Raw genomic sequence first — 112,796 nt, 5'->3', positions numbered from 1 at the left:
TCCAATAATCCAAAGCATAAACGCCTATTAAAAATCCGGTTACACTGAAGCTTTGTTGTTGAAAGATGGAGGACACTGATTCGCTGTGGCGACCCCTTGAAGGGAAAAGCCGAAAAGAAAAGATGTTGCATTTTTAAAGGCATCTTCAACTTAGTCTCACCAAAGGCGAAGCGGCACTTTATTTCTTTACAGTAGTACACTTTCTTGATGTATACCCAATGTTGTTACATATACATTTTGTTCTGAAAAATAATATGAGTACAAATACAGTACATGTTATTTTTTTCATGTCCGTAACCCACCCAAAAGGGGCCTGTGACCCACTAGTTGAGAATTATTGAATTAGGGTGCTGCACCTCCATTTTTGTCAAATTACTTCATTTATGTGTATTAAATGTAAAAGTAAAGATACACTCCAATAATCCAAAGCATAAACGCCTATTAAAAATCCGGTTACACTGAAGCTTTGTTGTTGAAAGTGGGGATTCCGACGGCTATGAATGCATCAATGGCAGCAGCTTTTGCTGCGTTCAATCTTCCTCGTTGTGTGCATCGATGAAGTTGTTTCAAAGATGGCGGACTTCCTGCCGTCTCGCTCTGTTTTATCTGTTTGTTTCCCAAACTGTCTCCTCACTAGCGGAGAGGCAGAGCAGCTGCGGAAATCGAAAGAAATAGATAAGTGTCTTATTAGAGATAAGACGTACGTTAAAAGGCTAGTTAAAATCCTCTTACTTGGAGCAGGCGAGAGCGGCAAGTCTACTTTCCTTAAACAGATGCGCATTATCCATGGGCAGGATTTCGATCAGAGGGCCAAAGAAGAATTCAGAGCCACTATTTATAGCAATGTTATTAAAGGTAAGACTACGACATGTACATTTGATGCCACCAGAGTTGTTTTCGATCAGTTTGCCACACGCTGTTGGTGATTTCGCGTGGAAAAACTGATGGGGATGTTGGAAGCTATGCTAACTGCGCTTTGAGATGACCGGGGTCACTTTCTGTTCTCGGTTGCTGCATGGGCGAGCAAGAAACGCCCTTGCTATTTGTTTCGTCTCCACGGTGGGTTCGGCGGGGATCAGCCGTGATCTGAGCTCGTGCAATTGTAGAACTCTGGAATCAAAAGCTGTCCTCGATTCGTGTTAGGCGTGCATTGTATGTTATGATGGTTGTCGTCTATGTCGTCGTCTGCCTTTCCATGTGTTCAGATAACATGACAGCTTCATCAACACAATACGTTTATTTACTAAAACGATCGCCACACGTCAACATGGACCTTACTCTGTGGTGTGATTGATGGCGCTCATCATCAGGGATGGCATAAATAATTGTTTCTTACTTATAAATGTGAACTTTGTTAATCTATTATTGCTTTCAAATCGCCAGCAAATAATGTATTAAAAATAAAAATTAACTTAAATTGAAAAGGAATATTTTTGACGTAACCAAATAAACGATTACCCTCACCCCCACTTTAAGATTTCGTATGCAATTATGTTTTCAATAGCCATACACTTAACACTTAATCTTCATAAAGCAATAAAAGCTATATACTAAAAGACAGCCAGTTGAGTGATTCACTCATCGACCTCACAATGCAGAGGTCGACCTCACAGTGCAGAAGTCGTGGGCTTGATGCACGCATGCTCTGGCCTCCTGTGTGGGGTTTACATTTTCCACATGCATGCGGGGGGTTTCGTCCCACATTACAAAAATATGCATGGCATGCTGATTGGACATTCTAAATTTGCCAATAGGTGAGAGTGGCTCTGTGTGTACTATAATTGGCTGGCAACCGGTTCAGAGTGGCCCCCACCTACTGCCCAAAGACAGTTGGGATAGGCTCGAGCAACCCTTGTGAGGATAAAAACAGATCGTAAAATTGATGGATAGATGAATATACATTACAGTATTGTAGACTTCTTCTTTCTTTACCTTTCGGCTTTTCCCTTCAAGGGGTCGCCACAGCGAATCAGTCACCTCCATCTTCAGAGGTATGTTACAGTATTGTAGACAAATTTACTAAATAATTGGACGAGCAGCCTTGAACGTATTGCCCAGGACACCACTCTATTACCACACACACAAGTGTAGCCTGAACATGGAGTACTTACCCAATCATAAACCATTGGACAATTTACCACCTATTAACGAAATAAAGGTTAACATTAGTTAATGTGCCTTTAATTTGGGTGAAGCAACGTCTGGCCATTTGCAGACAAATTTCTTTTTCCAATATTTGGTAACCACTAGGTAACCACTGACTACTTTTACAGTGCTTTGCTATTTTCATACTATTTGACCACAGGGTACTCACATAGTCTGTACATTTTTTTTTGCAATGTTGGATACTCTACTCAAAGTCCCATTAAATGAAAACTCACAAACAATTACACGCACCAAGTACAACAGGGTTTAATTACAGCATTGACATCACTGCTTTCTTCCAATGACCATTCAAATTGCAGCCATTGCAATTACGAAATTTATCAAATCGCAATAATATTGGAAATTCAGTTGATTGTGTGGAAGCCGCTGCGCCAATATATGTCATCGGAGCGCTTATTGACTTGATTAGTTGACTAATCACCAACAGTTGGCGCTGTTTGCCGACTCATAGGTTCACATGTCAATTACGGCTTATTGCACCAGGAAGCAGCTGCTCTTAATATAACTAACACTAATTTGTCCAAATGTAGTCTTTTTTTCATTTGCTAAATTTGAAATTAAGTGAAGTTGGTTAGTTGTCAAATCTCCCACGCTAGTGATACAGAGACAAAATATGTCCAAGAGCTTGATCGTGGCGTGGAGTCGAGCAAGTCGTGATGCTGTGCTGTGATCCATCCGACTCTGTGTGGGTCTCTGCGAGTCTCTGTGAGGCTGTGTGAGTCTGTTTGAGTTTCTGTCTGTCTGTCTGTCTTGAAAGACTTGAAAGGGTGCAGACTTGAAAGGTGCACTTGAAAGAGCACTTGAAAGGCATACTCAAGTCAGTGCCGTGGTGCGCACGTGTGAAGCCACAAGCACGCCGACTTCACAGTGCAGAGGTCGTGAGTTCAAATCCCGCTGCTGCCTACCTGTGTAGAGTTTGCATGTTCTCTCCGGGTCCCCGTGTGTTTTGTCTGGGTCGTCCAATTTCCTCCACCATTCCAAAAGCATGCATGACTGGCTGATTGAACAATAAAAAATGTACGCAGGTGTGAGTGTGAGAGTGAATCATTGTTTGTCTCCATGTGCCCTGCGATTGGCTGGCAACCAATCCACGGATAGCGGGATGGATGCATGTGTAGACATCGAGCCACAGTTTTACTGTGCTGTATTTGTAACGGCCGTCAGTTAGTTATACATTGATTTTCATTGCAGTATGGAGTCAGAGGATGTGATGCCAAATGTAATCTTGAGAATTAAAAAGAAAAGTGTTTTCTCATTGCAGGTATTCGAGTCTTAGTTGATGCTCGAGAGAAGCTTCACATCCCATGGGGCAACTTGTCCAATCAGCGTCATGGGGATATATTGATGGCATTTGACACCCGGTCTATGATGGCCCATGGCCATGGTATGGTGCAGCCCAAAGTTTTTCAGCATTACCTGCCATCGATCCGGGCCCTGTGGACTGACCATGGAATCCAGAATGCTTACGACCGTCGCAGAGAATTCCAATTGGTAAGGAGACAAAATTTACAATGCATTCATTGCGCTGGTACAGTATCAACATTTTGAAAAGGCCATATTGTAAGGAACCAAACTGTACAATCTTTAAAATGGCAGAACAACAACGTGCCCCTTTTGTTCGTGTCTCTGTTCCTGCTATAGTCATACAAGATCACTGTGCTGTGCTACATAAAAAAAGAAACATAATCAGTGAGCATCACTGGAAAATGGCAGATCTTCACCATGCATAGCATTCTGTGTGTAATTGGCACATACAGTGAAGAAAATGAGTATTTGTACAGCCTGCTATTTTGCTATTTCTCCCACATAGAAATCATGTAGGGGTCTGAAATTTTCATTGTAGGTGCATGTCCACTGTGAGAGAGATAAACTAAAAAGAAATATCCAGAAATCACAATGCATTATTTTTTTAACAATTTATTTGTGTGATACAGGTGTAAATAAGTATTTGAACACCTGAGAAAATGAATGTTAATATTTGGTACAGTAGCCTTTGTTTGCTATTACAGAGGTGAAACGTTTCCTGAAGGTTTTCACCAGGTTTGCACACACTGCGGGAGGGGTCTTGGCCCACTCCTCCACACAGATCTTCTCTCGATCAGTCAGGTTTCTGGGCTGTCGTTGAGAAACACGGAGTTTGAGCTCCCTCCAAAAATTTTCGATTGGGTTCAGGTCTGGAAACTGGCTGGACCATGCTAGAACCTTGGTATGCTTACGGAGCCACTCATTGGTTTCCCTGGCTGTGTGTTCCGGTCGTTGTCGTGTTGGAAGACCCAGCCACAACCCATCTTCAATGCTCTGACTTTGGGAAGGAGGTTGTTCCCCAAAATCTCACAATACATGGCCCAGTCACCCTCTCTTTAGTGCAGTGCACTCGTCATGTCCCATGTGAAGAAAAACACCCCCAAAGCATGATGCTACCACCTCCTTGCTTCACAGTCGGGATGGTGTTCTTCGGATTGTACTGTTCATTCTTCTTCCTCTCAGCACGCTTAGTGTAATTATGACCAAAAAGTTCTATTTTGGTCTCATCTGACCACTAAACTTTCTCCCATGACTCCTCTATCATACAAATGGTCATATGCAAGCTTAATATGGGCCTTGACATGTGCTGGTTTAAGCAGGGGAACCTTTCCTGCCACACATGATTTCAAATCATGACGTCTTTGTGTTTTACCTACAGTAACCTTGGAAACGGTGGTCCCAGCTCTTTTCACGTCACGTGACCAACTCCTGCCGTCTAGTTCCGGGCTGATTCCTCACCTTTTTTAGAATCATTGAGACCCCACGAGGTGACATCTTGCATGGGGCTCCACTCTGATTGAGATTGATCGTCATGTTTAGCTTCTTCCATTTTGTAATGATTGCTCCAACACTGGACCTTGTTTTCACCAAGCTGCTTGGCAATTTCTCCATGGTCCTTTGCATCCTTGTGGAGGTGTACAATTTTGTCTATAGTGTCTTTGGACAGCGCTTTGGTCTTCGCCATGTTACAAGTGAAAGTCTTACTGATTGTATGGGGTGGACAGGTGTCTGTATGCAGCTAATGACCTCAAACAAGTGCATCTGATTCAGGATGATACATGGAGTACAGGTGGACTGCTAATGGGCGGACTAAACAGGTCTTTCAGGGGCAGAATTCTAGATTATACACAGGTGTTCAAATACTTATTTGCAGCTGTATCACACAAATAAATTCTTAAAAAATCATGCATTGTGATTTCTGGATTTTTTTTTTGGTTTATCTCTCACAATGCACATGCAACTACAAAGAAAATTTCAGACCCCTCCATGTTTTCTAAGTGGGAGAAATAGCAAAATAGCACGGTGTTAAAATACTTATTTTCTCCACTGTATACTCTGTGTTGGATGTTATAATAATCAAGAATTGATTCTGAATTCTGTTCTTATTCTATGCATTTCTGGTGTCTTTGGAGTGTACAAACAAGCATTGACAGTCACAGATAAAGCCTCATCCAGACATTTGATGGAGCAGAGCTGCAGCTGCTTTGCAAACAGAGATGCACACAGGAAAGCAGTTCAAAGGGAGCCTTATTTTTCTGCTTTTCGTCACTCTTCCCATGACTTTATTGGGCAGAGCCACTGGCCCAAATGCTCGCTGCCACTGGAGCATATTGCTACCATTTTCTGTGACTCAACTCTTTATGTACAAAATATTAAGCCCCTAAATATTGTCAGGAAACAATTGCTTTCCTTTTTTGCTTCACAAATTGTCCATGGTAGTACAACCTGGAGTCAGTTTTTGCACATAAAAAGAGTATATGTCTAACGCTTTATCATGATGGAGTTGGGCATGTTGGAGCCTCTTGTAGTTGGCATTGGCACTCAGCAGTATACACCCTGAAGTGGCAGTCACATCTCGGTTCAATTGAGAATGCTAAATTTACATACAACACGTGTTTGTGTTATGTGGGAGGAAACAGAAATACCCATGCAGCCATAGGGAGACCCTGCAAACGCCACAAAAGAAGGCCGGTGCCTGGAATTCGACCCATGCCCTTTAGACTGTGAGGTGGACGTTTTAAACTTTCGACCACTGAGCCGCACTCAACAAGACCTCCATCCTTTCATCTGTCCGTCCATTTTCAACATCGCTCATACTGTACAGGATCGGGGGAGATTGCTTCAGCCGATCCCAACTAACTTCAGACCAAAGGCCAACTACACCCTGAACTGGTCGCCAGTCAGTTGCACGGCACATTTAGTGACAAACATACCACCCACATTAACGTAATGGGAACCGACCATACACTGCCCATACATAACTGAGGTGGATGTACCACAACACCATCAGTGCCGCCTAATAATACTTACGTCTGTGTAAGCTCTCAGTCGTACAGGAGTGGTCCATCGATGAGAAGGTTTCTTCAGCCGTCATCTGTACAAAAGTGAAGGTTTCGGACGTTTCGCCTCCTATCCAAGAGGCTTCGTCAGCGAACTAAAGTCTGACTGGTCGTATCGGCCCCATTTATATATCCCTAATGTCCAGACCTGGTGGCGCCGGACACAGCTATGATAGGTCCCTACTCTCAGGTTGGGGGGGGCGCGGGACACCCCCCTGTGGCCCCACTGATTGTTCCTACATTCCTGACTAACGATTGGCCTATTACACCCACTCCCCCCGGTATCACCTCATCAGCATAACGACCCTCATCAGCATTGCGAAAGTTGCCTAACCTGTTTTGCCTGAGCAGGCTATTGTATGAACGATCCAAATTGAACCTCACACCACCAGACCGGTTTAATGAAGGATGTTGTTGTTTTATAAGAATCGCCTCTTTTACCCCCCTTTCAAACCATCTATGTTCTTTCGCTAATAATACTTAGTTCAGTTGAACCCTTTAATGCCCCCTGTAACCTGATAAACTGTCCACCATCATAAATGCTGTCCCGAAAAGGGTCAATTGAAATCTTGTTTGTTTCCTTTGGAGCATTTCAGTTGTACAGCTGAGAGCAAATTAATCTGTTGCAGACTAAACCAACCAATCCAAGACCTTGTTTGTGCTTATTCATGTTGTGTGTGTGAGCATACCACCAATGTTGTAAAAGGGTCAAATTCAAAATAAACTTTTACTGAACAAATAGTATATACACGTGAATGCCTTGGGACACAACTATCTTGAAGTTGTCCCCGGCTGACTTTATTTTGAAGTTGTCGTGCATAACTGATGACTTGACTCATCCCTCCCTACATCAATCACACAATGTTGCGTTCAATTAAATAAAAAAATATTATGACTCTGTATTCTGCTGCCAGTGTTCGGCAACACCCCCAACGTTGGAGATGATCTTGCCAAGCAAGCAAAACTGAGGGGCGTCATATCAAAGCCAGTTTAATAGACTAAAATAATATGACAGTCTGTTCCTGATGATCGCATGATGATTACTGATTTTAAAAACTGTTGGTTGTTTTATTACTGAGCAGAAATATGTTTCTGTGTAACCAAGCAAATTCTACAAGAACAAATATCTGTTTTGTGCAAATAACAAACCGATGGCAAATTGTGAAGAAAAAAAATCATGCCATCTTTTTTTCTCTGTCTCAGGGGGAGTCCGTCAGGTATTTCCTCGACAATTTGGAAAAACTCGGAGAGTCGGTAAGTGTCGGACGTCTCTCAAAATAAGGCCACTGGCCACTGCCGCCCTTACGATACACCATAACACAGATTCTTAACAATCGTGTGTTAATAAAAATAAAATGTGCTGTATTGTTATCATAGCATTGCCTCTTAAAGGACAACCGACACCACTTTTTTGTTTCCTAACTGACATCAGAAAAATGTTTTATAGCATCTAAAATACTGAAAACATGCGGGATGATTTATTTTTGTCAAATGCAAAACACCAAATTGAGTGGCCAGTTTCAGAAGGTCCCGCCCCCTTGTTCGTGGTGTCACACCAAGATGTCTTGCCTTGCTCAAGAATCAAAACAATGGCTTCAGAAACGGCTTTCTTGTTACTCATCCAGTTATGAATATGATTCAAATAGTTCTTAAAAGCAAAGCAATCGATGAAAGAATTTATTCCGTGTCATTTTGAGGCATCTGGAGAGAAATGTAGCACCCAAAAAATGCAGAAGATGGTGACAAGGCTGTGTGGAAATTGGCTAATTTGTCTCCTGGGAATTTTTGTCAGCGAATATCAAATATTGTTCGGTGCAACACACGATTCACCATCGCGTTATTTATGTTTACCTTCTAATTTCGCCATCAACACAAAGTTTTCAGACCAAACAATGTACCGCAAAATGCATTGACGTGATGAAAGGACTGCTACCGTGTGTCCTTTCTCGGTCAGGGGCGTTTCTTCCGTGCCGTGACGTCAGGAATTGTTACCAACTCAAAAACAAGACTTCCAGAATATTCAGCACGAGTCTTAAAACGTAACATATAGCTATATGCGGTGGAATCTTTGTAAAATACGCTCAGTAGCACTCATTTGAAGCGATTTTACAAATTATGGACACAACTTGACCGGAGGAGTCGGTTGTCCTTTAAATTACCCGAATATGTCCCTCAAACTAAACAGAAGTGCAGAGCAAATGCTTTTTGATTTTCAATCACATTCAAAAACATGTGGTTGCGGTCACTCACAAATTATCTCAATTTAAACAAAACACAATTTTTCTTGATGACTCTTTTGCTCATTTCTGAGGTTCTTATGAGTCAAATGATTATCTCAGTTTTTTTTAAAGACCGCATTGTGCCAGAATGCCACATATTGGCAATGTTCAAAAACGTGGCTTGGTTGAATTGGATTTGGATTGGAATTACCTTTATTAGTCTCGCAGTGGAGACATTTACATTTCACAGCAGCAAAGTTATGAAAGGAAGAGGAAAGGAAAGAAAGAAGTAGAAACACAAAAAGCAGCCACACTTGTGACACTATGTTGAAGTCAAAAGAAAAAAAAGCTAAATAACAATTATGACAATAAAAAGACACAGAGTCATTCATTCTTAATCACATTCTGTACCCTCTGGTTACATGAAGCAGTTCTAGATGAAAGAGAAGAGGATCAAAGTGTCCTTTTCACCAGTTGATCAGGGACGTCATAGTGGAATGTGCATGTCCACTACAAGCTAAATGTTGAAAGCAAACACGAAGCTGTAGCGTCCATTAACGAAAAGAGACTGTCTCACATCTCCTGTCCCACGTAAATCCGCTTTAATTCCAAGCCACGACAGTTCCACATTCGCATCGCCGCTCTGCGCTAACATTCCTTTCTTATCGCGTGCTCCTCAAGCCATGCATCCATCCAGCCGCAGACCTTTCCGCTGAACAAAGCGGGGCTGTGAAGATGCTGCCCATTCTCCTTCTTTTCGTTTCGGCTTTTCCCTTCAGGGGTCGTCACAGCGAATCAGTGTCCTCCATCTAACCCGATTTTGTGCATCCTCTTCTCTCACACCAGCTACCTTCATGTCCTCTTTGACAAGATTCATAAACCTCCTCTTTGGTCTTCCTCTCGGTCTCCTGCTTGGCAGGTCCAGGTTCACCATCCTTCTCCCGACATAGTCACTCTCTCTCCTCTGGACATGTCCAAACCATCTCAATCTAGCCTCTCTGACTTCCTCTCCAAAGCCTCTAATCTGACTTGTCCCACTTCTCTGATATATTCATTCCGGATCCTATCCAACCTGGTCACTCCCAAAGAAAACCTCAACATCTTCATCTCTGCTCCCTCCAGCTCTGCTTCCTGTCTTTTTTTTCTTCACTGGCACTGTCTCCAGTCCAAACATCATGGCTGGTCTCACCACTGTTTTATACACCTTTCCTTTCATCCTGAAACCCTTGTATCAAACATCACACCATATTCGTGCTGCTGAAAAGGTGCAACCGCTCAGCAGTCTCCTTGATGAATGTCGTAGCTAAAAATGTTCAGAAAGAATCCGTATCCATTTCACACGATGCATAACAACACAAAGTGACAAAAGAAACCACAAAAACAAGACAAAATAAACCAAAAAAAGCATGAGAGCACTTGCTGACGGTTGGGGTCACTCGCAAATTATCTCAAAGAATAGGCAATTTTTCTTGATGACTTTTCGGCTCATTTCTGAGGTCATGAGTTAAATGATCCATCCATCCAATTTCCATACCGCATATTCCTCAGTAGGGTTGCGGGGGTGCTGGAGCGTGCATGACCTGCTCTGACACTCCCTTGGAGACATATTCTCAATGTTTTCCCTTGTAAAAATCTCATCTCATCTTCCGTACCGCTTATTCCTCATTAGGGTCGCAAGGGTTGCTGGTGCCTATCTCAGCTGTCTTCGGGCACGAGGCGGGGGACACCCTGAATTGGTTGCCAGCCAATCGCAGGGCACACAAAGACATACAACAGTCACTCTCACACTCACACCTAGGGACAATTTGGAGTGGTAAATCTACCTGCCATGCATGTTTTTGGAGTGTGGGAGGAAACCGGAGGACCCGGAGAAAACCCACGCGGGTCCGGGGAGAACATGCAAACTCCACACAGGGAGGCCGGGGTGGGACGTGAACCGGCGACCTCTGCACTGTGAAGCCGGTGTGCTAACCACTCGACTACCGAGCCGCGAGTTAAATGATCATCTCACTTTTTTAATAGGCATTGGAACCAACAAAGGCTGCATTGTGCCAGATGAAGGCCACATATTGGAAATGAAAAAAAAACGTTTCATCAGAAAGAAGAGCAATTCAAGATGCTGACTTCAAAATGTTGCTTCACGTTTGTTTATCAATCCAATCACTGCCCCACACAGTGATTTCGGTTGCTGTTGGCAGCTCTGTTTGACTTAAAACTTACTTGAACATCAACTTAATGTCGAACTCAGTGGTTCTTAACCAGTTAATATGCAGATTCACTTAACTTTTACTGTAAAAGAAATCTATATTTTTTATAAATTCAAGATATATATATTTTTTGTAAAAACAGGAAAAAAAAAATCAATAAAATTTCGAAAGAAGTAAATTTACTTTTCTTTAAAAAAAAATGTATTCACACATTGACAACTAACCGGTAAGCGAACTACTTTTCCCACAGCACCCATTAGACGATGTCAATGAGAGCATCTGCAGCCAGTGATGGCCAAGCGGGCGTTTCATAAATAATTAACATGTTGAGTCGCATATGTTTTACCCTCCATGGCAGACTCACCGAATCCTCTAGGGATCAAGTAAAAACCCAGGTTCAGATCCATTGGACGAACTTGAAGGACAACCGACACATCAGAAAAACGTTTTATAGCATCTAAAATACCAAAAACACGCAGCCTGATATTTTTAGTCAAATGCAAAACACCAATAAAAATGACTTAAAGTGTCTAAAAAGTACTTCAATTTGAAACCGGAAGTGGCCAGTTTCAGAAGAGCCCGCCTCCATGTTCGTGGTGTCACGGCAAGACGTCTTGCCTTGCTCGAGAATCAAAACAATGGCTTCAGATTCGGAGAATATGCTTTCTTGTTACTCATCCAGTTATGAATATGATTCAAATAGTTCCGAAGAAGAAAGCATACATGTTTGCAATTGTTTAAAGTATTTATTCAGTGTCATTTTGAGGCATCAGGGGTGGGTAATGTTGCACCCAAAAAAGGCAGAACATGGCGACAAAGCCGTGTAAGTAATTAATCAGCCCGTTTCCACAGGCTGATTAATTCCTTACATGGAGCTTTGTCACCCTCTTCTGTCTCTTTTTGGTCCTACACAACGTTTTCAGACCAAAGTACAGCAAAATGCATTGACGTGATGGAAGGACTGCTAAAATGTGTCCTTTTTTTGGTCAGGGGCGTTCCTTCAGTGATGGACTCGTCACCAACTCAAAAACAGGAATATTCAGCGCGAGTCTTAAAACATAAAATATAGCTATATGCGGTGGAATCTTTGTAAAATACGCTCAGTAGAAGCCATTTTACAAATTATTGACACAACTTGTCCGGAGATGTCGGACTGGGGAGATTCAGGAAGTCCCGCCCCCTTGTTTGTGACGTCACGTTAGGTTTGGCCCACCCACAATCTGTCTTGCTCCAGAATCAAAACAATGGATTCGGAGAAGATGCTTCGTTGTTACTAATCCAGTTATGAATATGATTCAAATAGTTCTGAAGAGGAAAGCATAAATGTTTGCAATTGATTAAAGAAGTCCTTCCGTATCAATTCGATCCCTCTGTAAGCAATGAAACCGGTGGAGATCTGGACTCCGATGTAGCACCCCAGAAAATGCACAATATGGCGCACAAGCGGCGTTTCATCCTGAATATGGAGCTAAACAACTTGATTTGTATGAATTCAAACGCTCGCTATCAAGACCGTACATTCCCGACATGAAGAAAATATCCCGACGTGCAAAGAATGCACAATGCGATAAAATGACTTTTATTTTAATGGATAAATTTGTCAAGGTTACAGGGAGCGGTGAAAAGGCCTAATCAAAAGCCCCAACCGTGGCTTCCATAATGCAATGGTGTCTCATTTTGTCTTGTACATAGGATGAACTGTGAACATGGGTTTGGGAAGCGAGTTTTTTTTTAATTGAAATGTTTCAGAACAATTGGAAAAGGAAAACATGGTCACATTGAGCATCATCTGTTCCAGACATCAAAACAAAACATGGATCACATAACCATCTCATGAAAACGTTTTACATTTCTTCTCAATTCTGCTCATGCAATGACCTGTTCACTGTGCCATATACAAAAGAAAAGTTAAAAAATAAATAATGAAAAAATAAGAGGAAGCAAGGTTTGATATCTAATTAGATTGTGGAATATCTGGCTCATACACATACCTTGCACACTGGTATGATCTTGGCCAATGCGTGTTGTGTATGGAATGCAACACACACACACACACACACACACACACTTTCCAAAAGCCCGTCATTTGTTTATGCGACATGGTATTCCAGGAATGCTGAGTTTTAAATGGGGACATGAACAAAGCAACACAAGAAGTGAAGGCACCACATTTATCTTGACTACACAGCAACTGAGGGGCACGGAAATGTAAATTTGGTTTTCTTCTTTCCAGGACTACCTCCCCAGCCAGCAGGATATCCTCTTGGCCCGAAAGCCCACCAAGGGCATCCACGAGTACGACTTTGAGATTAAAAATGTGCCTTTCAAAATGGTGGATGTAGGGGGTCAGCGTTCAGAGAGGCGGCGCTGGTTTGAATGCTTCGACTCAGTCACTTCCATACTTTTCCTTGTGTCGTCCTCTGAATATGATCAGGTGAGTGACCTTCACAGACATGAAAGATTCACATTCAGGTCGATACAGCTTTATATAAAATTGAAGTTCTTTTGTCATCCGGGATGCTGGTCAGAGTACAATTTTTTTGTACTGTGTTTTCCGCACCTAATGCGCACCTAAAAGCATTCAATGTGTTCAAAAGTCATATGCACACCCTCTAACTGTCAAGTGTCCTGAAGAGTTTTTAAAGGCACATATAAATTTAATTTATTATTATTATTATCATCATCCGATGTGGCTCTTATGAAGCGATTGTACCTCTCTTTCTATTCCTCATTGAGTTGTTTCTCTCAATGTTCCAATGCCATCTAGTAGGGATTATTAGTGGGAACCAGTTGTAGCCTAAAAGGATCGTGCCTGACACTTATTGACAGGTGTATTCGCCAACACTTTGTGAGATATGGGGCAGGCATTATGAAACAAAGATATTACCAAAGGCATAGTGGATGTAATCACACAAGGTTTGTATGCCTTCTGGAATCACTTGTCTTTGATTTTTTTTTCTTTCATTTATTGCTTTGTAATTCCATTCCAAACGTGTTTGCGGCAAATGACTCGATTTGTCGCGAAATCGAGTTTCACCCTTGCCTTGCTTTCCCCATCGGTTTTCACAAGCCGTAGTGTAACTTCGACAGTTAGCTGGTGGTAATGGCGCGTGAGACATAGGTAGATAGCGTGAACTACTCAAGCGACATTGAGTACGATGGCGAAAGTGTTAGAAAAGAAGGATTAAGATTGACTGAGGGAAATTGACAAGCGTGCTGGGATCAAAAACTGTTTTAGATGGGTAAGGTATTTTTATTGTTCTGAAACTTTGTGCTTTATCTTTATACACTTCTTTTTTTTGCTCTTTAAGCATTTACATCCTACACCGTGAAAACTGAAGGACATGTTTGACAAGACATACAGTAAACAAGCAAATTAATAATGCACCGTGTGCACCTTGTAAACCGCAAGTAGATAAACTTTAATGCTGTATAATTTAGACTGTCGTTCTCTCTCTCCAGCAATTGCTCTCGTTCTGTCTCTACCGATTACTCTGGTACATCGAAACACATGACACAGAACCGGAAGTGATAGTGTAATAACCGGAAGACGATTTTACGTTCACATAGAAATGTTAAACACTTCCAAAAAACAAATATATTACATCTTTGTCGTCATGGCAACCAATGACAATATTGCAAATGTCCCCATTGTTGGACGATTAAAGGCATTCTGATTGGCGCCAGTGACACCAAGGGTTGGATGATGCATACAAATATTTTGAGTAGAGAGACAACGCAATGAAAATTCGAATCGATGTTATTACGAAAACACTTAAAGTCTCAGATATACGGAATAAAATAATTGCAGTGTTTATATTTACAATCCCTAAAAATCAGTGTGCCAATTATACCCTTGTGACATTAAAATTTGAAAATGAAAACAATTTTTTTCCCAGATATAGAAGCCCACACAGAATTGACCTTCTCAAAGTCACACTGTCTGACCACCAGATAACATGGTTCTGTCATTTGGACCAGGCAAGACGTTGCGTTACACGTGTGTCACTGACCATTCCCTGCTCGATCATTTTGGGCCTCTGTGCTATTCAATTCATTGGCACAGATCTGTAAGGGAGGCAGGGCAATCGCACTCAATCCTGCCACGGAACCTGCTATCTCCTCACCTGCCGACCGCGCAACATTGGAACAGAATTCCCAACAAGCATTGGATTGGATTGGATTTGCCTTTATTAGTCTTAGTACGATCACAATAACCCGTCAACCTCAAAAACCATGCACGCATGCTTGCATCTCCAGGTTTTAATGGAAGACCGGCAAACCAACCGACTCAGCGAGTCCCTCAACATCTTCGAGACCATCGTCAACAACCGAGTGTTCGTCAACGTCTCCATCATTCTGTTCCTGAACAAGACGGACCTGCTGGAGGAAAAGGTGAAACAGGTATCCATCAAAGACTACTTTGGCGAGTTCTCTGGCGACCCCAATAGCCTGGCAGATGTCCAGACCTTCTTAGTGGAGTGTTTTCGCAAAAAGCGACGAGAGCACCAGCAGAAGCCTTTGTACCACCATTTCACCACCGCGATCAACACTGAGAACATCCGCCTGGTGTTTCGCGATGTAAAGGACACCATCCTGCATGACAACCTCAAGCAGCTGATGCTGCAGTGAGAGGAGGAGGACAACGAGGAGATATGGGTGGGCCACACTCAACATGAACCAGAGGAAGATAAAACAGATGCTGAATGTTGGGCTGCTGTCTTCCTTACACGTCGGTCCTTTAAGGGGAACATTGTTCCCCTTTCACCAACCCATCCTCCTTTCTTGACAAACCCTCCTCTCCTTTCTCATAGACTGAATCGAAGCCACCACTACTATCAAAACGACCCGACCAATTTCCCTTTTCAACATATTAACTCTGACTTTAACAGTTGCCATTCGCCAATATGTACCCCTCACACCACTGTAAATGACCCCTCCGACCCCCAACGCCACATAATTGCCACTCTCCAATGGATCTCCTGATGAGTTGTGCAAATGCTCACACTGTGCTTTTTTTCCAATGCTGCTTTGAGAACTCTTGAAAGGGTGTGTCGTGAGAGGGTCCTGTTTTGACTTGGTGCTGACATTATTGCTGCGTCTTTCACCCAGGTCTCGCTTTGCCTTTTCGAAGCCCTTTTTTTAGCCTTTTTTTAAATCTGGTCTCTGACAGCACTTGCTTGCATCACATGGGCTGGCCTTTGGTTTTTAGGTGAACAGGAAAACACACACATATATGTATATGTATATGTATATGTATATGTATATGTATATGTATATGTATATGTATATATATGTGTATGTATATACATACATATATATGTATTACACACACACACACACACACACACACACACACACACGCACACACACACATATATATATATATATATATATACACACAGTCTCGTTATATCGATATTCTCGGGAGTCGGAAAAAATATCGTTAGAACCGGACTATCGATATATCCGATCCTGCGGCATGTAAATTTTCTCCTTGCGTTCATAGAAATAGTATCGTAATAATCAGTACTATCGATATAACCGATATCGATATAACAAGACTTTACTGTATTATATATATATATATATGTATGTATATGTATGTATGTATGTATGTATATATATGTATGTATGTATATATATGTATGTATATATGTATATATATATATATATGTATATATATATGTATGTATATATGTATATATGTATATATATATATATATATATATATATATATATATATATATATACTGTAATGTATGTGTGTGTGTGTATACAGGTAACATCCGATTTACTACCGGGTTCCATTCCGACCAAACGGCCGTTAGTCGAAATCCATTTAAAATTGTGAAAATACATTCAAAAATGTTGAATACAGACTCAGTGCTAAATGACTTGCAAACGATCGGACGCCATGCAGGCGGGCAGGTGTGGGTCTGGGTCGCCGGTCGCCGGTGTTCTACCGGTTGCGGCGCCGGTATGCCCGACCCTCCACCTCGCCCCGAAGCAGAATGAACTCTCTCAATGTTTTATTTTAAATAGGGTCTGGCGGTCGTGGTCATAAGTACGGGAGGTCGTAAGTCGCGCCGGTCGTAAGGCAAATGTTACCTTATATACAGTATACATACACACTGTCAAAACTCATCTGTAGTGGTGTTTCTAATCTTGTAGTTCCTTTTCCCAACAGAAAACACATTTATATGTACCTATTCATTTTTGGTGAAGTTATATTTTATACAGCCTTGCTACTTTTTGATTTGTAACTGCTGTTAGGCTGTGTATAATCATTGGAGTGGGATGAGGTCTGGGGCCCTGTTGAAATGTCACAGACAACCACTTGTCAAACTGTCCAGTAGATTTTTTGTTTTAATTTCCCGATTAGCTGTATCTCAGGGCAATTTGTGAACCACTTAATTTCGATTTGAAGGCGAAACCCGCCTGTAATGTTTGGCTTTTGCATTCATCCGGTATGCATCTGGATTGCCTGCCAATTAATATGCAGGCGTGACTTGGAAGCAAGCATGCCTCAGTGTCTTGCCATGAGATACTGATGAGGGTTTGTTTTTTTGGGGACCAACTACATAACTTTTAAGGACCAAGAAATTGGTTTTGGGAATGTCTCTCCCATACAAAGATAAGCAGGGACATGAAGAAAAATCTATTTGCTGCAGCTTTGGTTCGGTTGCATTTCTTGGGTCATGTGCGCTCTTGTCCCATCAATGAGCTCAATTTTAGTTTTTCATCATCTGTTTGACCTTTTCAAAATGTAGGTCACATTGTTAAACGAGATGCAGGACGAAAGAAACACCCCCCCCCACCCCCGTTGTTCTTCAACTGGCTGAAGATGAAATTTCTACATCGGGTGGGAACTGCCAAGCCCAAAGTGCCACTTTTTCAATTTGAAATAAAGTGGACCCTCCAATGTCAAATGTCCTCATTTGTATTTGTTTAAATGTTATGAATCTACCACAACCATAAAATCTTGATTGACTGATCCAAGTTTTTATGCAACTCTGAACTCAATTTGTTTCATCTATGGAGGTCCAGCGACGAGTTCAAGTTGTGATCAAAACTATAAATGTGATGTGGAGAATGAGATTTATTTGAAATCTAGGGGATCATGTCCATTCACGCACCTCTTTGATTCTTGGGTGAAAGACATCCAATCTTCACATGAATGTTATCAATGAATCATGTTTGTCAAAATACAATGGACAAAGACGCAGCTTTAAAGGACAACCGACGTCACTTTTTTGTTTCTTAACTGACAACAGAAAAACGTTTTATAGCATCTAAAATACCCAAAACACGCAGTATGATATGTTTATTCAAATGCAAAACACCAATAAAAATTACTTAAAGTGTCCAAAATCTGCAAAAAATTGAGCTGCGAATTGGGCATTTTCAGAAAGTCCCACCCCCAGTTCGTGACGTCACGCCAAGACGTCTTGCATTGCTGGAGAATCAAAACAAAGGCTTCAGATTCTGAGAATATGCTTTCTTGTTACACATCCAGTTATGAATATGATTCAAATAGTTCTGAAGAGAAAAGCATACATGTTTGCAATCGATTAAAGAATTTATTACGTGCCATTATGAGGCAACATTGTGGGGAAATGTCTGATCGAAAAAGAGTCACAAAATGGCGGCCTCCTGTGGCCACCTCCGTTTCCACAGGCTGATAAATTCCTTATATGGAGCTTGGACGCCCTCATCTGGAGGCTTTTGGGTGCAAACCGAGGTCCCCAGACCAAACAAGTACAGCAAAATACATTGACGTGATGGAAGGACCGCTACAATGCGTCTTTTTTTTGGTCAGGGGCGTTCCTTTCGTGACGTCACGTACGGACTCGTCACCAACTCATTAACAAGACTTCCTGAATATTCAGCGCGAGTCTTAAAGCGTAAAATATAGCTATATGCGATGGAATCTTATTAAAATACGCCCAGTAGAAGTCATTTGAAGCCATTTTACAAATTATGGACACAACTTGTCCGGAGACGTCGGTTGTCCTTTAAGCATTGGGCTAGGTTGTACTTGGTACTGAGAATCAAGGCATTTAATCCTATGTGAAGAACTAATTATTTAAAAACAGTCAAATTGAGGCGAAGCCATCGTTCATTTTTTTTTTTTTTTTTTTTAATTTTAGCCCTTTTCAACCTTGATTTCATTGCATGAATCCCAAGTTTTTAAACCAATTGCTGAAAGCCAGGATGTTTGTTACCCAATGAGCATCTTATCTGTCTGGTCATGATTTTATTTTTTTCTTCTCTCACTGTCCACTTTTTAAGAAGTCTATACAAGCATCCATGTTGTAAATATGATGGTTTCAACTTAACAAATATTGACACCTGAAGTTTAGTTTTTAGGTGCCATTATATGGTGATGAGTTTTTAACAGTTCCGTTAGGATTAAAGTGACATGTTCTATTTCATTGTGAACCGAGGTTCCGCTGTTTTACCGTTAAATGTTGTCTCCTCCTGTGTCAGTGTCTCTGTTGTCATCATTCTCTCATCCAAACGGTCGTATTTAGCAAGAACAGATAATTAAAATGCATGACAGCACATCGACTCGATGAGACAAGTCACCCAATTAAATATTTTCATCCGCGCGTCAACAAATGTGGCATATAATTCAGGAATTCTGCATTACCTGTGGAAAAAAAGTTTGCAAATTGTGATATATACAGTGAAACAAATACATATTTGAACAGCCTGCTATTTTGCTATTTCCCCCACTTAGAAATCATGTAGGGGTCTGAAATTTTCATCGTAGGTGCATGTCCGCTGTGAGAGATTAACTAAAAAGAAAAATCCAGGAACACAATGCATTATTTATAAACAATTTATTTGTGTGATACAGGTGCCAAGAAGTAATTGAACACCTGAGAAAATGAATGTTAATATTTGGTACAGTAGCCTTTGTTTGCTATTACAGAGGTGAAACGTTTCCTCTAGGTTTTCACCAGGTTAGCGCACGCTTAAGGAGGGATCTTGGCCCACTCTTCTCCACAGATCTTCTCTAGATCAGTCAGGTATCTGGGCTGTCGATGAGAAAAACGGAGTTTGAGCTCCCTCCAAAGATTTTTGATTGGGTTCAGGTCTGGAGACTGGCTGGACCATGCTAGAACCTTGATATGCTTCTTACGGAGCCACTCCTTGGTTTTCCTGGCTGTGTGCTTCGTGTTGCTGTCATGTTAGAAGACCCAGCCACAACCCATCTTCAATGCTCTGACTTTGGGAAGGTGGTTGTTCCCCAAAATCTCACAATAAACGGCCCCGTCATCCTCTTTAATGCAGTGCACTCGTCCTGTCCCATGTGCAGAAAAACACCCGCAAAGCATGATGCTATCACCGCCTTGCTTCATTGTAGGCATGGGTTTCTTGGGATTGTTCTCTTCATTCTTCTTCCTCCAAACACGCTTAGTGGAATTATGAGAAGGAAAGTTCTATTTTGGTGTCATCTGACCACAAAACTCTCCCATGACTCTTCTTTATCATCCAAAGGGTCATATGCAAACTTAAGATGAGCCTTGACATGTGCTGGTTTAAGCAGGGAACCTTCTGTACCACGCATGATTTCAAATCATGACGTCTTAGTGTTTTACCGAGAGTAACCTTGGAAACGGTCGTCCCAGCTCTTTTCAGGTCATTGACGAACTCCTGTCGTGTAGTTCCGGGCTGATTCCTGACCAGTGACGTGCGGTGAGGTTCATGGCTGGTGAGGCACTGACGTCATCAATGACGTCACCGCTCGTCTCTACTTAGTATTTTAATGGTAAATTCAGCGATTTTGAAAAAAATCCTAAAACGGTGAAGTTAAAGAACAAGAACTTTAAAGTACAAATCACTAAATACATCTAACTGTTTAATTTATTTTTTCATTTGATATTTCCATGACAGCTTTCCATGATGACAGGTGAGGCACTGCCTCACCTGCCTCCACTGACTGCACGTCACTGTTCCTGACCTTTCTTAGAATGATTGAGGCCCCACGAGGTGATATTTTACATGGAGCTCCACTTCGATTGCTGGCCTATAAATTCTTATTTTTTTTTACCTTACAATGTTACTAGCCAATCAGAAAATCAACTAGCCAAAATGTGTCTGATCTCAGTAAGTTCATCCTTGTGTAAAAATGGCACCGAAGACTACAATTGTTCATCGTTATTGTGCATTTTATTGTATTTCAAACGTATTTTGATACTCGTTGTACTAAGTTCATCCTGTCTACTTGATATCTAATATTAAGCAGATTCTTTACTTACAGACAGTGTAGTGTATTTTGATACTGTTGTTCAATAAAAAGAGAGAATAATTCAGAGTACCCCAATGAAACAATTCAGAGAACCACAATAAAATACAAATATAATCAGGACATTGCAAAACTTGGCAAATAAGGATTAAATAAAAATAAATAAAATTGAGCACCAGAATTAAGTCAGCAGAATGCTGTACAGTATTTGCATAGGAGGGGTCCTACCAACTTCATGTTGTCATGTCATCTAACTGCCACTGCCACACAAAATGTGTGAAAGGCCGTGCATGCTTCGCATTTCCATGACATGTTCAAAACATTATCATAAGCGTGTCAAATGTTAGCATGTTAAGCGTTTGGATCATTCTTTCGGCGGGGCTATTACCGATAACAGCTGTACGGGCAGTCTCTGCAACCACTGCTCGACTGTGATTTTCACTGCCCTCATGTGCAACGACACTTTCATACTTGAAATTGCCATTGCAGTCTACAAACGTGGATTTCTTCGTCAAATTGCAGTTTTTATAAAGCACAGAACACAGGGTACAAAACATGAGTCGGGCGGTCGCATCGTAATGAAGCCTTGTCAGCAACCCTTTTCTCTTCTTCTGACCTAGGTCACTTATTCCCCGTCTCAAGTGGCAGCTTATCACCTTTCAGAAAATTCCACATTAAAAGCTGTTTTGACATTTTGAAGGTGTGAACAAGAATGACGCGTATTTATATGGACGAGTACTGAAATCTGGTTGTCATATCACATGAGAGTATGCGAGAATCAACGGGATGCGTGATACATGCACAGTAGTAACACATTCAACGGCACATTTATGATTTGTTTACACGTACTATATGGAGGTTCTGTTAACGCTGTGTTTATATTTTCAACATAAAAACACATTTTTTTTAGAATATATTTTTACCTAGTCAACCGGGATGGCTAGTAACTGAACAAACTCGCCAAAATGGGAAATTAAGTCGCCTCGGGCGACCGGACTACCGCGAATTTCGAGCCCTGGATTGGGATTGACCATCATGTTTAGCTTCTTCCATTTTCTAATGATTGCTGTGGACAGTGGACCTTTTTTCATCAAGCTGATTGGCAGTTGCCCAGTAGCCCTTTCCAGCCTTATGGGGCTGTACAATTTTGTCTTTGGACAGCTCTTTGGGCTTCACCATGTTCCAAGTCAAAGTCTTACGGATAGTATGGGGTGGACAGCTGTCTTTATGCAGCTAACGACCTCAAACTGGTGCATCTGATTCAGGATGATACATGCAGTGCAGGTGGACTTCTAATGGGCGGACTAACGGGTCTTTCAAGGTCAGAATTCCAGACGATATACAGGTGTTCAAATACTTATTTGCAGCTGTAACGCACAGATAAATTGTTAAAAAAAAATCATGCAATGGGATTTCTGGATTTTTCTTTTTTTTATCTTTCTCACAGTAGACATGAACCTACGATGAAAATGTCAGACTCCTCCATGATTTCTAAGAGGGAGAAATAGCAAAATAGCAGGGTGATCAAATACTTATTTTCTTTCAAGGATCCACTTCACTGCTTTCCATTTGTTCTTTCAAGTAGTTGTTAATGACCTATGTGTTAACTGATGTACAAAATGTTGTCAATCGGAGCGCTTCCGCGAGGACATTAATAGAGCCAGGAAAATATTTTGCTTGACAGTACAATCCCGAACAGACGGTGAAAAGAATGGGCTCTTCAGAATGCTTGGAAGTCTGAATTAAAATGGCATTTGTGAGAAAAATGCTCATACGTCTTAAAAGCTAGCTAAATGTCTTGTTTGTAACACTTTTTATGTCACGTGTTATAGGAATATCAACATTTGGTAGGATTTGAAGACGTAAACAGATTCATGCGCAATTACATTTCGTGTAGAGGACAATGTAGGCACTATGATCAAACGAGAAAAGGGCATTTGTTTTAGTTTTCCTTGATTGAAACAAGGTTAGTTTTAAAGTGGAAAAAAAATCAGGTTACCATTCATGTGCACGTATAGGCATCATAAACACGATTTTCGTGGTGGCTGTCGGTTCAACTGCTCCAAGGCGTAAGTTGGCCGTATCCCGAATGGGACTGCGTCCTTTCAGAATACATTGTCCCACATCCATGGGAAAAGGGTTCAATTCGTTATTTTCATACAAAAGTGCCAGAAATCACTTATTTAGGCCTTCACAAGTCACGTTTTTAAAAAAATATTTTCTGTTTACTCTCTTTGCCATTCCTCGTATTGCCTGAATGACCTGAACTTATTACCAGATCGGCAAGATTATTGGCTGATACAACATATGGACGGACATTAGTGCGGTAGTATTTCACTAAACTGCGTTGACCCCAGACATCTAAAATAATTAAGTCCTCTTTGATACCATCCATACTGTATAATTATGCCTGTACTAATATATGGCCGACCACTTTGTGACCATGCAGACAAGCACAGAACATGTCATTTCGTTAACACTTGAAAGAAAGGATGACATCATACCAGAACAGGCCAACACCCTCAGACAGCAATTGATTATGCGGAACTAAGTGATGGGAATTTGACTGTAGGGAAAATTGATGCCACAATTAAAAAAAAATTGAAGGGATGGATGGATGGATTTGCCTTTATTAGTCTTGCTGTGGAGACATTTACATTTCACAGCAGCAAAGTGATTGAATTGATGGAATTTAAGGCCTTCATTCATGGACTAAGTGCGCTGGTTTACCAGGACGTGTTTCATGATAAAAGTATGTTTACAGTAACCACCTTCTGTTTGGCGTCCGTTTTCACCTGACCATGTCGAAACCGGTGGTGGTGCTAAGAGCAACACACTGCAGTATTTTGCTTGTGCTCATGAGGGTATGCTCAAAATTGAATCAGGGATAAAATGGGAATTTTGAGGTGTGGTACGTCCTTTTCTTGAAGCAGGTATCAAGCCCAGCCGCATACATATAACCCCATTTGACATCGCTGGAAGCCATGCCTTCCAACATTCCACATTTCTGATGGAAACTTGATACAAGAGTGACTCGGAATCTCACTTGTAATTCCGGATGAAGTTCAACATGCTGGTCTGTTGGTTTTTCGGCTCTTGTGAGAGCTAATTGTAACAATGTCAACCAAGAAATATAACCTGCTCAAAGTCACATTTTGTACCTTTTTGCTAATTCAGATTTTCACAAAGTTTTATAGGTTTTCTAAAATTTTACACTGGCTGTCTGATGTCCTCATATATCAAATACATGTAATAAATCTTAACTCTTGTGTTGTTTTTTTCATAGTAGTCTAACTTATGCTGTCTCACCATTTTGCTTCTCAATAAATCCAATGATTTGTATTCATTTTTATGATTGTGAACTTAGTATAGTATGTTTCGCGTATCATACTGTATATGGCTGTGTTGACACACCGGTGGAAAACAAGTAAAGAGCTAACTTTCTGGAAAAAAAAAAGAATTTTCTCTGATAGAGTGATTGGAACAGATACTTCTTTGTCACAAAAACATTCATGAAATTCTTTATGACTTTATTATGGATTGACAGAAAAAAATGAGCACATCTGCTGGGTCATAAATACACAGTCCATACACCAATACGAATTAGCAATTTTGAGAAAGTTATGTCAGCGGAATGAGCCACTACAGCAGGTGACCTCCTGAGGCCATTTAAATAGTGCTCATTGGATTCAAACACCCACAAGCGCTCCAAAGGGAAAGTCAAAGCAGCTCAGCATGGATCTGAAAAAGCAAATCATTGACTTGAACAAGTCAGGAAAGTCACTTGCAGCCATTTCAAAGCAGCTGCAGGTCCCAAGAGCAACAGTGCAAACAATTGTTTGTAAGTATATAGTGCATAGTAATAGTATATATACTAAGTTCATACAGTTGCTTGTTCTGTAGTCTCAATGGGACACAAGCCAAGCCCGGATAAATAGAGGGTTGTGTCAGGAAGGGCATCCGATGTAAAAGCTTGGCCGAAACAAACCTTTGAAGGAGGACAGTGATTCGCTGTGGCGACCCCTTGAATTGATGATTGATTGATGAATTTCGGTATGTGTGAAAGAACACACACAACTGCACCAATGAAATATTTTTACACATTATTGTGAAATGCTTTTCACAAGTAATTTACTGAATGGTGCATTTCACGTGCCGTTTACATGAAAGGTAAACCTGAATTATATTACTGCCCACCCCCTCAAATGCAGATGCACAAATTAAACTATCAGAACTGCACAAGCGACAACTCAGACATGAACATCCATCCATCCATTTTCTTATGGAGGGGCACACCCTGAACTGTTCAGAGACGAGCAACCATTTACGCTCACACATTTCAGGACAATTTGGAGTGTTCAGCCTGCCATTAATACGTTTAGAATGTGGGAGCAAACTCGAGTACCTGAAAAAAAACAACGCGGGCACAGGGAGAACATTCAAACTCCACACAGGAAGAAGCCGAGTCGGAATCGAACAGAGTACCACTGCACCCTGAGGCCGAACGAGCGAACCACTTGACTTCCGGGCAGCCCTCGGAGTTAAACAGAGATGAATAAATCCGATAATTAGAGGTTGAAAACAGTTTAGTTGGCCTCAGCACCACTGACATAAATTCCTGCAAACTGAGCATTACATTAATATTTTGTTTCTCGAGTGTACCATATTTATCTTTAAACTCCATCATTTACCCTTCACCCTTTTCCTTTTGGCTTTTCCCCTCAGGGGTCGCCACAGGAAATCAGTGTCCTCCATCTTGTGCATCCTCTTCTCTCACACCAGCTACCTTAATGTGCTCTTTGACAACATCCATAAACCTCCTCTTAGGTCTTTGTTTCGGTCTCCTGCCTGGCAGTTCAAGGCTCAGCACCCTTCTCCCGATATAGTCTCTCTCTCTCTCCTCTGGACATGTCCAAACCATCTCAGTCTGGCCTCTCTGACTTTCTCTCCAAAGCCTCTAATATGAGTTGTCCCTCTAATGTACTCATTCCTGATCCTATCCAACCTGGTCACTCCCAAAGAAAACCTCAACATCTTCATCTCTGCTACCTCCAACTCTGCTTCCTGTCTTTAGTGGCGCTGTCTCCAGTCCAAACATCATGGCTGGTCTCACCCTGCCTACCCTTCACCGATGTATAATATTAACATAGTGATGTCAAAATGTTTTTGCAATGAGTAACTTTCAGTTTGGATTCAAATCTTTTTATTAAATCTTGAAAATCAGATGCATATGAAAAATCAATAACATGATTTCAGCTATTAAAATGACTTTAAACTGTCGGTGAGCTGGACAATTATGTTGCACTTGACTCAGCCTCACTCATTGAGTTAGTCCTCGTCAACATAACCAAAACTCAATAGCTTCGACATGTTGACTGGAGAGGTGTTCTTGGTACATACACTGTGAGGAGGGGGAAAGGTACATCAATTATATTTTATGATTAGAGCACAGGAGACGAAATATCACGACTGAAAAGTGACATATAATGCAGACCAGAGGTTAGTAGAGTCAGTAGATAGTTTTTTTTTTTTTAATTATGATTCCATTTTTCTATATTCAAATGTATTTTTCATGATGGAGATTTCCTACTGGTTCATTTTTGAGTTTATGGAGAATGTCATTGCGAATCTCTCCATTGTGAGACAAATAAAAGGTTCTTATTTTTTCTCATCTTATTGTCATGTTCCTTTTCTTGTGGGTCTCCAAAGGGTAGCAGCAGAAGGCTTTCCCTGCAGCGTGCACTCCTGCTGTGAAACTGTTCATCAAGATGGCAATGTATTAAAATACTTTCTAATTGCCAAGTATGTCAGACCTTGTTGGTGCTCTTGCTCAAGTGTTGTTTATCGACTTCTTATCATTTTTTGTTTTTGTCGATGAGCCTCTCACTTTGTAATTATTTGTGTTTTGTGTTTGATCTTGCTTGTGTTTTTGCTTTTGTGACTTTGGACTCCAGTCATTTTGTTTGATATTGCAAATTTTATTTTTCCTTGCCTTCGCAGATGCTTTTTGTTAATATATTGTTTTCCTGTTTGTTATGACCAGCAATTCCTGTTTGTCTGTATGCTTTAATAGAATATATTTTTGCATGGACTTGTTTGTGTCAAAGATGAAAGTCCTCCGGTGTTTCATGAGAATTCCAGAGTCTTTTATTTTATATGTACAGGTAACATCCGACTTACGACCGGCTCAACTTATGACCACCCGTATTTACGAGCACGACTGCCAGGCCTTATTTTATAAATTTTAATTGAACGCCTGGCACCGCAACACGCTAGCAGCGTGGCAATGCGTACGACAATTTTGGCCAGCCAGCATCTCACTCTCGCACAGCAATCGACCGTGTGATGGCATCAGAAGGGGGAGTGTCCACCGACGCCGGCCACGGTGCGGCAAGGACTACAGCAGGTGGCCGTCGGCGCTTGGGCGTGCAGGACTGCCGAGGACGGCGTTGGGGGAGGGTCCCCCGGCCAGTACTATAGCCGAGGCGGGTCAGGCGTTGGCGCTTGGGCTCGCGGGACCGCCGCGCCGAGAATGGGGAGAGGCTCACCCCGACCGGGACTAGAGCCGTGACGGGTCGGGCGTCGGCGCTCAGGTGTGTGGGAACGCGGCGACGAGAATAGAACCAGGTTGTAAGTCAGATGTTACCTGTATATATAGATACAGTGGCTTGAAAAAGTATTCATACTCCTTGAACTTTCGCACATTTTGTCACATTCTCGTATAAAGAGGTACATGAAAGCGAATGAGGCCAAACGAATAAACAGGCTGTTAGCAACACAACCTGCGAAAGTGCATGCTCAGTGACAGGGTTCTAACAGCAGAGAATACCCTCCAAGGTTTGAAACTGAAAGATACTAGAAAGGCATATGGGAGGAGAGTTCACAGTAACAGCAGTGCACAATGGCTGGTGACGTGGAAGAGGTGCTCGGGTCAGATGAAACCAAAATTTAACCTTTGGGCACAATGCAGAACGATATGTTCAGCGTAAAATCAACACAGCTTACACCCTCATTTGTGAACAAGACTCCCAGATACTTAAACTCCTCCACTTGAGGCAAAATCACCTCCCCGACCCGGAGAGGGCACTCCACCCTTTTCTGCCTGAGAACCATTGTCTCAGATTTGGAGGTGCTGATTCTCATCCCAGCCGCTTTACATTCGGCTGCGAAATGCTCAAGAGAGAGTTGGAGCTCCACTTGAAGGCCCCAACAGTACCACATCGTCTGCAAAAAGCAGAGATGCTATACTGAAGCCACCTGAACGGAAACCTTCAACGCTTCGGCTGCGCCTAGAAATTCTGTCCATAAAAGTTATGGACAGAATCTGCGACAAAGGGCAGCCTTGGCGGAGCCCAACCTTCACTGGAAACGATTCCGACTTATTGCCGGCAATGCGAACAAGACTCTGACATCGGTCGTATAGGGACCGAACGGCCCGTATCAGGCGCTCCTGTACCCCATACTCCCGAAGCACCCTCCACAAAACTCCACGAGGGACACGGTCAAACGCTTTCTCCACAAAGTCCACAAAGCACATGAAGACTGGTTGGGCGAATTCCCATGCACCCTCGAGGACCCTGCTAAGGGTGTAGAGCGGATCCACTGTTCCGCAGCCGGGACGAAAACCACACTGTTCCTCCTCAATCTGAGGCTAGACTTTCCGACGGACCCGCCCCTCTAGAACCCCTGAATAGACCTTTCCAGGGAGGCTGAAGAGTGTGATCCCTCTGTAGTTGGAACACACCCTTTTTTAAAAAGCGGGACCACCACCCCGGTCTGCCAATCCAGAGGCACTCTCCCCGATGACCACGCAATGTGGCAGAAGCGTGTCAGCCAGGCCAGCCCCACAACATCCAGAACCTTTAAGAACTCCGGTCGGATCTCATCCACCCCCGGCCTTGCCACAGGAGCTTTTTAACCACCTCGGTGACTTTAGCCACAGAGATCGGAGAGCCCACCTTGGAGTCTCCAGACACTGCTTCCTCCAAGGAAGGCGTGTTGGTGGAGTTGAGGAGGTCTTCAAAGTACTCTGCCCACCGGTTCATGACGTCTCGAGTCGAGGTCAGCAGCGCCCCTATGTCTAGTCGGAAGTTTTCAACCGCGTGCACCAGCTCGGGCTCCTTCTTTGTAAGAGAGGTGACATTCCACATCCCAAGAGCTAGCTTCTGCAGTCGAGGGTCGGACCGCCAGGGTCCCCGCCTTTGGCTGCTGCCCAGCTCACAATGCACCCGACCCCTCTGGACCCACCCATGGGTGGTGAGCCCTTGAGAAGGGGGACCCACGTTTCCTCTTCGGGTTGAGCCCGACCGGGCCCCATGGGTGTAGGCCCGGCCACCAGGCGCTCGCCAACGAGCCCCATCTCCAGGCCTGGCTCCAGAGGGCCCCGGTGATCCGCGTCCGGGCAAGGGAAAACCAAATCCATTTGTGTTTTTCTTCATATGGGGTCTTCTTAGTCATACTTTGTCTGGTCCCTCACCCAGGACCTGTTTTCCAGGGGTGACCAGGGGTGACCCTACCAGGGGCATAAAGCCCCCAGACAACCTAGCTCCTAGGATCATCACAAACCCCTCCACCACGGTAAGGTGACGACTCATGGAGAGGACTGTATGTCATATTTAAAAAAAAAATCACATTTGCTGATTGAGGGATACAGTACTCTGAAAATGTCCACCTTTTGAGAAATACCTGTAACCTTATATGACTTTTTTTCTCATGGCAGGGACAAGACTATCTTCTGGATATCTTTCCTGTTATGAGTATTTAAATGAGTCTTTTTTGGACTAAGCCAAATGTCAGGTCAACGCAAGTCCCAGGAAGCATTTGCAGACCATTGAAGTCGATGTTTGATTTGAATGCTGATACTCATAATTTACAATATTTCAATTTTAGACTATTAAAGTGCCTTTATAAACCATAGATAGGACGGATCTGTTCTTGTAACAATAAATTAAGTTATAGTATAATAGCCCTCTCTTGTGAGCAAAAAATAAAAAGTACCTACGTCCTCCTGAATTTGCTTCCTCCGTTGTTTTGACTTGACGCCTGACATTGCACCAACTGTTTCTCGGAATTGGTTTTCTGCAAAACATTAGGTCGCAATGCCTTAATGGCTCATTGTTAGAAAAATTTGATCATGGTCATTAACCCGACCTGATTCTAACAGCTTGTTATGGTTACCTACTTATGATGTTATTGAAATAATTTGCCTTTTGACTTCACATGTTTTCCCAGTGTGGTCCAAACAAAAAAATAAATAAAATGTGCTTCAAATCTGATGATGGTCTGCCTCTGAACACTTATGTAAATGAAATAATTTGCGTTTTTGACGTTCCATGTGTACAACAATATTTACCTTCTCCCTGGGAGGGTTAGCATCATCCCGCTCCCATGCAGACATATTGTCTGTCCAAAAAGGAGGTAGTGGCCTTTGTGAGAAAGCTTTCTTCTCTTTGGTGCAAATGACACTAGTGGGTTAAAACACAGTAAGATTTTGTTATTAAACATATCAGACCCAAAATGAATTTGGTCCAGGGTCATTCCTGGTGATTGAAACTATATTTAACTGTCCACATGCACCTTTGGTTACCAGGAGCGTCTATTGGACCATCCAAGAGTGAATCTGCGGCGTTGAAAGATTTGGCCTTGGATGTAGGTGTTTCATCAAAGTACAGAAGCCCTGTGGAATATATGTTGCTAGTAAGACAAAACTTGTGTTCACAATTACATGCTAATAGTACGACCACATACTCAGTACGACCACGACGTGTGAACAGCTTGCCTAATGGCAGTGTCTGAAATAAGGACTGCCCGGACACCTGGGGCGTGCAACTTTTACGTCAGGTGTACAACTTACAAAACGTCTCCGCCCGGGTCGCCGACAACCTTTTGAGGAAAAAAAGACATTTCTTTTTCAAATCAAATGTTTGCTTTTTTCAATAAAGCAAATGTTTGAACAAAGATTTCAAAATCTGAATAAATTATTCTGGTTACAAAATCTTCGCTCGGTTTGGAAATTTTGGAATTTAGGTTCGTTGGTCAAGAATTGATGAATGAGGAAAATGAGAAGGAGCAAAGACTAGAAGACGTGACAGTTGTGGACCAAGACGTAGCAAACATTAGCCAGGATGAAGTGAGGAGGGCGCTGAAGAGGATGAAGGGGGGGAAAGGCACTCGGGCCTGATGATTTACCAATCGAGGTATGGAAGTGTCTTGGAGAGGTGGCGGTGGTGTTCCTGACTGGGTTATTCAACAAGATCTTAGATGGTGAACAGATGCCTGAAGAATGGAGACGAAGTGTACTCGTGCCCATTTTTAAGAACAAAGGAGATGTGCAGAGTTGTACTAATTACAGAGGAATAAAGTTGATAAGCCATACAATGAAACTCTGGGAAAGAGAGTTGAAGCAAGACTAAGAGCAGAAGTGAACATTTGTGAGCAGCAGTATGGCTTCACGCCCAAAAAAAAAGAGTACGACAGATGCAGTGTTTGTTTTAAAAATGCTGATAGAGAAGTACAGAGAAGGTCAGAAGGAATTGCATTGTGTCTTTGTAGATCTGGAGAAAGTGTACGACAGGGTGCCAAGAGAAGAGCTGTAGCATTGCATGAGGAAGTCTGGAGTGACGGAAAAGTATGTCAGAGCGGTGCAAGACATGTATCATGACTGTAAGACAGTTGTGAGGTGCGCTGTCGGTATTACTGAGGAATTCAAGGTGGAGGTGGGACTCCACCAGGGGTCAGCTCTGAGCCCCTTCTTAATTGCTATGGTGATGGACAGGCTAACAGACAATGTTAGACAAGAATCTCCTTGGACCATGATGTTTGCAGATTACATTGTGATCTGTAGCGAGAACGGGGAACGGATGGCGGAGAAACTAGAGATGTGGAGATATGCCCTGGAAAGGAGAGGAATGAAGATAAGTCGCAGCAAGACGGAATATATGTGTATGAATGAGAGGGATCCAAGTGCAAGAGTGATGCTACAGGGAGAAGAGATAAAGAAGGTGGAGGATTTTAAGTACTTGGAGTCAACCCCAAGTACTTAAAATTTTCAGGTGTGATGTGTGATAGGAGGGTTTCAGCTAGGATGCAAGGAAAAGTGTATAACACAGTGGTGAGACCAGCCATGAAGTTTGGACTGGAGATAGTGCCACTGAAGAAAAGACAGGAAGCAAAGCTGGAGGTAGAAGAAATGAAGATGTTGAGGTTTTCTTTGTGAGTGACCAGGTTGGATAGGATCAGGAATGAGTACATTAGAGGGTCAACTCATATAAGAGGCTTTGGAGAGAAAGTCAGAGCCCAGACTGAGATGGTTTAGACATGTCCAGAGGAGAGAGAGTGACTATATCGGGAAAAGGATGCTGAGCCTTGAACTGCCAGGCAGGAAACCGAGAGGAAGACCGAAGAGGAGGTTTATGGATGTTGTCAAAGAGGACATGAAGGTAGCTGGTGTGAGAGAAGAGGATGCACAAAACCGGGATAGATGGAGGACATTGACTCGCTGTGGCGACCCCTGAAGGGAAAAGAGGAGGAGGAGGCTCGTTTGTCAATTTGCATACTCGGCACGGCAGCCAATCAGAACCCTGCTTCGCGCTTCTGTCTTTCCCAAGCGTTATAAGGTCGCACATTTGCATATCATTTTCAAAGTAGACGCACAGAACCTCAGCCCCAGAAGATTCAAAAGAAGCTAACAAAATTTAGGACGCTACAAAACGTAAACGTACATTATCCTGTGACTGTAAAGTGTCCTTGACAGTTTTGAAAGGCGCTTTTTAATGTATCATTATTAAAAGCATGGTGGAAAGAGGAGTTCACGTGGCTTATAGCAGACGACACAACGCAGATATTGCCTTGTGCAACATGCCGAACAGTGTATGGACAAACGACAATTGGAGCAAAATCATCCGCAAGGGATATTTATGCCAAATTAAGCAAGAGAAAATTTGTGGTAGGTCCTTAATAAAAAATCATTCATACTTTGCAACAATGTTTTTATTTACTTTTTTGCGATTAATCATCTCATTGTGTTTCAAGTTGTGAAAAAGGGGGCAGGCAACTTTTCAGAGTTGTCTGCCCTGGTGTCCGGTAACTTTTTGTCATGGGTTTCAGACACTGCTAATGGTACTAGTCACGCAGAAATCTGCCATCCACCCATCCATTTTCAAGATCGTTTATTATCAAAACAGTCGTGGGCATGCTTAAGCCTATCCTAGCAGTCTTCAGGATACACCCTGGACTGTTTGCCAGCCAATTTCAGGGCACACACAGATATACAACAATTTGTGCTCACTCTTGCACTCAAATACAATTTTGAGTGTTTTATTAGCCTGCCAAGCATGTTTTTTGAAATGTGGGAGTACCCGGAAAAAGGCCACGAAGGCACAGGGAGAACATGGCAGCTCCACACAGGAAGGCCGTTGCTGGAATCGAACCCTGCACCTCTGCACTGTAAGGCTTGTGTGTTAACCGGTCGCATCTCCCAAAATATGTCATTTAAGTCTGTCACACAGCAAGATGGCAGTACCTTTGTGCCCCCCTTGTTTTGCAAGCTTGACGTATTCCGAATCAGTGTCAAAAACTCCAACCCTTTTCCCTATCTTCGTCATGTCACCAACTGTGTTGACAACTGGAGACAGTCCAGGGATTTGAGAGATCTGACCTCTAATTCCATGGTATCCATTTTGACCATCTGTGGTGTTAAAACACAAACGTGCACATATGCAAACTTACGACAAAGAATTGATTGAAAACAATCCTACCTATCAAGTAATGACAGATGTTAAATCGTGGTATTTTCCCACTGGATGAAGGGGGTCCCTGAAGGCAACATACGGGACAGTGTTCGTGCGTCGTGTGTTAAACTCGTATAAATCGTTGTACTTGCCAGATTTCGCCGGTTGAACGTCAGGAGTCTTAAGACCTTTGACATTTCTATCAGAGATGGAAACAAACCCCAGCATATCAACTTTTCCAACGTTAGCTAGGGTGAGCTTGTTCAGCATCAATTGAAATAATGAGGTTCAATGGCTCTTTCTAAGACCAACACAGGTGCAAAAAACTAAACACGCACTTGCAGTACAAATCGCCGTAAAATTCACGCAAAGCCGTCGGTCTAGTTAGTATTCTTACTTAGAATTCATTTTGGACGAAAAGAAATGGCCCTCCCTCGCACTGAATCGTTTGGCGTCCCGTTGCCGTGGAAACTCGGTTTTCTTGCGCGCTCACTTGTCTCAACTTTTAACATAGGTTTGTCACGAATGAAGCAGTATTTCCACTTATATTTCTTGAGGGCATCTTCCTGACTGCTGAGCAATCGTTTACTTTAATTGTTAACTCTCAAGGACGCATGCAGCAGACAAATGATAGCAAAGAGACAACATGAAAGGCGCGTCCTAAACTGAGTGCCTTGATTTCTGTTTCGTATTCAGACGTCGGCACACGTGTTCGCGCACTCACGGCCGAGGCAGTCAGTTACGAGTTTGACGGCTGAAATCGATGACATTTTGATTAGTTCCGTCAAGAAACGGTGTGGTAATGTATGCACGCCAATGTTTTTGTCACGGTTTGCAAGGTGGTGATGGTTGTGGATCCTAAAAAAGCAGGCAGGAGGGAGCAGCAGGATGTATTTGACAAATTGTATTAAAATAAACTCAGCAGAAACAAAATCTAAAATAAAGTCATCTGAACAGAAAAGTACAAAGAATCAAAGAAAACCAAGAGTAAAAGTCTGCCAAGATGAAACAAAGTTGACATGGTGTAGCAAACACATGCACAGCAAAGAATGACCCGACATCGAATGGTCGTGCCAGGAGTCCTTTTAACTGCCACTGATGAAGACGACCAACACCTGTGCAACTGAGGGCGGGGCCGACACCACTACCCGTTGGTCGCCAACCAGATCGTGACAGTTCTTGCATTAAAAGAAATAATATGTGAATAAAACAAAATGAAATATTTTTTCTCCATTCATTTTCCCATCCGCTCCATTCATTTTTCTAACGGCTTCATCCCCACTGTTTGGAGTATATTATCAGCCTGCCATTCATGTTTTTGGAATGTGGGATGAAACCGGAGGACCCCGCGCAGGCCAAGGAAGAACATGCCAACTCCACACAAAGGCTGGAGCTGATTTCAAACCCACGACCGCAAAGTCAATGTGCTAGCCACTCGACTACTGGGGCGCATATGAAACTACATCTTACATTAATAAAATAAACTAAAAAGAACTCCTGTACGACTAGTCAAAACGCCCTTAAATTCATATTTGTTTTTTTTTGTTGTTGTTGTTTTTGACTTCAAGATGGCACCGCCAGAGTGGCTGCTTTCACACAATTCACATTCATCGATTCCTTTCCTTTCCTCCTATATTCATCACTTTGCTGCTGTGAAATGTAAACGTTAATAATCGCTAATCCAATGGAATCCAATTTTTGTCTGTCTTCATATGTTGAAATGTAGAGGTATTCATTTTTTGTATTGGTGTGGGTCTGTACAGAAGAAGAGTCCGAGAATGATGCTACAGGGAGAAGAAATAAAGAAGGTGGAGGATTTTAAGTACTTGGGGTCAACTGACCAGAGCAATGGAGAGTGTGGAAAAGAGGTGAAGAAGCGTGTCTAGGCAGGCTGGAGCGGCTGGAAAAAAATGTCAGGTGTGATGTGTGATAGAAGGGTTTCAGTTAGGATGAAAGGAAAGGTGTATAAGATGAAAGGAAAGGTGTATGAGACCAGCCATGATGTTTGGACTGGAGACAGTGCCAGTGAAGAAAAGACAGGAATCAGAGCTGGAGGTAGCAGAGCTGAAGATGTTGAGGTTTTCTTTGGGAGTGACCAGGTTGGATAGGATCAGGAATGAGTACATTAGAGGGACAACTCATATTAGAGGCTTTGGAGAGAAAGTCAGAGAGGCCAGACTGAGATGGTTTGGACATGTCCAGAGGAGAGAGAGTGACTATATCGGGAGAAGGATGCTGAGCCTTGAACTGCCAGGCATGAGATCAAGAGGAAGACCGAAAAGGAGGTTTATGGATGTTGTTGAAGAGGACATGAAGGTAGCTGGTGTGAGAGAAGTGGATGCACAAAACCAGGTTAGATGGAGGACATTGATTCGCTGTGGCTACCCCTGAGGGGAAAAGCCGAAAGGAAAAGAAGAAGAATGAAAAACTCATGAAACACATTCAACTTTTCAAATGTTCTCATACACGCAACTACTGTAAAACACACACGACGGAAACATAAATGTCATAATGTCACATGAAGATACAGTAAAGTCTCGTTATATCGATATCGGATATATCGATAGTCCCGGTTATATCGATACTATTTCTATGCACGCACGGAGAAAATTACATGCAAACGGGATCGGATATATCGATAGTCCCGGTTATATCGATATTTTTTCGGACTCCCTTGAATATCGATATAACGAGACTTTACTGTATTTCAGAATATTTAATGATAATATTTCTAAGCAATTTGAATCCGCACAAAAGACAGTCTCATCCCTGCAAAATTAACTCTTTCATGCACCCTGTAACTTGGTAACATGGTAAACGGTTCACTGTAGTAACTGCTGTGCCTGTACGGGAGGGATGTCAAGCTCATTTTTTTTTTCAGCAGCAGGCGACAAGTTACATACAACAATTTGAAATTTTGGTTCTGAATTTAGCAAGCATCATGGTACTTGACATGCTTGATTTGCTTTTGCGGGCCAAATAAAATTATGTGAGCCAAATTTGGCCCAGGGGCCTTGACTTTGACACCAGTGCTGTACGGGTTGAATAAAAAAAAAAACTGCCATCTGTCTCAGACCAGACCGACATGGTCCGAACCATTGTTTGATAATGGGACCCTTCTGATAATCATTGCATGGCCTGTGCTTGGTTATTACAAAAAATAAGGTGCAACTGCATTTTTTTTGTCATAACGGAACTCTTTCAAAGAGCACAGTCATATAATCGCAAACAATCACACACCACAAATGAGTAAAAGAAACAAATGAGTACCAATGCAGAAAGTAGTCACTGAAGCATCATTCTGGGTGTCAGCTCATCATTTAGGCAAAAACTTTGCAAGATGGAGAAATGGTGAAAAGGGCATTCAATGAAGCAGCAACTCATTCCGAGACTATAAAACAAATTAAATATCTCATTTACAAGCCCTCCAACAATCAACAACTGCAGTTACAAAAAGACATTGACCGTTAATGTAAATCAGGGGTGTCCAACACTTTTACAAATGGGGCCAGATTTGGTGTGTTAAAAATGTAGTGAGGGGGTGGGGGGGGGGTACCTTGGTGGATGTTCTTTACATATAACAGCAATTAATTGAACGTTTCATCGAGCCATTCCGTGTTTCACATGATTTTTTTTATTTTAATTTTAGAGACCAGAAGCATGTGTTTTGGTTTATTTGAAACATCCATCCATTTTCCAGACCGCTTTATTGCCCCCCCCCCCCCCCAAAATGAAAGACAATGTTTTCTTTTTAAAAAGACTTATTGTTTATTGAGTTGTGAATGATGTTGAGGGGGCAAAAAAAAATATTATAGTCATACCTCAGCTCACGAACTTAATTGGTTCCCAGAAAGTGTGTGTAAGGCGAAAAGTTCATGTGCCAAACATTTATTTCCCATAAGAAACCGTTAACATGATAATAATCCATTGCCAGATCCCCATAAAACATAATTTTCTACTGAATAGGCCTTAGAACTACACAAAATATACATTATTTTGTGTATAATAGATGTGCTACTGGATTGTTATTAAAGAAATAAACTCTGTACTGTATAATCAAGTCATTTTATTTACCTTTGTGATGGAAGTTGTCAATGGATGGTAGCAATGGTCGACTTAGCGAACTGGTACTTGGGCAGGAACAGCTAAGTCACACAAACGTACACCTCATCCGTGTTTTTCGATGATCTGCTGCTGTCTATTAGCTATCTCGCTGGCTGGCTGGTTATCTAGTTAGCCAGCTATTTTCTGTCTATTAGCTATCTAACTAACTAGCTGGCTATCTAGCTAGCTATCTATTACCTATCAAGCTAGCTGGATAGCTCAGTCACGCTAATGCCTACCTCATACAATGAATGATGAGAGACAATAAATTGGATGACATGCCGGCTCAGTGGTCGCCCGGCCAAACAAGGTCCGCGTCAGGTGCTGGGGAACCAGAGCACCTTGATGAAAAATGGGTTACTGGAACAAAGCGGAGATGGACAAGATGCGATAACATGGCTCTGTTGGAATGCTACTACTCGAGCAACCCTAGTCAGAGGGGTTACATGCAGAGAATGGAGGCTCAATGGTTACTTCGAATCCCATAGTCACGGTTGACCACGAAACAACTAGACACAAAGTTTTCACATTGTGGATACTGTTCGGAATCATTTGTGTACGGGAATTTACCTTCAAAGCATGATTGGGCAGAAAACTATCATTTCATAAGAAGAGAGTCTTAAACACTGCATTGAACGTTTATGTAGTCTTAAAACTCAATATTCTGTGGGTCCTGCCCTGAATTCCAGTGATGATGCCAAAAATCCTGGCACTGGAGGGCACACATTTTTGCACATCGTCTGGCAGTGAATGAGTTAAGGTCTTGCTTAGTGTTCCAATATCTACAAACGGCAATTGCTATCACAACTTGAGATTGATGAGGTACAACACAAATTCCGAGGTGAAGGGCCCCAGGCTGCCACATCAGAGGAAGAGGTTAGACGAGAGATAGGGAGGCCAGCCCCAATGAATGAAATGCTGAGCGAGGCAGCAACTGACCTGAGAGATAAGATCATGGCAAGAATGAAAACTGGGCAACCAAGAAACCGATTACAATGACTATGTGAAGTACCACCTGAAAGTTTTTTCAAGATTCGTTATCCACCATGGAAAAGACGGTTGGAGGCTAAGATCAAGGCGTCTCGGAAAGATGAGTCAACTGACGGAGACTCAGAGAGGTGTGAATAAAAGGCCAATACCAAATAGGTACATGCAGATACCCATGCTTTTACAAGAATAAATCATCTAAAAAAAAAAAAAAAAAACAACAACACACTCCATCTACAAAACTCTCAACTTTTTTTTATTAAAAAAAACCCCAAAAACTATGCAATCAATACAAAGCTGGCTAGCAAATGTTTGTTTCAAAAAACAACTGGTATTGACAATAAACAAATGATAATTCGAAACAGTATAAATAAAAGGTAAACAGCAACTATGGAAAGGTTGAGGGAATTCAACTTCAGGTAAGGGTGTGCACTGTCATGAGAATGGAGGAGCATCATGTCTATCCTTACAAACATTTCCTTCAAACATTTTGCAAAAAGGAAGACATGTCTACCTCGTTCAATGTGTATCGATGCATTTTAGGTCTACATGACGTTGGACATCCACTATTTGTACAGGAAAAATCGGATCAGTCCAACCATAGTGAATATTTGTGTATAAATGACAGACATTGAAATATTTTTGAAATTATTAAAGAAAAAAAACAATTAAACATGCAAAATTGTTGACAAGTGGAGATAAACAACCGACAAGCTTTCTGTACGTAAACAAGAGGTTGCCTCTCACAAAAAAAGGTTTTTTTTAAATACTGAAAAACAAAACAAAAAAATTAAGTCTGTGAGTATGCAGAGGTCCGCTGTATTCCGAACACTGATATTTCAGATCATTATCGCTTCTCCAACATGTATGCTGTTGTGTAACAAGGTCATTTGAATGGCAATGAATATGAGCAGAGTGACAAAATATAAAAATCAATGTATTAGAGTGAAAACAAGAATTAAACTTGTGCAAAATCTTGAAATGAACATTCGCTGCCTTCGAGACACTATAAGACTAGTTCCAAGATGAGTAGGAGCTCCCTGATTCAGTTGATGACTGCAAATAATTGCTGTGACTTGAATACGCGAAATATAGTTGAACTCAGAGAAGTCAGACGAGCTGTGTGTATCGACGACATTTCAGATGACTTTTGTTTTTATATTGTCATTGCATGCACTCAGATCACGAAAATTGCACACGACCTGATGCACTTTTTTTTATGTTTCGGTCTTATTCTGCACAGACATCTCAATCTTGATGATCACGGACATGCAGACAGGTTGCATGTCTTAACCCAAGTAGGGATCTTGCGTGCACTGCACAATTTCTCTTGCTATGCTTGCTCATGTGGGGATTAATGTGGTCTCTTCATGAGTGAGGAGTGTAGCTCTAGACCTCAATGCGGAAAGTGCAAATAAAATGGAATGGATCTGGTGTTTAAGTCTTTATGAGCAGACCGTGTGTAGACTTGAAACCACATGCTCCTTCATGGCTGTCTTTGGTCTCCTTTAGAGTTGAGCTTCAAGCTTGTCAGATTGAGTGACACCTGAGATTGCAAAATGAGCAGCAGCTGTCAATAGATGGAAATTTGTTGGTTTCCTCCAGTGTCGTTTTGTTGTTTCTTTTTCATCTGCTGGGCCTCTTCCAGTCTCAAATTAAACCAGTGTCATCTCCAGACATATACTTTTTCATGGGGCTTTCCTCTACTGCCATATCCACCTCCAAAAAGTCTGGCAGGTCGTTGTCCTGGAAAGTTTTGTCTCCGTCATCCACTGGTCCACCTTTCCGGTTCTGGCACATGCCAGACTTGACTGGACCAACCAGAGCTAGACAGACGGCACTGAGCCCCATCCCGACGGCACAGGAGTAAAAAGCAGCACCATAATTATCTGTGATGTCCACCAATACACCTGGAGAGAAAGGTAACAACATTTTAGGATGGAAATACAGCCAGGACAATGTGACAAAGCCAAACAATGTTCTACCTGCTAGAGGTGGTCCGGCAAGTCCAGCAAAGCTCTGAATAAAAATGTAGACTCCCACAGATGTGGCCATTTTATCAATGCCCACCACATCCTCCTCTGCCAGCATGGGAATGTGCGTGGAGCCCACGGTGCCAAGGAAGTAGCCGTAGATGGCACAGCAGACGACCAGGCCCCAGAAGTCTCGTACGACGGTGAAGGCCACCAGCACCAGACACAAAAAAACAACACACCAGAGCAACACTAGGGTCTTTCTGCAAGGGACTTTGTTCAGCAATAAGCCGATGGACAGACGGCCAAAGATCTCGGCCACTGCCATGACAGAGAGCATATAGGACGCCATGCTGGGCTCCACGCCATGGCTTTTACTCAGTTCGACGATGTAGAGCTGAGGGGCAAAAAAGCCCAGTGTGGCGAAGAGGCCGAAGAGCGAGTAGCAAATGAAGGCACCGTCTTTCAGGACAGAGAAATCCAACAGTTTGGATTGGGTTGAAACGGGAGGACCTGATATGTTCGGCTCAGAATACACCTTGATTGGGGAGGGAGGTGTGGATGATGACAAATCCCGCTCCTCTTGGCCCTGCAGCTCCCACTCTGCCTTGATTTCTCCTCCTGCTATCCCCAAATCCACATTTGAGGCAGAAAGGGAAGTGACGCCAGAGTCCTCTGAACTCTGGGAAGTTCCTGAACTGATGGAGGTTCTGGTTTGTTCATTTTCCAGCTCATAAACATCCTGCAGGTGTTCCAGAGGGAGTTGCTCTACTATTTCATTGTCTTCCTTTTCAAGCTCGGGCCGAATGATGATTGGACGAAGAAGAAGGCCACAAGCAATAATACAAGATTGAAAAACCCCAAGCACAATGAGACAGTGTCGCCATCCGATGTGCTGCTTCAGCTTTGTGAAGGCTGTGGGGACACAAAACAAGTTTTGAGTTTTGTGCTTGACTATTGAGTCAAGCATTCATACTGAGGTTTTACATCTGATAAATAGACATTTTTGGTTAGGATGGGTGTGTTATGATTGTAGTCAGTCCAAAGTCATTATTTGGTCTTTGTTTTCCCTTCAGGGCAAGATAGTCAGTGAACATGAAAAACAATGACACAGCAAAGTTTACAAGGGCGACACGTGAGATCTTGGAAAGTGGACATATCACCGGCCTAGGAGGTCACTCTTCATTCTCTCATTAATGAGAGCACTGTGTTATAGCAGTGTCTGAAACTCATGACAAAAAGTTAGCTGACATCCTGGCAGACAAATCTGAAAAGTTGCCTGCCCGGCCATAAAGTTGCCTACTCCATTTTTCACGATTTGAAACACAATAAGATGACTAATCGCAAAAAAAAAAAAAAAAAAACACTGTTGCGAAGTACAGTCAAACCTCGGTTTTCGAACGTCTCGGTTCTCATCCCATTCGGTTTTCAACCAAAAGTGTCATATTTTTTATGCCCCGGTATACAACCGAAATTTGGTTGTCAACCAAACTGAGTGCATCTGAATGCATCACCCTCTGCTACCTTATACGTCACTTCCTTAGATGTCACGTCTTCCTCATTGTCCTCATTGTCTCATTGTGACGACACATTAATATTGTTTTTGTTTTATTTTTGCGAGAATGGAGACATATTTGGTTAAGATCTCCTGAATAATATGATTACAGACGTATAGAAGCTGTTTATTTTAATTTTCATTGAGGGTGGCCATTTCAATCATATTGTCAATGTGCTTGCATGCAATGTGTTTATCGGTGGAGCTCCGTGGATGGGTGTGTACTTAAAAATGTGACCTTTTACTCCAACGCTTAACAACACGCCTGTGTTGGAAGGACCATTAAAAGAATGAATGACTCTCTGTGTCTTTGTGTTGTCATATTATTTATTTTGTTTTTTGTTTTTTTACGTTATGGGTTGAGTGAACGCTGGCGCATGTGGCTGCCGCTGCTCACCCGCAGAAAAAATATCCTGACTGTTAAGCGTCCTTGAGAGTTTTGAAATGCGCTTATAAATGAAATGTATTATTATTATTATTTGCATGAAGACAACCAGATAAGATTAATTTCTTACTCACCCTTTTTTCCATGTTAGCGCTTTGTCCCAGCTTCAGCTTTTGGTAAATTTTCATTTTTGTTGTCATTCAAAGTGTTCTGCTTTGCACAAGGATGCTTTCAGAATCTGAATTCTAATGAACTTTCTATGCCAAGTAGGTAGAAAATCGCAAGGAATTTGTCTGCCCTAGAACACGACGCTGCACTTGTATCATAGAAAAAGACATGACAAATAAGTATGGAAAGACAGTCATGAACTCAGTGTCGGTGTCTACTCCAGTGCCAAGGTTTTTGTCATTGTCACTCAAATTCTAGGACCCACACAATATTGACTTTTAGGACTACATAAACCATCAATACGGCGTAAGAAACCTTAGACTCTCTTCTTAGAGTTAAGTTATATGGGTCTGGAGTTATATGAGCTTGAAATGGGGTCTGGTATACAAAATACAATACAAAGTGTTTGAAATAGCACTTTAACAACAGCTGAAGCTGGAACAAAGCGCTAACATGGACGAAAAGGGAAATGCTGCCCCCTGTGGAAGGGAAAAGCATTGCCAAAGGCAGTTTACGGGCACCCAAGTATAAAAAAAACAAAACCGGAACAAATTTGGTAATGGCGCTCGACTTTCTATTTTCAATTCCCGAATCAAGTCTAGCTAGCTATCAAGCTTGCTACCTAGCTATCTATTTGCTATCTATTAGCTGTCTAACTATCTAGCTAGCTGTCATTTTTCTATCTAGCTGGCTCGGTAGTTATCTATTAGCGACTGTATTTATTAGCTAGTAAGCTAGCTTTCTATCTATTTGAGTTACTTTGGGGTTGAGTGTGGCTGCCACTGCTCACCCACAGAAAAACTGATCCTGTGACTGTAAAATGGCCTTGAGAGTTTTAAAATATTATTATTATTATTATTATTATTATTATTATTATTATTATTATTATTATTATTATTACGTCTGTGTAAGCTCTCAGTCGTACAGGAGTGGTCCATCGATGAGAAGGTTTCTTCAGCCGTCATCTGTACTTTTTTGAAAGAAATTCAATCCTTCACAGATCACCTCAACTCGGTAGACATCAACATTAAATTTACTCGTGAGGACATTCAAGAGAACCAACTAGCCTTCTTGGATTGTAAAGTAATTATAAAAGAGGACAGAGCGCTCAAAACAGAAGTCTTTAGGAAGGCTACGCACACTGACCAATACTTACTTTTTGATTCTAACCACCCTTTACAACACAAACTAGGAGTTATCAGAACCCTCCAGGATAGGGCTAAACTAATACCAACAAGCATTGAAGGTAGAGAAAAGGAGTCCAAACATATCAGGAGAGCACTCACTAACTGTGGGTACCCTCAGTGGTCATTCAACAAATATCAGAAAGCAAGAATAGGGAATGAAACCAAAAATTCTGAAGATACAAAAAGGAGAGGAGTAGCAGTTTCTTGCATTGCAGGAGTTTCTGAAAAACTACAGCGTCCTTTGGCAACACAAAATTCCTACTTATTTCAAACCGATAAACACGATAAGGCAAAAATTAGTGCATCCAAAAGATAGGTTGCCAAATGAAAAAGAAAGTAATGTAGTTTATTCAATACATTGTAAGAATGAAAATTGTAAAGAGCAGTACATTGGGGAGACTCAACAAATTCTCAAAAAAGACTTTATCAACATCGCAGGGATAATACTAGTGGGCCTCAATCGGCAGTACATTTGCACCTAAAAGCTAGCAACCACTCATTTGACGACAATGAGGTTAAAATCTTAGCGAAAGAACATAGATGGTTTGAAAGGGAAGTAAAAGAAGCGATTCTCATAAAACAACTAAATCCTTCATTAAACCGGTCTGGTGGGGTGAAGTTCAATTTGGATCGTTCATACAATAGCCTGCTTAGGCAACACAGCTGAGGCAACATTAGTAATGCTGATGAGGTGATACCGGAGGGAGTGGGGCAGACAGGCCAGTTGTTAGTCAGGAATGTAGGAACAATCCAAATTTCTCCACTGTGAGACTAATAAAGGCATATCCTATCCAATCCAATCCAATCCAATCCAATCCAATCCAATCCAATCAGCGGGGCCACAGGGAGTGGTCCTCTGCTCCCCCCACCCTGAGAGTAGGGACCTATCATAGCGGTGTCCGGCGCCGCCATGTCTGGACATTAGGGATCTATAAATAGGGCCGATACGACCAGTAAGACTTTAGTTCGCTGACGAAGCCTCTTGGATAGGAGGCGAAACGTCCGACACCTTCAAAAAAGTACAGATGACGGCTGAAGAAACCTTCTCATCATTATTATTATTATTATTATTATTATTATTATTATTATTATTATTATTATTATTATTATTATTATTAAAGTGCAATATAAACCAAGCTGTATGTACTGCATTGTATTTTGCACAGCCATCCTCATTTCTAGTTCTTATAACTCCAGACCCAAATTTAGGAAGTAACTCTTTTCTCTGATGAAATAAGAGAGTCTACGTTATCTAACGCTGTATACAGACACCGTGGACGAAGACTCAAACCCAGAAAGATTGTCCCTACTGCCTACAGGAGACACAGCCATTCATGCCAAGCTGTTTATTGAGAGTAGATGCAAATTTAAGTGATACATTAGTAAAACATAGTTTTCTTGATTGGAATACCACACCCCTGGAACGTTCTGAGCCCCCAACAGCTGTAAGCAATAAAACATTGTCTTTTCCCTGAGCTGATAAATTTGTAACCTGGCTAATGAGCTCTTCCTGTGCAGGATGTTCAAGTCATAAATAACTTAGGTGATGAAGGAGTATCCCAAGTACTAAATTCTGTGCAAGGCCAGATCTAGATGAAGCTGACAGTTTAACTTGCTGTGTCTGTTGCCCTGATCGACCGCCGGTTGTCTGTGCTTCAATTGTGTATTTAGTTTCACGTGTTGACTAAGCATATAACAGCATGAAACTTTTAAATATGATAACTTCTTATTTTGTCTAATCTTTATCACAATGACAAAAACCCTGGCACTGGAGTGGGCACATTTTTGGACATGTCTGGCAGTGAATGAGTTATGAGGCGAAAACGGTTGCACTGTTTGTGGTCAGAGTCGCAATTGGATTTGAGAATGAACACTGTACATTCAGTAAATGTCAATATTTTTGAGACAATTGTTTCTGTCTTCTGAAAGTTTATGACCGAGTGAATCCTCACCTGGGGCAAATGCAAAGATGGCGAAAGATTCCCCAGAAGAAGCAGCAGACGTGACGAGAGCCCGACGCCTGGAGAAGTACTGGGCAAGAATTGTGACGGTGGGGAGGAAGGTAAGGCAGTAGCCAAAGCCTGTAAACAAAGAGGAGACAAGAAAAGGGGACATGACAGCCTCTGGCCTGCATGGTAGGAATACAGCATGGCTACGGAGTTGGGTCAAAGGTCAGGGTGTCAGGTCACTTCTGTGTCAGAGCTGGCGGGGTGCTTGGGAGGGTTCAGCTTTACTACAGCAGCTGAAAGACAAAAGCATGTAAAGACAAAAAAAAAGAGACGGGGAGAGAAGAGAAAAGGGATTGTCAAGTTAGATGTGGTCAGTTAAAAGGGAGACACGGCAGTCAGGGTGGGAGAGCTAGCAGTGCTTTCTGTCCCAAAAAAGGCCACATACAGATCTCATTACCTGAATTAACTCATCATCTAAAAAAGGAATTCAGAATCTATTACTGTCATGCAGTCAATGTACAGTACTATGTCTGAAAACATAATAATTTGCAGCAGAACTTGAGTCTGTCTTTTACAGACAGTTTTATAGACAGTGAAGTACACCTTCATTGGACAGTTCTCGAAGAAATGGATTTGGCTGTTGACACTGCGAGAAGCCCCTTTGGTTCAATATAAATTAGGTGTCAGACGAAACATGTCTGCAAAACGGTATGACCCTGTAAATGTCACCAAGCGACAGGACAGAAGAGCATATGAGGGTTGTAAAAATTACCTGTGACTATGCCAATGGTGATGTACATCTCGTTGATGGAGTTGGTGAATGCGGAAGTGATGGTACCCAAGCTGACGAGGACACCCCCCATCATTACGATGATGCGATGGCCAAAGCGGTTACTCAACATGGTGGACAGTGGAGCTGCGGGGAAGAAATACCTTAATCGTGGCTGATAAAGATCACCACAAAGATCTCCAAAGGTAAATAATCCATTTTTTGAACTTCTTTATCTTCACAAGGGTCACGGGCTGAATCGAGCCTATCACAGCTGTCATCGAGCAGTAGGCGGTGACAGCTGAACCTGTTGCCAGCCAATCGCAGTGCACACAGAAACAAACAACCATCCACACTCACACTCCCACCTAGGCACAATTTGGAGTGTTCAATCAGCCTGCCATGCATGTTTTTGAAATGTGGGAGGACACCGGAGAACCCGGGAAAACCCACGCAAGCACCGGTATAACATGAAACTCCACACATGAGCTGGGATTGAGCCTCTGCACTGTGAGGGCAGCGTGCTCAGCACTCAACCAGTATCAAATCATGAAGCACAAAATACTCATACTCATTCCATTTTCATAAATGTCTGTTTCTTTCTTGTATTAAAACATTCTGATTGTGTTTATTACAGCCTGCCATTGTTTTAAATAAAACATGACATAAAAAAGATCAGTACAAATCATGTCATGAGTCATTCGGTTGCATTAGGAAGAAAATATACACATTCCAACACAATTCTGGTTTGCGTGAGATTTATCACATCTGCCCTTGTTAGGCTGATGAGTTTTGGTCGTTCAACTGAAGCCTTCACAGAATCCTGCAGCGTAGTTTGGATGCAAATGTACCTTGCAATTAATGTTATTCATAACATGCCACTGAGGTTTTGACTTTTTGCTCTGTTGCAATATTGAAGATAGCAAGTCATCATATGTTCTGCTCCATGAAACACATGTAATGCTCAGCGGTAAGTTTAGTTCCTTAATTCAACTAAATGTAATCATTTTCAATGGGTATCCTTAATACATAATACACACCAGAAAATGATAGCAATGAACATTTTTACCCTTTCGGGGACATTTGTAGATATTTATAAACACTCATGATACACACCCTAAACAGGCTTTTGGGTTTTGGATGAATACTGTTTAACCCAGGTGTCGGGAACCTATGGCTCGCAAGCCATATATGGCTCTTTTGATGATTGAATCTGGCTCGCCGGTAAAACTAAATACTGTACTGTACATATTCCCGCTTTTTCGCTGTTCATTTCCTGTTTGGGCGGCAGTTGGCGGAAAGCGCAATTTTGTTTGGAAGATACTGACCTATGGCCGTTGATGTTGAAACAGGTAAACGCCCCTTTTAAATAAGCCTGAAGAGTAAAAAAAAAGACTAGTCGAGTATCATACACTTAAATGGATGGAAGGATTCGCCTTCGTGGAGAGAAAAAGTTGTGCCGTGATTCTAATTTGCAATGAAACAATACCATGAATGAAACAGTTGAATATCAGTGGCACTTTGACAAGCCCCATGCTAACGTTAGCATCAATATACTTCTGTGAGACAGCAGAAAGCAAGCGTGCAAGCTCATGAGCAGTGTGCAGCCTAGCTAGCAGTAGCTTCGCCTATGGACTTTGTTGACTTTCATTCTGATCGTTCGGCTGGATTTTTTTTAACCAATCATGAGGAACAGAAAACTATTCATATTAATGGTGAGTATTATCACAAAGTTATTTTAAATAATATATTCTGACATTTTGTTGAAATCGTATGTGTGTGTGTGTGCGTGCGCGCACACGCACGTGCGCGCGCGCGTGTGTATGTGTCTCTCACTGAAAAACATTTCTAAATATTTTACTTTTATCTTTCTTAGTCAAAAAGGTTCCCGACCCCTGGTTTAACCCTTTCAGGGACAGTGGTTACAGGTTATCCTATTTGGTGTATGAAAGCGTGAATAGAAGAAGAAAGCAACCAAACATACACCCTCACCGGTAAAAGTGAAGATGAAGACGCAGATGGAGATGACCCATGAAACCCGACTGTTACTCTCCTCAAACTCCTCCATCAAATCCTGGAGAAAGATCCCCAGGCTCTTAATAGCCCCATAGGAGCAGATCTCCACAATGAAGAATGTGGCAGCTACAACCCAGGCCCAGCCACCTTCAGGAACCTCCGTGTAGACATTCGGACCCAGGCAACCACGTGAAATGGAAGCCTTCATGACTGCGACAAGAACAGAATACATTAGCACAATAAAGTACCTGTAACAGATTTTGATTAGGTGGGTTTTCAATGGTGGAGTATGTCATTGTTTTCTGTCACTACGGTTGAACCATCTGTTTGCCATTTTATACAATGCATGGGTTGTACATTTTGGTTCAGTGTTTAATTTTCTACGATTGTGTCTCCCTCTTTTTCTGGAGTTGTGGACCTTTTTTTTCCGACAATGACAATAAAGTGGGCAGCCCGCGAGTCAAGTGGTTAGCACGCCAGTTTTCACGGTGCAGAGGTCGCGAGTTCAAGCCTCCCTGTGTGGCGTTTGCATGTTCTCCTCGGGCCAGCGCCCCGCGACCATAGTAAGAATTAAGCTGTACGGATAATGGATGGATGGATGACAATTAAGAATTTCCATACTATCCTATTCTAGCCATAGCAAATGTTATTTTGTGATACATGACTATTTCACGTACATTTGATGTGATGTTTTGGGAAAGTCACGGTCATTCAAATGTACCATGACATGGTAAATACATACCTGTCAGTCACTGAAGTTATTAGGGGTGCCATGATTCATTGGAGCACAAGTGTGAATAATTCGTGTTGTGTGGAAATTTAAATACAAATTCAAATCTAACCAAGGCTTGCCAAGAATAGACAATAATGTGTCTGTGAAAACAAGAAACAAAACCCAACTGACATGTAGTAGTTGCGTTAGGTTTATACTGTCTTCTTATTATCTAATTTGTAATGGATTATTTTATTACAGACAACGGTTTTTAGGTTGTTTAATTACCTGACATGTTGTGGCGTGCACTTCCGCCTTCATCAGAGTGTCACGGAAGAAACCCAATTTAGTTTCTTTCTTTGGTTTGACATAAGACCATCATGGCACAACATATAAGTGAGTTTTGATTAACCAGTGGAACATCTGCTAAACACCAATTGGGGATCAGCTTTGATTATTGGACTGTTAATTCATTTTTATAAAAATCTAGCCATTTACAGTACATATATCCTTCAAGGGTTGCACAAGAAAATCCTGCGGCACCAAAGCAGACTGGCAAAATACAGGACCACATTGTTGGAATATGCATGAAAATGGCTCTAAATGTATGTCTCCCGTGCTCAACAGCACCTCATTAACCTATGCTGCAAAAATGTCCCCAAATAATATTGAGTCATCCAGAGTTCAATCTCAGTGAGATTATGTCAAAGTACAGAAAGCTGCCTACCTACCTACCTACCTACCTACCTACCTACCTACCTACCTACCTACCTACCTACCCACCCTTCCATCCATCCATCCGAACCCGCCCTAACATCCGTATGTATGTATGTATGTATGTATGTATGCATGTATGCATGTATGTATGTATGTATGTATGTATGTATGTATGTATGTATGTATGTATGTATGTATGTATGTATGTATGTATGTACGTACGTACGTATGGACATACATACATACATACATACATACATACATACATACATACATACATACATACATACATACATACATACATACATACATACATACATACATACACACGTACACTCATACATACGTACACGCTTACACGTATACACGCATACACACGTACACGCATACACACATTTGTGATGCATTCAACTTGGCACATAGTGGGTGTCGTGGTGGGAGTTGTACGCATACTGCGCTTCCACACGATGAATATTTTTTTCTTTAATTTTTCGGTCTTTATATATTGCAAATGCGGCCATTAAATCAATGCGTGCTATGTGGTTCGAGACATCTGCAGTGCAGAAGGGATGGTGATCCAAGTGTGCGGCATCCCAGGGGCGGCAAAGCAGGGTACAAGATGACTCGAAACTGCCCGCAGCACTTACTGTCCTGTGCTGTTTGTATCCGGTGGCTGACATTCCGATTTTTACCTCCATTTTACATCTACAATTCACTTAAATGTGCACCACGATGCAGGCACCGCTGTGTTACTGTGCCCTGTTCTATACGTTGAACCTATGTAACAGACAAAGCGCATCCCACACGAAAGCAGTCACAAAGCAACCCGCGGAGCTAGAGGAACCAACCGAGGTCACACAGCGTCTGTCCACGGCGGTCGCGAAGATAACTTACTTACCTGCAAAGCGGTAACTGTGGGAGAGTAGCACTTGAACAGAGGAAGCGTTGCAAGCTCGTGCAAACTAACACAAATTCTTCCTCATTGCTTTACTGCTCTACTTGATCGTGAGGAATCGTACACGAGGCTGCCCACGGAACATCCCATTGCATTAGGTTACTTGTGTCACGGCTGAGACACGGACAGTCGCTAACGTTTTGGTTTAAATGACAAATGTGGCGGCGGAAACGGCGGCATCTTCTCATCCGCACTTCTTGTAGCCGGTCTGGCAATGTACTCCTGCCTGTTTTGACAGCTCTTTACCGGCTCAAGCTGGTATTCAAACGCGGACGCGCAAACTTGTCCGTCATGAACGCGCAGAGCTCAGAACGCGGTTGCGTGCAATTTAGAGATGCACGCAACAACCGGGCCGTTATGTGAGGGGGCAAAACAATTCCAATAATTTTAACTGGTCTTATCAGACTGATATTGGGTTCTTTTGAATATGGTGTACAGTTGTGTACTGGTGGTAAAATATTCGATTTCATTTGAAACAAATATTCGATATAGGTACGTAGCAGTGAGATGCAGATTAGTGTCTCCTTTAAAGGACAACCGACGTCACTTTTTTGTTTTTTTAACTGACACCAGAAAAACGTTTTATAACATCTAAAATACCCAAAACACGCAGTATGATATTTTAGTCAAATGCAAAACACCAATAAAAATGACTTAAAGTGTCCAAAATCTGCAAAAAAATTGAGCTGCAAATTGGGCATTTTCAGAAAGTCCCGCCCCCAGTTCGTGACGTCACGCCAAGACGTCTTGCATTCCTAGTGAATCAAAACAATGGCTTCAGATTCGGAGAATATGCTTTCTTGTTACACATCCAATTATGAATATGATTCAAATACAAATGTAGTTCTGAAGAGGAAAGCATACATGTTTGCAATCGATTAAATAAGTTATTTGTGCCATTTTGAGGCAACATTGGGGGAAAATCCATCACCCAAAAAAAGAGGCACAAAATGGCAACATCCTGTGGCCACCTCCGTTTACAACAGGCTGATAAATTCCTTATATGGCGCTTGAACGCCCTCTTCTGGCCTTCTGGCAGCTTTTGGGTGGAACACGAGGTCCCCAGACAAAACAAGTACAGCAAAATACATTGACGTGATGGAAGGACCGCTACAATGCGTCTTTTTTACGTCACGTAGGGACTCGTCACCAACTCAAAAACAAGACTTCATGAATATTCCGTGTGAGTCTTAAAACGTAAAATATTGCGATATGCGGTGGAATCTTTGTAAAATACACTCAGTAGAAGTCATTTGAAGCCATTTTACAAATCATGGACACAAATTGTCCGGAGACGTCGGTTGTACTTTAAAATGGCTTATTCACGCGATTGTCCATGTGCAGTACTTCGTGATAGAAAAACTTGGCCTCTTTGTGCTTTTATGCTGAAGAACTGAACCATATAACAAAACGCGTACACGGACAACGAACCTTGGCGCGTAGTCGCTCCTGCACGGGAACATCAATTTGAGGCGTTTGTTCTTTTTCCGATAGCACATTGAAATATCATCCATATCAAACTCAATTTTTCCGGGTAAAATAATTCAACGCAGAAGTTGAACGAGGGTGCACTGGTCGTACAACGAATGTGCACCAAAAAAGAACAACCACTAAGCTGTAATAATACACCGAGGATGTTTTACAAGTGACATTTCCCACGACTTGCATAAAGATTTATATTTCTGTGCACTTGTCCAGTGGTCTCAACCCATTTTCAACAAAATATTTCTTTTTCAGCCAAGTACTGTACATACTGTAACGTCCAGTGCTTGTGAGTTGCATGTGTGGGGGCTGGGCTAGTCGGGGAGCATGACATCACGGAGAGAAGGGAGGACCGGACAACGAGTAGTCCGAGAGAGAGCATGCATGACTGCGCGTGAGTTGTGGCATAACAACTCCAGTATGATTGCACTAACTGCAACGTTTGCTTAATAAAATCCTGACCAGCTGTGCCAGCGATTGTGTGCATCCTTTATCACGCCGAGGGGCATTACATTAGTGTCAGATGCTCCTGATTCACCCCGTCGCTCATCCAACTTTTGAGGGAGGATGTTCCGTGACGACGCTACCCGGCAGAAGGTAAAGGGGGAGGCCTTGCCATGCGGAATTGACGTGTCGGAGTCAAGTGGCGTGGAGCGCGATCGTCTTTACGCTGGCAATCCGCACCAGAATGGGCACGAGCCTGCCATTACGACAAGTGCAGCCATCGCCGCGAGGAGCGATGAGAGCATTAATGGCGACGCCCTTGGTCTCGCGTGGCCCTCCATAAAGGCGCCAAAATTCTCCAGGAAGGGAACTTGGGAGGCGTATTTGGCACAGTTCGAATTGGTGGCCCACGCATCAAACTGGCCGGACAAGATGAAGGCGGTGCAGTTAGCGCTTTTACTGACTGTCATGATCTGGTTGGCGACCAACGGGTGACGCTGTCGGTCCCGCCTGCACATGCACAGGTGCTGGTCGTCCCGAGCCTTGGCGGACTGCCACGTTCGGATTGGCGACCACCGGGTAGCGCTGTCAGCCCTGCCTCTGCCTCGCAGGTGCTGGTCGTTACAATTAGTGACACTTAAAAGGACTCCTGGCACAACCATCTGGTGTCGGGTCATTGTTTGTTTTGTTTGTTGTATGCAATTGTATGCACTGTGTATGCATTGTATGCTGTGCATGTGTTTGTTTAATCTTGGCAGACTTTTACTCTTGGTCTTTATTTGATACTTTGTATTTTTTTCTGTTTGATTGACTTTGATGTATTAGATTTTGTTCCAGTTGACTTTATTTTAATAGAATTTCTCAAACACAACCTGCTGCTCCCTCCTGCCTGCTTTTTGGGATCCACATCTGCCATCACCACCTTGCAAACCGTGACACTGACTGAGGAGGCTACGTCCTGTCTGCTGCTACTGAGCCCTGGACAGCCTTGGTGGACACTGGGTCCTCAGTCACGATCGTGAGGCCTGACGTTGTTCCAGCAAGAACCGTCTTAAAGTCGACACGCACAAAACTGAGGACAGTGACTGGTGAAACGGCCAAGATGAAGGGCAAAGGGACATTTGTTTTTGCCCTGGGGGGTTCCTCAACAACCCACTCAGCTTGGGTAGCTGACATGAGTGTATACTCGGACGGGACTTTTTAAAAGCACACAAAATGTGTGGTGGACTTGGGGGCTGGGGTGCTCACCCTGCCAGGTGGCCAGCATGTCCAGCTGATCACGGCATCTCGACAGGGTACCCCAGGGGTGGCCATCAACACAGCAGACGCTTCAGCAGTGCTGTCCGCTCTGCCCTTGTCGGAAGATCGGGTAGAGGTCACTCGCCCGGTGATGGAATGCCCACCAGAGGGAGCAATAACATCAAGAGAGGTGGAGATCCATGGAGAAGCGGCTGCCTCTGGGCCAACATGCTGCACCTTGGAGGCTGTGGACACTGCAGAGTGGGCTACAAAGCAAGAAGAAGACCACGAGCTCAACCCGGTGCGGTGGTGGGTCCAGAGTGGCAGGAGGCCACCGTGGAAAGACGTGATGGGACTCTCTGCTGCTTCCAAAGGCCTTTGGAGCAGGTTTGCTGTGCTACGCATAAAGGATGCTGTGCTGCAGCATGCTTCGAGAGAACCTGCTGCTGGGGAAGAGAGGTGGCAGGTGGTCGTGCCAAAAGCTCTTCGAGAGACTGTGCTGAGAGCATGTCATAAGGGCACTGGCTTAGGACACCATAGCCGTGCAAAGACCCTCCGACAGCTCCGCCAAGTGTTCTACTGGGGACACCATCGACACGACGTGGATGACTTCTGCCGGCGCTGTGAGGAGTGTGCGGCCGGCAAGACACTTCAAGCCGAGTCGCACGCACCACTTCAGGCATTTGGGAGACCTCCGGGCTGCTCGGGGGACCAGCCGGCGATGGAGTTTTCCCACAGACGGCGGGGTCGGTTGCAGAAAGCCAGTGCGTGTCGAAAGCGAGATTGTGACGCGAGGGGCAGAACTTCCGTGCTGGGGATCCGCCTTCCACCAGTCGTGTCCCGGGTCAACCAGCGCGAGGCAGAATTGACTCAGAGCCAGGTCGACCACAAGGACACAAGGGCCACAACAGCTATGGCTGGAGGATTTTTTTTGTTGACCCCTCGGGGCGAGGGTTTCATAAAGGGGAGGGTAGTGTAACGTCCAGTGCTTGTGAGGTGCATGTTTGGGGGCTGGGCTAATCGGGGGAGCATGACATCACGGAGAGAAGGGAGGACCCGACAACGAGTAGTCCGAGAGAGAGCATGCATGACTGCGCGTGAGTTGTGGCATAACAACAACTCCAGTATGATTGTGCTAACTGCAACATTTGCTTAACAAAAGCCTGACCAGCTTTGCCAGCGATTGTGCGCATCCTTTATAACGCCGAGGGGCATTACAATACTAACCAGCCCAAAGCATTTTGGGATTGGGAATAGAGTGCAGTGCAATCGAGGTCTGATTTATTAAACTCATTTGGAGTGATGCTAGAGTTCTTCGGGAATACATACAGAACAACAATTTGAAAAAAAATACAAAATTGTCCTCTTTTGGATCATACAACAGACCTTCTAAGACAAAATAAAAAATATGAATTTAGTTATAGATAAAAGCCAGAAACTGCTAAAGAAAAATATTCTCTTAATATTGACACTTTGAGAGGTTTTATTGTATTTGCCCATTCAAATGTAATTTTTGGATTAGACGCCCAACAAAAGTTATTGAAATTGCTCCGACCTACTCTAAATGGTGTTGGTTGCTTAACTACTTTTTACATTTTCCTACTCTCATATGGTATAATCCTACTTCTTCTGTCATATTTATACCCAATTGACATTTTGTGACACGATAAAATTCTTTTAAAATGTGCGTGTGTGTGTGCGTGCGTGTGCGTGCGTGTGCGTGCGTGCGTGCGTGTGCGTGCGGGCGGGCGTGGTAGAAAGACAGCCATTAACTGTACACTTTTTCCCTTAATTAAAGTTTAGTCGACTGACTTGCATATCGTTTATGGGCAGAGTTGCCACATTTAAGATGGCGGATGCAATTACGTAAACGTGTACAAGGACTTATCCACGCAAAACGAGGTCTGCGTCAGTTGACGTCTACGAAACAGGTTTGTTCCAGTTGAGAAGCAATAAACCGGCTCGCACCGCTTTTGGCGTTCGCGAAGGAAGCCGGATCCGAGAATTAAATGAGTCATCACGTGTGAAATTTAGTACCGTAGTTGGAAGAAAATGTTACCGTCTTTGAAATTATTTCCCCCAAACATGAGTCTTGAGTCAGACACTGACACAGTTACAGCAGTGAGCTGATGCGTGGGATGGAAAAACAGGATCAGACGTTCAATGTAAAAGCCATCCGTGGTCCTTTTATTGTTAGGTCCAAACAAGAACAACGTTGCAAAGCCATAATCACACCAGGTTGATTGTGAGTGTCTTAAAATATTTGTAAAAATAATACATCACGCAAATTATTGGAAAATCAAAATAAACTAAGATTTATTTTTACTATATTTCGACATTTTAGTAATACAGCGCCAGAACCCCCCCAACTCCACAGTAATACCTTGTTAAAATATACAATTAAAACTTGTAAAAAACATACACCCAATCCACAACCATCTAAATGTGTGTGGATGTAAACTGCTTTTTCAAATTATGAGGACATTTTCCAATAAAAGTACACATTTACATATCGAATGCAATGACTACAATAAGGCATTATTGTTATTTACAGTATGAATCACTCACCTGCTATTGGCTGAGGCTAATGCTTCGGATATGTGACGCAAAAGAGCCCTAAACTACCCTGTTGCTTCAGTTTAAGTCAAAAGGGAGTTATGAGAGGTGGGCATGTATTGAAATGTTGGCCAGCCCTCAAATCCGATTGGACCTCGAAATACCCATTCAAAACCACTGACAAATGGCCAAAATAGGTTGAGGATTAGGAGGAGACCCTGTGTGTGAGCGGTGTGTGTGTGTGTGTGTGTGTTTGTGTGTGTGTGTGTGTGTGTGTGCGTGCATGCATGTGTGCGCGCGTGTGTGTGAGTTTGTATGACTAGCCTTGTGAGAACCACTAACATTTTATACCGCACGTAGTGAGGACATTTTTGACAAGTGAGGACCTTTTGGCCGAGATCCTCACAAGTCGGACGTTTCGCTTCTTATCCAAGAAACTTCGTCAGCAAAGTTTGCTGACGGCTGAAGAAACCTTTTCATCGATTCTGATATTTTGTTAAAGTGGTTCCTGACCCCTGTTCTAGAGGGTCTATATATGGATCTGTTAAAGTTTCAGAAAGGCCATCACAAATTCACCCAAAATGATTTTTGGTGTGTATTTTCATTTCACTTGGATATACACACTTTTTACTCACTGTGTGTGTGTTTATGTGTGCGTGTGTGTGTGTGTGTGTGTGTGTGTGTGTGTGTGTGTGTGTGTGTGTGTGTGTGGTTAATGAGAGGAAAACGTTCACACCACAAAAAGTAAAACGGTATTTAACCAAATTCACCACAGACGTGAGGACTTTGAATGTACCCATTCAGAGTCCTCACTCCTGCTGTTATTTCAGTTTCAAGTGCACTTTATTTCTTTGTTTTTAAAGAAGTTGAAGTGGGAAATGGGGTGACATTTATTTACTGAGGTGTTTACTGTAACTGCAAAAATGTTTCATCAAAAACTGTACATAGTGCAAGTATAAAGAGAACGCACATTGATATATGTAGCTGTATTGCATCAACATAAGGTGGCTGTGCTATTTACAGTCTCTGATGTCTCTGGCTGAAGGACCTACCCAGTGTTGTCAGGGTGGGCAAGAGGGGGTGGCAGGGCCTGTCATCATAGCTTTTAGTTCAGCTTGCCCACCTCCTCCAGAGAGTCCAGCGAGCAGCCCAGGACAGAACTAGCCCTCTTGACCAGGCGATACAATCTTTTCTTGTCCCAGGTAGTGATACTGCCTGACCATCAGACAATTCCATAGTGTATGGCTGAAGCACCCACAGAGTCATAGAAAGTCTTCAGGACTGACCACTGAACCCCAAAAGACCCGAGTTCCTGAGTAGGAAGAGGCGACTCTGTCCCTTTTTGATTAGATCATCCGTGTTTGTAGTCCAGTCCAGTTTATTGTTGAGATTATGTCAGAGATATTCAGTCCGACAATGTGAACAAGGCTCGAACACAGGAAGATTGTCTTTTACTGCCGGCAGGGCACATAGTCATTCACGACTGACGCCCAACTTCTGCAGCCGTCTGCCAAGCTATCTATTGAGACTATATGCAAATTTAAGTGATACATTAGAAAAACATATTCTTCTTGATTTTAATACCACACCCCTGGACGTCCCAAGCACCAACAACTATAAAACAACAAAATGGCCGGAAAGAGACTTCAAGACCAGTCACACGCACCACTTCAGGCGTTTGGGAGACCTCCGGGCTGCTCAGGGTACCAGCCGGGGCTGGACTTTTCCCACAGACGATGGGGTCGGTTGCAGAAAGCCGGTGCGCGTCGAAAGCGAGATTGTGACGTGCGGCGCGAGGGGCGGAACTTCCATGCTGGGGATCCGCCTTCCATCAGTCGTGACCCGGGTCAACCAGCGCGAGGCAGAATTGACTCAGAGCCAGGTCGACGGCAGAGACGGACACAAGGGCCACAACAGCTACGGCTGGAGGATTTTTTTGTTGACCCCTAGGGGCGAGGGTTTCATAAAGGGGAGGGTAGTGTAACGTCCAGTGCTTGTGAGTTGCATGTTTGGGGGCTGGGCTATTGGGTTTGAAATTTCGGAATTTCGGTTAGTTTGGCAATTTTTAATTTCGGTTTGCAATTGACATACTCAGCAGCCAACCAGAAGCCTGCATCGAATAACTTCGTGCTTCCGCGAGCATTTGCATATCATTTTCAAAAGTAGACGCACAGAGAACACAAGAAAAATGTATAAGTGGTTAGGAATCAAGCCAAAACCTCATCCCAGAAGAGAGACTCAAAAAGCTAACAAAATTTATGACGCTCCAAAACGTGAACGTACATTTAGAGCATTGTGGAAAGAGAAGTTTACGTGGCTTGCAGCAGACGGTGCACTGTGCAACCTGCCGGGAAGTGTATGGACAAACGACAACTGGAGCAAAATCATCAGCAAAGGATATTTATGACAAAATTAAGCAAGGGAGCATTTGTGGGAGGTACATCAATTACTTAATTTTAAAGTGTTGTTCTGTTCTACGTTTTTAAAGTGTTGTTCTGTTATACTTAATACTTTGCAACAATTGTTTTTTTTGCGAATAGTCGTCTTATTGTGTTTGAAGTTGTGAAAAATCGGGCAGGCAACTTTATGGCCGTGCAGGCAACTTTTTAGAGTTGTCTGCCTTGGTGTCTGCTAACTTTTCGTCATGAGTTTCAGACACTGGTATTAAATTTTCATGATGTAAGGAAATCACATTTTGATCAGCAGCCCAGTAGTCAAGTGCAAGCAGACTTGAGAATGCAGAGGTCGGGGGTTCAATCCCCGCTACGGACTCCCTTTATGGAGTTTATATGTTCTCCCTGGGCCTGTGTGGGTTTCCTCCGGGTCCTTGAGTTTCCTCCCACATTACTAAACCATGCATGGTGGGCTGATTGAATACTCCAAGTTGTACCTAGCTGTGACTGTGTTTAGTTGTTCGTTTCTGTGTTCCCTGCGATTGGCTGACAACCTGTTCAGGGTGCCCAAAGACAGCTGGGAAAACCTCCAGCACACCCATGACCCGAGTGAGGATAAAGCGGTATGGAAAAAGAAAGAACTTTTTAATCACAACATTCTGAAAGCTTTATATATAGCATTAAATAGTACAAAATATGAATGTTTAAGTATCATGCCGCCATTGTGAATTGATGTTATTTTATTTTTTTATGAAATTGAGTTCAAACCCTGATTCCAATGAAGTTGTGTAAAACTTAAATAAAAATTAACTGCAAATACTCATTTTGAATTTGATGTCTGAAACACATTCCCCAAAAGTTGGAACAGGAGCACGCTAAACGTGTTGTATCACCTTTCCCTTAAAAAAAATCTCAAATAAGCATTTGGGAACTGAGGACACTCATTGTTCCATTGTTGCGCGAGTACAACTCCATTGCAGTATTTTGTACTGATAATGTGCCACATTTGTCTATATGAGACACATCTGGACTGCTGGCAGGCCATTCTGCAACTCAGGCTCTTTTACTACCTGTATGTATCTTTCAGTATTAATGTTGCAACTCAAGCATGTAACCATTCCCCATAGTCATGCTAATAACACCTCGCTTTACCATCACAGATTCTAGTCTTTGAACTTTCCGATAACATGATCCTTTTTCCTTTTAGGCCTGGGGGGCAGACGACAGCCATGATTTTGATATAGTGACTTATTAAGTGATAACGGTTTCCCGAAGTTCCTGAACCCATGTGAGATCATGCCTGTGGAATGAAATTCACACATCTTTGTTGTGAACAATTGGGTCTTTGATGACACTCCTTTTCTTCCCATCATGGCTGTTACGGTTTGCAAGGTGGTGATGGCAATTGTGAATTCCAAGAAGCAGGCAGGAGGGAAGACCAGGTTGTATTTGAGAAATTGTATTAAAATAAAGTCAACAGGAACAAAATCTAAAACGTTAAAAATCATCTGAACAGAACAATACAAAGTATCAAATAAAAACCAAGAGTAAAAGTCTGCCATGTGCCAAACACATGCACAGCATACACACTGTACAATGCATACAGTGCATACAATGACGCGATGCCGAATGGTCGTGCCGGGAGTCCTTTTGACTGCCACTGATTGAAACGACCAGCACCTGCGAGGCTGCAGGCAGAGATGACAGCGCTACCCGTTGGTCGCCAATCCGAACGTGGCAGTCTGCCACTGATCGGGACGACCAGCACCTGTGCAGGTGCAGGCGGGGCCGACAGCGCCACCTGTTGGTCGCCAACCAGATCATGACAATGGCACCTACCTGTTTCAATTTTCCCAGTCTTTTGTTGCCCTGATCCCATTAAAAAAAAAATACGTCTTCGTCGTGTGTTCAGTTGTTTTGAAAACGATTTGCCTATCGTTACAATCATTATTTCTTTTACGCAACGTCCCATCGTCATTGAAATTGTGGTTTGTAGTTCTGAATGGAAAAGTATTCCAACAAATGCACGACTGTTTCAATTAGTTTAATCGCACATAAACTCATTGACCTAAGCGACAAATGGTGTGTTTAGCTTAAATAGAGTCGATCAAGTAGACTGCTGTCTCAGCTCAGATGAAAGTAACTGCTGTTCAAGTTCAATGAGTGAAAGGTTCAGACAGGCAACTGTCCTATAATTCTGTTGCGTTATGTCAGAGCTTTCTATGTGAGTGTCTATTTAATTGCACTTCAAGGCTAATAAATTCCTGGGAATGTATGGTGCCATGATAGAATATATCCGTCATTTGGGTGTTTCCTATATCCTAAAACTTTCTCCTCTCTCAGAAATATGGCTCTCATATGTTGCCAAGGTTGCATAATGCAAGACCAAGCACATGCTGATAACTAACATGCTTTCTGCTGAGGCCTGATCTACATACCCAGAAGAAAAAAAAACAAGTGTATACCACTCATAAATGTAATGAACTCTTGGACTTGAATGTGGATGAAATGTGATAAGGAATAAGGACAAAGTATTATGTCACGGTGGCCTTACCATCTTTTAAAAACTTTAAAAGTCAAAAGTTGAAAACTTCACAGTGCCATCTTACTTATGCAGCCTCCCAATATTACATGAAATGGAGAAAAGGTGTTTGTTGAGTGGTATCACACACCATATTGTATGCATTGTTGCAAAGAATATGTCTTGTGAAGTGTCAAATACAAGCGATGCTTCATGCCTCCTTGATTAAATATGTCATTCTTACGTGTAAAGATGAAAATATGGTACTCAATTCTGTGTATTTATTTAATTAGTGACATTGAGTGTATCAGCTATTAGCTATCTACTAGCTGGCTAACTAGCTTTCTGTCGATTGACTTTCCGGTTGAGTGAACGCTGGCGCGTGTGGCTGCCGCTGCTCACCCACAGAAAAATGTGACTGTAAAGTCACCTTGAGAGTTTTGAAAGGCGCTTATAAATTAAATGTATTATTATTATTATTATTATTATTATTATTATTATTATTAATGAGTTGAAAGTGATCGTTCGTTCCTGGTTCATGGCTGCTCAGGGTGTGGATAGCAGAGGATGGTTAAATCGGCAGGAAGCCAGGTGTTGAACAGAATAAATTACAGTAAAGTCTCGTTATATCGATATCGGATATATCGATAGTCCCGGTTATATCGATACTATTTCTATGCACGCACGGAGAAAATTACATGCAAACAGGGTCGGATATATCGATAGTCCCGGTTATATCGATATTTTTAACGAGACTTTACTGTAGTTTAATCTTGTAGACAGTAGGGCATTGTGGGGTGTTGGCCGAGGAGGGACAGAAATAAAAGAGGAAAGAGGAAGAAGGTGGAAGCCTGAAGGACCCCTGGGAGAGCATTTATAAGACGGACATAATAGGATGTGACGTAATAGGATGTGACATCATGTCAAGGAAGACAGGATATGACGAATCAGGAAGTCCAAAACGTAAAGAAACGATGCAAAACGATGTTCAAAGATGTTCGTATAGCGAATTACCCCAACAATTATTATTATTATTATTATTATTATTATTTGACTACCATCGCTGGACAGCTCTGGGGCCATTGTGCTTTTTTACGCCTGTAATGGGCAGCATCTTCACAGCCCCAGCATCTTCACAGCCCCGCTTTGTTCAGTGGAAAGGTCGGTGCTGTTGGACAGTCTGCGGCTGGATCGATGCATGGCTTGAGGAGCCCGCGATAAGAAGAAAGCAGCGTCAGCGCAGAGCGCCGATGCGTATGTGGAACTGTCGCGGCTTGGAATTGAAGCGGATTTATGTGGGACAGGAGATGTGAGACAATGTCTTTTCATCAATGGATGCTACAGCTTTGTGTTTGCTTTCAACATTTAGCTTGTAGTAGACGTTCAAATTCCACCATGACGTCCCTGATCCACTGCTGAAATGGATGCTTTGATCCTCTCCTCTTTAAACTAGAACTGCTTCATGTCATCGCAAAGAGGGTACAGCAAGTCCTGAAGAATGAATGACTCTGTGTCTTTGTGTTGTCATATTTGTTATTTTTTCACATTTTTTTCCCAAGATGGCGGCGCGTGAACACGCAGCGGCTCCCCTCTCTCGGCAAATTGGCGTTTTCATGTTTATGTTTGTTAAGTAATTATAAGTACCTTGCATGCTGGGTTCGAGAGGACAGTAATTTCATCTGTGCTGTATGTCATGCATATTAGCATATTTGACAATAAAGCTGACTTTGACTTTTGATTTGCCCGGACAATAAACCTGTACTGAGGTCGGTGTCTGCCCGTGGCTCTTGTGCTCGTCATAAGCAAAACTAAGCTTAACCGTCGCAGCCTTATTTCATCTGACTACGGTGAAAGATGGACTATTCCAGCGGAATGCTTGGCAGTCACTTACTGGGCATACACTCCCAGTCACATCATCAATTACACAAAAGTCACACAAGTGAACAATGATGCCACACTTGTATTTTCTTATGAGCATTTTGGCTTGTGAATGCATGCATTCCTTTTTTAAATGGGTAGATATTAAACATCCATTGCAGAATAGAAAGCTACAAAAGAATGTTTCAAGCAATAGGCTTCTATCCGTGGACAATGCCTGCTGCTATACTACCACCTTCTTCGTCTGAAGATGGACAGGTCTTAATATGAACAGCGACTTGCCTTTGCTTTTTGCTCTAGTTTTGTGCTGATACTGGTATTTCCAAATGTTCCAAACTCTTCTCACCTTGTGTAAGGCCCCAAATTAGGGGGTTGGTTGTTCTGTAATTTGTTTTCTACTTATTCCTTACCTTTCCTTATCCTTCCATAACCTTGCTGCTGTGAAATGTAAATGTATCCACTGCGAGACGAAGAAAGGCTATTCCAATCCATCCAATCCAAAAAATAACCTAAAAGCAGGATTATTTTGCTATCACCTTGCTCGCTATGTTTGTGGTACAAACCTTTTGAAATGATGCCTTAAAATGTTCACATTGCTTCTAACGAAGCAATGTGAAATTTTTCAATGTGTTTGCGAAATGCTTATTTTTGACACAATGAATAAATAAGAACAGTTTGGTATGACAGATGTAAAATTAAAAGAAAGGAAAGCTTGAACAGACATCATAAGCAATGGAAATAGACATACAGTAAAGTCTCGTTATATCGATATTCAAGGGAGTCCGAAAAAATATCGATATAACCGGGACTATCGATATATCCGACCCTGTTTGCATGTAATTTTCTCCGTGCGTGCATAGAAATAGTATCGATATAACTGGGACTATCGATATATCCGATATCGATATAACGAGACTTTACTGTATTTTGTTTGGAGAATTGATTAGCCTTCATGACTGGGAACCAATAGTATTTGCTCACATGTTTTCAGAACATGACCTTTTCTTGTCAAGTATAATGTCAGTGTCTGAAATAATGTTTGCCCGGACGCCCAGAACGACCTTTTCAAATCAAACGTTTGCTGTATTCCGATTTCGAAATCTTCGTTCAGTTTGGAAATTTCGGTTCGTTTGGCAATCTGCATACTTGACGCACAGAGAACACAAGAAAAATGGATAAGTGGTTAGGAATCAAGCCAAAACCTCAGCCCAAGAAGAAAGATTCAAAAGAAGCTAACAAAATGTATGACGCTACAAAACGTAAACGTACATTAAAAGCATCGTGGAAATAGGACTTCATGTGGCTGGTAGCAGACGATGCAACGCAAACATTGCATTGTGCAACATGCCGAAAAGTGTATGGACAAACGATAACTGCATCAAAAACATCAGCAAACGATATTTACAATAAATTAAGCATGGGAGCATTTGTGGTAGGTACATCAATTACGATACTAAATTTTAAAGTGTTGTTCTGTTATATATTCTGATTATCAATCCTAAATACTTTGCAACAATGGTTTTTTTTTTTGCGATTAGTCGTCTTATTGTGTTTCAAGTTGTGAAAAATTATTTATGAAAAATTAGCCCTGGTGTCCGCTAACTTTTTGTCATGAGTTTCAGACACTGATAATACAGTGAGACCTCAACTTACAAACACCTTATCTTCCAAACTTTTCGTCTTGAGAACCTCTAATTTATGAAAATTAAACCTTATAATAAGCATTATTTTTATAATGCACACCCACAACGGCTGGCGGAGTGATCTTCGGCGGAAGCACACGACTGAACAGCGCCCCAGCCGGCGCTACTTTGCACACCCCCTACTTGGAGCTTTTTACTGATAATTTTACTATGATGGGACCGAAAAAAAAAACCCCACCACAGGCTCATGTTCAGCCCAAGAAGACACAAAATAAAATCACTGTCGCTGAGAAGAAGGAGATAATTGAAAAACACGAACGAGGTGTGCGTTTGTGTGATTTAGTGGCTGAGCACGGCTATGCTAAGTCAACCATTGCTCCCATTGTCCGGAACAGAGAAGGCATCAAAGGTGCGTCTGTTGCAAAAGGTGTTTCCGTGCTCTCAAAGCGACGTTCTCGGGCAATCGAAGAAGTTGAAAAAAAACTTTATTTTACAGCACAGTTGATTTCTTTAATTACAGTCCTCATGTAATGTGCCTCTCTTAGGTGACTTTATGATACAATGCAGTGTATTTCTTTCATTACAATACAATAGCACATTTATTATACATAGAATAAGGTATGTTGTGTGTAGTTTTAAGGCTTATTTCGGAGAAAAGTATATTTTATGGAAACCCGGGAACGGATTATTCCCATTTTAATGGTTTCCTATGGGATTTTTTTTTGATACACACTTTTCGCCTTACACACTCTGTCTGGGAACCAATTAAGTTCGAAGGTTGAGGTCTCACTGTATATATGAGATTACAGTAATATTTGTATGTTTCCAATGACCTCCGTTGAAAAAGAACAGTGCCAACTCATGTTCAACTTTGTACCCAATTTTTTTTCCTGACAGCATAACATACTTCGGCAACAATGGTTAACACCTTTGAGCCTGGGAGGGATCTTGTTAACTTAATAAACCCACAGCCACCGTTTTCATGCAATACTTCCACACAATGCAATCTGTTTTCGCTTGGTTTTACAAAAAAACGACCCATGTGAACAAGAACCAAACAAAATCCCATTTACCAATTATACATCACTTTGTTTTTTTTATTTTGGTCTTGTGCAATCACCAAAATACATTTCTTTGTTATACAAATGGTAATAGTAACATACAACATACAGTACAGACACATTTCCTGACCTGTTTTCAGGACACCAGCACTTGACTCATGTCGGGGTAAAATAAAATAGATTAAAAATAAGATATGCAATGAATACGAACCAAATATAAACCAAATATATTATTTAAGCATGTTGCTACTATAATACACCTTAATAAAATATTTATCAAGTAGTTGAGCTTTGAAAACTATGGTTAATGGCATATTGCTGTCCCAGCATGCACCTCAAATATTCATAAAATACCAAAACATCCCTGATTTCCTTTTAAATTACCATCATTATTGAAAAATGTTAAAGGACAACTGACGTCTCCGGACAAGTTGTGTCCATAATTTGTAAAATGGCTTCAAATGACTTCTACTGAGTGTATTTGACAAAGATTCCACCGCATATAGCTACGTTTTAAGACTCGCGCTGAATATTCCGGAAGTCTTGTTTTTGAGTTGGTGACGAGTCCTCACCCTACGTCACTGAAGGAACGCCCCTGACCGAACGCCCCTGAACGAAAAAAGGACACATTGCAGCAGTCCTTCCATCACGTCAATGCATTTTGCTATACTTTGGTCTGAAAACGGCGTGTAGGACCAAAAAGAGGCAGAAGAGGGCGACCAAGCTCCATGTAAGGAATTAATCAGCCTGTGGAAACGGGCTGATTAATTCCTTACACGGCTTTGTCGCCATTTTCTGCCTTTTATGGGTGTGACATTTCCCACCCGTGATGCCTCAAAATGACACGGAATAAATTCTTTAATCGATTGCAAACATGTATGCTTTCTTCTTCAGAACTATTTGAATCATATTTATAACTGGATGAGTAACAAGAAAGCATATTCTCCGCAGCTGAAGCCATTGTTTTGATTCTCGAGCAAGGCAAGACGTCTTGCCGTGAGGGGGCGGGACCTTCTGAAACTGACCACTTCCGTTTTCAAATTGAAGTACTTTTTATACACTTTAAGTCATTTTTGTGTTTTGCATTTGACTAAAAATATCATACTGCGTGTGTTTTGGGTATTTTAGATGCTATAAAACGTTTTTCTGATGTCAGTTAAAAAAACAAAAAAGTGACGTTGGTTGTCCTTTAAACCTCCTACCTCACAGGTGATGTTTTGAGTCAGCTTTGAGCAGGTCTGAGACCACTTTGACAAAGTCTGATTCATACCATTTCAGTATTTCTTTTAACTTATGACCAAATTGGCAGATTCCTGAAAATGTAATTGTACAGGAAATCTTTTAAATTGTTAGTGCCTTTTTGCAAAAGGTTAAGTCACTCCCTCTCTCTCCCTTTCTATTTCTCTCTCTCATCAGAAAGAGAAAGTAGCTTGGCACCATGCACCATAAAAAGAATATTCCTGGTCATCTCCCTTACTTGGCTTGTATGTGACCTCTAGAACCTTGCGAGCTGGCCAACTTCAGTCCCATCCCGGCACCAACTAATCTACCAAAACACATGAACAGATTTATTAGTTTTGTCTCCACAAGATAGGAAAGACAAGGTTCTAATGATAGATAAATCTGAAATTGTAACCAAAAAAAATCTGAATTGCACGAACAAATGTTGTTTTTACTTTTTGTTTTTTTTCCAAAAACAAGATGACCACGCATGATGTATTGCTGGGGACTTCAGTGTACAGTCAAACCTCGGTTTTCGAACATCTTGTATCTTGACCAAATCGGTTTTCAACCAAATAGGTTAAGTTTTTAATGCTTGGTTTATGACTGAAAATCATTTCTCGACCAAACTGAGCGCACCTGAATGTCGCGTCTCATTGTGACCAATAAGTTTGTAAAAGCAGACGTGTTTGGCTGAGATCTCCGTAAATCGGATGTTATTCTCGTGTACCATTGCATTGTGAGTTGGCATGTTTGCATTGTTCAATCAAAAAAAAAAAAAACAGATGTTTGGTTGAGATCTATGCAAATCGGACTGTTATCCTTGTGTAGCCTTTCATTGTGAGCAGACGTTTTGTATTGTTAAATAAAGATTTTGTTTAAAAAGCTGGCGTTTTTGCTGAAAACTACGAAATATGGGACTGTTATTTTTGCAGCGTGTATCAGCCCCTAATCATGGCACCAACAAAAGCAAGCGGGAACTGCTAAACCTGGTGAAGAAAGGAGGAAAATGGGGTGCAAAACTAAAAATAAGAAAGATTTGATCACAAAACATGAATCAGGTGTGCATGTGTTGGCTAAGGGATTTGAGATGCAAAAATCGACCATCAGCAGCATCCAAAAAAAAAAGAAAGACAATTTGAAAATCAGTGATGTGGTTACACTATCTCGTATGTTTCACTAGAATTTATTCCGTGACACAAGCATAAGGACCACTCCCTGCGACTGGCCTGTTTGCCCCACTCCCTCCGGTAGGTAAAAGGACGAGACTGCTGGCGGACGTTTCTCTGCATGAAAGAACCAAACTTAAACCCGATCACATCGGCCAATTATTGGAAATCTGCCTTAATACTACGTATTTTCAATTGAGGGAGAAATTTTACAAACAAATTCATGGTTGTGCTATGGGCTCACCAGTTTCACCCATAGTGGCTAATCTGTACATGGAAGAGATAGAGAAACAGGTCCTCACATCCTTCCCGGGGACAAAACCTAGAAACTGGTTTAGATATGTGGACGATACTTTTGTCATAATTAAAAAACAAGAAATTCAATCCTTCACAGATCACCTCAACTCGGTAGACATCAACATTAAATTTACTCGTGAGGACATTAAAGAGAACCAACTAGCCTTCTTGGATTGTAAAGTAATTATAAAAGAGGACAGAGCGCTATAAAAAGAAGTCTTTAGGAAGGCTACGCACACTGACCAATACTTACTTTTTGATTCTAACCACCCTTTACAACACAAACTAGGAGTTATCAGAACCCTCCAGCATAGGGCAAAACTAATACCAACAAGCGTTGAAGGTAGAGAAAAGGAGTGAAAACATATCAGGAGAGCAGTCACAAACTGTGGGTACCCTCATTGGTCATTCAACAAGAAAGAATAGGGAATGAAACCAAAAATTCTCAAGATACAAAAAGGAGAGGAGTAGCAGTACCTTACATTGCAGGAGTTTCTGAAAAATTACAGAGAGTCCTTTGGCAACACAAAATTCCTACTTATTTCAAATCGATAAACACGTTAAGGCAAAAATTAGTGCATCCAAAAGATAGGCTGCCAAATGAAAAACAAAGTAATGTAGTTTATTCAATACATTGTAAGAATGAAAATTGTAAAGAGCAGTACATTGGGGAGACTCAACAAATTCTCAAAAAAAGACTATCAACATCGCAGGGATAATACTAGTGGGCCTCAATTAGGAAAAAAAATGGTGTCGGTTGTCCTTTAAAATAAGTTGTTTTTGAAACCCGAGATTTGACTGTATCTCACAAGGCCTCAGTTCAGCCAGTCTTAAAGGATTACCTCTTTACTGTATTAACACCCCATTTTATGGTTGTGTGGTAAGAATGTTTAAAAAAAACTGAAGCATGAGCCTCATCTGACTTTCAAGACTACAGTAAAGTCTCGTTATATCGATATTCAAGGGAGTCCGAAAAAATATCGATATAACCGGGACTATCGATATATCCGACCCTGTTTGCATGTAATTTTCTCCGTGCGTGCATAGAAATAGTATCGATATAACCGGGACTATCGATATATCCGATATCGATATAACGAGACTTTACTGTATTTATTTTTTTCTTGTATTTGTTAAACAAATTTGATTACCGGTTAACAAGTTTGAGACTTATATCACCGTAAAGGAAGTTTAAATGTTTTTACGGTGACAGTTCAATTGGATTATTATTGACTTTGATAAGAGGATTGAAATGGCTATTGTGAATAGTTTCTTTTAGAAGAGACAGGAACATAGGGTGACCTATAAGCTTGGAGGCAGGAGTACACAGGTAGACTACATGTTTGACAGACGGTGCTATCGGGAATTCAGTGACTGCAAAGTAGTGAAGCCAGACAGCATAGGTTGGTGGTGTGTAGGATGACGCTAGTAGTGAGAAAGATGAAGAAACCAAAGGCAGAAATGAGGACAATGTGGTGGAAGTTGAAAAAGGAAGAGTATTGACTTTTAGGAAGGAGTTAAGACAACCACTGGGTGGGCAAGAGGTCCTTCCAGATGACTGGCAAACTACAGCGAACATAATCAAAGAGACAGGTCGGAAAGTACTTGTGTATTAACTAGAAGAAAAGTAGATAAGGAGACTTGGTGGTGGAATGGGGAGGTGTAGCGTGTATACAGATAAAGAGGTTAGCAAAGAAGAGCTATTACATGATGTGATACCAGTGCTAATGAAGCAATTTGAGCCAGCGATAGAACATTAGAGGTAATCAGACAGAACAAAAGAGGTAATCAGATTGGCTTCAGGGAGTAGTCTACTGTTCCTCCAATCTTAGAGAAGGGACCTATCAGAGCCGAGGTCTGGCACCGTCCATTGGGGATATATGTAGGGCCAGAGTTACCAGCACAACTCTAGTTCACTGACAAAGCTCTTCGTATGAGGAGCGAAACGTCCGACACCTTCAAAGAAGTACAGATGACGCCTTTTCCTTGGTAAATAAATTTTAAATGACTGCATATTAGCATACACCATGTTTGGAACATAGATGTACAACAGTATTTATTTTAGCTTATGTTAGCTGTAGAAAAAAAATAGAATATGCTTTTATTGAAACTACAGATATTTAACTACAGTAAAGTCTCGTTATATCGATATCGGATATATCGATAGTCCCGGTTATATCGATACTATTTCTATGCACGCACGGAGAAAATTACATGCAAACAGGGTCGGATATATCGATAGTCCCGGTTATATCGATATTTTGTTCGATAGCCTGTTACTAACTAGTGTAGCTCACACTTACAGTACGGTTTTGAAGTGCTTCCCTCGGCCCTCTATATTACGATTCTTTGATTGTGCCCTCGGTGAATTGTACGCGAAACAAACTATGAAAGAGAATAATGAGAATGATAAAAGATAAAGATTTTTGTGTTTTATTGTATTTTAATTATTTGATGTTTTTTTGTCAAAATGAGCGTGATAGGATTAGGGTGCAGTGTACACGAACAAAAAATATGTTACTAACATACACAAAGACACACAGATGGTCGTTTTTTTCTCTCTCTCTTCAGACACCCTTCGTATTCGTCTTGCGACCAGTCTAATCGAGGAATGAGCACTCCTGGATTACACAAATTGGCCCTCACTCATCGACCATTGAGACCATCCTCAACATCCAATTAAGCATTTCTTTCAAAGCATTTTGATCCTAATCCACAATGATGGTGATTATCCTTGGAGCTATCCTAACTTCCTCTCTTGCATTACATTTTTCACTAAAAATAATTAAGTTACAAAACATGACCTGCTTTATGGTTAGATTGTGCAAAAAGATTGACAAGTCTAAAAATATAAATATTGTTTTTGTTCAGACTAAATTTGGTACTTGTGCTTTTTTCCCGTGTGGAGTTTGCATGTTTTCCCCAGGCCTGCGTGGGTCTTGTCTAGTTTCCTTCCACATCCCAAAAATATCAATGGCAGGCTAATCGTGGCATTTTTTTTTTACTGTGTTACTGCAAAGAGTCACACACAAAGAGCCACATGAGGCTTGCGAGACGCTAGTTGGGCACCCCAGCTCTAGATTGTCCCTAGGTGTGAGTGTGAGCACGAATGGTTGTTCGTCTCTGGGTACTGGTAAGGGGGTCCCCATGCCTTGACGGCTCGGATAGTCTCTAGCACCCCCTTGTGAGGATGAAGCGGACTGGAAAAAATGGATGGATTTGTCAATGTGATTTTACTTTGCTTTTGCATCATTCTTTTTCTTGTTTTATGTCATTTTGACTCCATTGCCGTTTATGAAAACTATGCAAAATAAATACATTCCCATCAGTTTTACAGAGTAGATAGTTGCCGCCTTTACTACAACAGGAACTTGCTTAGTTAGCGCTTCTGGATGCTCACAGGAGGAAACTCGTTCTCATCATCTAGACACACGGGTGCATCGGCCAACTCGTGTTCTGGGATGACTTCACCGTTTTTTGCTCCACCATCTTCTGAGTAGCCTGGAGTGGAGAACATATGACGGAAAACATAAACGTCTCAAAACATCTTTAAAATGACTGATATATCTCTTCAATCCATCCGACGACTATGAGTGGATGTAGTATTTTAAGGTGACCATTTACTGTATGCACAGCAGCCCACAAAGGTAAAGCAAACAATCATGCAACAAAAGGATTACAATGAACTGTCATACAGTCAATAGTTTTCTCATCAGTGTCAGTTAAGCTCTTTGCATAATGGATGAAGTATTTGTAGATATTGCATGGAGCGTCACCACAGAGCGCCGATGCGTATGTGGAACTGTGGTGGCTTGGAATTGAAGCGGATTTACGTGGGACAGGAGATGTGAGACAATCTCTTTTCGGCAATGGATGCGTCAGCTTCGTGCTTGCTTTCAACATTTAGCTTGTAGTAGACGTGCACATTCCACCATGACGTCCCTGATCCAAGACTGATCCTCCCCTCTTTAATCTAGAACTGCTTCATGTCACAAAGACGGTGCAGAAAGTGCTGAAGAATGAATAGCTCTCTGTGTCATTGGGTTGTCATATTATTTGTTATTCATTCATTTCTGTTTCCTTTCTTTCCTTTTATCTTCCTTTCATAACTTTGCTGCTGTGTTACTTCCGGGTAGAGTGAACGCTGGTGCGAATGGCAGCCGCTGCTCACCCGCACCAAAAAAATCCAGTGACTGTAAAGTGTCCGTGAGAGTTTTGAAAGGCGCTTAGAAATTAAATGTATTATTATTATTATTATTATTATTATTATCCATCCATCCATCTTCTGTACCGCTTATTCCTCATTAGGGCAGCGGGGGGTGCTGAAGCGTATCTCAGCTGTCTTCGAGCACGAGGCGGGGGACACCCTGAATTGGTCACCAGCCAATGGCAGGGCACACAAAGTCATACAACAGTCACACTCACACTCACACCTAGGGACAATGTGGAGTGGTCAATCTGCCTGCCATGCATGTTTTTGGACTGAGGGAGGAACCCGGAGGACCCAGAGAAAACCCACGCGGGTCCGGGGAGAACATGCAAACTCCACACAGGGAGGCCGGAACGGGACGCGAACCGGCAACCTCTGCACTTTGAAGCCGGTGTGCTAACCACTCGACTACCGCTTGTCATGATCTGGTTGGCGACCAACGGGTGGCGCTGTCGGCCCCGCCTGCACCTGCACAGGTGCTGGTCGTCCCGATCAGTGGCGGACTGCCACGTTCGGATTGGCGACCAACAGGTAGCGACGTCAGCCCTGCCTGCAGCCTCGCAGGTGCTGGTCGTTTTAATCAGTGACACTTAAAAGGACTCCCGGCATGACCATCCGGTGTCGGTTCATTGTTTGTCGCATGCTTTGTCTGCAATAGCATGCATTGTATGCTGTGCATGTGTTTGTTTAACCTTGGCGGACTTTTACACTTGGTTTTCTTTTGATACTTTGTATTTTTTTTTCTGTTCAGATGATATTGATGTTTTACATTTTGTTCCTGCTGACCTTTATTTTAATACAATTTGTCAAACAACCTCCTGCTCCCTCCTGCCTGCTTTTTGGGATCCGCACCCGCCATCACCACCTCCATCGGATCCTGCAGGTACAACGGACCCGTCTCATTTCCACCCCGTGCCTGGCAATGCTACGTCCACGTTAGCCCACGCCTCGTCGAGTTGGAATTTCGTGACTCGACGAGCCGTAACGTCCACGTCAACGTCCGGCCGAGGCCTCCTTCCAGGTGGCCGTCCAGGGTGACACTGGGTGTCTGGCAGTGCACGCCCACGTCCAGCCACGCTGTCGTCGTGCATGTTGAATTGAGTCGTATCCACGACGAGCCGTGCAACGTCCACGTCAATGTCAGTCTGAGACCCCATTCACCGCTGGATCCCGGAGCGGCTCAGGACTGGTCTCGTTTCCCCGGTGCCGGGCAGTTCACGCCCACGTCGCCGTCTGGCCGCGACCTGGTCCCATACGGCCGTCCGGGGTGCCACTCTGCGCCTGGCAGTTCGACGTCCGCGTCGAGCCATGCGTCGTCGCGTGAACGTGCGAGAGGGATCGCACTCACGCCCACGACGATCCGTGCCGCATCTTCGTCCACCCCAGGCCGAGTCCCGTTCCCATCAGGCCGCCGCCCGTCGTATGCTGGAGAGGCAGCGGTTGCCGTCTCCACCATTGTTCCCTGGCGAGTGGACCTATTGGGAGACTGTTGGGACTTCTGAAAGGGTACTGTCATGATCTGGTTGGCGACCAACGGGTGGCGCGCCCCGCCTGCACCTGCACAGGTGCTGGTCGTCCCAATCAGTGGCGGACTGCCATGTTCGTATTGGCGACCAACGGGTAGCGACGTCAGCCCTGCCTGCAGCTTCGCAGGTGCTGGTCGTTTTAATCAGTGACACTTAAAATGACTCCCGGCACGACCATCCGGTGTCGGTTCATTGTTTGTTGCATGCTTGGTCTGCAATCGCATGCATTGTATGCTGTGCATGTGTTTGTTTAACCTTAGCAGACTTTTACACTTGGTTTTCTTTTGATACTTGTTTTCTGTTCAGATGATTTTGATGTTTTATATTTTGTTCCTGATGACTTTTATTTTAATACAATTTGTCAAACAACCTCCTGCTCCCTCCTGCCTGCTTTTTGCGATCCGCACCCGCCATCACCACCTCGGAAAACGTGACACCGGGCAGCCTATTATTATTACTATTATTATTATTATTATTTAGTTTTTTTTGTTTTGTTTTTTTTTTTAGTTTTTTTTTTTGTTCTTTTGACTTCAAGACGGCGCCGCGAGAGTGGCTGGAAAAGGCAGCCACTCTCGCGTCTTTGTGTTGTCAAATTATGTTAATTAGGTTTTTGTTTTTTTTGTTCTTTTGACTTCAAGACGGCGCCGCGAGAGTGGCTGCCTTTCCAGCAGCTCATGTATTTCGTTTTTCTACTTTCATTCCTTTCATCACTTTGTTGCTGTGAAATGTAAATTTCTCCACTGTGAGACTAATAAAGGCATATCCAATCCAATTAACTGGTTAGGGTTGCTGGGATTACTAACCGATTAGGGTTGCTGGGATAGGACCAGAAGCTGGTAAGGCAACAGTTGCAGCGTATGAGGGACATGCCTGTGCTGCCATCAGATCGTCAACACCAAAAAGCCTAAAAGAAGCAGAGCAATTTTCTTGACGAACATCTCATTAGGGGCGTTAACTCGGCACACATTTGCATCATTGTTGCACTGATGTATTTTGTTGTGATATATCTTACACAGTGTAAATTTTGTGGAGCGTTCATATGTATAAAGCTGGTGACGAAAGAGAAGCGTGTTCGCAGTGTTTGAAATAGCGTCTGCCCGGACGCCCGGGGTGTCCAACTTTTCCGTCGGTCGTTCAACTTACAAATTGTCTCAGCCCGGGTGGACGACAACTTCTTCAAGAAAAAAAAAAAACAAAGATTTTTTTTTCAAATCAAATGTTTGCTTTATTTAATAAAGCAGATGTTTGAACGAAGATTTCAAAATCTTCATTTGGTTTGGAAATGTCTGAATTTTGGTTTGTTTGGCAATTTGCATACTTGGCACGGCAGCCAATCAGACTTCTGTCTTTCCCGAGAGTTATAAGGTTGTGCTTTTGCATATCATTTTCCAAAGTAGACGCACAGAACTGCAGCCCCAGAAGAAAAATTTATGACGCTACAAAACGTAAACACACGTTATCCCGTGACTGTAAATTGTACTTGAGAGTTTTGAAAGGCGCTTAGATATTGAAAGCATCGTGGAAAGAGGCGTTCATGTGGGATGTAGTATACGATGCAACGCAAACATTGCATTGTGCAAAATGACGAACATTGTATGGACAAACAACCAACTGGAGCGAAATCATCAGCAAGGGATATTTACAATAAATTAAGCAAAGGAGCATTTGTGGTAGGTACATCCTTAATACTTTGCAACAATGTTTTTTTTGCGACTTGTTTTTTTTGGGGCAACAGGCAACTTTTCAGAGTTGTCTGCTCTGGTGTCCGCAGTGTCTGAAACGCATGACAAAAAGTTAGTGGACACCCGGGCAGACAACTCTGAAAAGTTGCCGGCCCGGCCATTAAGTTGCCTGCCCCCTTTTTCACAACTTGAAACACAATAAGACGACTAATCGAAAAAAAAAAAACCATGTTGCGAAGTATAAAGGATTTTTTTAAATTCAGGAAGTGCCGACCACAAATGCTCCGATGTTTAATTCATAGTAAATATCCCTGGATGAAGATTTTGCTCCAGTTGTCATTTGTCGTCATGGTGCACAATGCAAGGTTTGTGTTGTCTGCTCAAAGCTTCGTGGACTCCACTTTCTCGACGGCTTTCAAAACTCTCAAGTACACTTTTCATTCAGGGTGTAGACAGAAGCTGGCTTCTGATTAGCTGCCGGTGCCGGGTATGCAAATTGACAAACGAACGTTCGTTTGTCAACATATGGTTCTCGGGTGGTTCTTCTCCATATGTATCAACGCTGTGGTCTATCAGATACCGTAAAAGGATGAGAGAGAGAAAAGATAGCGGAAGTACAACAAAACACGAAATACGGTATATAATCAATTCTTCTCAGGCAAAGCAAGCGATTCTAACTGTGTAATGTTAAAAGGTCCATTTTTATATCGGTGCTGCTCCGTAAACCAGCAAATACTCTGAAGTAAATTATTAAACTACCTTCCTAAGCAAAGTTACATTTGCTCCAGTTTAAGGTGTTTTCAGGGGCACCCGTGTAACTTTTACGTGTGAACACTTCGAGAGTTTTTTTTAATACAAATCCAAGACATTTAAAATCACATTGATTGATGATAGAAAAAAGAACATTTAAAGACCTAAGTCTTTTAAAAAATAAATCTCATACTATCACAACAGTCACACAGTAACTACTCATTGAAATAAAATTCCTGTGGCGCTGATTGGACAGGAAACATCATGTAAAAATCTGCAGCCAACGATGGCCAAGCAGGTTTGTCATAAATAATTGAAATCTTGAGTTAGATGTGTCTTAACTATCATGGCAGAGGCTCCATCGAACCCCGGAGACAGATTCATTGAAACCTTGGGGATTCAATTGAACCCAGGTTAAGAACCGCTGAAATAGAGTGTTGTGATGAATGAGGAGGGGTAAGAACATTATTCTGCAAATGTACCTGGCCTAGGGCGAGGCAATAATTCAATATCAATATACATCACTGGAAGCCCGGTAGTCGAGTACTTGGCACTTGGCCTCACAGTGCAGAGGTACTGGGTTCAATTCCAGCTCCGGCCTCCCAGTGTGGAGTTTGTTCTCCCTTTCCAAATTTTAGGGGGGAGGGTCTTGGAACAAAATAGGGTATTTACATGAAAACTTGTCCTCATGTAGAAAATGTTATACAGTGAGACCTCAACTTACGAACTTAATTGGTTCCCAGACAGAGTGTGTAAGGTGAAAAGTGTGTATCTCAAAAAAAAATCCCATAGGAAACCATTAAAATGGGAATAATCCGTTCCCGGGTTTCCATAAAATATACTTTTCAACTAAAAAAGCCTTAAAACTACACACAACATACCTTATTCTATGTATAATAAATGTGCTATTGTATTGCAATGAAAGAAATACACTGCATTGTATCATAAAGTCACTTTATTTACATTTGTGATGGTCATTTTTGGAATGGCGTTGGAGTTCGAAGGTCAAAGGGAATTGCATGTGGACTGTAATTAAAGAAATAAACTGTGCTGTAAAATAAAGTTTTATTTACCTTTTTGATGGTCGTTGATGGCTTATGGAAGGAGAGTCACCTTCCATTAGGACTGTTGGTGCTGTTCGGTCGTGTGCTTCCGCCGAAGATCACTCCGCCAGCCGTGGTGGGTGTGTATTATGAAAATAGTGCTTATTATAAGGTTTAATTTTCATAAATTTGACGTTTGTAAAATGAAAAGTTTGTAAGTTAAGGTGTTTGTAAGTTGAGGTCTCACTGTACTTAAGACATTTCTTCCAGCACCAATTAATTTCATAAATAGAAGTACCACTGTATTACTTTCTGCTTGCTACTTCTGTAGTTATTGGCTGATTCTGTTCACTCCAACTTGCAAAGTAAAGTTGAAGTCAAAACTGGACTCACAGCTACTTACGCGATTAAGCTTCTCAATGATATAATCACCCACCCCTATTTATATTGCCCTTTAGAAGGTAAAAGATGGGGTGGAGGTGTCATGATGCCAAAAGAAATGTTGAATGATTTCGGTTTTGAATGGGGAGAAAGGTGCACATTTCTCCCCATCCAAAACAGTAGAGTCGGGCGACCGCTAATTGTCTCTGAGAAGGTGATCGCAACCACCTGGGAATGGCCAATTGCTGCTGGGACCTGATTGGACGGAAGCTCAGGTGTTTAAAGCCAGACTGAAGAAGTCACTTGGGAGAGGAAGAAGAGGGAGAAAGGACAGCCTGGAAAGAGCAGCGGTACCTGTGGTCTGCGGAAAACCGACATCCATTGCGACTTCAAATAAAGGAAACTCAAAGTATCCTTCCTGGATCTGGCTGAGTGAACTTTTAGCATTTTTTTCCACCTGCTTGCCGTTTCGCCACATAACAGGAGGGTTTGTTGATGTAGCACCCCTCCAACAAAAAACAAAAAAAATCCTGGTTTGTCTCTGTGGCCCGACCAAATGAGAGGGCCATGGACTGGTTGCAAATTTGTAAACTTAGTACAGAATTGGTAGATGTATACAAGTTCCATTGTGAAATGGCACATGTTGATCTGGTGCTCAATGAATACACCAATGTCAATTGGGAAGCAACTTGACTATCAATCAACTCATTCTATTTTATGTTATTCATTAATTTTTTTAATGTTTATCCATGCCCCACTGGCAGGAGACCCCGGGGACGACCCAGGACACACTGGAGAGACTATGTCTCCCATTTGACCTGGGAACGCCCCTGGATCCGCCAGGACGAGCTAGAAGAAGTGGCTGGGCAGAGGGAAGTCTGGGCTGCCCTACTGAAGCTGCTGCCCCCGCGACCCAACCCCGGATAAGGGCAGAAGATGGATGGATGGATGTTTAAGTCTTTTTGTTAATCCAGCGTGGCACGAAATGGCTGGCTTGACAGGCACAACTGGAATTGAAAGCTAGTTAATCTGGAAGTTAATTGAACCGGAATAAAAGGGATGGCATGATGAATGAGAACCAATCTTTAGCAGCAAACACAACCATCAGATTGATGTTTAAACGTTTTATGTTTTTCCTGAATCGAGAAGCCCCTCTACCGCTACATTCGAAGCAACACTGGTATTGTCACCTCCGCATATAAACATGCTTGACATGCAACGTGGTTTTCCATGAGCGAAATGGGAGTCTGGCAGTGACAAATGGGTAATTTCATTGGTAATTGATGTGGGTATCCTGGCAAAAACACCACTTTGGTAATTGTAAAGGATGGCAGTTTTTCAAGAGTTGTGCAATTGGTCATTCACCATTAAAAAAGACATCTGTCAGTTATCGATGAGAAGGTTTCTTCAGCCGTCATCTGTACAAAAGTGAAGGTTTCGGACGTTTCGCCTCCTATCCAAGAGGCTTCGTCAGCGAACTAAAGTCTGACTGGTCGTATCGGCCCCATTTATATATCCCTAATGTCCAGACCTGGTGGCGCCGGACACAGCTATGATAGGTCCCTACTCTCAGGTTGGGGGGGGGCGCGGGACCCCCCCCTGTGGCCCTACTGATTGTTCCTACATTCCTGACTAACGATTGGCGTATTACACCCACTCCCCCCGGTATCACCTCATCAGCATAACAACCCTCATCAGCATTGCGAAAGTTGACTAACCTGTTTTGCCTGAGCAGGCTATTGTATGAACGATCCAAATTGAACCTCACACCACCAGACCGGTTTAATGAAGGATTTTGTTGTTTTATAAGAATCGCCTCTTTTACCCCCCTTTCTTACTTACCCTTACTTTTGTCATAATTAAGAAACAAGAAATTCAATCCTTCACAGATCATCTCAACTCTGTAGACTTCAACATTAAATTTACTCGTGAGGACATTCAAGAGAACCAACTAGCCTTCTTGGATTGTAAAGTAATTATAAAAGAGGACAGAGCGCTAAAAACAGAAGTCTTTAGGAAGGCTACGCACACTGGCCAATACTTACTTTTTGACTCTAACCACCCTTTACAACATAAACTAGGAGTTATCAGAACCCTCCAGCATAGGGCTAAACTAATTCCAACTAGCACTGAAGGTAGAGAAAAGGAGTCAAAACATATCAGGAGAGCACTCACTAACTGTGGGTACCCTCAGTGGTCATTCAACAAATGTCAGAAAGAAAGAATAGCGAACGAAACCAATAATTCTCAAGATTCTAAAAGGAGAGGAGTAGCAGTACCGTACATTGCAGGAGTTTCTGAAAAATTACAAAGAGTCCTTTGGCAACATAAAATTCCTACTTATTTCAAACCGATAAACACGTTAAGGCAAAAATTAGTGCATCCAAAAGATAGGCTACCAAATGAAAAACAAAGTCATGTAGTTTATTCCATACATTGTAAGAATGAAAATTGTAAAGAGCAGTACATTGGGGAGACTCAACAAATTCTCAAAAAAAGACTTTATCAACATCGCAGGGATAATACTAGTGGGCCTCAATCGGCAGTACATTTGCACCTAAAAGCTAGCAACCACTCATTTGACGACAATGAGGTTAAAATCTTAGCGAAAGAACATAGATGGTTTGAAAGGGGGGTAAAAGAGGCGATTCTTATAAAACAACAAAATCCTTCATTAAACCGGTCTGGTGGTGTGAGGTTCAATTTGGATCGTTCATACAATAGCCTGCTCAGGCAAAACAGGTTAGGCAACTTTCGCAATGCTGATGAGGGTCGTTATGCTGATGAGGTGATACCGGGGGGAGTGGGTGTAATACGCCAATCGTTAGTCAGGAATGTAGGAACAATCAGTAGGGCCACAGGGGGGGGGTCCCGCGCCCCCCCCAACCTGAGAGTAGGGACCTATCATAGCTGTGTCCGGCGCCACCAGGTCTGGACATTAGGGATATATAAATGGGGCCGATACGACCAGTCAGACTTTAGTTCGCTGACGAAGCCTCTTGGATAGGAGGCGAAACGTCCGAAACCTTCACTTTTGTACAGATGACGGCTGAAGAAACCTTCTCATCGATGGACCACTCCTGTACGACTGAGAGCTTACACAGACGTATCTGTCAGTTATGTACTATCAGATCATTCCTCAATACAGATGGATTGAGATGATCATATGACCCATTTAAAATGACAAAATAACTCACACTATATTGAGGGGGTAAAAAAACAAAAACAAAAGTAAAACTACGTCGGCAACTAACAAACCAAAATCAAATGAGCATTTACAAAACACTGATAAAAACTCGAATGCAAGTTCCATAAACTATAACAGATGCAAACCTATTGCCTGACCTGTGATTGTACGCCAACATGCATTCGCCTCCGTCCTGTGGGTTCACATTGTAGATGAAAAGCTGGCCATCAGCTGTAGCCACCAGCAAACGTGGATGCTTCTGAATTCTGCAACAACAAAAAAAATGAAAAAAAGGATTTAGAAACTATTATTCAGAAGTTAGATCAAATAGTGTTTGACACCTCAATTTTGGGTCAGCATGCCTCACCATGTTGGTCTGTGTGAATGAAAGTAGAGCAGTGGTTCTTAACCTTGTTAAAAGTACCGAACCAATTTACCGTTTATTTCGGACTATGAGCCGCTACTTTTTCCCAAACTTTCAACCCTGCGGCTATTTCAGTGATGCGGCGCTCGAGTAGAAAAGGTAAGATTAAGACCGGTGGAATATATGCGTCAAGGAAGACTGCAACTTCTCGTCTTGTGCATCAATTAGCGTGAACATACCCTCATCATGGAAAATACAAAAAGAAAGGCATATGATGCAGCTTTAAAACTAAAAGCACTCGAGCTGTCCGATAAAGAAGGAAACAGAGCTGCTACACATACACTTGGCGTAAACAAATCGATGGTGAGACGCTGGAAACGGCAGCGGAAAGAACTGGAGCAACATAAAAAGAGGAAAAATGCTTTCAGAGGTAATAAAAGCAGGTGGCTCGAACTGGAAAACATTCTAGAAGACTGGGTGAACACACAGAGAGCCGATGGCCGAGGTGTTTCGACTGTGCAGATCAGACTGAAAGCAAAAACAATCGCCACCGAAAAGAAAATTCCGGATTGACAGCGAGAGAGAGGCTGAGGGAGTGTGTGACGACATATATACTGAGGACGATGACTTTGATGGCTTCAGTTCAAAGGAGGAAGATGAAGAAGGCTTACCACAATTTTTACCAGTATGTTCTTTTACCAGACCATACTGTGTTGCTAGCGTGTTGTTACCATGTTGCTATGGTTTTACTGCCACGTCACAGGCATTAAAACTCTGAAAAATCTCTGTGTACCGTCTTTCTTTGTAATTATGTTTACATGTTTTAATGTGGGCACGTGCGGCTTATATACAGGTGCGGCTTGTGTATGTACAAAATCGGTTTTCCTAAAAAAATGTAGAGGGTGAGTCTTATAATCAGGTGCGCTCTATAGTCCGGAAATTACGGTATATGCACATTCATTGAACCCTTCATTAGTGAAAAATAAAAATGAGATTTTTTTTTTTACAAATGTATTTATTATACACAGAAAAGGGTAAAAAAATATTGGATATGTATATGTTTTTTTAAATTATGCACAAAATGAACGAGCCAGTAATGTCCCAGCTGGCGTGTCATAACTTCCAGAAATTGACGTGGAGTTGGGAGAGGCTCTATTAAACCGCTTAGACTGATTCACTGAACCCATAGGGTTCAATTTAATCAAATTTAAGAACCAATGGGCGAGAGTTTTCAGAAAAACAACAATGCCGTTGACCCAATTGTCTTCACTTTAAACTCGCTGACAAATTTGAAGTTGTTCCAACATGACGGCCACCTAATACAACTTGGCATGTGAAACAAGAAAAGGCAGGTATACATTTCGTTAAAACATGTAAAAACGTTTAAACAAACAAATCATTACTACGTGAACTATGAGGCTTACATGGCGAGGGCACAAACGTTCTTCTGGCCTGACGTAACGAGATGAACTGTGGCAAAGGCGCGGTCCTGGTTCATCATACCAGATACCTGAACAGGTAGGTAGCTGCTGGCTGCTGTGAACATCTTCCCAACATAGGCTGACCAAGTCTCGTCTCCACTGTAATCAAGAAAAGAACTTTATATCAGAGGACACATGTTTTTAAGTATTCTGGCTGTCTACCAAGAACAAGGGCCCTATTTCTGATAGACCTCATCAATCTCAAGTTGTGATAGCAATTGCCGTTTGTGGAGATTGGAACACTGAGCGACATTTTGCCCAGAACTCTCACATGCTCTTTCATTTTCACCTCTCCACTGCTTACTTAGCCCGTCCAACACATCAAAAGGAAATTAGAAAAAGGCAACCCACCTAGAGATACAAAAGAGATAGAAATTAAAGTAGAGATTAACGTAAAAATAATATTAACACCTGAACGTAATTGTAATTAATTAATTGTGATTAATGCTATAATTTGACACCTCTAAACATAAGAGCATTACGCCAAAACACATCTGAGTAAAATCATCGGTGTTCGCTTTCAAGTGTCATGTTTAGGATTTGAAGGAAGATATTTAAAAAGTTTCCTTCTAAAAAAACTTGGCTGCCGACTGCTCTGGGTAGCATCTTGAATTTTAATTTCTGGTGAGTTCATATGTGTACAAAAGTCAATAATTTACTGTCATTTTATGTCGTTGTGGAAAAGAAATAAAATCATTGGCGTCTACGCATGACATTGGCAGGTAATATGCAAGCTCTCCCCTTGAGGATGATGTAGTCGGCACAAATTCCAAGGGCCCCAGGCTGTCAGATCAGGGGCAGAAGTTAGACCAGAGTTTGTGAGGCAAGCGCCAACCTATGCAGTCATGCAGACAGTCGTGCCTGTGGTGGTCGGAGAACTCGGGGCAGTGACCCCCAAACTCGACGAGTGGTTGCAACAGATCCCGGGAACAACATCGGATATCTCGGTCCAGAAATGAGCAGTGCTGGGAACAGCACGGATACTGCGCAGAACCCTCAACCTTCCTGGCCTCGAGCTAAAATGGGGGACAGACATCACCCATGGGGGGTGGATGAGGGGATATATATAGCGGCTGGATAGCTCAGTTGATAAGGCATCGGTTTGGAATATGGGAGATGAGGGTTCGAATCCCACTTGTGGCAGAGAAAATGAGCACAAAACATCATCCAGTCTATGCCTACCTCATACAATGATGAGAGACAATAAATGGAATGACATGCCGTCTCAGACGTCGCCCGGTCAAACAAGGTCTGCGTCGGGTGCTGGGGAACCAGAGCACCTTGATGAAAAATGGGCTACTGGAACAAAGAGGAGATGGACGAGATGCGATAACATTGCTCTGTTGGAATGCTACGACTCAAGCAACCCTCGTCAGAGGGGTTACATGCGGAGAATGGGGGCTGAATGGTTACTTCGAAACCCACAGTCACGGTTGACCACGAAACAACTAGTAGCCCAGTGTTCCAATATCCACAAACGGCAATTGCTATCACAACTTGAGATTGGTGAGGTACAACACAAATTCCGAGGCAAAGGCCCCCAGGCTGCCACATCAGAGGAAGAGGTTCAACCAGAGATTGGGAGGCAAGCCCCAATGAATGATGAGATTGGGAGGCAAGCCCCAATGAATGATGAGATTGGGAGGCCAGCCCCATTGAATGAAATGGTGAGTGAGGCAGCAACTGACCTGAAAGAAAAGATCATGGCAAGAATGAAAGCTGGGCAACCTAGAAACTGATTACAACGGCTTTGTGATGTACCACCTGAAAGTCTCATGGAAACTGTGAATGCAGCACTGAGGGTGATCCCGACTGTAACGATCACGGAAACCAATGAGCTGATATACGCTGCAGCATCAGTGATCCTAGAGAGATACGTTCCCCATCATGGAAAAGACGGTTGCAGGCTAAGATCAAGGCGGCTCGGGAAGAGGCTGTGAAAGTGTACACTCAGTGGCAGGGTTCTAACAGCAGGGAAGACCCTCCAAGACTGGAAACTGAAAGACACTGCAAAGGCATATGTGAGAAAGAGGTCACACATAACAGCAGTGCACAATGGCTGGTGACTCTGAAAGAGGAGCACAGCAACCACCCTGAACAGAACCCAGTGACCATCACTGGGCAGATATACAAGAAAATGTCTCAGATATGAAAAACTGGACAGCACCAGACCCGGATATGGTCCACACCTACTGGCTAAATAAACTCACAGCACTCCATGAGCGCCGAGCAGCACAAATGAACCATTTGCTGATGGATGGGAGTCCCCCAGGATGGCTCAAAGGGTGCAGTTCCATCCAACTATCGGCCTATACCTGTCTCTCCAGACCATGGAAGGCATGTCAGGCATGACCATGTCAGGCATCATTGTGGCTAAGATAAGTGGACATATGGATCAATACATGAGCGAAGCACAGAAAGGCATTGGTAGAGATGCCAGAGGCGCCAAACATCAGCTGCTGGTTGACAGAACAATTGCACAAGACTGCAGGTCCCACCATTCCAATCTGTGCTACAGGTACAGATTACAAGAAAGCCTATGATTCGATGCCACACACATGGGTCAATAAATGCTTGGAGTTGTATAAGGTCAACAGGACCCTAAGAGCCTTCATTGCAAACTCGATGAGGATGTGGAAAACCACACTTGAAATCAATGGCAAGCCACTTACGCAAGTGTCCATCAAATGTGGCATATAGCAAGGTGATGCACTCTCCCTACTGCTGTTATGCATAGAACTGAATCCCATCAGCTAAGTAATCTCCAAGACAGGCTACGGATACCGCCTCAGAAATGGAGCTACGATCAATCACCTCCTCTACATGGATGACATGAAACTGTATACTAAGAGCCGAAGGGACATAGACTCCCTGATCCACACAACCAGGATCTACAGCAGTGACATCGGGATGTCATTCAGGCTGGAGAAATGTAGTCGGATGGTAACCAAGAGGGGCAAGGTCGTCCACACCCTGAAGGAACAATAGCATACATTGAAAACCGCTCCAAGTACCACGATATACCACAAGCCAATAGCAACCTTGAACTGTCAACAAGGAAAGCGGCTAGGGCCAAGTACCTCCAGCGGGTGACCAAGTCCCAAGGAGCCAGCTCAATGGCAAGAACAAAACACGGGCAATAATCAGCGATACCCTGACAGTGATCAGATACCCTGCAGGAATAACAAGGTGGCCAAAGCAAGAGATTCAGTCCACAGATTTTAAGACCTGAAAGCTTCTCACCATGCATATAGGGTTCCATCCCAAATCCAGCCCCCTCAGACTGTACACAAGCCGTAAGGAAGGAGGTGAGAGCCACTGTCCAGGATGAAACATCCAAACTGCATGAATAAATCAAAGAAAAGGCTCCAACGGATGATGTACTCAGAGAATGTCTCAGACAATGGGGAACGGAGGATGAGGTGCTGGAAGAGGGACAACCATGGACTCGGGGCAGTGACCCCAAAACTAGATGAGTGGTTGCAACAGATCCCAGGAACAACATCGGATATCCCGGTCCAGAAAAGCGCAGTGCTGAGAACAGCACGGATACTGCACAGAACCCTCAAGCTTCCTGGCCTCTGGTAGAGGACGCGAGCTAAACATGGGGGACAGACACCACCCAAGGGGTGAGACGATTATCATCTTGTCAGTCTGTATCTGGAAGTCCCACAGGACCTTTGCTAGGTCATTCTCTCCCACCTTTGGAGGTGTTTTCCCATTTTCACCTTGTGGTTTCCAGTCCATATTCTGCACAGATGTTTTGGTAGACGTCAGCTCATTGTCATCTCGGTGAACCATTTTATTTCAAACGAACAGCAAATGTACGAGTGGGTGATGACGTAGAAATCCCGTCTCGCGAGCATTTGATTCCTGCTTCGCAAAGTTTTTCACCTGTTTACTCAACACACCCCTCGGAGCCTCGGCACAGTCGGGCACATCACAAGGACAACCTAGACCTTGGATCTTGTCAGATATACCACGATATCTGTGCCTCTACGGTTCTGGTGTGTGTGTGTATATGTGTGTGTGTGTGTATCCATGTGTGTGCATACCTTGGTCCCACTTGCTCCAGTTTAAAGATATGTACTGTTTCAGTGTTGCTGGAAGCACAGAGGAATTGGGCGTCAGGGCTGAAGGACAAAGAGCTGATGTTGACGTACCTGCAGACAAAACAGACATATAACGCAAACACAAAAATTTAAAGCTGGCTAAATCACAGAGATGACTGAAAAAAAACATGTTCGTACATGTCATGCAGTGATGTTATCAAGTGATGCAGTATGTAGATGTAAAATGCGGTCGGTGTCTGACCTCTTCATACCACGACGAAACTCAAATAGACGGAAGCCCTCGGGAATGGAAAACACTCGGATTACAGTGCCCTAAGAGACAGTGAGGATGATCTTTACCCTCCTTAAACATGAACAACGCACATTTGCAGGATGCCAGATGCTGAGGAAAACAAAACAGGGACTTGCAGCTGTAAATACTGCTGTCACCGGGTGTATAATTTGCAGTACTATAGATAGGGCTACTGTACATGTGGCCTGGATAAAGAGGATTTCTTTCACTTGTATCCTGCTTTACCACCGATAAGGCATTCTAAGCGCTTCTCATTAAGCTACTGATGAACCAGCATTGGGAGCAACTGGGGGTTGGTTCAGTATCTTACTTAAAGACACTGAACATGGTGACAGGGGCCGGGATATCAAAACCGCAAACTCTTGGCTGGAAGCTGAAAACCATTTAACTATGCCAGTTCCAATTATGCATTACAACCTTGAGTTTGGAATGATCCTTCTTACAGGTACAGTACAGTAATGCACTTTTTTTTGGCTACGTGAAATCATCTTCGAAAGGATGAGCAGACAGATCCGTGTTGTGCTTCTTGTAAGCTCTGTGCGTAGCTCATTGAGATTGCTATGTTTTTTAAAACTTTTTATTGGACCTATTATTGTTTGATGTACAACCCACAAAACATATAAAACTCAAATGTCTGCTCCTCTGCTGCAACTGTGCAAAATGTGTGAGCAGCCATAAGTTTCAGCTACACCCATGCTTTTTCCAATTACAATTCTGCCAGCAGCACTAAGTGTGTATTTGTGCATACATAAGTATATACTATACACAGTATGTCAGTAAAAGTAGAAGAATAAAAAATAATCGATAGACGTTTTTTGTGGTTAGTAGAATGTTTGAACTTATTTACATCCTCATCCTCCTTGGCAGTCCATCGGAGTCGAACGTGACGTAGCTTCTGCTGGAAGCTGAAGCCTGCACTACTAATGGATTCGGTGTGAGGGATGGGGCGCGCAATTCCATCCTCCACAAACTTGGCCACACCCACTGTATTCCAGTGTCATGAGTGAGGAACTCAAGAATACCTTCAGGTTAGTGCGGTTGCAGGGGGCTGCCGGTAGTCCGATCTGTTGGACTCCGCCTATGCCCACCTCCATGTGCGGGTTATTTACATACAGTTGACAATACAGTACATATTGATTTACAAAGCGCTTTAACAACAGCTGAAGCTGCAACAAAGCGCTTAACATGTACAGGTATTGTATACAGGAAATAAAGCAGTCACAAAGTTAGTCGAAAGCACCAGGGAGTGATATCAAGATGAAGTCGAAGGCCAGAGTACAAGTGACTTTTGAGACGGGTTTTAAAGATGGGTAGCGAGGGGGCTTGCGGAATGTTCAGTGGCAGGTCCTTCCAGGGAGTGGGACCAGCAACGGAAAAGGCTCAATCCCCTCTGAGCCTCCGATTAGTTTTTGGCACATCTAATAATGTCTGGTCAGCAGACCTGAAGCATCGGAAAGGTATGTAGAGGTGGATGACCTCGTGGTGGTAAGGAAGAGCGAGGCCATTTAGAGATTTGAAGACAATAAGTCTAAAAGAAAAAAGAAAAACAAAATAACTCTGAAATGTATCAGGAGTCAGTGAAGGGGTGCCAGAGTTATGTGCTCCCTCTTACGAGTACCAGTCAACCACGAAAGCGCTCACTGTAAGGCACATTAAGACTCATCGATATTAAAACAGCACATATCAGATAAGATATGATTTGTAAAGATGGTGCATCTATCAGTCAGGATTACCCGCTCCGAGGCGCTGGCAAGTTTGGTGGCTGATGCATTGAAGCAAAGAGCTGCCAGAGGACTGTCGTGCGCCGGGACCATCACCACTGTGCTCTGAAACAAACAACAGGATTTTACAAAACATATATGTTGTAAATCCCACTGAAATGCACTCTACTTAATTTGGGTCCAAGTTGCGACGGCTGCAAATTCTCCATTGTTTTTGTAGGAATTATTATTCTTATTCTGATGGTGAAGAATCACTTTATTGGTGCGCATATATATATATATATATATATATATATATATATATATATAGTAAAGTCTCGTTATATCGATATTCAAGGGAGTCCGAAAAAATATCGATATAACCGGGACTATCGATATATCCGACCCTGTTTGCATGTAATTTTCTCCGTGCGTGCATAGAAATAGTATCGATATAACCGGGACTATCGATATATCCAATATCGATATAACGAGACTTTACTATATATATATATATATATATATATATATATATATATATATATATATATATATATATATATATATATATATATATAGTAAAGTCTCGTTATATCGATGTTATATCGATATATATATATATATATATATATATATATATATATATATATATAGTAAAGTCTCGTTATATCGATATTCAAGGGAGTCCGAAAAAATATCGATATAACCGGGACTACCGATATATCCGACCCTGTTTGCATGTAATTTTCTCCATGCGTGCATAGAAATAGTATCGATATAACCGGGACTATCGATATATCCAATATCGATATAACGAGACTTTACTATATATATATATATATATATATATGTGTAGTTTGCCTTATAACTTCATGTATTTGTAGTGTATACACTCATATCATGTTTCAGTCTAATGTTCCACGCCTTAAGTCACAGCCGATTGGCTCCCTTTGAAATGAGGTAATTCCCACAAAGGTATACTAAATAACATCTGTTGGGGGAACAGCCTCCCCCTTCTTCACTGGTCCCTTTCTCTCTCTCTTGCTCGGCGCTCTGACTGAATTATAAATATTCTTTTTGTATATCACCTTACTTCCTGCTGATTGAATATTTTGACGCCACAAATGAAGAACTGAACCAGGAAAAACAACAAGATTTAATCTGAAAAGATTCATAATCTAACACAGTTGCAGTACATTTCACCCACGGCGATGAAAACTACAAGAATGGAAATCCTGCCGTACTTTAGTGAATTCGGCGGCTCCATTAAAAATTGTCCAATCAAAAGCTACTCAAACCACGGTTTAATGACAGAATTCACACGGTTTAATGGGAGTGTTTCTTGTTTAACAGTGTTGGTTTTTTTTTGCTTCCTTGATGCTTTCAGAGGATGTCGTTTTCCAGACTAAGCCATCATGCTCTTTTTTAAGACGCTTCCTCAGTATTTCTTACAGGTCATTCTCCCAATTATTGATAAATCAGCCTTGGCTATTATCATCAGCAGTATGTCTTCTATTGTAGTTCCCCAACAATTTAAATATATGGTAATGCCCCTCAGTGCGACAAATGATGCACATAACCGCTGGTATAGCGGTCTTTTAATAAACAAAAATGTAGCAGTTAGCACATACATAGAGGAGCTGTTGTTAGCCATAACTCAGACCCATGCTCATCTCACTCAGACTGGTGCCAGAGTGGACTTCCCTCTTTGGAGACGCTTCCCTTCTCTCAATGACTCTCTTTCAACTAATCCAGCCGTCAAAAATGCAAATCACAAACACCAGATTACAAGTGGTGAAACCCGAGCTGAAGAAAACCCGACCTTGGTCATGATGGTCCAAGTTATCTTTTATTTATTTTTTAATCTGGGTAAAGCGGTGCACGTGCAGTGAAAGTAAATAAACATAATACCACCGAGGTCTTCCTGTCAGGTTTTAAAATGATGCATAGCATAAAGTCAGGTTTATTAATTTTTTTTTTACTTCTTTTCCTTTTGGATTTACCTCCAGATGTCGCCACAGCGAATCAGTGTCCTCCATCTTCAGAGGTTTGATTTCGGAATCAGAAAGCCTTTAATAGTCCCACAATGGGGAAATTTGCAGTCCACATCAGCAATTTGAAAAGAGTTGCGGGGGGGGGGGTTGAAAAGATAAAAAACGTAGTATTCTAAGCATCATAGAAATGTCAGAGGCCTGAAATGTATACTCTAACTATGCAAAAATGTTTCATAAAGAACTGCACATAGTGAAAGTATAAAAAAAAGCATCGTTGACATATGTAATCAAATATGCCTTTTTATACTTGCATTTTTTTTGGCCAAGCTTTTTGAATTAGATGATCCTTCCTGACACAACCCTCTGTATTTATCCGGGCTTGGGACCGTCACAATAAGATACTGGCTTGTGTCATCTTGTGTCTACAGACCAAGCAACTCTATGAACTTAATAAAGATGAAGATGCTCGATAAAAGGCAATGACAGCAAGGATAATAAAATATTTCGATTTTTTTAAGACTTGCTCTTGTAAAAGGACACTGCAGTTTATTGGGATTGACAGATTGGATATGACTGATCACAGTATTCTCGTGGCTCGTTTGCAGCACCTGGTGGGCATGAGTGTTTTTCTTTGCTGTGAACCCTGCTCCACTTCAGTATGGTGGTTTCACAGGGTTCAATTCTAGGATGTCTGCTATATTCATTGTATCTTACACCATTTTTCGTTTCCTAACTGATATCAGAAAAACGTTTTATAGCTTCTAAAATACCCAAAACACGCAGGCTGATATTTTTAGTCAAATTCAAAACACCAATAAAAAATTTCAGAAAGTCCCGCCCCCAGTTCGTGACGTCACGCCAAGACGTCTTGCCTTGCTCGAGAATCAAAACAATGGCTTTAGATTCTGAGAAGATGCTTTCTTGTTACGCATCCAGTTATGAATATGATTCAAGTAGTTCTGAAGAGGAAGGTAACATTTTGCAATCGATTAAAGGTCTTCCGGGTCATTTTGAGGCATCAAGACTGATATGTAGCGTCCCAGAATATGCAGAAGATGGCTCCAGAGCTCCGTTGGAAATGGGTTGATTTTTCTGCTTGGAATTTGTGTCAGAGAATATCAATAATTGTCTTGGTGCAACACACAACGATTCACCATCGCGTTATTTATGTGTTTTCCTTCTATTTTCGCCATCAACATGGATCAACACGAAGTTTTCAGACCAAACCAAGTACCGCAAAATGCATTGTGTGTCCTTTCTCGGTCAGGGGCGTTCCTTCCGTGACGTGACGTCAGGACTCGTCACCAACTCAAAAACAAGACTTCCTGAATGTCCTTTAAAGGACAACCGACATCACTGGACAAGTTGTGTCCATAATTTGTAAAATGGCTTCAAATGACTTCTACTGAGCATATTTTACAAAGATTCCACTGTATCTAGCTATGTTTTACGTTTTAAGACTCCCGCTGAATATTCCAGAAGTCTTGTTTTTCAGTTGGTGACGAGTCCGTACGTGACGTCACTGAAGGAACGCCCCTGACCGAAAAAAAAGGACACATTGTAGCAGTCCTTCCATCACGTCACTGCTTGCTTGGTCTGAAAACTCCCTGTTGCACCAGAAAGAGCCAGAAGAGGGCGCCCAAGGTCCATGTAAGGAATTTATCAGCCTGTGGAAACGGGCTGATTCATTCCTCACAGGAGCTCGGTGGCCATTTTCTGCCTCTTTTTGGGTGAGACATTTCCCCCCAATGTTGCCTCAAAATGGCACGGAATAAATTCTTTAATCGATTGCAAACATGTATGAACTCTTCAGAACTATTTGAATCATATTCATAACTGGATATGTAACAAGAAAGCATATTCTCCGAATCTGAAAAAAAATGCCCAATTCACAGCTCAATTTTTTGCAGATTTTGGACACTTTAAGTCATTTTTATTGGTGTTTTGCATTTGAATAACAATATCATACCGTGTGTTTTAGGTATTTTAGATGCTATAAAACGTTTTTCTGATGTCAGTTACGAAACAAAAAAGTGACGTCGGTTGTCCTTTAAAGGACAACATTTTCTGGGACGCTACATTGGACTCCTGGCGGCTCGAATTGATACAGGAGGACTTCTTTAATCGATTGCAAACATTGATGCTTTCCTCTTCAGAACTATTTGAATCATATTCATAACTGGATCAGTGATCCCTGTACCCTGTACTATTCCATTCTGCTTGTTGTAAAGTGATTTATAAATGTAGTTGAGTTGTGTCCACTACAATACAGTCTGTAAATACAGCAAGTAGAAATACAGTGATACCTCAGCTTATTACTTAATTGGTTCCCAGAAAGAGTGTGTAAGGCAAAAAGTTCATCTGCCAAACATTTATTTCCAACAATAAACCATTAAAAATTAGAATAATCCATTCCCAGGTCACCATAAAACAGAATTGTATAATAAATAAGCCTTAAAACTACACAAAATATATCTTATTTTTCATGTATAATAAATGTGCTATTGTATTGTAATTAAAGAAATAAACTGTACTTTATAATAAAGTCGTTTTATTTACCTTTGTGATGGTAGTGGTCAATGGATGACAAACTTCCAGGTTGCCTCTTGATGATATCCGAGTGAAGTTGGCGTGCTTTCTCGGCGATAATAGTCACAATGTCCCCTGCTAGCTGCTTTTCGTTAATCCAAATCAACAGATGTTTTTCAACCTCTTCTATTGCCTGAGACCGTTGCTTAGACAACACAGGAACACCCTTAGCCACATGTAGCAATGGTCGATTTAACATACTGGTAGTGGGACGCTAAGTCACACAATGGCACACCTCGTTCGTGTTTCTCGATGATCTCCTTCTTCTGCTCGACCATAATTTTGTTTTGTGTCCTCTATGGCTGAACATTAACCTGTGGTGGGATCTTTTCCGGTCCCATAATAGCAAAAGTATCCTTAATAACAAACCGCGTATGCACTCAAGGAAAGGGGTGATGAAAAATAGTTGTTCGACCGTGTGATTTGGTGTTCTTCCGCCGAAAACTAGTCCGCCAGCCACCGTAGTGCTCCATGTGGTTTGGTTCGTTTGCCGAAAACTAGTTCGTATGCCAAGATTATATTCTCGCGAATTGAATGTTTGTAAACCGAAAAATCTGTAAACTAAAGCGTTCGTAAATTGAGGTATCACTGTATATCAATTTGTTTGTGTATTGTCATTCAAACTTTCTTTGATTTGCAATGACGATGGCATTGATAAAGAAAGAGAATCTGAAGCTTCAGGAGCAGCAATGGGATCAATCATGGGATGATTCTGCTAAAAAATGGTACATTTTCATGTCTCTGCCACCATGTGTCAGGTCTCCTCACACTGAGGTGGGCAGTAATTTCCTTTGTACAACTCAGTCTTGTCTTGTATCTACTTTATTTTTCTGTTTTGTTGATGCGAGGGTCTGTTATGGCTGTTGCTCAGAATGGCATGCGTGTGTGCATGTGTATGTGCGGTCACAGGTCGGGAATGGGAGGTTAGCTGTTAAATTAAAAAGATATTCAGTCAAAAAAGGTTGTTCAACTAATTGGTCTCTTTGATACTATATGGCCTGTAAATGTTGCCTCATGCAGTATTTAATACAAAATAACATAATAACTTTCACAAGGTGATATACAGTAAAGTCTCGTTATATCGATATCGGTTATATCGATCGTACCGCTTATTACGACACTATTTTCATTTCCCTTGCACATTTCTAGTCTTTTTATGTATAATTAGTACCGTTTAGTACGATACCCGGTTATTACAATAATCCGGTTATTACGGTGCTCCTTTTCATCCCCCGCCGGCCATTTTTGTTGTTTATATCGATATATCCGTCGCGCCATTAGTCAACTTGGTCACGTGTCTTGTTACGTGAGCCGCCATCGGTCGCGCCATTGGTCGACTTGGTCACATGAGCCGCCATCGGTCGCGCTATTGGTAGACTTGGCCGTGTGACTTTGTCACGTGACACGCCATCGGTCGCGCCATTGGTCGACTTGGTCAGGTGACTTGGTTACGTGCCCAGCACCCGTGTAGCAGAGCCATTTTCATTTTCAGACGCTAGCTCGTGTGTAGCAGACGAGATTGAAGTGTTTGTGTTAAAAGGTAAAAATGGGAAGCAGAAGAAGATTGATGACTTTTTTAAATTGTATACATAATACAATAAGATGTAAGCGTTGCAGTTTCCCTGTTGTGTTATGTACATGCCCACTGTACTGTATATGAATGCAATCGTCTTTTGCAACAATGTTTCTTGTTTTGTCTGCTGAAGCGCGATGATTTTGAAAATGATTAACATTCCATACTGTGTATTAAAGGACAGCCGATGTCACTTTTTATTCAAATGCAAATAAAAATGACCACGCCAAGACGTCTTGCATTGCTTGTGAATCCAAACAATGGCTTCAGATTCGGATAATATGCTTTCTTGTTACACATCCAGTTATGAATATGTTTCAAATACACTGTAGTTCTGAAGATTAAAGCATACATGTTTACAATCATTAAAGAATTATATGTGCCATTTTGAGGCAACATTGGGGGAACATCTCTCACCCAAAAAAAAGGGAGCTAATGGCCAGCTCCGTTTCTTATATGGCGCTTGGCTGCCCTCTTTTGGCGGCTTTTGTTTAATGCAGTTCGGCGCAGGATCGGATATATCAATAGTCCCGGTTATATCGATATTTTTTCGGACTCCCTTGAATATCGATATAACGAGACTTTACTGTATTTATTTAATTTGAACCAGATTATTTTCTTACAGACAGCGTATTTGTTTTCTGTGTTCTGATTTGTTTCTTACCATATTTTTGGCATCATAAACTAATATCTCTCCCATCGTAGCACTCGCGGGGTATGCCAGGTAGGAGTTGGAATGATTGGTGGATAGAGCACAGAGGCCTGAAAAGAAATCATTTTAGTGCAAAAGTGAAAAAGAGAGAAGAAAAGAGCTTTTGTATTTTTTCATTTTACACAGACAACAAACAATAGCTGTTCACAGTGAAACATTGACATGGGTGTACATGCTCCATACATGCTTGTTATCAATGTGTGATCCAAACGTATCCAAATGTCATGAATTATTTGAACTATTGAGGTATCTCCAATGGTCATTGCAAGTTGGACACTTATTATCCTTAGTAGCAGACAAGCAACGATAAAGTCGAACAAAATAGGTTTCTGTTAGCTGTTTTGTTACACCTGCAGCAGTTGTGTAACTGCTATATAAATCAAGATGCATTGTATAATACCATTTTTGTGCCTCAAAGTGGTGAAAGGCGGTGAAAACTGATTCAGAGGACAGTTTATGCTGTTTCTATCATTGTTTGTGTTTGAACCAAGTTCTATGTTGCTAGCAACCACACATTTGACGACAGTGAGGTTAAAATCTTAGTGAAAGAAAATAGATGGTTTGAAAGGGAAGTAAAAGAAGCTATTTTCATAAAACAGCAAAACCCTTCACTAAATCGCCATGGTGGGATGAAGTTTAATTTGGACCGTTCTTACAAGTGACTTCTTAGACCATGTAGGCTTAGTTATGCTGATTAGGTGATACCAGGGCAAATGGGGCAATCACGCCAGTCGTAGATCCCATAATCAGGCAGGACAATGGAAGTAATCAGTCGGGACAATAGAAGTAATCAGTGTAGCCTCAGGGAATAGTCCTCTGGAGCAGATGACTATTCTCCAACCTGAGAGCAGGCACCTATCATAGCAGAGTCCGGCACCGCCATGTCTGGACAGCAGGGATATATGTATATATAGGGCCAAAACTACCAGCAAATTCTAGTTCGCTGACAAAGCCTCTTGGATAAAAGCGAAACGTCCGACACCTTCAAAGAAGTACAGATGACGGCTGAAGAAACCTACTCATCGATGGACCACTCCTGAACGACTGAGAGCTTACACAGACTAAGTTCTATTCTATGTCAATCAAAACAAAAACAAATTTAATTTGTACAAGCAATGCTTGGGTAAGCAATGCTAGTTGTTCAAGGAATTCACCTGGATGTCACTATTTTAAAACAAACAGATAAACAAAAAAAGCGAATAAATAAATAAAACAAAAACACAATTTAACATAAATCCAAAATAATTGTGTTGCGTAACTGTAATACATATTGAACTAGCGGCAACCCAAACACATACAGTCTATTTGAAAGGATGTGCTTGTAATTTCATTGATGAAACGCATTACATCACACAAGGCATTTTGAGAACCAAAAAGGTGAGTTATATTTTTCAAACACTAGATTTAAAACTGAACCCCGGGATTCATGGGAATGGGTAATAGGCCACCTTGGGTGCTCCGGTTTCCTCCCACATTCCAAAAACGTGTGGCAGATTAATGGAAGACTCTATGAATTGTCCTGAGGTGTGAATGTGAGCATGGGTGATTGTTCGTCTCTGCAATTGGCTGGCAACCAGTTCAGGGTGTCCCCCACTTTCTGCCCAAAGACAGCTGGAATAGGCTTCCGCAAGACCTGCGACACTTGTGAGTATAAAGCGGATCAGTAAATTGGTGGATGAATCCAGTAAATTGATATTTCTTTAATTCACGAGCCGAACCAGGAATCTATAATTTTTCCAACCAGAAATCTGCAACGGCTTCAAAAAGATAATTGGTCGGGGCCATAATATGAATCCAACTGATGGATGCTTAGCGATAGTTTGTTTTGCCCCTAAGTTTCAGTGGTGGTTGTAGCGCTGAAACAATAAGAGTTCACATAATGTGTTTTTAAGTTTTACCTGAAGGGTTGGACGGAATATTAAGCAGAGTCTTGAGCAGCTTCATGTCTTTGATGTTGTGGATGTAAATGGCTTCTTCAAGGCACACAACAAGCTTCTACAAAAGAAATTAAAAAAAAAAAAAGAAATTCTTATGATAAAGACAGTTATTTTATACAAGCGGTGGTTTTGGGGTATTTAGGACCTTCACAAGCACTACCAACAGAACTGGAATTGAAAAAAGACATTGTGTAATACCAACATCCAAAATAAAACCAATTTGGACTGGATTTACATAAATGGGACTACAGATTATTTCTATTTGAGTAATCGGATGTGATGGAATAATGGAGTGTTTGATTGGTGGGTTCACTTTAATTCTGATGCTGAGTAAAGCAGCATGTTTAGCAAATTCCCACAATTTTGATCATTCCCGCTCCCACACTCGAGGAGCAACAAGGCATCAAACAGGTAACTGAGTTGTGAGAAAGCCATCTTTTTTGTCATCCTGTTTTGCATATGTTGTGATAACATGACACGACTTCACCACTCGATTTAAAAAAAGGAACCATGCATGTTTGTTTAGGTCATTTAATCTCCTTAATCACAATTCAGGCATCTTCTATATTGCTATTGCTGGTTTGAGTAAGAATTAAGTGTAAACTACTCTCTATTACAAAAAAAGACTAGAGCGCCTGGTCAATAGGGTCAGTTCTGTCCTGGGCTGCTCCCTGGACTCTCTGGAGGAGGTGGGCAACAGACGGTCGCTAGCTAAACTAAAAGCTATGATGGACAGCCCCTCCCACTTCCTCTGACCCCCGACAGCACTGGGTAGCTCCTTCAGCCAGACTGTTACACCCGCACTGAAAGGAGAGATAGCGCCACTCGTTCCTGCCACCTGCTGTCAGGCTTCTTTTATAATCACAAGTGAAAAAAAAAAAATAAACCCTGGACTCTTGCATTGTAAATAGCACAGCCACCTTTATGTCGACTCATTACAGTTACAGTTACAGTTACAGTTACAGTGTTAAGTTCATTCTGTCGCCTTATTATCTATTTTGTAATGGATTCTTTTATGATAGACAATGGTGTTTTAGGTGACGCACCTTGTTCAGCTGGAGGTGGCGCCTTTATCAGGTGATAAAGGCGCGTCACGACAACATCTGTGACACACTGATGAAGATGATCATAATAATAATAATAATAATAATAATAATTATTATTATTATTATTATTATTATTATTATTATTATTAGTACTATTATTATTATTTCTAATCGCCTTTCAAAACTCTCAAGGTCACTTTACAGTCACAGGATCAGTTTTTCTGTGGGTGAGCAGCGGCAGCCACACTCGCCAGCGTTCACTCACCCCGGAAGTTAGTCAAATAGATAGAAAGCTAGCTAGATAACTAATAGATAAATACGTCTGTGTAAGCTCTCAGTCGTACAGGAGTGGTCCATCGATGAGAAGGTTTCTTCAGCCGTCATCTGTACAAATTTGAAGGTTTCGGACGTTTCGCCTCCTATCCAAGAGGATAGGACCTATCATAGCAGTGTCCGGCGCCGCCATGGCTGGACATTAGGGATATATAAATAGGGCCGATACGACCAGTCAGACTTTAGTTCGCTGACGAAGCCTCTTGGATAGGAGGCGTAACGTCCGAAACCTTCAAATTTGTACAGATGACGGCTGAAGAAACCTTCTCATTAATAGAGAAATAATAGATACCTAATAGCTAGCTAGCTAGAAAGCTAGCCAGCCAATAGATTTACAGATAGCTTGCTAGCCAGCTAGAAAGCTAGCTAGCCAGCCAGCTACATAGCTGGCTGGCTGGCTATCATCAGCGAGCCAGCTATACAGCTAGCTAGCCAGCTAATAAATAGCAAACAGAGAGCAAATATCTAGCCAGCATTCATTTCATTTATAAATGCCTTTCAAAACTCTCAAGTACAGTCACAGGATCAGTTTTTCTGTGGGTGAGCAGCGGCAGCCACATGCGCCAGCGTTCACTCAACCTGGAATAACTCAAATCAATCGAAAGTTAGCTATCTGGCTAATAGATAGCTAGCTAGATGGATAGCTAATCAATAGCAAATAGATAGCTAGTTAGGTAGCCAGCTAAATATCTAGTTAGCAAATAGATATCAAATAGATATTGAGCAAGGTAGCCAGCTAGATAACCAGCTAGAGAGCGAGATTAGCTAGCTAATATATAACTGATAGCCAGCTAGAGCTAGCCAGTTAGCTAATAGATATCAAATAGCCAGCTAGGTAGCCAGCTAGATTGAAGCATTTCATAACTTTTCACATGAAGAGGCCCTCATAAGTAGAGGTACCACTGTATTTGAATTGTCACCATACATATATGGATGGTGTTACATGGGAAAAGAACACAAATGCTACATCATGGCAATGAACCAGTTCAGAGAAAACTAAAGCGGTGTGGTGATTCATTAGTGGTAAAGCATTTTGACACCACCCCCATCTTACATGTCTGTTGAGCTTGACAGCCAGTATGTTGTTGGGGTAGCTGTAGTTACAAATCTCTGTGCCTTTTTTGAAGTGGTAGATATTCATGCGCTGCGGCGAGCTGGTGCTTACAACAACAACCAGACTACTAGAGAAGAGACGCTCAACGATGTAGACATCGGAAGCTTCTGCTGGGACAAGAAGCAGACATACAGGCAACAACAAGGACAATTAATTAAGTAATGCTTACTCCAACAACACAAGAGTCAATAACTTGATGAATAACTCTTACTTTTTACACATGCTCTAAATAATTACAACGAAGTCCGCAGTGAGCGGATATTTTATAATAATAATAATAATAATAATAATAATAATAATAATAATAATAATAATAATAATAATAATAATAATCATCATCATCATCATCATCATCATCATCATCATCATCATCATCGCTACAGCTGCGTGTTTGCTTTCAACATTTAGCTTGTAGTCGACGTGCACATTCCACCATGATGTCCCTGATCCACTGGTGGAAAGACGGTTTGATCCTTTCCTCTTTCATCTAGAACTACATCATGTAACAAAGAGGGTACAGAAAGTGCTTAACAATGAATGACTCTCTGTGACTTTGTGTTGTCATATTGTCTTTGTGTTGTCAAATTATGTTAATTAGTTTTTTTTTTTTTTTTTGTTCTTTTGACTTCAAGACGGCGCCGCGAGAGTGGCTGCCTTTCCAGCAGCTCATGTAGTTTGTTTTTTCTACTTTCATTCCTTTCATCACTTTGGTGCTGTGAAATGTACATTTCTCCACTGGGAGACTAATAAAGGCAAATCCAGTTCAATAATAATAATAATAATAATAATAATAATAATAATAATAATAATAATAATAATAATAATAATAATAATAATAATACAGTAAAGTCTCGTTATATCGATATCGGATATATCGATAGTCCCGGTTATATCGATATTTTTTCGGACTCCCTTGGCTATCGATATAACGAGACTTTACTGTAATAATAATAATAATAATAATAATAATAATAATAATAATAATAATAATACATTTAATTTATAAGCGCCTTCAAAACTCTCAAGGGACAGTCACAGAATTTTGATGTAAAATAACACGAATATCACGAATTTGAACGAAATAAGTAGTGGTAACACTCTTGTGAAAATAAGCATTGGAGTAATACATGAATAGTAGTTATTTAATAGTGGTTTGTGGATTTTATATCAGGACTCATTACAATGTTGTCATTCGAAATGCATTCCTCAATTATCTGAAGCTTTTTTTATCCTCATGAGGGTAGCGAGCGTGCTGAAGCCTAAGCCAGCTGTCTTTGGCCAGTAGGTGGGGTACATCAACTGGTCGACATTTAATCGCAGGTCATTCCATTTTAACAGTAGAAACTGTTAAATCTCACTTCTGATCATTTGACTTAAATTATTTTGCGTCGAATCAATCCCAGTCACCACAGTTGTGCCCCAGGGCTCTGCTCTGGGACCTTCCTTGTCATCATCTATCTCATTTTGATAAGCAATATTTTTCACAAATACAACATCCAATTCCAGTGTGCAATGGTTGACAACTATTTCTACTGCTTAAACAAGCACATATCTTGTTTTGCCGTGTGTACATCGCTATTATTTGAAGTAATGTTTCCTTTAGTGCCACTACCCATACAGTACCATACATTTAGCTTTTGAAAATGACATAATATGAACATTTACAAACACTTGTTCTCGTGACAAGTAAAGAAATAAATACGTTTTTTGTCAAGCAGCACTGCCGTGCAGTACAACCCTTCCATCTAAGACACACACAAAATGAAAAATAAAGGGCGGAAGTGCCAGAGCTGGAAGTTGTAATGGATAATTGGCATATGGTCCAATTGTTGGGCTATGTAGTTAAATTTCTTTGACCAGGCCAATGCAATTTTATCTATTTCAATCAACCATGGCAAGGAGTTGCTTAACACAATAAATATTTAAGTCTGAATGTGTATGAGGCCAATTGCTTGGCAATCTAACTTTACTAACATTTGATTTTTGTGTAGAAATCTCACAGCAATGTGGTTCACCTGGGTAAGAGGTTGAAGCCCCATACTCACCACTCTCATGAATGCAGTCCAGTTTATCCACTGTGGTCAAAGAAAACAGCTTGTACCCAGTCTTTGTTCCCAACGCCAATGACCTAAAAACATACACATGCACACATACACAAGCACACACACACAACAATTAATGCACAGAATCAAATATTTCACAGGATCCAACAAAAATTAACTGGCATTAATCTTTTGTTTGTTTTTCTTCCTATCACATTGTTAAACATTGTGAAATGTCTTGAAAGATGAATCGTTAATCAATACTTGATTTGGAACGTGTTTCAGTGAAAGTCAAAACTAGTCTCAAAAATAGTCTCATCTTCCATTTTGGGATCATAGTTTTATGCCTGACTATTGAAGTGTATTGCCAACAGTCAACAGTCAAAAACCTCACCACACATCATTGGATCCATTTTTTATGATGAGATAATCCTGTAATTGTCGGCAATACGGCAGTATGTGACCTCACACGGATGGAATTTGTGTCCCTTCAAATAAAGTGAAATGGGAGAAGTCGAGAAGAAGGTGACGATGAGACATAAGTGCCTTTCACCCTGTCGTACGCTTTATATCATGTTCAGACTGAGATGGTTTGGACATGTCCAGAGGAGAGACAGTGACTATATCGGGAGAAGGATGCTGAGCCTTGGACTGACAGGCAGGAGACCGAGAGGAAGACCAAAGAGGAGGTTTATGGATGTGGTCAAAGAGGACATGAAGGGAGCTGGTGTGAGAGAAGAGGATGCACAAAACCGGGATAGATGGAGGACATTGATTCGCTGTGGCGACCCCTGAAGGGAAAAGCCGAAAGGAAAAGAAGAAGAAGAGATGAACAGGATATGAGTAGGCTTGACCAAACAATGAAAATGGTACTCATATTTTTAAATGACTCAAGCAGTTCTGCTCACTGCTTTTTTCATGGCATAAAAATCAATAATATTCCCGTCATAGGGGAATCATTAATGATTTTATTATCATTATTGCCCAATTTCTTGCCTGTCAAAAGTGCCATTTCCTTGATCATTCCGAAAAAAAGGAAGAACATGGACATGAAGGGTAAAACAAACTTTTGCTCCAAATTAAAGCCAAATATGGAGCATACGAAAGTATACATTGAAGAGGTTTAAAAACTGGAATTATACCATTCTATAACTGGATCAAATTACTTGGACCAGTATAAATGATTTAATATGCCAATTTACAACGGTATAATGTGGTACTGATTTAATGGTAAATATATCACATCGTTTAACTCACAAATTTGTACTTATGACAATATTGTCAGATGTCAGTGCCCCACAAGCTTTGAACCTCACAGAATGAACTCAAAATCACTCTTGGAAAATGTAGCTAAACTGCATTATCTCGTCTCTTCTGAACGTGCAGTCCTGCCCCTGCCACACAGCTTGTGTTGTGTTTTGACTCATAATATTCAATTTGGTCAATACAGCGAAAGTATCGGTTTCCCATCATTACTCAGCACTTCTGGGAGAACGGGCACGATATGTCATATATGTGACGAGTGGAAGTGTTTTCACAATTTAATCGTCTGCAGTGTTTCCGCCCATTGGGAGTTATATATGCACACGTTACACCCAAGCGTTTTTGCTAGACTGTCATCACTGAGCAAGGAAATTAGACCTACAGTTTGGATGTGATTATATCCGCGCGCAAAGTATGACAGATAAGTGGGTAGTTCCTGAAAGCCTTTGAAATGTAGCTTTGGTCTTGAAAGATAGCACACCCGAGCAGGCACAGGGCCCTTTAATGTGCGAGATCGCATCGTAAATGCTTGTATGTATTGAGACACGATCTAGTTGTAATGTAGGTTTTGCTTAATTCACAAGCTAACAATGATAGACGGTCGGCAAAATCAATTGCTTTCACATGCTTGAATGTTGTGCCAGCATCGTGCAGTTGTTTTTTATAGATGGCTCGCTGCAACTTGTTTGCACACACAGGAATGCACTGGCATTGGTACCGTGGGGGAAAATACGAATCAAGTGGAATTTCGGTCTTTCTAAATCCACCAAGTAAAGCGACTGGATGGATCAGACAACATGTAGGGGTGAATTTTAAGATGAAAGTCCCTTAAGAAGTCACCCATTCGTGTCTGCTTCCTTACGTGGCGTCTTGGTTGAACGACGCGCATCCAAACCGGACAGCCGGTCCATTCGGTCCACCAGGCCCGCTGGCACCCACTGCTGACTCCATCCCGATTCCCAGCGACCTCCTTCCCTCCCTCCGCAGTGGATTGGAGGCCTGGGATCGGTTGCACCTCTTTGCTCGATGTTGGCGGACGACGACTCCAATGTGGCAGAAAAGTCAACCAGGTGTTCGTCTAAGTTGTCAAAGCAAATTGGCAAGTTTTCTCCTTTAGAAAAATGCTGAAATTCTGTTTCCGTGCCGATATTATCCGTGGACGGGTTTCAGACTTTCCAGAAAAGAAGGGAGGAAAAGAAGCAAAACAAGAACAGCTGACTATGACGTCACTGGCTTGTCTCTTTTGATTGGTTTGTTGTGGTGCCGTGGAACATGTTGTCATTGGCTGGGATTATGATTGGGCACACGTGGGCACGTAGTGGGTTTCCATTCGCTACCGATTGAAAGAGTGCTGCTGTTTTTCATCTGTTTCATCTGTGCTGTATGTCACGCATATTAGCATATTTGACAATAAAGCTGACTTTGACTTGACTTTTTTTGTCAACCCATTGACGAAATACAGCATTTCTCTATTGCAGACAAGCTTTTTCAAGCAAATGTTATCTTTCAAAATGGAAAAAAACTAAAATCTTATTCGTAAAAATGACACTTTTTTAGGTGTTTGGAGGCACGTCTTTATTATTTGTCGCAGTACAGTATTGTGACCGGGCTCGTGTTTCAGTGTTGTGACGTAATCAACGTCGAAAGATCAGACAAACGATTCCTGCATACATCTCCATTTTATATTAAGTTCATAGAGTTGCTTGTTCTGTAGCCACAAGGGGACACGAGCCAGTGTCTTCTTGTGCCGGTCCCAAGCCCTGCTTCATCCAGAGGGTTGTGTCAGGAAAGGCATCCGATGTAAAGCTTGGCCAGAACAAATATTAGATTGGATTGGATTTGCCTTTATTTGTCTTTCAGTGGAGAAATTTACATTTCACAGCAGCAAAGTTATGAAAGGAACAAAAGTAGAAAAACAAAATACATGAGCTGCTGGAAAGGCAGCAACTCTTGCGGTGCCGCCTTGAAGTCAAAAGAAGAAAAAAACTAAATAACAAATAATATGACAACACAAAGCCAATATGATAACGCAAAGACACAGAGAGTAATTCATTCTTACACACTTTCTGTACCCTCTTTGTTACATGAAGCAGTTCTTAGATGAAAGAGGAGAGGATCAAAGCGTCTTTCCATCAGTGGATCAGGGACATCATGGTGGAACGTGCACGTCGACCACAAGCTAAATGTTGAAAGCAAACACGCAGCTGTAGCATCCATTGACGAATAGAGATTGTTTCACATCTCCTGTCCCACATAAATCTGCTTCAATTCCAAGCCTCAACAGTTCCACATACGCATCAGCACTCTGCGCTGTTGCTCCTTTCTTCTTATCACGGGCTCCTCAAGCCATGCATCGATCCAGCCGCAGACTGTCCAACAGCACCGACCTTTCCACTGAACAAAGCGGGGCTGTGAAGATGCTGCTCATTACAGGCACAAAAAAGCACAATGGCCCCAGAGCTGTCTAGTGATGGTAGTCGAATGGCACTGACATTCCTCCCATTCAAAAACAGTACTGGCATATTCATGCTGCCGAAAAGGCGCAACCATTTAAGTCTTCTCCTTGATGAATGTCGGCCAAAAATTCTGAAGAACAATCCATATCCGTTCCACATGACGCACAACAACAAAAAGTGACAAAGGAAAACACAAAACAAGACCAAAAAAAATCATGTGAATCAAAACTCTGAAGATGGAGGACACTGATTCACTCTGGCGACTCCTTGAAGGAAAAAGCCGAAAGGAAAAGAAGATACATGTTAAGTCTCACAATCTGGTCGGGAGACTCTCGATTATGACCACAACACTCACAATACTCACTTTATAAAGCAACTATTGACACAATACAGACGGCTCATTTGTAAAGAACAGAACACTGAAGGTAAAGGAGACTCCAAAGGAAAGAAGTCTCCTAAAAAAACACTAAAAATACTGTTTGAGGATGTGCCTTGAGGCACCCCTCAGTAAGACAGTAACAGAACAGGGCCAGGAAAACATTCCATTATTCATAGATTAGCCATGTATCACCAACACACTCACAGAGCCAAGATCTCTGCAATTGGGCAGTACATTCGAATATTAAATGAAACTCTTTTCCAGAACATCATATATGCAGTGGGCAGTGGCAGGTCTGTTTGATCTGTGATGGGTTTAGGCGTCCCAGCCACCACGAGTCTCCCTGTCTAAATGAGCATGCCACCTAGACAGTAGGTTATTGTAGGGCCTGTTGACCTACACATGTAAAGCCTGGACCCAGCAGATTGCGTGGAGGAAACCACTAGACTGGTTCAACGGGAATGTAGGTGGGCCCAGCAAAGCGTTGTGGAGCGCAAGTAGGGCACAGTGAGACACATAGAACACTGCGGTCATCCACTGCATCCTGACTCATCCCGAGCCATATTGACTCTGTCTTGCCGCTGGATTCAGATGGGCCGGGACGAGAGAGTGAGGCAGACGACATTGCACAACTCTCCTTCACTTTAATCAAACTCACGTGCAAGTCATCTTAACCACCAAAGTGAAGATGGTCATCTCTTGTCAAAGAGGACGAACACCAAGGTGAAACAAAATACAATGTAAAAAACAAAATGCCTTTTATACTAATTGAATGTATAATTAAACAATTAAAGCATTTTTGTGGTTTATTTACTTCTACTTTACTTTTGTTACACTCACATTATTTGTACCATAGAGTCGCGAGTACAAAAATCTCCCGGATTTATGATTTCTGAAACTTAAAGGACAACAGACACCTGCCAACATACTTACGTCCATAATTTGTAAAATCACTTGAAATGACTTCTACTGAACGCATTTTACAAAGATTCCACCGCATACAGCTATATTTTTATTTTTTTGAAATTCGCACTGAATATTCAAGGTCTTGTTTTCTCTGAATCTGAACTCTCTGAAGCCATTGTTTTGATTCTGGAGAAAGGCAGTTTGTGGGCCAGGATCTTCGGATTTGCCCACAAGGTTCCCAATGTGACGTCACAAAAATGGCGGGAGGACTCCTGGATCTCTCCAGGTTGGAGATCGCCAGTGGCAGTTTGACTAAAAATATCAGCCTGCATGTTTTGTTTATGTTAGATGCTGTAAAAGTTTTATGATGTAAGTTAGGCACAAAAAAGGCGCCTGTTGTCCTTTAATATGTATGTGAATGGAGCCACAAGGGGACACAAGCCAGTGTCTTATTGTGCCGGTCCCAAGCCTGGATAAATACAGAGGGTTGTGTCAGGAAGGACATCCGACGTAAAATGTTTGCCAAAACAAATATGCGAATCAAACCTCTGAATCCCATACTGGACCCATATCGGTCGAGGCCCGGGTTAACAACGGCCGCCATTGGCATTGTTGACCTTCAGGGTGCTGGTGGGAAATGGACTAGTGTTGGTCGAAGAAGGAGAGGAGGGAGGTGTACTCGTAGGAAAAGAGAGAAATGGTACGCCAAGAGTATAGAACTAAAAATAGGAACTTTGAATGTAGGAACAATGACAGGTAAAGGTAGAGAGCTGGTTGACATGATGCAGAGAAGGAAGGTAGACATACTGTGAGTCCAAGGCAACAGGTGGAAAGGGAGCAAGGCTAGAAGCTTAGCGTCAGGGTTCAAGTTGTTCTATCATGTTTGCACCATGTAATGTAAGAATGTAAGAATGTACATTGTAAGAATGAAAATTGTAAGGAGCAGTACATTGGGGAGACTCAACAAATTCTCAAAAAAGACTTTATCAACATCGCAGGGATAATACGAGAGGGCCTCAATCGGCAGTACATTTGCACCTAAAAGCTAGCAACCACTCCTTTGACGACAATGAGGTTAAAATCTTAGCGAAAGAACATAGATGGTTTGAAAGGGGAGTAAAAGAAGCGATTCTCATAAAACAACAAAATCCTTCATTAAACCGATCTGGTGGGGTGAGGTTCAATTTGGATCGTTCATACAATAGCCTGTTTAAGCAAAACAGGTTAGGCAACTTTCGCAATGCTGATGAGGTGATACCGGAGGGAGGGGGGCAAACAGGCCAGTCGTTAGTCAGGAATGTAGGAACAATCAGTGGAGCCACAGGGAGTGGTCCTCTGCTCCCTTCAACTTCAGAGTAGGGACCTATCATATCTGTGTCCGGCGCCGCCATGTCTGGACATTAGGGATATATAAATAGGGCCGATACGACCAGTAAGACTTTAGTTCGCTGACGAAGCCTCTTGGATAGGAGGCGAAACGTCCGACACCTTCAAAAAAAAGTACAGATGACAGCTGAAGAAACCTTCTCATCGATTATTGAGTCAGACCAAAAGATAAAGGAAAAAGGCATTCTAACGTATTTCATTGTTTTTCTTTCAGTAGACCTCGGCTTTTATTTTCTGCTGTATTTGAGACAAGTCAAAGGCCAACCTGCAACATTTAGTTTCGACACTGAGAGCGGATATCACTGTTTTGTTTGTTTTTGAGTGCCCTGTGATTGTGTGGCAACCAGTTCAGGGTGTCCCCCATACACTTGCCAAAGACTGATGAGATAGGCTCCACCACTCCAGTGATCCTACTGAAGATAAAGCTGTCCGATCAATGAATGAATGAAAGTTTGTGTCTGTCAATCTCCAAAGAATTCCAAAATAAAAATGACATCCAGTTAAACATTGGTTTCTTAGAAAGTGAACATTTTCTGAACAATATAAGGACTCAACACCAAAATCAAATAATAAACAATAAATAAAATAGACCCTTCAATCACAGTGCTGTAAATTACTCCTTCAGAAATAACACTGTTTATCATGACAAACTAAGTGCTGAAATAAACAACAATCCCTTCTAGTCTACAACTAGTACAGAACTCCTCGGTGCAGATCTTCACAAGAACCCCCTCCTTTCACACCCATTTCACACACAGCTCCACTGGTTCCCTGTCAAACTCAGAATCAACTTCAAAATACCTCTATATACATTTGAAGCCATCCATGGGCCTTGAGTTTGACACTTCTCCATTTCTAGTAATTAAAAACATTTGAGGCATGCCATTTAAGGCCTCCTTACATGTAAATCTGCAGACTTGACACAGTACTGAAGCCATGTCATCGTTGCATTCGTTTCATTTGCGTGACCTTGAAAGAAGTATTCTGTAACGAACTGGGGCACAAGTTGAGGTTTAATCCAAACTGTGGGAAACAAGGTTTTATGAAATCAACTTATTTCAAAGGTATTTTATTGAACTATGACGATACAGATAACAATAATACAGACAATGTTGGCATTATTATCCAATATGCTAAATCAATCACTTTAATTTTGGTTATTTGCGGATTTGGTATAATTAACAGCAGAGGGATCTCACAAGTATTCAGTTGTGGAACAAGATCAATCAGCAGCAGCCTTCTTTGCCTCAGTGCTGCAAAACAAAAATGCATGTTAGAATTCATCTACTTGCTAATCTGATGATGGTAGTAGTTAAATAATAACTTGATGCTGTTGCTGATATTGGCTGCAGACATTGAAATGAAGCATCAAATGTGGAAAAAAACATTAAACAAAAAATAAAAAAGGTCAGAGAGAAATGGTTGATGAGTATTTTTGTCTCTGTACAATACTTTCATTTTCCTAATAGCAACAAAACTGTTCCACCATAAACAAATAAATACATTCCAGACACTTTAGGAACCGAGTTAGCACAATGGAAAGCATTGGAAATGTTTCAAACAAAGTCATTTTATGACATGGTACTCATCTATAGTGTGTACATATTACCGATTGATGTCACTTGTTTCATTTGACTTGAATTTCAGTTGTCATTTTGCCTATACTGTATTTTATCCTTTTTCCAACATGGTGCAAAGTCACTAGTGCATTATGTAATCATGCGAAAACTGTGGCAAGTACCGTAATGTCCTGTTTGAATGCAGACACAAATTTTACTTCTATTTATTCTTTATTTTTCAATATTCTGCCACATACAATATATACCCTACCTTAAAATCCCACATAACCATGTTTCCATCCAGTCCCACACTGCTGTACATCTCCACTCTAGCTTTTCCTTTAACAGCACACAACTGCCTACGGGACACAACAGATGTGCACAAAAGACATGTATGTATGATTACGGACCAAGTGTGGTGATGATAATTATAACTGGACACAAATGACATAAGCATATTCATACACTATATTCTAATTCAGATTAAAAATGTTTTATTGTTTTTTTCTTTTTTTTTCACTCAAGGTTAATAGCATGGGAAACAGCAGTTTCTCTTACGTGATGCTGTTCTGGTGAAGGGTGTCCAACTCGTTTCTGTCTTCCTCGGTAGCCCTCTTATCCAAATTACGGAAATGCTGCATGGCTGAAATGCCACTTTTGGATGATTGCTTGGGAATGTCTAGCTTCTTAACAAATCCCAGAGAGCCTTGTCCCTGATAGGTGAACTGGTAGGGACAACAGTCATGCCCCTGAAAGACATAAATGACCATGTGGGTGTGGGGAGAGAGCACCCATATACCTGTTAAAGGACAACCGACGCCTCTGGACAAGTTGTGTCCATAATTTGTAAAATCACTTCAAATGATTTCTATTGACCGTATTTTACAAAGATTCCACCACATATAGCTATATTTTACATTTTAAGACTGGTGCTGAATATTCAGGAAGTCTTGTTTTTGAGTACCTACCGTGACATCACGGTAGGTATCGTCACTGACCGAGAAAGCGACACACAATGCATTTTGGGTACTTTGTTTGGTCTAAAACTTTGTGTTGATCCGTGTTGATGGCGAAATTAGAAGAAAACCACATAAATAACGCGATGGTGAATCGTTGTGTGTTGCACCAAGACTACTATTTGATACCCGCTGACACAAATTCCAAGCAGACAAATCAGCCCATTTCCAACGGAGCTTGGGCACCATCTTGTGCATTTTCTGGGATGCTACATTTCAGTCCTGATGCCTCAAAATGACTTATTTAATCGTTTGCTAACATTTATGCTTTTTTTGTGCGTTTTTATGCGTTTTTATGTGTTTTTCTGATGTCAGTTAGGAAACAAAAAAATGGTGTCGGTTGTCCTTTAAACGCATTGTAACTTGCAAATGGACAATTGAATTCTTGAAGCAATCGCCTTAAGGAGATTGAATTTGTTTAGAATGGAATTAGCTGAAAGAAGCAAAAATAAAAAGCTTAACAAAGCTGGAAGGACCAG

The 112,796-nt window shown here is 41.9% G+C and overlaps 4 protein-coding genes and 1 pseudogene across 10 annotated transcripts in view; 1 reads left to right on the top strand and 4 right to left on the bottom strand.

The window, feature by feature from the left end:
* The first annotated feature begins 320 nt into the window (after positions 1 to 320).
* On the top strand, positions 321 to 16,222 carry gna13b (guanine nucleotide binding protein (G protein), alpha 13b). Its single transcript, XM_089018967.1, has 5 exons — positions 321 to 855; positions 3,428 to 3,657; positions 7,734 to 7,784; positions 13,190 to 13,390; positions 15,217 to 16,222. The coding sequence occupies exons 1-5, from the start codon at positions 501 to 503 to the stop codon at positions 15,586 to 15,588; spliced, it is 1,209 nt and encodes a 402-aa protein (XP_088875093.1). The 5' UTR covers positions 321 to 500; the 3' UTR covers positions 15,589 to 16,222.
* Positions 16,223 to 19,077: 2,855 nt separating this feature from the next.
* On the bottom strand, positions 19,078 to 34,350 carry LOC148885984 (uncharacterized protein C7orf57-like; annotated as a pseudogene). Its single transcript, XR_016118089.1, has 7 exons — positions 34,340 to 34,350; positions 34,087 to 34,141; positions 33,735 to 33,900; positions 30,791 to 30,890; positions 30,567 to 30,678; positions 30,216 to 30,292; positions 19,078 to 26,615 (listed from the first exon to the last, which is right to left on the bottom strand). The product of XR_016118089.1 is annotated as an uncharacterized protein C7orf57-like (transcript).
* Positions 34,351 to 39,268: 4,918 nt separating this feature from the next.
* Positions 39,269 to 57,294, bottom strand: slc16a6b (solute carrier family 16 member 6b). 2 transcript variants are annotated; one of them, XM_089018919.1, is made up of 6 exons: positions 57,153 to 57,294; positions 49,012 to 49,245; positions 47,023 to 47,166; positions 46,254 to 46,382; positions 41,019 to 41,921; positions 39,269 to 40,943 (listed from the first exon to the last, which is right to left on the bottom strand). In XM_089018919.1, the coding sequence occupies exons 2-6, from the start codon at positions 49,241 to 49,243 to the stop codon at positions 40,684 to 40,686; spliced, it is 1,668 nt and encodes a 555-aa protein (XP_088875045.1). In that variant the 5' UTR covers positions 49,244 to 49,245; positions 57,153 to 57,294; the 3' UTR covers positions 39,269 to 40,683. The 2 variants fall into 2 exon arrangements, with proteins under 2 accessions (XP_088875045.1, XP_088875044.1); XM_089018918.1 differs by lacking the exon at positions 57,153 to 57,294 and adding an exon at positions 51,363 to 51,675.
* Positions 57,295 to 66,135: 8,841 nt separating this feature from the next.
* On the bottom strand, positions 66,136 to 105,841 carry wipi1 (WD repeat domain, phosphoinositide interacting 1). 5 transcript variants are annotated; one of them, XM_089018017.1, is made up of 13 exons: positions 105,478 to 105,841; positions 103,356 to 103,438; positions 101,251 to 101,420; positions 98,779 to 98,875; positions 96,833 to 96,930; positions 90,046 to 90,138; positions 88,262 to 88,332; positions 88,003 to 88,110; positions 83,891 to 84,046; positions 82,261 to 82,368; positions 75,863 to 75,963; positions 72,699 to 72,824; positions 66,139 to 68,182 (listed from the first exon to the last, which is right to left on the bottom strand). In XM_089018017.1, the coding sequence occupies exons 1-12, from the start codon at positions 105,564 to 105,566 to the stop codon at positions 72,703 to 72,705; spliced, it is 1,296 nt and encodes a 431-aa protein (XP_088874143.1). In that variant the 5' UTR covers positions 105,567 to 105,841; the 3' UTR covers positions 66,139 to 68,182; positions 72,699 to 72,702. The 5 variants fall into 5 exon arrangements, with proteins under 5 accessions (XP_088874145.1, XP_088874143.1, XP_088874144.1 ...); XM_089018018.1 differs by having other exon boundaries at positions 66,141 to 68,177; positions 72,724 to 72,824; XM_089018015.1 differs by having other exon boundaries at positions 66,145 to 68,182; positions 72,724 to 72,824.
* A 4,896-nt stretch (positions 105,842 to 110,737) lies between these two features.
* The window catches only part of LOC148885980 (actin-related protein 2/3 complex subunit 1A-A), a 20,520-nt gene continuing 18,461 nt past the window's right edge, over positions 110,738 to 112,796 (bottom strand). Inside the window, exons 8-10 of the mRNA XM_089019649.1 lie at positions 111,860 to 112,050; positions 111,573 to 111,660; positions 110,738 to 110,995 (exon numbers count right to left, since the gene is read on the bottom strand). Of these exons, the coding sequence (XP_088875775.1) occupies positions 110,990 to 110,995; positions 111,573 to 111,660; positions 111,860 to 112,050 (285 nt within the window). The 3' untranslated portion in view covers positions 110,738 to 110,989. The remainder of the gene's footprint in view (positions 110,996 to 111,572; positions 111,661 to 111,859; positions 112,051 to 112,796) is intronic.

The sequence above is a fragment of the Hippocampus bargibanti genome, linkage group LG17 (genome assembly GCF_051943395.1).
Source record: "Hippocampus bargibanti isolate YZ-2025 linkage group LG17, ASM5194339v1, whole genome shotgun sequence".
Taxonomy (NCBI): domain Eukaryota; kingdom Metazoa; phylum Chordata; class Actinopteri; order Syngnathiformes; family Syngnathidae; genus Hippocampus; species Hippocampus bargibanti.
The sequence above is the reverse complement of the archived record's forward strand: the minus strand, read 5'-3'. Positions and strand labels throughout refer to the sequence as shown.

Excerpts from the sequence above, each read along its gene's own strand:
- slc16a6b (XM_089018919.1), bottom strand. The coding sequence starts at position 49,243 with ATGAAGGCTTCCATTTCACGTGGTTGCCTGGGTCCGAATGTCTACACG. Across the intron at positions 41,922-46,253 it reads CATCTTTGCATTTGCCCCAG|CCTTCACAAAGCTGAAGCAG; the intron begins GTGAGGATTCAC and ends GTGTCCCCACAG. Across the intron at positions 40,944-41,018 it reads TGCCGGACCACCTCTAGCAG|GTGTATTGGTGGACATCACA; the intron begins GTAGAACATTGT and ends CTTTCTCTCCAG.
- wipi1 (XM_089018015.1), bottom strand. The coding sequence starts at position 105,566 with ATGGAGTCAGCAGTGGGTGCCAGCGGGCCTGGTGGACCGAATGGACCG. Across the intron at positions 90,139-96,832 it reads TTTATGATGCCAAAAATATG|AGCACAGTGGTGATGGTCCC; the intron begins GTAAGAAACAAA and ends TGTTTGTTTCAG. Across the intron at positions 82,369-83,890 it reads AACGTTTGTGCCCTCGCCAT|AATTCAGAAGCATCCACGTT; the intron begins GTAAGCCTCATA and ends TTGTTGTTGCAG.
- gna13b (XM_089018967.1), top strand. The coding sequence starts at position 501 with ATGCATCAATGGCAGCAGCTTTTGCTGCGTTCAATCTTCCTCGTTGTG. Across the intron at positions 3,658-7,733 it reads GTCGCAGAGAATTCCAATTG|GGGGAGTCCGTCAGGTATTT; the intron begins GTAAGGAGACAA and ends TCTCTGTCTCAG. Across the intron at positions 7,785-13,189 it reads TGGAAAAACTCGGAGAGTCG|GACTACCTCCCCAGCCAGCA; the intron begins GTAAGTGTCGGA and ends TCTTCTTTCCAG.